Genomic DNA, 121896 nt, shown 5'->3' on the forward strand with positions numbered 1-121896 from the left:
GCAAAGCACTGTTCTAAGCACTGGGGAGTTTACAAGATGATCAAGTTGTCCCATGTGGGGCTCACAGTTTTAATCCCCATTTCCCAGATGAGGTAACTGAGGCACAGAGAAGTTAAGTCACTTGCCCAAGGTCACACAGCTGACAAGTGGTGGAGCTGGGGTTTGAACCATTGACCTCTGACTCCAAAGCCCGTGCTCTTTCCACTGAGCCACGCTGCTTTCATAGCCACTAATTTATTTATTTGTAATGATAATAATGATGGCATTTATTAAGTGCTTATTATGTGCAAAGCACTGTTCTAAGCACAGGGGAGGTTACAAGGTGATCAGGTTGTCCCCTGGGGGGCTCACAGTCTTCATCCCCATTTTACAGATGAGGGAACTGAGGCACAAAGAAGTTAAGTGACTTACCCAAAGTCACACAGCTGACAAGTGGTGGAGCTGGGATTTGAACCCTTGACCTCTGACTCCAAAGCCCAGGCTCTGTCCACTGAGCCTTGCTGCTTCCGTAGCCACGCTGCTTCATCTATCTCTTCCTCAAGACTGTAAGCTCATTGTGGTCAGGAATGTGTCTGTTGTTATATTTTACTCTACCAAGCACTTGGTACAGTGCTTTGCACAAAGTGCTCAAAAAATGTGATGGAATAAATGAATGAATATTTTCACAGCCAAATCCTGGAGTCACTTAAAAGAGGGCTCCGATGACTGGGGTATCCCCAGGGCTCTAAAATCCTCAATTTTCCTTTTTTCAGACTGGTTACTAGGGGTTCACTGTAACCCCCCCCCACCCCCCCACCCCCCGACCGAATCACCCCAATTTACTTGGCCGACCAAGCCCAGAATGACACAGGTTTGGTTTTTGGGTGAACCTGGTAGCCTGAACCCTACCCTGGTCTATCAGTCAGTCGGTCAGTCAGTCTGTCAGTTAGTTAAAAGTATGTCTAGAGTTACCACAGTGTAGCGGATACAAACCCACTACATTAGGGCTAAGGAGAACACAATACACCGTCCCGGCCCTCCATAAACCATACGTACTAGCAGGGAAGACAGTCAGAGTAAATTATAGATCCTGCAGGTGTGCTCCTGGGGTGACTACCTCGATGTCTGGGGGTCAGGTAGCTGCCCTTATCCCCGAGAATGATCCCGTGGGCCTCTGTTGTTACCAATTCCAAGTGGTAGCCCCCTGCCCTCCCCCTTTTAATTATTTTTTTATTTATTTATTTCCTTTTATTTATTTATTTTATTAGTATGTTTGGTTTTGTTCTCTGTCTCCCCCTTTTAGACTGTGAGCCCACTGTTGGGTAGGGACTGTCTCTATATGTTGCCAACTTGTACTTCCCAAGCGCATAGTACAGTGCTCTGCACACAGTAAGCGCTCAATAAATACGATTGATTGATTGATTGATTAATGGAATCTGTTAAGCGCTTATTATGTGCCAGGCACTGTTCTAAGCACTGGGGTAGATACAAGATGAACGGGTTGGACACAGTCCCTGTCCCACTTTGGGCTTACGGTCTTAATCCCCATTTTACAGGGGAGGTAACTGAGGCCCAGAGAAGTGAAGTGACTTGCCTGAGGTCACAGAGCAGACAAGTGGAGGAGCTGGGGTTAGAACCCAGGTCCTTCTGGCTCCCAAGCCTGTTCTCTAGCCACTGGGCCACATTTCTCTGCTCCCATTTACACCCTTTCATTCCCACGCCTTCAATTACCATCTCTAGGCAGGTGATTATCAAATGTACCTGTCCAGCCCTGAGCTCTCTCCTTCTCTGCAGGCTCGCATTTCCTCCTGCCTTCAGGACAGCTGCACTTGGTGGTCCCAGTAACACCACAAATGTAACCTGTCCAAAGCAGAACGCCTCATCTTCCCAGCCAAACCCGGTCCTCCCCGTGACTTCCTTATCAAAATAGTCATTCATTCATTCATTCAATCGTATTTATTGAGCGTTTACTGTGTGCAGAACACTGGACTAAGCGCTTGGGAAGTACAAGTCGGCAACATAAAGAGACGGTCCCTACCTGACAGCAGGCTCACAGTCCCGAAGGGCAGACAGACGACAAAACAAAACATATAAACCAAATGAAATAAATAGAATAAATATGTACAAGTAAATAAGTAGAGTAATAAATATGTACAAGTAAAATAAATGGAGTAATAAATATGTACAAATATATATACCTACAAACATATATACATATATACAGGTACATATATTCCCTCTGACTCCCCCCCCGCCAAGTGATTTCTTCCCCTTTGATTCTCCGTCTATGAATTCCCCCCCTGATTCCTTCCCTCTGATTCCCTCCCCTGATTCCTTAGTCAGCACCGCCATCCTCCCCATCTCACAAGCCTTGGCATTATCTTTGACTCATCTCTTATTCAACCCACACATTCAATCTGTTACCAAATCCTGTCGGTTCTACTTTCACACCGTCTCTACAATTCACCCTTTCCTCTCCATCGAACCCGCTACCACGTGGAGCCAAGCCCTCATCATTTCCGGCCTTGACTACTGTATCAAGCCTCTTTGCTGACCTCCTGCCTCCCATCCCTCCTCTCTCCAGTCCACACCTCACTCTGCTGTAGACATCATTTTTCTGAAAAACTGTTCAGTCCCCATCTCTGTCCACACTGCTGCTTTAGAGAAGCAGTGTGGTTCAGTGGAAAGAGCACGGGCTTTGGAGTCAGAGGTCATGGGTTCAAATCCTGGCTCCACCACTTGTCAGCTGTGTGACTTTGGACAAGTCACTTAACTTCTCTGTGCCTCAGTTACCTCATCTATAAAATGGGGATTGAGACTGTGAGCCCCCTGGGGGACAACCTGATCACCTTGTAACCTCTGCAGCGGTTAGAACAGTGCTTTGCACATAGTAAGCACTTAATAAATGCCATTATTATTATTATTATTATTATTATCATCTCCCCACTCCCCAAAAACCTCCAGTGGCTACCCATCTTCCTACTTCCACATAATAATAATAATGGTATTTATTAAGCACTTACTATGTGCAAAGCGCTGTTCTAAGCACTGGGAAGGTTACAAGGTGATCAAGTTGTCCCACAGGGGCCTCACAATCTTAATCCCCATTTTACAGATGCAGTAACTGAGGCCCAGAGAAGGGAAGTGATTTGCCCAAAGTCACACAGCTGACAATTGGCGGAGCCGGGATTTGAACCTGTGACCTCTGACTCCGAAGCCCGGGCTCTTTCCACTGAGCCACACTGCACATCAAATAGAAACTCCTTGCCATTAGCTTTAAAGCACTCAATCAGCTCTCTTGCTCCTTCCTAACCTCAATTTATTTCTAACTCAAACACTCCACTCCTAAAGAGTAATCTACTCTCTGTAACTGAATCTGATTGTCCCTTCCCCAACCCCTTGTCCCTGGGGTCCTTCCTTGGGTCTGGAAGTCTCTCTACCTTCAAATCTGATGGTCTGCCACTTGCCCAGCCTTCAAAACCCTCCCTAAAACACATCTCCTCCAACAGGACTTCCTTGATTAAATCCTCACTTCCTTTTATAGTCTCTCCCCTCACTGTCAACTGTGCACTGTGTCCCAACTCTTAAGAACTCTGATGCTCACCCCTACCCCACAGCACTTATGTTCATATGTATATATATATATATATATATATAAGAGATAATAAAATTTAGAGAAGCAGCGTGGCTCAGTGGAAAGAGCCCGGGCTTTGGAGTCAGAGATCATGGGTTCAAATCCTGGCTCTACCAATTGTCAGCTGCGTGACTTTGGGCAAGTCACTTAACTTCTCTGGGCCTCAGTTACCTCATCTGTAAAATGGGGATTAAGACTGTGAGCCCCCCGTGGGACAACGTGATCACCTTGTAACCTCCCCAGCACTTAGAATAGTGCTTTGCACATAGTAAGTGCTTAATAAATGCCATCATTATTATTACTATAATTATTATTATATAATCATTATCTACTATTTCCTCTAACCAGAATCTATTTTAATGTCCATTTCTCCCTGTAGAGGATAAGCTCTTTGTGGGTAGGGATCACATCTCTAACAACTCTGTTATAGTGTATTTACCTAAGGTCTTACTTAGTGCAGTGCTCTGTGGAGAGTAAGCATGCAATAAATACCAGTGATTGAGTCGATTAATTGATTCTTTTACAGAAACTGTAGAAAAGGCTGGCAGAGAATAATAATAATAATTATGGTAGTTCTTAAGCATTTCCTATGTGCCAAGCACTGTTCTAAGCACTGGGGTAGATACAAGCTAATCAGATTGGACGCAGTCCCTATCCCACATGGGGCTAATAGGCTTAATCCCCATTTTGCAGACAAGGTAACTGAGGCCCAGATAATTGAAGTGACTTACCCAAGGTCATAGAGCAGACAAGTGGTGAAGCTGGGATTAGAACTCAGGCCCTTGTGACTCCCAGGGCCATGCTCTATCTACTTATCCATGCTTCTTCTCAGAGAAGATTTGGCATTGCTTTGTTAAAAACATCAACCTACTTGGAAAAATCAATCAATCAGTGGTGTATACTGAGCACTTCTACTGTGTGCAGAGTTCAAACACTTGGGAGAGTTCAATACAGTAGAGTTGGTAGACACTTACTCTGCCAACAGGAGCTTATAGTTCAGATTGGGAAGCCAACATTCACTAATAAATAATTTATAAATAAGGACATAAGTGTTGTGGGGCTGAGGGTGAGCCAGTTACCAAGTGCCCAGAGGGTATAGATCCATTTGCATAGATGACACAGATGGGAGAGGGGAGCAGGGAAAGAGGGCTTAGTCGGGGAAGACTCCTAGGAGGAGATGTGATTTTAATAGAGCTTTGAAGGTGGGAAGAGAGGAGGTCTGGCATATATGGAGGAGGAGGGAGTTTCAGGCCAGAGAGAGGATGTGGGAAAGGAATTGGAGATGAGATAGTTTGGACGGAGGCATAGTGAGCAAGCTGGCACTGGAGGAGCAAAGTGAGCTGGGCTTCAGCAGGAAATCAGGGAGGAAAGGTAGGATGGGGGAAGTTGACTGAGTACTTTCAAGCCAAAAGGGAAGGAATTTCTGTTTGACATGGTGGTGGGTGGGCAATCCCTGGAGGTTCTTGAGGAGTGGAAAACATAGACTTAACTTGTTTTTGAAAAATGATCCGGACAACAGAGTGGAGTACGGACTGGAATCGGGAGAGACGGGAGGCAGGGAGGTCAGAAAGGAGACCGATGTAGCAGTCAAAGTTGGATAGGATAAGTGTTCGCATCACAGTAGTAGCACTTTGGACAGGGAGGAAACATCATGGGTTCAAATTCCGGCTCTGCCAATTGTCAGCTGTGTGACTTTGGGCAAGTCACTTCACTTCTCTATGCCTCAGTTCCCTCATCTGTAAAATGGGGATTAAGACTGTGAGCCCTCCGTGGGACAATCTGATCACCTGGTACCCTCCCCAGTGCTTAGAAAAGTGCTTTGCACATAGTAAGCGCTTAATAAATGCCATCAAAAAAAAAAAAAGAGGAAAGGGTGGATTTTAGCACTGTGACAAAGGTGAACTGACAGGATTTGGTGACAGATCAGCTATCTTGGTTGAATGAGAGAGATGAGTCGAGGATAATGCCAAGGTTGTGGGCTTGTGAGATAGGGAGGATGGTGGGATTGTCCACCATGATGGGAAAGACAGGAGAAAGACAAAACATCAGAATCCCCAGACTAAAGAGCAATGAGGGGCCAATCACACTCTGGAAGACTGTTAGGCTAAACGACTGTCACATTCTGTTCTAATTCGGTTGAATTGTGTCTCTCAAGTGCTTAGTATAGTGCTCTGTACAGAGTAAATGCTCAGTAAATGTGATTGATTGATTGAGTGAGACTTGATCCCCCGGTGTCCTTTCTAATAATAATAATAATAATAATAATAATAGTAATAACAATGGTATCTGTTAGGCTCTTATTATGTGCCAGGCACTGTACTAAGTGCTAATTTGGAAAGAGCCTTTCCTGTTTGGGGGCTTTAGCTTTGTACCCCGCTGTAGTAAATATTTTTATGTTTGTCTCCTCTCCACCTCTGAGTGGAAGCTCCTTGAAGGAAGGGATGTGCCACTTTTTTCCGTACTTCCCAAGAGCCTAGTACAGTACACTGTACCAAATGGATGTTCAATAAATAGTAGTAACACTAGGAGCCAGGTCTGGCTTGAATACCTGTTTCTGTGTATTCTTTTTCATTTGACTCCACAGAAAAGTGCATCTTGCATGGGTTGATACACCACAGACAAGTGATTTTATTAATGTACCTTGAACTTCCTTTTGTCATGGTTATAATCATTCTTACATGCTCCCTAAGTCTGCCTTTTCATCTGCCTCACATTATATTCTTGGATAAAAATCAGAAGAAAAAGAACATGAAGACACCATTTCCCATTCGTAGAGAGCACAGAATCCACCCTGGCCCCATTTACCATTTGTGGGGAGATTTGAAAGCATCTTGCCACAGCTTCTGATGCCCAAGCCAGATTGGGAATGTGTGAAACATCCCCTTAAAGACATGGTCATTTCATTCAATAAGCAATTTTTCCTTAAGAATGGATCGATAACTTTCCTGTAAGATTATGTCATTTGTATGTCCCAAGAGTTGTAGGCATAGGCTAAGTAAAGTCTTGTGGGACAGAGCGAAGCTGCAAGGCCTAATGGATAGAGAGAACAGTGCTTTGCACATAGTAAGCACTTAAAAATGTCATCATTATTATAGAGCACGGGCCTGAAAGTCAGTCAATCAGTCAATCGTATCTATTGAGCACTTACTGAGTGCAGAGCACCATACTAAGCGCTTGAGAGAGTATGATATAACTGACACATTCCCTGCCCACAATGAGCTTGCAGTCTAAAGACAAGTTTACTGTGAGAAGAACCTGGGTTCTAATCTCAGGTCCGCTGCTTGTCTACTGTCAAACCATGAGCAAGTCATTTCAATTGCTCTGTGCCTCAGTTATCTCATCCGTAAAATAGGGATTAAGAGTGTGAGCCCCATGTGGGACGGGGACTGTATCCAACCTGATTAGCTTGCATCTAGCCCAGTGTTTAGAACTCTGCCTGGTATATAATAAGCGCTTAACAAATACCATAAAAAAGAATGATGGATCAAATGAGTATCCCTCTCCCCACCCCTCCACTGTACTAGGTAGCACTATTCGACACCTGAAGGCAAGACAAGATCACCAACTATGAGAACTCTGATCCCTGGAAGGCGATATTCACAACAGGAATCACTCCTTAGTTGAATCATGGACAACTATGGACTAATTCATGGCAATATGGTATAATGAACTGAGCCCACGTTTGGGGGAGTGAGAAGACCCCGATTTTAGTTCCAATCCTAGTGACTTTCTGAGTGACCTAGGGCTAACCCTTTCTGAGCCTCATTCTCCTCATCTGTAAAATGGGAGAGTACAGTAAAGTACAGTAAAGAGAACCAATTTTTTGAAATGTGGTATTGGAGAAGGCTTTTGTGAATCCCATGGACTGTTTGAAAAACAAACAAATGGATTTTGGAGCAATGTGGTCCTTGGAAGGCCAAATGGCTAGACTTGGATTAGCATATTTCAGACACATCATCAGGAGGACTAATTCTCTGGAAAAGACACTAATTCTAGGAAAATGCCAGGGAAAACGTGGAAGAGGCAGACCAACAACTAGATGGATAGAGACCATAACAATGATAATGGAAGAACCTTTAGCAAGACAATGGATTACAGCAGAAGATTGGACGTTCTGGAGAAAATATATCCATGGAGTCGCTATGAATCAGAAAGAACTCAATGGCACTTGATAATAATAATAGTAATAACAGTAAAGTAAGTAGACATGAACCCTGCTCTCAAGAAGTTTACACTGCAGCAGGGATAAAATGCTTTGGAAAAATACTGGTAATGTATGAATTCCAAGCATTTCAGGGCCTAAACTTCCTTAGAAGAAACTGATTGAGGGGTTTCCCTGTGGAAGGCTCTGGCTTCATTTTCTGCTACTGGGAGCTCTTTTGTTGAAGCAGCATGGCATAAAGGTTAGAACATGGTCCTGGGCACCTGAAGGACCTGGGTTCTAATGCCAACTCTGCCACTTATCTGCTGTGTGACCTTGGGCAAATCACTTCAATTCTCTGGGCCTCAGTACCTCATCTGTAAAATGGAGATTAAGACTGTGAGCCCCTTGTGGGACAGGTACTGTGTCCAATCTGACTTGCTTGCATCTGTCCCAGAGCTTAGTACAGTGCCTGGCACATAGTAAGCGCTTAACAAATGCAAAATTATTATTATTACTTCTCTCCCCTGATGCCTGATCCTCTGGCAGGGAATTCTGACGTGTCCTCTTTCGGCTCCCCTGGTGACCTACCTCTTCCTTTCTTTTCCACCGAGGCTGAAGGAAAGCTCGCTCACTACAGCCTCAGCTGGAAAATGCAGCTCAACTAGGCCCTTGTGGCATTTGATGCAAAGTGTCATTAGTCTGGGCTATTGTCTCTTGCCTTGGCTGTTCATCCAAGATACAACATCCCACCTTGTAATCAGCTCATGCCCTGAAGCCCAAGGATTGATAGCCCTTGTAACTCCGTGCCAGGGAGTGCAACTGCATATTTGAGTCCTATTCATGGCCCAGTTTAATCCTTATTGGAGTCTTTCTAAGCCTTCTGCCAGTATACAGGAGAGTGGCCAGAAAATGGAGCGGCGTAATGAAAGAGGGGATTATGGAGCCGACTTTCAAAGAAGGGCCCGGGCCACTTTTGCTTGTTCGAGGCCTTAGTTCCATCCTCCATCATTGAACAGTTGCAAGCCATTTGTCTGAAACTGTGGGTGCTGCGGCCTTGCAGATAAGCTTTTTCAATCTTTAGAACCATGGGCCTGTCTGTGGTTTCCTGCACAAACTGATGGCACAGAGATGATGCAGAGAGCATCAGGAGTAGGGATAAAAGCTTAAAATTGGGACCCTTAAGTGAATCCGAAGAACCCCAACACTATCGAGGACCCTGGAAGGAGAGGGGATGGTAATAATGATGGTGTATGTTAAGCACTTACTCTGTGCGAGGCACCGTACTAAGTGCTGAGATAGATACAAGATCCTAGTAATAATAAAAATAATGATGGTAATTGTTTAGCCCTTACTATGTGCCAAGCACTGTTCTAAGCACCGGGATAGATACAAGGTTATCAGGTTGTCCCATTGGGGCTCACAGTCTTAATCCCCATTTTCCCAATGAGGTAATTGAGGCACAGAGAAGTTAAGTGACTTGCCCAAAGTCACACAGCTAACAAGTAGCTGAGCTGTTGTTAGAACCCATGACCTCTGACTCCCAAGCCCAAGCTCTTTCCACTAAGCCACACTGCTTCTCATCAGATGACACAGTCCATGTCCCACATGAGGCTCACGGTCTTAATCGTCGGTTTTACCGCTGAGGTCACCGAAGCACAGAGAAGATAACTGACTTGCTCAAGGTCACACAGCAGACAAGTGGCGGAGCTGGGATCAGAACTCAGGTCCTCCGATTCACAGGCCCTTGTTCTTTCCACTAGGCCATACTGCTTCCTTAATGACATCAGAGTCAGCCCCCACTTTCCAACCTCCCAGTAATGGGTTTCAAAAGCTTCAGAAGCCCTGGGGAGGACAGAGAACCAGCAGCTTAAGTGGAGGTGAAGAATACTTCACCCTCTCTTCTCCCATGGACACCCCATCCAGTACAGTGCTCTGCACACAGTAAGCGCTCAATAAATATGATTGATTGATTGGAGGTGCTTGGGTTGAATGTCTGCCTCTAACCAACATCCTTAAGAAATTGGAGGTCCAGAAAGGGGTCTTATTTTCATATTTTTAGACTGTGAGCCCACTGTTGGGTAGGGACTGTCTCTATATGTTGCCAATTTGTACTTCCCAAGCGCTTAGTACAGTGCTCTGCACATAGTAAGCGCTCAATAAATACGATTGATGATGATATTTCATTCAAATTGTTCCCAATTGAAATCAGCCTGATTTCAATTAGACCTTCCAGACCTCCCCATGGCTTTGAGGAGACCTCTGAGCTGGCTAGGATGACTGGTCATCCAGCTGGACAGGCTGGCTTTCAGTTGACCTGCCCATTGTCTGAACCAGACACTTCTATGGCCTTTTGAAATCTGGGGTTCTGTGCTTCCCTCCACAGCTGCTCTCACTACTGGGTTCCAATGCTTCAGATGCTTTGGCAATATCACATGGACCTAGGAGGGGAATGTCAATGGTCTGGAGCAAGTCAGGGGGTCAGGGGACCCTCCCCCAAACAGGGGCTGTTAGCCAGAATTCTGAGAGCTCCTGTCCTGGTTCTTTGTTAGCCAGCAATATGTGGGCTATTAGTACTGGCATAGTAGTAGTAGTAATACTCCTTCTACAGCCCAGCCCGCATCCTTCACTCCTCTGCCGCTAACCTCCTCACTGGGCCTCACTGGGACTGTGAGCCCCACATGGGACAACCTGATTACCTTGTATCTCCCCCAGTGCTTAAAACAGTACTTGGCACTTAGTAAGCACTTACCAAATGCTATCATTATTATTATAATAAGTGCTTACCGAATGCCATGATCGTTATTATTGTGATGTAAAAATCATCATCTTTGCCAGTGTGCACATTTGGTGGTCCTGAGGAGACCAAAGGGCAGTTTTTAGGGGATTCATTTCACTTTCCCGTCAACAGGGCCTTCTCTTCAGTTTCCTCCAGTTGTTGTCTTGCGTTATCCATAGTAATCTGCTTTACTGCATTATTTTTGGGTGATGGTCACCTTGGGAGTGAAAAAATCCCCACCCACCCCTACTCCCAGACCACCACAATGTTAACCTTTTTGTTCCCCATTGGGCACAAGCTCAAGTCATGGGAATCAGTCCAGGGAGTGAGAGGACCTGAGTTCTAATCCCAGCTCTGTCACGTACCTGCTGAAAGACCTTGGGCAAGTTACTTGACTTCCTGTGCCTCAGTTCCCTCATCTGTAGAATTATCTCTTGGACTTTGAGCCCTGTAAAGGTCCTGATTATCTTGTATCTATCTCAGTGCTTAGAACAGTGCATGACACATAGTAAGAGCTTAACAAATACCACAATCATCGTTAGTGTTATAACGAGAGTGTCTCTCCTGCTGCTCTTTCGCAGGAGGGCTCATGGTTTGTTTAGGGATCCACATCGACTGGATGTCCTGACAAGCCTCACTTAGCCTGCATTACCTCTACATAATAACCTCATACATCAAACTGGGAGAGCCTGCAGAGTCCTAGCTAGAAGTGTTCTGCTTCCACATCAAATATCATTACCAAAAGTCCCCTGCTCCCTCTGCTTCCTATGCAAAACCTCTCGGTTTCCCCAGAGTAGCTCTGGGAGAAAATACCCAGGAAAATGAACGCTTGTTATATATTCAGGGGAAGGCCGCTAATAGCTGAGGGAAAGACGCAGTTCGGAATATGCAGCCGGATTTTCTCCTGACGGGAAAAGCTAGCCTGACATCTTGTGGCATCTGCTCAGACCACAATAATTGACATTTTTAAAGTTTGGGAGTAGGTCTGCTCCCAAACAGGTCTCCAGACCTAATCTTCACCAGGAAATTTCCAATAAGACATTTTAGTGGATAGCACACAGGCCAAGGAGTCAGAGGGACCTGGGTTCTAATCTCAACTCTGCCACTTGTCTGTTGTGTGACCTTGGGTAAGTCACTTCACTTATCTGGGCCTCAGTTACATCATCTGCAAAATGGAGATTAAGAGTGTGAGCCCCAGGTGAGATAGGGACTGTGTCCAACGTGACTGACTTGTATCTACCCTAGCTCTTACAACAGTGCTTGGCACATAGGAAGCACTAAAATAAGGATCATTATTTTTACTTTTCCTGTGGAAACTCCTTGCTGTCTCACTGTCGACCCCTTGCTTATATGCTCTCTCCTGCCTGGAATTCATTCCCCTTCCACATGTGATAGACCTCTTCTCTCCCTATGTGTAATAATAATAATAATTGTAGTATTTGTCAAGCACTTAATCTGTACCAGACACTGTACTAAGCCCTGGGGTGGATATGAGATAATCGAGTTGGACACACACACAGTCACAGCCTCCAACCCCACCTTACAGATGAGGTGACTGAGGCCCAGAGAAATGAAGTGACTTGCCCAAGGTCACACAGCAGACAAGTGGCGGAGCTGGGATTAGAATTCCCTTAGAACCACACTGTAAAGCACACAGTAAGTGCTGAATAAATACCACTGAATAAATGAATGAATGAAACATAGAACCCATGACCTTCTGACTCCAGGCCAGCTTTCTATTCACTATGCCATGCTGCTTCTATAAAGCCCTACTAAAATCACATTTCCCCCCAAGTCTTCCCTGACTAATCTCTCAAATCAATCAATCCATGGTATTTTTTGAGTACTTCCTATAGAGCACTTTATTAAGATCTTGGGAGACTACAATAATTATGGGATTTGTTAAGTGCTTACTATGTGCCAAGTACTGTTCTATGCACTGGGGTAGTTACAAGGTAATCAGATTGGACACAGTCCCTGCCCCACATGGGGCTCACACTCTTAATCCCCATTTTGCCGTTGAGTTAACTGAGGCACAAAGAATAATAATAATAATAATAATAATGGCATTTATTAAGCACTTACTATGTTCAAAGCACTGTTCTAAGCACTGTGGGGGAGGTTACAAGGTGATCAGGTTGTTCCCACGGGGGGCTCACAGTCTTAATCCCCATTTTACAGATGAGGGAACTGAGGTACGGAGAAGTTAAGTGACTTGCCCAAAGTCACACAGCTAAGTGGCGGAGGCAGGATTTGCACCCATGACTGACTCCCAAGCTCCAGCTCTTGCTGTTAAGCTATGCTGCTTCTTGATGATGGTGATAATTATAGCATTTATTAAGCACTTACTATGTGCAAAGCACTGTTCTAAGCACTGGGGTAGGTCAGGATAATCAGGTTGCCCCACGCTGGGCTCACGGTCTTCATCCCCAGTTTACAGATGAGTTAACTGAGGCCCAGAGAATTTAAGTGACTTGCCCAAAGTCACAAAACTGACAAGTATCAGAGCCGGAATTAGAACCCACGACCTCTGACTCTCAAACCCATGCTCTTTTCAACTAAGCCACACTGCTTCTCGCTACAACAGCACTGGCAGACGTATTCCCATCCCACAAGAATTTTACAGTCTCTCCCCACATTTGCTGTCCTTACACTGTCACTCATGACCTTGAGTCCTCACCCTCTAAAAACTTTCTCACTCTACTTCCCCACCCCTACAGCACTATGTACATATCTTTACACTCTGTTGCTTCCCCAAACAGTAATTTATTTTAGTGAATGCCTCCCCCATTAACCTGTAAACGTCTTGAGTTTATGGATCACGTCTCTTTATTCTATTGTAATCTCCCGAGTGCTTAGTACGGTGCTAGGCATATATTAAGCACTCTAGGAATACCACTGATTGGTGGATTTCCTGTGGAGGGATTGTCTGCTCAGGGGACTGCATCCTGTGGGTAGGATGAATTTTCTGGTGTCTCCCATCATGACACTGCACCCTCCGCCCCTCCGCCGCTAATCTCCTCACCGTACCTCGTTCTCGCCTGTCCCGCCATCGACCCCCGGCCCACGTCATCCCCCGGGCCTGGAATGCCCTCCCTCTGCCCATCTGCCAAGCTAGCTCTCTTCCTCCCTTCAAGGCTCTACTGAGAGCTCACCTCCACCAGGAGGCCTTCCCAGACTGAGCCACTTCCTTCCTCTACCCCTCGTCCCCCACTCCATCCCCCCCATCTTACCTCCTTCCCTTCCCCGCAGCACCTGCATATATGTATATTTGTTTGTGTATATTTGTTACTCTATTTATTTATTTATTTATTTTACTTGTGCATATCTATTCTATTTTATTTTGTTAGTATGTTTGGTTTTGTTCTCTGTCTCCCCCTTTTAGACTGTAAGCCCACTGTTGGGTAGGGACTGTCTCTATATGTTGCCATCTTGTACTTCCCAAGCGTTTAGTACAGTGCTCTGCACACAGTAAGTGCTCAGTAAATACGATTGATGATGATGATGATAGTAAGCGCTCAATAAATACGATTGAATGAATGAATGAATGAATGAATGTAAGATAATTGAATTGAGCACAGTCCTTGTCCCTCATAGGACATACGGTCTTATTCCCCATTTTACAGATGAGGCAAATGAGGCAGAGAGAAGTGAAGTGATTTGCCCAAGGTCACACAGCAGACAAGTGGCAGAGCCAGAGTTTGAATCCAGGTCCTCTCTGTCCCTGTTCCACTAGGCCACACTGCTTCCCACCCTCTACTGGGGGGACAGACAGTAATTACAAATAGTATCATTGGCTTAAATCACTGAATGTACTCATAAAATAATAATAATAATATTAATATTATTATTAATAATAATAATAATGGCATTTGTTAAGCACTTACTATGTGCCAGGCACTGTACTAAGCACTGGAGTGGATACAAGAAAATCAGGCAGGACACAGTCCCTTTCCCATGTAGGGCTCACAATCTCAATTCCCATTTTACAGGTGAGGTAATAATAAAACTAATAATAATAATGATTATGGCATTTGTTAAGTGCTTGCTATGTGCAAAACACTGTTCTAAGCACTGGGGAGGATACAAGGTGATCAGGTTGTCCCACATGGGGCTCACAGTCTTAATCCCCACTTTACAGATGAGGTAACTGAGGCACAGAGAAGTTAAGTTGATTTGCCCAAAGTCACACAGCTGACAAGCGGCAGAGTGGGGTAACTGAGGCACAGAGAATCAATCAATCAATCATATTTATTGAGCGCTTACTGTGTGCAGAGCACTGTACTAAGCGCTTGGGAAGTACAGGTTGGCAACATATAGAGACAGTCCCTACCCAACAGTGGGCTCACAGTCTAGTAAAGTGACTTGCCCAAGGTCATACAGCAGACAAGTGGCAGAGCCAGGATTAGAATCCATGACCTTCTGACACTCAGGCCCGTATACACAAGTGCAGAAAAGATGAATAAATAAATTCATACAAGTAGTGCTGGAGATGGATGGTGAGGTGTGTACATGTGAATAAAGATCCTTGCCACATGTGTGGTGGTATATGTGTTTGTGTGTGTGTGTCTATCCAGAAATACACATACACAAAACTCAGGAACCAGAGTCCTCTCTGAACCCGCTCTAGGAGAAACGAGAGTTTCTCTCAGTTTGTTAATCTGAAGAAATCAGGGCGCCAATAATGACATTGTGAAGGACTGAATCTAGCTCATCTCTCTTAAATGTTCAAAGTGTTCTACTCCAAACCTCATAAAAGGCTCTCCGGGCAAGAGCAGCAGTTACCTAATCGACTCACCTGCCCGTTTTCTAAATTCCATTGTCCGGGAGAGAATGGATCTCGCTGTCAATCTGTCAAATTCTTTATCAGTTGAGTGAGAGAATTGTTGTGAGGAGAGAGCAGGGACAAAGAGGGGGAATGAAGACAGAGGAGATGGGGGCTGCGGCCGGCGGATGAAAAGATGCAATTTCGGACTCAGAGAGAAAGTTCTTTTCTGTAGCAAATGTGCCTGGGTGGTCAGCAATTACCCAGCACAAAAACCATCCAAGATTGCCCCTTCTCCTGTGGTTTTCTCTGTCTGTTCTCAAGCCGATGCTCCCCTGTCCATTTCCCTCTCCGGGGAAGCTTACTGATCCGATATGGAAGCGGAGTGGAAGTTTTTAACCTGAATGTCAGCAAAGGCATGAAAGGTGCAATTCAAACTACCTGTCTCGTTCAAAGTCACCGTTCATTCATTCATTCGTATTTATTGAGCGCTTACTTTGGACAAAGCACTGTGCTGAGCGCTTGGGAGACTACAATAGAACAACAGACGCATTCCTGCCCACGACAAGCTCACAGTCTAAAGGGGCAGATATTAATATAACTAAATCACCTGTCTAGATGTTTTGTTTTGTTGTCTGTCTCCCCCTTCTAGACTGTGAGCCCGTTGTTGGGTAGGGACCGTCTCTATATGTTACCCGTGAGCCCGTTGTTGGATAGGGACCGTCTCTATATGTTGCCAACTTGTACTTCCCAAGTGCTTAGTACAGTGCTCTGCACACAGTAAGCGCTCAATAAATACAATTGAATGAATGAATGAATAAATAAATTACAGATATATACATATATATAGTCTTTTAGACTGTGAGCCCACCTTTGGGTAGGGACTGTCTCTATATGTTGCCAACTTGTACTTCCCAAGCGTTTAGTATAGTGCTCTGCAAACAGTAAGTGCTCAATAAATATGATTGATTGATTGATTTATATATATATATATATATTCAAGGCCCTACTGAGAGCTCACCTCCTCCAAGAGGCCTTCCCAGACTGAGCCCCCTCCTTCCTCTCCCCCTGCTCCCCCTCTCCACCCCCCCGCCTTACCTCCTTCCCTTCCCCACAGCACCTGCATATATGTATATATTTTTGTACGTATTCATTACTCTATTTATTTATTTATTTTACTTGTACATATCTAGTCTATTTATTTTATTTTGTTAATATGCTTTGTTTTGTTCTCTGTCTCCCCCTTCTAGACTGTGAGCCCACTGTTGGGTAGGGACCGCCTCTATATGTTGCCAACTTGTACTTACCAAGCACTTAGTACAGTGCTCTGCACACAGTAAGTGCTCAATAAATACGATTGATTGATTGATTGATTGATATGTGCTGTGGGGTTGGGAGAGAGGATGAACGAAGAAGCGATTCAGGGTGACACAGAAGGGAGTGGGAAAAGAGGTGAGGAGTGCTTAGTCAGGGAAGGCCTCTTGGAACGAACTTTGCAACTTCCAAATCTGATCCCTTAACGCTAGGGATTAGCTCACGCCCTATCGTCCCCCCAATAATAATAATAATAATTGTTGTAATTCATAAGTGCTTCCCATGTGCCAGGCACTGTAATAAGCACTGGGGTGGATACAAGCAAATTGGGTTGGACACAGTCCCTATCCCACGTAGGGCTCACAGTCTCAATCCCCATTTTACAGATGAGGGAACTGAGGCACCGAGAAAAATTGCCCAAGGTCACACAGCAGACAAGTGGTGGAGGCGGGATTAGAACCTGCGACCTTCTGATTCCTGGGCCCGTGTTCTGACCACTATGCCATGATGCTTCAAAAGTTCAAACCCAGCAGATAACAGGCGATTCAGGGGGAGGAGGAAGAGGCAAGGCTGGTGGGCGTTCCCAAGGATAATCCATCCTGACTCAAGGCACTCTCCCCTCCCAGGCAACCTCAACTTTCAAAGAAGAGGCCATAGGGAAGAAGTGAAGCAGCTTGGCTCAATGGAAAGAGCCCGGGCTTTGAAGTCAGAGGTCATGGGTTCAAATCCCTGCTCCACCACTTGTCAGCTGTGTGACTTTTGGCAAGTCACTTCACTTCTCTGGGCCTCAGTTCCCTCATCTGTAAAATGGGGATGAAGACTATAAGCCCCCCGTGGGACAACCTCATCACCTTGTAACCTTCCCAGTGCTTTGCACATAGTAAGCACTTAATAAATGCTATCGTTATTATTATTATTATTAAGAGGTATCTACAGCCACTGTGACTCCCCCAGTTTCTGTCTGTTGCTAGCCCGGAGCAGAGGCCAGTGGTATTTATGGACAGGAAAAGCTATTTACAGGGTTTCTAGGTGCAGCTGATTTTTAGCAGGTTTTTACAAGCTTTCCATTTGGTGACTGGGAACTATCAATACAGCTGCAACGCCCCACATTAATAATAAAAATGACATTCGATAGGTGCTTACTATATGCCAGGCACTGTTCTAAGCCCTGGCGTAGATACAGGAAAATCAGGTTGGACACAGTCCCTGTCCCACATATGGCTTACATTCAGCTGCACTCTTTGCTCCTCTAATCCTAACCTTTCCACAGTACCTCAGTCTCGTCTATCTTAAAAATAATAATAATAATAATAATAATAATAATGGCATTTATTAAGCCCTTACTATGTGCAAAGCACTGTTCTAAGCGCTGCGGAGATTACAAGGTGATCAGGTTGTCCCAGATGGCTCACAGTCTACATCCCCATTTTACAGATAAGGGAACTGAGGCCCAGAGAAGTGAAGTGACTTGCCCAAAGTCACACAGCTGACAATTGGCAGAGCTGGGATTTGAACCCATGACCTCTGACTCCAAAGCCCGTGCTCTTTTCCACCAAGCCACATTGCTTTTATCTTGCAGCCGACCTCTCACCCACATCCTGCCCCTGTCCTGGAATGTCCTCCCTCCTCATATCCAACAGACTAAGACTCTCCCCCTCTTCAGAGCTTTACTGAAGACACATCTCCTCCAAGTGACCTTCCCTGACTAAGCCCTCTTTTCCTTTTTCTCCCACTCCCGTCCTGACTTCTTCCCTTTATTCATCCCCCCTCCCAGCCCCACGCCACTTACATACATATCTGTAATTTTATTTATTTATATTAATGTCTGTCTCCCCCTCTAGATGTAAGCTCACTGTGGGCAGGAAATGTGTCTGGTATATTGTTGCATCACATTCTCCCAAGCGCTTAGTACAGTGCTCTGTGCACAGTAAGCACTCAATAAATACAATCGACTGACTAAATTCCCGTTTTACAGATGAGGTAACTGAGGCCCAGAAAAGTGAAGTGATTTTCCCAAAGCCACAGAGCAGACAAGGCGCAGAGCTGGGATTAGAACCCAAGTCCTTCTAACTCCTAAGCCTGTGCTTTATCCACTAAGCCATGCTGCTTCTTGCTAATTTGTACTTCCCAAGTGCTTAGTACAGTGCTCCGCACACAGTAAGCGCTCAATAAATGCGATTGAATGAATGAATGAATAGTAAGCGCTTAACAAATGCCATCATTATTATACTTCTAGACTGTGAGCCCACTGTTGGGTAGGGACCGTCTCTATATGTTGCCAACTTGTACTTCCCAAGCGCTTAGTACAGTGCTCTGCACACAGTAAGTGCTCAAAAAATACGATTGATTGATTGATAGAAATGTTGCTTCTCATGAGGTGCTGCTAGTCCAGAGGAAAAAACACCATCTCTAGGAATCAAGCGATGGAGTGGAGAGGCTTGTCTCTGTCTGCTGGGGTTATTCATTCAGTCATATTTATTGAGCACTAACTGTGTGCAAAGCACTGTACTAAGCACTTGGGAAGTACAAGTCGGCAACTTACAGAGACGGTCCCTACCCAACAACAGGCTCACAGTCTAGAAGTATAATAGTGATGGCATTTGTTAAGCACTTACTATGTACAAAGCACTGTTCTAAGCGCTGGGGAGGATACAAGGTGATCAGGTTGTCCCACATGGGGCTCACCATCTTCATCCCCATTTTACAGATGAGGTAACTGAGGCACAGAGAAGTTAAGTGATTTTCCCAAAGTCACACAGCTGACAAGTGGCGGAGTCGGGATTTGAACCCATGACTTCTGACTCCCAAGCCCATGCTCTTTCCACTGAGCCACATTGCTTAGTATGTCAGCGGGTGGGAAGGTCCAGCAGGAATCCTGAAAAACAACCGGCCGATGAGGACCGCAAAGGCCACATAGGTGACCAAATGAAGCATCATCATCATCATCATCAATCATATTTATTGAGTGCTTACTATGTGCAGAGCACTGTACTAAGCGCTTGGGAAGTACAAATTGGCAACATATAGAGACAGTCCCTACCCAACAGTGGGCTCACAGTCTAAAAGGGAGAAACGGAGAACAAAACCAAACATACTTGTAGCACCCGGCAGGTCCTCCCATAGGCACAGCACAGACTCTAGGCTGTAAATTCAACTTTATTTATTGAGTGCTTACTGGGTGTAGAGCACTGTACTAAGAGCTTGAGAGAGTACAATATAACAATAAACAGACACATTCCCTGCCCACAATAAGCTTACAGTCTGAGAAGCAGCATGGCCCAGTGGAAAGAGCCCGGGCTTTGGAGTCAGAGGTCATGGGTTCAAATACCAGCTCCACCAATTGTCAGCTGTGTGACTTTGGGCAAGTCACTTCACTTCTCTGGGCCTCAGTTACCTCATCTGTAAAATGGGGATTAAGACTGCAAGCCCATGGGGCAACCTGATCATCTTGTAACCTCCCCAGTGCTTAGAACAGTGCTTTGCACATAGTAAACACTTAATAAACGCCATCATTACTATTATTATAGGGGGAGACAGACATTAATATAAATAAAATATATGGAATGCTTCATGAATTTACATGTTGTGCTTGCATGGGGGCCATGCTAATCTTTTCCATATCTTTCCAGTTTTAGACTGAGCATTGCCCAAATGGATCCTGTGTGTAATAAAAGCCTTTGTAGGCGCTTTGCAGTGTTCATGTCTGTAATAATAATAATAATGATGGCATTTATTAAATGCTTACTATGTGAAAAGCACTGTTCTAAGCACTGGGAAGGTTACAAGATAATCAGGTTGTCCCACGTGGGGCTAACAGTCTTCATCACCATTTTACAGATAAGGTAACTGAGGCCCAGAGAAGTGAAGTGACTTGCCCAAAGTCACACAGCTGACAATTGGCAGAGCCAGGACTTGAACCCATAATCTCTGACTCCAAAGCCCGTACTCTTTTCTGCTGAGCCACGCTGCTTCTCTAAGTCTGTCTCCCCCTCTAGACTGTAGGCTCACTGTGGGCAGGGATTGTGTCTGTTCTATTGTACATTCATTCATTCAATCACATTTATTGAGCACTTATTCTGTGCAGAGCACTGTACTAAGCGCTTGGGAAGTATGTCGGAAACATATACAGACGGTCCCTACCCAACAATGGGTACACAGTCTAGAAGGGGGAGACGGACAACAAAACAAAACATGTCAACAGGTGTCGAAATCATCAGAATAAATAGAATTATGATTAATAAAATTAATAGAATAGTAAATATATACAAGTAAAATAAATGAAGTAATAAATCTGTACAAATATATACAAGTGCTGTGGGGAGAGGAAGGAGGTAGGGCAGGGAGAGCGCTCTCCCAAGCGCTTAGTACAGTGCTCTGCACACAATAAGTGCTCAATAAATATGATTGTCGGGCTAAATGGCTGGCTGGGATGCTTCTGCCTGCCTAATCGCTTGTTGCACTCTGGGTCCTAGAGGGAACAAGAGAGTGACTGCAGTGGTGTGCAAACATACGCACTTTAATCAATCAATCAATCAATCAATCAATCGTATTTATTGAGTGCTTACTGTGTGCAAAGCACTGTACTAAGCACTTGGGAAGTCCAAGTTGGCAACATATAGAGACAGTCCCTACCCAACAGTGGGCTCACAGTCTAAAAGTCCTTCCTTCCAGTGTGGTTTTCAGTCCAAAAGCCTCTGGACCGAATTTAGTTGATCATTTGTGGTGGGATTGAGAAGCAGCCTGGCCTCGTGGAAAGAGAACGAGCCTGGGAGTCGTCCAGGACCTGGGTTCTAATCCCGCCTCCGCCACTTACCTAGTGTGTGACTTTGGTCAAGTCTCTTCACTTCCCTGTGCCTCCGTTTCCTCATTTGGAAAATGAAGATTAAGACCATGAGCCCCACGTAGGACAGGGACTGTGCCCAACCCGATTTGCTTGAATCCACCCCAGCGCTTAGTACAGGGCCTGGCACATAGTAAGCACTTAACAAATGCCAAAAAAAGTGAATGTTCCATTGAATATGCATATAAACAAGAATGCAGAGGCAGGAAAAAAGTAAATAAATTAATTAATGTGCAAGTTTCAGAAGCAACAGAGGCAGTTGACAGGACTCAGGACTTTAGTTATTAGTTGGCAAAGAAGACTTCCTCTCCTCCCTCCTTGCCCAGACTGAGTCCCCTCCTTCCTTTCCCCCTCCTCCCCCTCTCCATCCCCCCCACCTTACCTCCTTCCGCTCCCCACAGCACTTGTATATACATATATATGTTTGTATGTATTTATTACTCTATTTATTTATTTATTTTACTTGTACATATTTATTCTATTTATTTTATTTTGTTAATATGTTTTGTTTAGTTGTCTGTCTCCCCCTTCTAGACTGTGAGCCTGCTGTTGCGTAGGGACCGTCTCTATATGTTGCCAACTTGGACTTCCCAAGCGCTTAGTACAGTGCTCAGCACACAGTAAGCGCTCAATAAATACGATTGATTGAATGAATGAATGAAGTAACTATAAAGACTCAGGTGAAATGGAAGGGATATATTTTTACGGTATTTGTTTAGTGCTTACTATGTGCCAGAGACTGTACTAAACCCTGGGGTAGATATAAGCCAATCCATTTGGACATAGTCCACATCCCACATGGGGCTAACAGTTTTAATCTCCACTTTACAGATGAGGTAACTGAAGCATAGAGAGGTTAAGCGATTTCCCCAAGGTCACACAGCAGACAAGTGGCAGAGCTGGAATTAGAACCCAGGCCCTTCAGAGTCCCAGGCCCATGCTCTATTTACTAGGCCATGTTGCTTGAATGTGGGAAAACTAGTCTCAACAAACAGGAATCTTTAAAAATCCTTTCAAAGGTGTCTTTTCTAATTTCTTCTTTTTCAGGAAATGTGGTTGAAACTTGGTCTTTCTTGCCCTCTACTGACAGGATATAAAAAGTTGCTGGAACCGTTTCACTGCCTGGTTCTTTTCACATTTAACTCATAAATTGTACATTCATTCATTTAATCAAATTTTTGAGCGCTTACTGTGTGCAGAGCACTGTACTAAGCGCTTGGGAAGTACATGCTGTGTGAATTTTGTTACATTTTTTCTTTTTTTCTACAACCTAATCCCAACTCCGTTACCACATAAAATCAGATTTCCCTTACCAGATCCAGTCTTTGCCCAGACCTGTTCCCTTCTGTCCTTTTTTTATGGATTCCCTGTTTCTGGTGTCCCTTGGGAGATATATTTTCCCCATCCCACACCTCAAAGGACCCCTGTGTCTTAATCCACAGGTGTTTGGAAGCTTGGTGTCTGAGTCTCTTAATAAAATAATAATAATAATAATGGTATTTGTTAAGCGCTTACTATGTGCCAAGCACTGTTCTAAGCACTGGGGGAAACAAGGTAATCAGGTTGTCCCACGTCGGGCTCACAGTCTTAATCCCCATTTTACAGATGAGGTAACTGAGGCCCATTCATTCATTCAATTGTATTTATTGAGCACTTACTGTATGCAGAGCACTGTACTAAGTGCTTGGGCCCATAGAAGTTAAGTGTCTTGCCCAAAGTCACACAGCTAAGTGGCGGAGCCGTGATTAGAACTCATGACCTCTGACTCCCAAGCCCGTGCTCTTTCCACCAAGCTACTTCTGCTTCTCTAAAATAAAATAACTTTCTTTAAATAAAATAAAATGAAAGAACTTTCTCTCCAACAGGCTCTCTGTTTTCTCAATGTATAAATTTACCAGGCATCCCTCAGAAAGCTTCTACTGTCCACTTCCACATCAAACAGAAGCAGCTTACCAGCAGCTTTAATCACCTTGCCCCCTCCTACCAAACCTTCCTGATTTCCTACTAAAACCCAATCCGCAGGCTTCACTTTTCTAATGCCAAACTACGGACTGTACTTCCATCTCGTCTATCTCACCGCCGACCTCTCGCCTACGTCCTGCCTCTGGCCTGGAATGCCCTCCCTCTTCATATCAGACAAAAACGGTCACCCTCCCCACCTTCAAAGCCTTATAGAAGGCACATCGTCTCCAAGAGACCTTCTTCTAAGTCCTCATTTCCTCCTCTCCCACTCCCTTCTGTGTCGCCTTTGTGTTTGAATTTGCTTCCTTTATTCACCCCACCCTCAGCCCCACAGCACTTAAGTACATATCCGTAATTTATGCATTGATATTAATGTCAGTCTCTCCCTTTAGACTGTAAGCTCATTGTGGGCAGGAAACTCTGCTACATTATTCTCTCCCAAGCTCTTGTTACAATCAATCCATCAGTCAATCGTATTTACTGAGCACTTACTGTGTGCAGAGCACTGTACTAAGCGCTTGGGAAGTACAAGTTGGCAAAATATAGAGACGGTCCCTACCCAACAGTGGGTTCACAGTCTAAAAGGGGGAGACAAAGCACAAAACCAAGCATACCAATAAAATAAAATAAATAGAATAGATATGTACAAGTAAAATAAATAAATAAATAGAGTAATAAATAGGTAAAAACATATATACAGGTGCAGGTTACAGTGTTCTGCACCGCAAGAATTTAATAATAATAATAATAATAATAATGACATTTATTAAGCACTTACTATGTGCAAAGCACTGTTCTAAGTGCTGGGGAGGTTACAAGGGGATCAGGTTGTCCCACGTGGGGCTCACAGTCTTAATCCCCATTTCACAGATGAGGTAACGGAGACACAGAGAAGTTAAGTGACTTGCCCAAAGTCACACAGCTGACAATTGGCAGAGCTGGGATTTGAACCCGTGACCTCTGACTCCAAAGCCCGTGCTATTTCCACTGAGCCATGGTGCTTCTCTGATTAATAATTAAGAAATATAATTGATTGATTGATTGATTGAATGGTTATTGTTCTTTGAGGTAAGCCAAACCCTCTTTTTCTGTATTTCCCTTAAGTGGTAGTTAGCGTGGCGTGGCACAAGCCAACAATACTGCTAGCAGTGGAGACGGATCCTTATCTTGTTCTCCAACCTATGGGGAATTCTTAGTCAATCAATCACATTTATTTGACATTTACTGTGTACAGAGCACTGTACCAAGTGGTTGGAAAAGAATAAAACAACAATATAAAAGACACATTCCCTGCCTACAAGAAACTTACAGTCTAATAGGGGAGACAGATGCTATTATAAATAAATGAATTACGTACAGATATGTACGTCAGTGCTTCAGTGCTGTGACCTGAGAGGGGAGATGAATAAAGGGAGCAAGTCAGGGTGACACAGAAGGGAGTGGAAGAAAAAGAAAAGAAGGCTTGGTCAGGGAAGACCACTTGGACAAGATATGTCTTCAATAAGACTTTGAAGTGGGGAAGAATAATTAATAATGGCATTTGTTAAGCGCTTACTATGTGCGAAGCACTGTTCTAAGCACTGGGGAGGATAGTAGGCAGTCAGGTTGTCCCAAAGAACAACAACCATTCAATCAATCAATCAATCATATTTATTAATCAGAGAAGCAGCATGGCTCAGTGGAAATAGTGCGGGCTTTGGAGTCAGAGGTCATGGGTTCAAATCCCAGCTCTGCCAATTGTCAGCTGTGTGACTTTGGGCAAGTCACTTAACTTCTCTGTGCCTCAGTTACCTCATCTGTAAAATGGGGATGAAGACTGTGAGTCCCACATGGGACAACCTGATCACCTTGTATCCTCCCCAGCACTTAGAACAGTGCTTTGCACATTCATTCATTCATTCATTCAACCGTATTTATTAAGCGCTTACTGTGTGCAGAGCACTGTACTAAGTGTTTGGGAAGTACAAGTTGGCAACATATAGAGACAGTCCCTACCCAACAGTGGGCTCACAGTCTAGAAGGGGGAAAGCGCTTACTATGTGCAAAGCACCATTCTAATAGTAAGCACTTAATAAATGCCATTATTATTATTATTATTATTATTAATCCCCATTTCACAGATGAGATAACTGAGGCACAGAGAAGTTAAGTGACTTGCCCAGGGTCATGCAGCTGACAATTGGCAGAGCTGGCATATGAACCCATGTCTTCAGGCTTGAATTCTTCAATTCTCCCCATACACAATGAGGCTGGGATGCTGCCTTCTAGCAACCTCTGAGAAATATTCTGAGAGTGAATAGGGTCACGGGGAAACCAGCAGAAGCCAGTCATGCAAATAAGCACATATCCGAGGCCTCAGGAGCAACAGACAGTCTGCAGACACACTGCTTCCTCAAAACTAGACCTCAAGCAGAAGAAATTGTGTAAGTTGGTACCAATTTTCAGATACTAATGTCATAAACGGGCAATTAGTTTCTGAACCAAGATAATTGTTTTTGTTTTTACAAAGATTACCCACGGTGTCGTACTCATTTTTAGAGGAAATCACCACTCTCTCCATCTTCAAAGCCCTATTAAAATTTTATTTCCTCTAAGAAGCCTTCCCTGACTAATTTCAAATCTCTGCACACTATTTGGTGTTGCCAATGCCCTTAAAGTGGGCAGGGAACGGGGTCTACCAACTCTGTTGTATCACTCTCCCAAGGGGTTACTATAGTGCTCAGTGCACACAGTAAGCACTCAACAAATACGATTGATTCCCGCAGCACCTGTATATATGTATATATGTTTGTACATATTTATTACTCTATTTATTTATTTATTTATTTTACTTGTACATATCTATTCTATTTATTTTATTTTGTTAGTATGTTTGGTCTTGTTCTCTGTCTCCCCCTTTTAGACTGTGAGCCCACTGTTGGGTAGGGACTGTCTCTATATGTTGCCAACTTGTACTTCCCAAGCACTTAGTACAGTGCTCTGCACACAGTAAGCGCTCAATAAATATGATTGATTGATTGATTGATTGATTCATTGATTGATGAATTAAAGTCTGTAAACACTAAAGTCCCCAAACACTTACCCACCCCAACCCGATTCCCACGGCACTTCTGTACAATTTCCTTCTATTCTGTCTCATCCCCTAATTTATTTAATTTAATCTAATTTAATTTATTTTAATGTCTGTATCCATCACCAGAGCTTGAGGGCAGGGATAATGTCTACCTAGTCTATTGTACTCTCCCAAGTGTTTAATACAGTGCTCTCACATAGCAAAGCACTGAAGTACCACTGATTGATTGATTAATTATGATAATTCATTGTGGTATTTGTTAAGTGCTTAGTATGTACCAAGCATTGTAGTAAACACTGCGGTTGGTATGAGATACTTGGGTCAGACTTAGTCCCTGTCCCATATGTGGCTCACAGTCTAAGAAGTAATAATAATAATAATAATTTTGGTATTTGTTAAGCACTTACTATGTGCCAGGCACTGTACTAAGCACTGGGGAGGATACAAGCAAAAATAATAATAATGATAGCATTTATTAAGTGCTTACTATGTGCAAAGCACTGTTCTAAGTGCTGGGGAGGTTAACAAGGTGATCAAGTTTTCCCACGGGGGGCTCACAGTCTCCATTCCCATTTTCCAGATGAGGTAACTGAGGACCAGAGAAGTTAAGTGACTTGCCCAAAGTCACACAGCTGACAATTGGCGGAACTGGGATTTGATTTGTACATCAGGTCGTACAATCCCTGCATAAAATGGGGCTCGGAATCCAGAGGAGAGGATTAAGACTGTAAGCCCCGCCATGGGACAACCTGATTACCTTTTATCTAACATGAGAAGCAGCATGGCTCAGTGGAAAGAGCCCGGGCTTTGGAGTCAGAGGTCAGGCGTTCGAATCCTCGCTCTGCCATTTCACTTCTCTAGGCCTCAGTTCCCTCATCTGTAAAATGGGGATGAAGACTGTGAGCCCCACGTGGGACAACATGATCACCTTGTATTTCCCCAGTGCTTAGAACAGTGCCTTGCACATAGTAAGTGCTTAATAAATGCCATTATTATTATTATTATTGTTATGTTAGACCTCTCTATCTATCTCTATCTATCTATCTGCTATCTCCCCAGCGCTTAGAACAGTGCTTTGCACATAGTAAGCGCTTAACAAATGCCAATTATTATTATTATTATCTGATGAAGTAGCATGGCTCAGTAGAAAGAGCACAGGCTTGGGAGTCAGAGGTCATGAGTTCTAATCACAGCTCTGCCACTTGTCAGAAAGTAGCATGGCCCAGTGGAAAGAGACCGGGCTTTGGAGTCAGAGGTCATGGGTTCAAATCCCAGCTCCACCACTTGTCAGCTGTGTGACTTTGGGCAAGTCATTTAACTTCTCTGGGCCCCTGTTCCCTCATCTGTAAAATGAGGATTCAGACTGTGAGCCCCACGTGGGACAACCTGATCACCTTGCATCCCCCCAGCGCTTAGAACAGTGCTTTGCACATAGTAAGTGCTTAACAAATACCATCATTATTAGTATTATTATTATTATGTGTGAATTTGGGCAAGTCACTTAACTTCTCTGAGCCTCATTTACCTCATCTGGAGAATAGGGATTAAGACTGTGAGCCCCATGTGGGACAACCTGATTACCTGGTGTCCCCCCCAGTGCTCAGAACAGTGTTTGGCACATAGTAAGCACTTAACAAATACCATCATTATTATTTTAGAGATAAGAAAATGGAGGCACAGAGAAGTTAAGTGACTTGCTGAAGATCACACAGCCAGCGGGTGTCAGAATTAGAATCCAGGTCTTCTGATTCCTAGGCCCATTCTCTCTCCATTAGGCCAAACTGCCACTCAATAATAATAATTATGGTATTTGTTAAGACCTTTCTATGTGCCTGGCACTCTTCTAATTGCTGGAGTAGATATAAGATAATTGGATTGGACACAATCCTGTCACACACAGGTCTCACAGTCTTAATCCTGATTTTATAGATGAGGGAACAGGCCCAGAGAGGTTAAGTGACTTGCCCAGGGCCAGCCAGCAGCTAAGTGCAGAGCTGGAATTAGAACCCATGACTTTCTGACTCTCAGGTTCTATCCACTAGACCATGCTGTGTATAGTAAGTGCTTAACAAATACCATAATTATTATTATTATTAACTATATATAATTATTTATATATAATATAATCATTTATATTAATTATAGATGATTAATATAAATTATCCGTATATAATTATTTATATAATATGATATAATAACATGTACATATATATATATGTGTGTGTGTGTATATATATATTAAGTGCTTGGAAAATACAGTACAGCAGTGAAGAGAGACAATCCCTGCCCACAACGAGCTGTCCTACGTGAGGCTCCCAGTCTCAATCCTCATTTTACGGATGGGGTCACTGAGGTCCAGTGAAGTGAAGTGACTTACACATTCATTTTATATAATATATATATATATATATATAATAAATATATATATTAGAGAGGTGCCACCATAGGTTAGCGGATTTTTACTTCTTTGGAAGTAAAAAGGTTGTCATTCCTCCCTAGTGACTCCACCTGGCTATTAAGTAAGCCCTGCCTTCTCCCCTCCCCCACATCTTCAACTCCACCTCTCCTAAACCTCTTTTAATACTCCTCCGTTTATGATGATAATAATAATGGCATTTATTAAGCGCTTTCTATGTGCAAAGCACTGTTCTAAGCACTGGGGAGGTTACAAGGTGATCAGGTTGTCCCACGGGGGGCTCGCAGTTTTAATCCCCACTTTACAGATGAGGTAACTGAGGTCCAGAGAAGTGAAGTGACTTGCCCAAAATCACACAGCTGACAATTGGCGGAGCCAGGATTGGAACCCAAGACCTCAGACTCCAAAGCCCGGGCTCTTTCCATTGAGCCACGCTGCTTTATCTCCCTGCCACTATCAAAGCTTTGAAAATTGTTGCCACCTGCACTGCCCCCTCCCTGGGAAGTGCCCTAAAGAACACTAGTGTTGTAAAATCAAAACTGAGGTGGAAAAAGCTGGAAAAAGGGGGCACATTCAAAAACATAACAACTGCAGATCGTCTTAGATATGCCACGGACCTGATTATCTCAAATCAACTCCAACACTCACTATGGGGATTGACCCATAATAATAATAGTAATAATTATAGCATTTATTAAGCACTTACTGTGTGCAATGCACTGTTCTAAGCACTGGGGAGGCTACACGGTGATCAGGTTGTCCCACGGGGGGCTCCCAGTCTTCCTCCCCATTTTCCAGTTGAGGGAACTGGGGCACAGAGAAGTGAAGTGACTTGCCCAAAGTCACACAGCTGGCAATTGGCAGAGCTGGGATTTGAACCCCTGACTTCGGACTCCAAAACTTGTGCTCTTTCCACTGAGCCACGCTGCCATAGTAAGCCATAGCCATAGTAAGCTCCAAACAAACACAATTATCATTACTATTATTATAATAAAAACAAAAAATCCTAAATTGAGGACTTCCTAGCTCCAGAATATGAGTCGCATATGAGACAGGGACTATGTCTGGCCTAGACTGTGAGCCCATTGTTGGGTAGGGACCGTCTCCATATGTTGTCAACTTGTACTTCCCAGGCGCTTAGTACAGTGCTCTTCACACAGTAAGCGCTCAATAAATGCGATTGAATGAATTAATCAATTAATTTGGATGGGCTTCAGTGTTTGGAACAGTGCTTGACAATAGTAAGGGCTTAAAATTACCATTATAAGTAATAATAATTAGCAGGGCTGCCTCCAAAAAACTCTGACTTTTTCCTTTTTCCTGTTCTGTTGGTATTCATGGTGTTCTGGGCCTAGGGGTGGGGAAATCATAGTATCTGCAGAGTCATGTGTGCTTATTTTGGAGAGAGAAAGCAGCTAGGGGTGAAGGTCGAAGGTCATGGTGAGGACTAGGGAAAAGTTGGGTCAGGGAGCAGGGGAAACAGAAGCAAAATAATAATAATAATAATAATAATAATAATAATAATAATAATGGTATTTGTTAAGCACTTAATATGTGCAAAGCACTGTTCTAAGTGCTGGGGAGGTTACAAGGTGATCAGGTTGACCCACGGGAGACTCACAGTTTTAATCCCCATTTTACAGATGAGGGAACTGAGGCCCAGAGAAGTGAAGTGACTTGCCCAAAGTCCACAGCTGACAGCTGGCGGTGCCGGGATTTGAACCCATGACCTCTGACTCTAAAGCCCGGGCTCTTTCCAATGGGAGACAGTTGACGTTAGAGAATAAGTATCTGGTAGGGATGAAGTGAGCAAAACCAATGATGGAACAACCAACCAAGCACCTGCCGTTGTACTGTACTCTCCCAAGCGCTTAGTACAGTGCTTTGCACATAGTAAGCACTCAATAAATATAATTGATTGAAGGAATGAAACAAGGGGAGAGGGAGCCGGACTTTTCTTTCTGAGGAGGCTGCTTTTGACAAAAGTCTCCTGGGTCCTGCAGCCAGAAAGCCCCCAACAAAGAAGCACTAGGGCAGCTAATCCAGGCACTTTCAGAGAGAGACACAAGGGGACACCAGATCTCCAAAAACATGCGGAAATAAATCATAATAAAATGGACCGAGAATCCCCAGAAAAGGAGAAGAAAAGGGAAATCAACCCCCAGATATGGAGTAAACAAATTCATTCATTCATTCAATCATATTTATCGAGCGCTTACTGCGTGCAGAGCAGTGTACTGAGCGCTTGGGAAGTACAAGTTGGCAACATATAGAGACGGTCCCTTCCCAACAGCGGACTCACAGTCTAGAAGGGGGACAGACAACAAAACAACACATATTAACAAAACAAAATAAATAGAATAAATATGTGCAAGTAAAATAAATAAATAGAGTAATGAATATTTACAAACATCTATGCATATATACAGGGGATGTGGGGAGGGGAAGGAGGTAAGGTGGGGGGGGATGGGGAGGGGGAGGAGGAGGAGGAGAGGATCAATCAATCAATCAGTGGCATTTATTGAGTGCTTACTGTGTGCCCAAGCCCTATAAAAGCTCCCTCAGTTGGGTCCAACAGCAGGAATTACCTGGCCCAGCTCATTTTTTATGGTATTTGTTTATTTTTATGGTATTTGTTTATTTTTATGGTATTTTACGGTATTTTTATACCATATTTTATTATTTTTATAATTTTATAGTTATAATTTATAGCATAATTTATATTTTTATATTTTTATGGTATTTTTATGGTATGGTATTTTTATGGTACTATATGCCAGGCACTGAACTAAGCACTGGGGTAGATACCAGCTAATCAGGTTGGAAACAGCCCATCTCCCACATGAGGCTCACCATCTTAATCTCTATTTTACAGATGAGGTAACTCAAGCACAGAGAAGTTAAGTGACTTACCCACAGTCACCCAGCAGACAAGTGACAGAGCAGGTTTTAGGGCCAAGATCTTCAGAAGTAGCGTGGCTCAATGGAAAGAGCACGGGCTTTGGAGTCAGAGATCATGGGTTCAAATCCCAGCTCAGGCAACTGTCAGCTGTGTGACTTTGGGCAAGTCACTTAACTTCTCTGGGCCTCAGTTCCCTCAGCTGTAAAATGGGGATTAAAACTGTGAGCCCCCCGTGGGACAACCTGATCACCTTGTAACCTCCCCAGCGCTTTGAACAGTGGTTTGCACATAGTAAGTGCTTAACAAATACCAAAAAAAAAAAGCACAGAGAAGTTAAGTGACTTACCCACAGTCATCCAGCAGACAAGTGACAGAGCAGGTTTTAGGACCAAGATCTTCCAACTCCCAGGCCTATGCTATTTCCACTAGACCATGCTGCTTCCCTGCTCTTCTAGTCTTCACTTCCAAACAATCAGTCACTCAGTCAATTCATCCAATCGTATTTATTGAGCACTTACTGCAGAGCACTGTACTAAGCTCTTGGAAAGTACAATCATATTTATTGAGCTCTTACTCCTTGCAGAGAATTGTACTAAGCACCTGGGAGAGTGTAATAGAATTTGGGAAGCATGCTGCCTTGAAAGAGTTTTCAGTCTAGATGATAATAATAATTATGGTATTTGTTAAGCACTTACTATGTGCCAAGCACTGTTCTAAGAAGTGGGGTAGATACAGGGTAATCAGGTTATCCCTCGTGGGGCTCACAGTCTTCATCCCCATTTTACAGATGAGGCAACTGAGGCACAGAGAAGTGAAGTGACTTGCCCAAGGTCACAGCGCAGACAAGTGGTGGAGTCGGGATTAGAACCCACGTCCTCTGACTCCCAAGCCCGGACTCTTTCCACTGAGCCACGCTGCTTCTCAGGAGGAGGTAGAAACTGTGAGCTCCTTGTGAGAAGGGGATCATCGTCATCATCATCAATCGTATTTATTGAGCGCTTACTGTGTGCAGAGCACTGTACTAAGCACTTGGGATGTACAAGTTGGCAACATATAGAGATGGTCAATCAATCAATCGTATTTATTGAGCACTTACTATGTGCAGAGCACTGTACTAAGCGCTTGGGAAGTATAAATTGGCAACATATAGAGACAGTCCCTACCCAACAGTGGGCTCACAGTCTAGAAGCGGGCTCACAGTCTAAAAACTCCTTGTAGGCAGGGAATGTGTCTTGTTTATTGTTATAGTGCTGAGTACACTATACTATGCAGAGGTCAGGGGTTCAAATCCCGGCTCCACCAATCGTCAGTTGTGTGATTTTGGGCAAGTCACTTAACTTCTCTATGCCTCAGTTCCCTCATCTGTAAAATGGGGATTAAGACTGTGAGCCCCCCATGGGACAACCTGATCACCTTGTTACCTCTCCAGCACTTAGAACAGTGTTTTGCACAAAGTAAGTGCTTAATAAATGCCATCATTATTATTATTTGCACACAGTAAGTGCTTAATAAATATGAATGAATGAATGAATGAGTGAGTGAGTGAGTGAGTGAGTGAGTGAGTGAGTGAGTGAACTGTCTCTTCACAAGTGTCTCAGGAGTAAAATTAATGATATCTTTACTCTTTACCTCTTTCTCCCCAGGATAACTTGAATGAAGAGGACGTGGAGGATAATAATAATGTTCGTGTTTGTTAAGCGCTCACTATGTGCCAAGCACTGTTCTAAGCACTGGGGGAGATACAAGGTAATCAGGGTGTCCCACGTAGGGCTCACAGTCTCAATTCCCATTTGACAGATGAGGGAACTGAGGCCCAGAGAAGTGAAATAACTTGCCCATGGTCACACTGCAGACAAGTGGTGGAGCAGAATTAGAACCCACCACCTCTGACTCCCAAACCCAGGGTCTTGCCACCAAGCCACACTGCTTCTCAGTGTAGAGAAATAGCATGGCGTAGTGGATAGGACACAGGCCTAGAAGTCAGAAGGTCCTGGGTTCTAACCCATCACCGCCACTTGTCTGCTCTGTGACCTTGGATAAGTCACTTCACTTCTCTGGACCTCAGTGACCCCATCCGTAAAATGGGGATTGAGACTGGGAGCCTCATGTGGGACAGCCCCTTGTGGGCAGGGATTGTCTCTCTTCATTGCTGTACTGTACTTTCCAAGCGCTTAGTGCAGTGCTCTGCACATATTAAGCGCTCAATAAATGCGATTGAATGGGTGAATCATCATCATCATCATCAATTGTATTTATTGAGCGCTTACTATGTGCAGAGCACTGTACTAAGCGCTTGGGAAGTACAAATTGGCAACATATAGAGACATTCCCTACCCAACAGTGGGCTCACAGTCTAAAAGGGGGAGACAGAGAACAAAACCAAACATACTAACAAAATAAAATGAATAGAATAGATATGTACAAGTAAAATAAATAAATAAATAGAGTAATAAATATGTACAAACATATATACATATATACAGGTGCTGTGGGGAAGGGAAGGAGGTAAGATGGGGTGAATGAATGACAGGGACCGTGTCTGACCTGATTAGCTTGTAAATACCCAAGTGCTTAGAACAGTACTTGGCATATAGTAAGCGCTTAACAAGTACCATTATTATTATTGTTATTCTTATTAGTCTAATCCCAACTCCACCTCTTTTGTCTTGTGTGTGACCTTGGGCAAGTCACTTCACTTCTCTGGGCCTCAGTTACCTCATCTGTAAAATGGGAATTAAGACGGTGAGCCTCGTGTGGGACAGGGACTGTGTCCAACCTGACTAGCTGACCGCAGATTTCCTCCTCTGTACTATACAAAGAGTCACATTGGCTGTCATACATTTTATCCTGGACGTATATCAATCAATCAATCAATCAATCGTATTTATTGAGCGCTTACTGTGTGCAGAGCACTGTACTAAGCGCTTGGGAAGTACAAGTTGGCAACATGTAGAGACGGTCCCTACCCAACAGTGGGCTGTATCCTGGACAGAGAAGCAGCGTGGCTTAGAGGAAAGAGCCCGGGCTTGGGAGTCCGAGGTTATGGGTTCTAATCCCAGTTCTGCAATTTGTCAGCTGTGTGACTTTGGAAAAGTCACTTAACTTCTCTGGGCCTCAGTTCCCTCATCTGTAAAATGAGGATTAAGACTGTGAGCCCCATGTGGGACAGCCTGATTACCTTGTACCTACCCCAGTGCTTAGAACAGTGCTTGGCACATAGTAAGCGCTTAACAAATACCAACTTTATTATTAGTATTATGTAACATCATCATCATCATAACCCCAATGATATTTGTTAAGGGTTTACTATGTACTGTTCTAAGTGCTGGGATAGATGCAAACTAATCAGGTTGGACACAATCTCTGTCCCACAAGAAGCTCATAGCCTAAGTGATGTGATGATGCGTGAAAAGCAGCATAACCTATTGGATAGAGCTCAGGCCTGAGAGTCAGAAGGTTCTGGCTTCTGATCCCACAGCTGTGTGACCTTGGACAGGTCACTTAATCAACCAATCAATCAATCAATCGCATTTATTGAGCATTTACTGTGTGCAGAGCACTGTACTAAGCACTTGGGAAGTACAAGTTGGCAACATCTAGAGACAGTCCCTACCCAATAGCGGGCTCACAGTCTAGAAGGGAGAGACAAAGGAACAAAACCAAACATATTAACAAAATAAAATCAATAGAATAGATATGTACAAGTAAAATAAATAGAGTAATAAATATGTACAAACAGCTTAACTTCCCTGGGCCTCAGTTCCCTCATCTGTAAAATGGGGATTAAGACTGTGAGCCCCACAACTGATCACCTTGTATCCCCCCAGCGCTTAGAACGGTGCTTTGCACATAGTAAGCGCTTAACAAATACCAAAATTATTATTATTATCTCCACCACTTGCCTGTTGTGTGCACTTGAGCCAAGCCACTTCACTTCTCTGTGCCTTAGTTACCTCATTTGTAAAAAGAAGATTAAGATTGCAAACCCCATGTGGGTCAGGGACTGTGTCCAGCCTGATTATCTTGTATCTACCCCAGCGCTTAGAACAGTGTCTGGCACTTAACAAATACCACAATTATTATTAGATGCTGTTTTGTGGCCCTATGCTGATTTTGCATGATCCTAGAATGTTTCTCTGGGGGAAATCTCTGAATCCTCAAAGTACATTCCTCTCCCAGGTCAGTGATTTTCCCTAAGTAATCTCTCTCCTCCCCACTGTGATCCCCACCCCAACCCTTACTGCCCTTTCAGTATTTCCCCATTACCAGTGAACTTTGAGTCCTCACACCTTAAATGCTTGGTGACATCCGCACTTAGGTAAATATTTTTCAACTCTGTTGCTTCCCCCTTGTCGGCCTTCCCAGACTGAGCCCCCTCCTTCCTCTCCCTCTCCCCATCCCCCGCCTTACCTCCTTCCCCTCCCCACAGTACCTGTATATATGTGAATATGTTTGTGCATATTTATTACTCATTTTACTTGTACATATTTATCCTATTTATTTTATTTTATTGATATGTTTTGTTTCGTCGTCTGTCTCCCCCTTCTAGACTGTAAGCCCGCTGTTGGGTAGGGACCGTCTCTATATGTTGCCAACTTGTACTTCCCAAGCGCTTAGTACAGTGCTCTGCACACACTAAGTGCTCAATAAATACAATTGATTGATTGATTGATTGAGCCCGCTGTTGGGTAGGGACCATCTCTATATGTTGCCAACTTGTACTTCCCAATCACTTAGTACAGTGCTCTGCACACAGTAAGTGCTCAATAAATACGAATGAATGAATGAATGAATCTCCGACCCAAAGGGACGCCATGGACACATCTCTCCCAGAACACCCACCTCCATCTGCAATCGTTCTGGTAGTGCATCCATAGAGTTTTCTTGGAAATACTATTTAAGTGGTTTACCATTGCCTCCTTCCGCTCAATAAACCTGAGTCTCCACTCTTGACTCTCTTCTTTGACGCTGCCCAGCACAGGGGACTTTTGACCTGTACCAGATGGTCTTCCACTCGCTAGTCACTGCCCAAGCTGGGAATGGAATGGGTAGGCCTCTGCTTGATGCTCCCTCCCTTAGTCAAGACTGGTAGACTACTGGAAACTCTCCAGGTGCCCCCCTGAGAGGGGCTGATGCTTCCCCCTCCCTGTAATTTATTTTAACATAATAATAATAAAATAATAATGATGGCATTTGTTAAGCGCTTACTATGTGCAAAGCACTGTTCTAAGCGCTGGGGAGGTTACAAGGTGATCAGGTTGTCCCACGTGGGGCTCACAGTCTTAATCCCCATTTTACAGATGAAGGAACTGAGGCACAGAGAAGTGAAGTGACTTGCCCAAAGTCACACAGCTGACAAATGGCAGAGCCAGGATTAGAACCCGTGACCTCTGACTCCCAAGCCCACGATTTTCCCACTGAGCCACGCTGCTGCCTCCCTTGCTAGATTGTAAGCTTCTTAAGTGCACGCGTAGTGTCTACTAACAACTGTCCTCTCCCAGGCTCTTAGTGCATTCATTCAATTACATTTATTGAGCGCTTACTGTGTGCAAGTATACTGTGTGTATACTTGGAAATATACAGGCCCTTCAAGGCCCTACTGAGAGCTCACCTCCTCCAGGAGGCCTTCCCAGACTGAGCGCCTTCCTTCCTCTCCCCCTCGTCCCCCTCTCCATCCCCCCAACCTTACCTCCTTCCCTTCCCCACAGCACCTGCATATATGTATATATGTTTGTACATATTTATTACTCTATTTATTTATTTATTTATTTTACTTGTACATATCTATTCTATTTATTTTATTTTGTTAACATGTTTGGTTTTGTTCTCTGTCTCCCCCTTTTAGACTGTAAGCCCACTGTTGGGTAGGGACTGTCTCTATATGTTGCCAACTTGCACTTCCCAAGCGCTTAGTACAGTGCTCTGCACACAGTAAGCGCTCAATAAATACAATTGATGATGATGATGGTTGATGATGAAGGTGTTATTTCCAACTTCTCTTCCCTCCCTAGAAATCCCGGTGAAACTCTTTGCAGAATACGGAAGATAGTCATTCATTCATTCAATCGTATTTATTGAGTGCTTACTGTATGCAGAGCACTGTACTAAGCGCTTGGGAAGTCCAAGTCGGCAACATATAGAGACGGTCCCTACCCAACAGTGGGCTCACAGTCTAGAAGGGGGAGACAGAGAACAAAACCAAACATATTAACAAACTAAAATAAGTAGAATAAATATGTACAAGTAAAATAAATAGAGTAATAAATACATACAAACATATATACATATATACATGTGCTGTGGGGAAGGGAAGGAGGTAAGGCGGGGAGATGGAGAGGAGGAGGAGGGGGAGAGGAAGGAGGGGGCTCAGTGTGGGAAGCCTTCCTGGAGGAGGTGAGCTCTCAGTAGGGCCTTGAAGGGAGGAAAAGAGCTAGCTTGGCAGATGGGCAGAGGGAGGGCATTCCAGGCCAGGGGGATGACGTGGGCCCGGTCCTTTGGAATTCTTTCACCCAGTGGGAGCCACCTCACATTAAAATCCAATTTTGCAATGGAATGGGGTCATTTGGAAAGGGAGCATTTTGAGAATGCACTGGCCTAACTCGTTCAGCGAGTTCTGGGAACCCCATGATTTTTTTGGAATGCCCTGATGACAGAAAGCTAAGCAGGGGGTGTAAATTCTGTTCCTGTCCTGGTGGTTGTAGGCTTTTCTGCCTAACCATCGATCCAGCCAACATATTTAGAGATTTTTACCCATTCTCAGCACTCATGTATCTATATATATATATGTGCTCAATTCTTTATTTTGACCACTCTAGTTGAAAATATTTTCACTTTTCCTCATCACAGTGTAAGCTTTTTGGGTTTTTTCTTTTTTTATGGTATTTGTTTGGTTTGTTTTTTTTATGGTGTTTGTTAAGTGTTTACTATGTGCCAAGTACTGTACTGAGCACTGGAATAGACAATAATGGATTTGGGCACAGTCCCTGTCCCACATCCTCTAGACTGTAAACTCGCTGTTCTGTTGTACTCTCTCAAGTGCTTCGTATAGTGCTCTCTGTAAACAGTAAGTGCTCAATAAATATGATTGATTGACTGACTGATTTAGGGCTGACAGACTTAACCCCCATTTTACTGATGAGGTAACTGAGGCCCAGAGAAGTGAAGTGACTTTCCCAAAGTCACAGAGCAGAAAAGTAGTGGAGCTGGTATTAAAACCCAGGTCCTCTGACACCCAAGCGCGTCCGCTATCCACCAGGCCAGGCTGCTTCTTACGGGCAGGGAATGAGTTTCTTCTTTATTTTGTACTTCCCAAACACCTAGCACTCACTGCTCCAAGTGGATGCTCAATACCACAACTATTCATTCATTCACTCAATTGTATTTATTGAGCGCTTACTGTGTGCAGAGCACTGTACTAAGCACTTGGGAAGTACAAGTCGGCAACATATAGAGATGGTCCCTACCTAACAACAGGCTCACAGTCTAGAAGGGGGAGACAGACAACAAAACAAAACTATTAATACTACTACTGCTACTACTAGAACTACTAGAAAAGTGGCATGGCCTAGTGGATGATAACAATAAGAAAAATAATAACAATAGTATTTGTTAAGCGCTTACTATGTGGCAGGCACTCTGGAGCAAGTTGTGGTGGACAGTGTTCCAGGGTTCCCTGGAGAAGATGGGAAACTCCACCCAAGCTAAATATTCACTCTAACAGACAGCACATAATAAGTGGTCGTGGTAGTAATAGTAATAATAGTGATCATTGTAGAAGTTGTTAAGCGCTTAGTATTTGTCAGGCACTGTACTAAGTACCAGGGTGGATACAAGGAAATTAGTTTGGACACTGTCCCTGTCCCACTTGGGGCTCACAGTCTTCATCCCCATTTTATAGACGAGGTAACTGAGGCCCAGAGTAGTGAAGTCTCGCCCAAGGTGACATACAACAGGCAAGTGGCGGAACTGGGATTAGAATAATAATAATAATAATAATATTAATAATGATGGCATTTGTTAAGCTCTTACTGTGTGCCAACACTGTTTTAAGCGGTGGGGTAGATACAGGGTAATCAGGGTGTCCCTCATGGGGCTCACAGTTTTAATCCCCATTTTACAGATGAGGTAACTGAGGCCCAGAGAAGGGAAGTGACTTGCCCAAAGTCACACAGCTAAGAAATGGCAGAACCGGGATTAGAACCCATGACCCCTGACTCCCAAACCCACACACTTTCCACTAAGCCACGCTGCTTCTGTAATAATAATAACAATACTCATTAAGCACTTACTATATGCCAAGCACTGTACTAAGCACTTGGGTAGATTCAAGCTAATCAGGTTGGACACCATCCCTGTCTCACATGGGGCTCACAGTCTTCATCCCCATTTTATAGATGAAGTAACTGAGGCCCAGAGAAGTGAAGCAACTTGCCCAAGGTGACACAAAGCAGGCAACTGGCAGAGCTGGGATTAGAATAATAATAATGATACTTAAGTACTTACTATATGCCAAGCACTGTACTAAGCACTTGGGTAGATACAAGCTAATTAGGTTGGACACAATCCATGTTCCACATGGGGCTCCCAGTCTCAATCCCCATTTTACAGATGGGGTCACTGAGGCCCAGAGAAGTGAAGTGACTTGCCCAAGGTCACACAGCAGACAGTTGGCAGAACTGGGATTAAAACCCAGGTCCTTCAGACTCCTAGGCCCATGCTCTGTCCACTAGGCCATGCTGCTTCTAGCCCGGGCTTTGGAGTCAGGGGTCATGGGTTCAAATCTCGGCTCCACCACTTGTCAGCTGTGTGACTTTGGGCAAGTCACTTCACTTCCCTGGACCTCAGTTCCCTCATCTGTAAAATGGGGATGAAGACTGTGAGCCCCCCGTGGGACAACCTGATCACCTTGTAACCTCCCCAGTGCTTAGAACATTCATTCATTCATTCATTCAATCGTATTTATTGAGCGCTTACTGTGTGCAGAGCACTGTACTAAGCGCTTGGGAAGTACAAGTGGGTAACACAGAGAGATGGTGCCTACCCAACAACAGGCTCACAGTCTAGAAGGGGGAGACAGACAACAAAACATGTAGACATCGCCCTGCTTCCTCTACCTCAGCTGTACCCTGAGGCCCCCACCAAGTCCCCTCTACCACCAGACCAGTGGGACAGTGAACTTCTTTCGTGTCATTCGTTCATTCAATCGTATTTATTGAGCGCTTACTGTGTGCAGAGCACTGTACTAAGCGCTTGGGAAGTACAAGTTGGTAACATATAGTGACGGTCCCTACCCAATAGCGGGTGTTGTTTCTGTACTGCATTATTTCGGCTTTCATTCATTCATTCAATTGTATTTTTTGAGCACTTACTATGTGCAGAGCACTGTACTAAGCGCTTGGGAAGTACAAGTTGGCAACATAGAGAGACGGTCCCTACCCAACAGTGGGCTCACAGTCTAGAAGGTGTGCTCACATTCTAGAAGAGACTGTGTGTTTTCCTGTTGTGTTTGTTGCCAGACCCAACCCCACCAGGGCCAGGATCTGTAGCTAAATTTCACATGATGATGAACAGTGCTTTACACATAGTAAGCGCTTAATAAATGCCGTTATTATTATTATTATTATTATTATTATTGTTGTAACATCCCCAGCACTTAGAACAGTGCTTTGCACATTGTAAGCACTTAATAAATGCCATTGTTATTATTATTATTCTAGGTTGAGCCTTGGTCCCAAGATTTTATGACTGAAAACCTGCACAAAGGAAGAAGCCAGTAACTGTGTGAGAGGTTTGCACAGTGCCACTCATGCTCTCTAGTCTCTGCCACTGGAGCACAGAGTGCACTCATTCCATCAATCAGGAGTATTTACTGAGCGCTATGTGCAGAGCACTATACGAAACCCTAGGGAGAATACATGCAACAGAGTTGGTAGACACTTTTCCTGCCCCCAACAAGTTTACAATCTAGAGGGTGAGAAGACCATAGTACAAATACAGAATTGGGCAGGGTGCAGTCTATTGTACTGTACACTCAAATAATCGTATATGAAGGCATCATTAAACTGTGGTATTTGTTAAGCGTTTACTATTTGCCAAACACTGTATTATGCCCTGGGGTAGATTCAAGATCATCGGTCCCACATGGGGCTCACAGTCTAAATAGGAGGGAGAAGGGTGATTGAAACCCCATTTTACAGTTGAGGAAATTGAGGCACAGCATAATGAATTCAAGACTGAACTCCTTGTCTTCTCTCCCAAACCCTGCCCTCTTCCTGACCTTCCCATCTCTGTTGACGGCACTACCATCCTTCCCGTCTCACAAGCCCGCAACCTTGGTGTCATCCTCGACTCCGCTCTCTCATTCACCCCTCACAACCAAGCCGTCATTCATTCATTCATTCATCGTATTTATTGAGCGCTTACTGTGTGCAGAGCACTGTACTAAGTGCTTGGGAAGTACAAGTTGGCAACATATAGAGACGGTCCCTACTCAACAGCGGGCTCACAGTCTAGAATCAATCAATCAATCAATCAATCGTATTTATTGAGCGCTTACTGTGTGCACAGCACTGTACTAAGCGCTTGGGAAGTACAAGTTGGCAACATATAGAGACAGTCCCTACCCAACAGTGGGCTCACACTCTAAAAGGGGGAGACAGAGAACAAAACCAAACATAGTAACAAAATAGAATAAATAGAATAGATATGTACAAGTAAAATAAATAGAGTAATAAATATGTACAAACATATATACTTATATACACGTGCTGTGGGGAAGGGAAGGAGGTAAGATGGGGGGATGGAGAGGGGGATGAGAGGGAGAGGAAGGAAGGAAGAAGACTAGACTAGGTCAGCTAGGTCAGTTTAGCTCATTAAAGTGTCTGTCAAATGACATATCTCGCCAATGCAGCTAATTATTAGCCTTATCCCACACTGAGACAAGAGCATACAAGCAATGCTTTAAACGAACTTGCAAATTGACTTGCAAAAGGTCACACAGCAGACTAGAGGCAGAGCTGGGATTAGAACCCAGGTCCTCTGACTGTCAGGCCCATGCTCTTTCCAGTAGGACAAGACAAACCAAAATGATATCAAAATGATATCTATATCAGAGTTTCGATGCTCTGCCACAGAGCCATGACCCAGCCGGTGGTTGCCTCAGTAGCCTCTGTGGTCTTCACTGGCCTAGTGGAAAGAGCACAGGCTTGGGAGTCAGAGGATCTGGATTCAAATCCTGGCTCTGCCACATGTCTGTTGGGTGATTTTAGGCAAGTCATTTAATTACTTTGTGCCTCAGTTATCTCTTCAGTAAAATAGGGATTAGGTCTGGAAGCCCCATGTGTCTGGCCTGATTACCTTGCGTCTATCCCAGTGCTTGGAATAATAATAATAATAATAATAATAATAACATTATTATTAAGCGCTTACTATGTGCAAAGCACTGTTCTAAGAGCTGGGGAGGTTACAAGGTGATCAGGTTGTCCCACGGGGGGCTCACAGTCTTAATCACCATTTAACAGATGAGGTAACTGAATCAATCAATCGTATTTATTGAGCGCTTACTGTGTGCAGAGCAGAGAAGTTAAGTGAATTCCCCAAAGTCACACAGTTGACAAGTGGGGGAGCCGGAATTTGAACCCATGACCTCTGACTCCAAAGCCCGGACTCTTTCCACTGAGCCACACTGCTTCTCCAATAATAGTAATGATGGTGTTTGTTAAGCGCTTACTATGTGCCAAGCACTGTTCTAGGTGCTGGGGGGGATACAAGGTGATCAGGTTGTCCCACAGGGGGCTCACAATCTTAATCCCCATTGTACAGATGAGGTACCTGAGGCACAGAGCAGTTAAGTGACTTGTCCAAAGTCACACAGCCGATAAGTGGCGCAGCCAGGATTAGAACCCATGACCTCTGACTCCCAAGCCCGTGCTTTTTCCACTGAGCCACACTGCTTCTCTAAGTGCACATAGTTAGCACTTAACAAATACCACAATTATTATTATTATTATTATTATTCACCACCCACATTAGCCAGCTATCTTTCAGTATTCATGCAAGGCCTGTCCAGTTACAGAATGTCCGAGCTGATTCTTCCATCAGAATCCTCCACCACTGGCACATAGTAAGCGCTCAATAAATACGATTGATTGACTGTGACTGTGACTGTGACTGTGAGCCCACTGTTGGGTAGGGACTGTCTCTATATGCTGCCAATTTGTACTTCCCAAGCACTTAGTACAGTGCTCTGCACATAGTAAGCACTCAATAAATACGATTGATGATGATGATGATGATTGACTGATTGATTGATTGATTGAAAGCTTCTGGTGGTGGATTCCGTATCTTCTTCTCTTTAAAGCAATCAATCACCTTGCCCCCTCCTACCGCACCTCACTATGCACCTCACTACTCTCCTACAACTAGAGAAGCAGTGTGGCTCAGTGGAAAGATCCCGGGCTTTGGAGGTCATGAGGTCATGGGTTCAAATCCCAGCTCCCTCACTTGTCAGCTGTGTGACTTTGGGCAAGTCACTTAACTTCTCAGTGCCTCAGTTACCTCATCTTTAAAATGGGTATTAAGACTGTGAGCCCCAAGTGGGACAACCTGATCACCTTGTAACCTCCCCAGCGCTTAGAACAGTGCTTTGCACATAGTAAGCGCTTAATAAATGCCATCATCATTATTATTATTATTAACTACCCAGCCCACACACTTCACTCCTCTAATCATTCATTCATTCATTCAATCATATTTATTGAGCGCTTACTGTGTGCAGAGTACTGTACTAAGTGCTTGGGAAGTACAAGTTGGCAACATATAGAGATAGTCCCTACCAACAAGTGTACATATACACTTGTGTATATATGTACATATTTATAATTCTATTTATAATATTTATATATACCTGTATATATGTATTTATATATACCTGTATATATGTATACATGTTTGTACATATTTATTACTCTATTTATTTATTTTACTCATACATATCTATTCTATTTATTTTATTTTGTTAATATGTTTGGTTTTGTTCTCTGTCTCCCCCTTCTAGACTGTGAGCCCACTGTTGGGTAGGGACCGTCTCTAGATGTTGCCAACTTGTACTTCCCAAGCGCTTAGTACAGTGCTCTGCACACAGTTAGCGCTTAATAAATACGATTGTTTGATTGATTAAATTAATGACATGTATATGATGCTATTGATGCCTGTTAACTTGTTTCCTAACCTTCTCATTGTGCCTCTATCTATCTCACTATCGACCCCTCACCCACATCCTGTGTCTGTCCTGGAACGCCCTCCCTCCTCAAATCCAACAGACAATTACTCTCCCATCCTTCAAAGCCTTATTGAAGGTAAAATTCCTCCAGGAGTACTTCCCTGACTAAGGCCCCCTTTTCCTCTTCTTCCATTTCCCTTCTGTGTCCCCCTGACTTGCTCCCCTTATTCATCCCTTCTCCCAGCTCCACAGCACTTATGTACATATTTGTCATTTATTTATTTGTATTAATGTCTCTCACCCCCTCTCTAGACTGTGAACTCCTTCTAGGCAGGGGATGTGTCTGTTTATTGCTGTATTGTACTCTCCCAAAGCCCTTCCCAGGGTGGCACCTGGAGAGTTTCCAGTCCTCTCCCAGTCTCGACTACAGGAGAGAGAGTCAAGCAGCGGCCTGTCCATTCCATTTCTAGTTTGGGCAGAGGCTAGCCAGTGGCAGGCAATCTGCTACAAGTCAAAACTCACCCGTGCTGGGCAGCAGCAGCACGGGAGAGTCTCACAGTCTCAATCTCCATTTTACAGATGAGGGAACTGAGGTATAGAGAAGTGAAGTGACTTGCCCAAAGTCACACAGCAGACAAGCGGCGGAGCCGGGATTAGAACCCACGACCTTTGACTCGCAAGGCTGGGCTCTTACCAGTAAGCTATGCTGCCTCTCATCTCTGGGGAGGTCGAGGCAGGCCATCGGGCTGACCCTCTCATCCTCGGGCACCAAGGGGGCTCCGTAGCCCCCAGGGAGAGGTCGCCAGCCTCGCCCCTCGATGTAGTAATAATGATGGCATTTGTGAAGCACTTACTATGTACAACGCACTGTTCTAAACCCTGGGGTAGATACAAGGTAATCAGGGTGTCTAAAATAGGGCTCACAGGCTTCATCCCCATTTTGCAGATGAGGGAACTGAGGCCCAGAGAAGTGAAGTGACTGGTCCAAAGTCACCCAGCAGACAAGGGGCAGAATCGGGATTGGAATCCACGACCTCCGACTCCCAAGCCCAGGTTCTTTTCAATAAGCCTCGCTTAGTAGTAGTGGCATTTGTTACGTGCTTACTGTGTGCCCACAGTATTTAGTATTTAGTATAGTATTTTATTTGTACATATTTATTCTATTTATTTTATTTTGTGAATATGTTTTGTTTTGTTCTCTGTCTCCCCCTTCTAGACTGTGAGCCCACTGTTGGGTAGGGACCGTCTCTATATGTTGCCAACTTGTACTTCCCAAGCGCTTAGTACAGTGCTCTGCACACAGTAAGCGCTCAATAAATACAATTGAATGAATGAATGAATGAGGGAGTCGAGGGTGGAGACTCAAGATGACTGTGTGGAAGAGGGCAATGGTAAACCACTTCCATATTTTTACCAAGAAAACTCTATGGATCCACTACCAGAATGATTGCAGGTGGAAGTGAGGCATTCGGGGAGAGCTGTGTCTATGGTGTCACTGTGGATCAGAGACGACTTGATGGCATAAGACAAGACAAGATAAGCCACGAAAAGAGCTTAGTACTGGGCTCTGCTCATTCATTCATTCAATCGTATTTATTGAGCGCTTACTGTGTGCAGAGCACTGTACTAAGTGCTTGGGAATTACAAGTTGGCAACATATAGAGACAGTCCCTACCCAACAACGGGCTCACAGTCTAGAAGGGGGAGACAGACAACAAAACAAAACATGTGGACAGGTGTCAAGACATCAGAATAAATAGAAATAAAGCTAGATGCACATCATTACAGTAAGCACTCAATGAATACAACTGAATGAATGAATATTGCACTGTCCCAAGTGCTCAGTGCTCTCACCCATAGCTCTCTAGAGCAGAAATGGAACTAGAACTCAAGTCCTCTGATTCCCTGAGCAGGGCATATTGCAGTGCTTTTTTACAATGGAAAAAAAGGTATGTTCCCTGCCTTCAAGGAGCTTACCATTTTACTTGTACATATTTACTATTCTATTTATTTTGTTAATGATGTGCATATAGCTATAATTCTATTTGTTCTGATGATTTTGACACCTGTCTACATGTTTTGTTTTGTTGTCTGTCTCTGCCTTCTAGACTGTGAGCCTGTTGTTGGGTAGCGACCGTCTGTATATGTTGCCAACTAGTACTTCCCAAGTGCTTAGTACAGTGCTCTGCACACAGTAAGTGCTCAATAAATATAATTGAATGAATGAATGAATGAATGAATGAATGAATGAATGGAGGAAACAGACAGGCCCAGATTATTCTCCAAAAGTAGGAGCTTGAAATCAACATTGGCAACAGCAGGAGTAGGAGAGATGAATAAGTGAGAAAATAAGTGGAGCAGGTACCTTTCTAAATATCTATGAACAGTTAAATCTCACTGTGTAAACCCATGTCTGTTGAGTTGACAATCCATCAATCAATCCACCAACAGTATTTACTGAACACCAACTTTGTGTACTGTGCACTTGGGAGAGCATAATACATTGACAGGACCTAGGCTATCCCCTCTCCTCCATAATATAATAATATATAATATAATATAATAATATAATATAAAATATAATATAATATAATATAATATAATATAATATAATATAATATAATATAATATAATATTATAATATAATATAATATAATAATATAATATAATATAATATAATATAATATAAATAATGATGATGTCATTTGTTAAGTGCTTACTGTGTGCAAAGCACTGTTCTAAGCGCTGGGGGGGATACAAGGTGATCAGGTTGCCCCACGTGGGGCTCACAGTCTTAATCCCCATTTTGCAGATGAGGGAACTGAGGCTCCGAGAATTGAAGTGACTTGCCCAAGGTCACACAGCAGACATGTGGTGGACCTGGGATTAGAACCCATGACCTCCGGCTCCCAAGCCCGGGCTCTTTCCACTGAGCCATACTGTTTCTCTAGAGCCATTAGAGAAGCAACACTGCCTAGTGGATAGAGCCAGAGGTAATGGATTCTAATCCCATTAGACTCCTAGACTGTGAGCCCAATGTTGGGTAGGGACCCTCTCTATATGTTGCCAACTTGTACTTCTCAAGCGTTTAGTACAGTGCTCTGCACACAGTAAGCGCTCAATAAATATGATTGAATGAATGAATGAATGAATCCCAGCTCTGCCACGTGTCTGCTCTGGGACGTTGGGCAAGTCACTTAACTTCTCTGAGCCTCAGTTCCCTCATCTGTAACATGGGGATTAAGACTGTGACTCCCATGTGAGACAGGGATAGTGTCCAACCTAATTAGCTAGTATCTACCCTAGTGCTTACAACAGTGCTTGACACATAATGGGCGCTTAACAAACACTATCATTATTATTAAAAGTATAAGCACTCTGAGTGGAGGAATTGGTGCCTTTCTTTTTCCTATACTTCAAGCATCTAGTACAGTCCAATACAGCCTGTGGGAGCTTCATGCTCGGTAACTAACTGAGGCTGGGTTTCTCTTCCTCTCTCTAGGTACCAGAAAATGGGCTAATGATAAATTCATGTCCCTTGTTACCATGGAGGGATGGGCTGATAATCTCCAGTTTTCTCTGGATGATTCAAGTGCTGATTATCCAGGTGGTGGATTATTGACTCCTTTTACTTCTCCCCTACTTGTTTCCACAGCCAAACCCTTGGCCATTTCAAGCAGCATAGCCTAGTGGCAAGTGCATGGACTTGGGTGTCAGAGGATGTGAATTCTAATCCCAGCTCTTCCATTTGTCTGCCGTGTGATCTTGGGCAAGTCACTTTGCTTCTCTGTGCCTCAGTTACCTCAGCTCTAAAATGGGGATTAAGATTGTGAGCTCCATGTGGGACAGGGACCGTGTCCAATCTGATTACCTTGTACTTACCCCAGTGCTTAAAACAGTGCTTGGTGCATAATAACCACTTAACAAATACCATAATTATAATTATTATTATTTCCTGAAAAACACTCCCTGCCCCTCACTATAATCAACCAATCAAGCAATCAATGGTGTTCATTTAGCACTTACTGTGTGTAGAGCACTCTACTAAACACAAAGTTTGTAGACATGTTCCCTGCCTACAAGTACCTTCGTGGCTCAGTGGAAAGAGCCTGGGCTTTGGAGTCAGAGGTCATGGGTTCAAATCCTGGCTCCACCACTTGTCAGCTAGGTGACTTTGGGCAAATCACTTAACTTCTCTGGTCCTCAGTTCCCTCATCTGTAAAATGGGGATGAAGATTGTGAGCCCCACGTGGGACAACCTGATTACCTTATATCCACCCCAGCGCTTAGAACAGAGCTTTGCACATAGTAAGCACTTAATAAATGCCATTATATATATATATATACAGTCTAGAGTGGGAGACAGTCATTAAAATAAATTACGGATAGGCACTTCAGTGCTGTGGATCTGAGAGTGGGGTGAATATTGTTTTTATATTGTTTTTATAGATTACTTATTTATTCATATTGATGTCTGTATCCCCCTCTAGATGTTAAACTTGTTATGAGCAGTGTCTGGTAATTCTCCCAAGCACTTAATACAGTGCTCTGCACATAGTAAACACTCAATAAGTAGCACTGATTGGTTGATTGGTTGTTATCAAGTGCTTAATGAGTACAGATCCACGTACAAGGGTGATGAGGAAGGGAGAGGGAACAGGGGGAAGGAAGGCTTAGTTGAGGACAGCCTCTTTGGGGAGATAATAATAATAGTAATTACGACATTTGTTAAGCACTTACTATGTGCCAAGCACTGTTCAAAGAGTTGGGTTAGATTCAAGGTAATCAGGTTGTCCCACATGGGGCTCACAGTCATCCGCATTTTACAGATGAGGCACAGAGAAGTGGAGTGACTTGCCCAAAGTCACACAGCTGATAAGTGGTGGGGCCAAGGATGAGAACCCACGGCTTCTTATTTGCAAGCCCGTGCTCTATAGACTAAGCCATGCTCTTTCCCTGTGATGTGACTATAATAAGGCTTGGAAGGTGGGAAAATTGCTTGTTTGCAATATAGGCAGGAGGAGGAGCGTCAGGCCAGAGGAAGGATATGGGCAAGTGGTCAGCGGAGAGACAGTCGAGACTGAGCTAAAGTGAGTAAGCTGGTGTTAGAGGAATAAGGTATGCGGACTGGGTTGTAGTATTCATTCAGTCAGTCGCATTTATTGAGCGCTTACTGAGTGCAGAGCATTTCATTCATTCATTCAATCGTATTTATTGAGCGCTTTCTGAGTGCAGAGCACTGTACTAAGCGCTTGGAAAGTACAATTTGGTAACAAATAGAGACAATCCCTACCTAACAACAGACTCACAGTCTAGTAGGAAATCAGCGAGGCTAAGTTGGAGGGAGAGAGCTGATTGAGTGATTTAATGCCAATGGTAAGAAGTTCCCGTTTGCTGCAGAGGTGGCTGGGCAACTCCCAGAGACTCTTGAGGAGTGGGGACATGCGAACTAAGCAGCGTGGCTCATTGGAAAGAGCCTGGGCTTGGGAGTCAGTAGTCATGGGTTCTAATCCCGGCTCCGCCACTTGTCAGCTGTGTGACTTTGGGCAAGTCACTTCACTTCTCTGTGTCTCAGTTACCTCATCTGTAAAGTGGGGATTAATCAATCAATCATATTTATTGAGCGCTTACTGTGTGCAGAGCACTGTACTAAGTGCTTGGGAAGTACAGGTTGGCAACATATAGAGACAGTCCCTACCCAACAGTGGGCTCACAGTCTAAAACGGGGAGACAGAGAACAAAACCAAACATACTAACAAAATAAAATAAATAGAATAGATATGTACGGGTAAAATAAATAAATAAATAAATAGAGTAATAAATATGTACAAACATATATACATATATACAGGTGCTGTGGGGAAGGGAAGGAGGTAAGATGGGGGATAGAGAGGGGGATGAGGGGGAGAGGAAGGAAGGGGCTCAGTCTGGGAAGGCCTCCTGGAGGAGGTGAGCTCTCAGTAGGGCCTTGAAGGGAGGAAGAGACCTAGCTTGGCAGATGGGCAGAGGGAGGGCATTCCAGGCCCGGGAGATGACGTGGGCCGGGGGTCGATGGCGGGACAGGCGAGAACGAGGTACGGTGAGGAGATTAGCAGCAGAGGAGCGGAGGGTGCGGGGTGGGCTGGAGAAGGAGAGAAGGGAGGTGAGGTAGGAGGGGGCGAGGTGATGGAGAGCCTTGAAGCCCAGGGTGAGGAGTTTCTGCCTGATGCGCAGATTGATTGGTAGCCACCGGAGATTTTTGAGGATTGTGAGCCTCATGTGGGACAACCTAATTACTTTGTATCTCCCCCAGTGCTTAGAACAGTGCTTTGCACATAGTAAGCGCTTAACAAATTCCATCATTATTATTATTATTATTAAACAATTTCTTAAGAAAAATGATCCAGGCAACAGAATGAAGACTGGCATGGAATTGGCAGCAGCAAAGAGAAGGGAAAATGAGATTGATCAATTTTATTTCCTGTGAGCAATTCAGATAAAACACCAAGTGTAAGAGGTGGTGGGAGCTATTGACTAAAATGAGAAGGAGAAGTTATCTGTGGAATTCAGTTCTGCCTGTTTCTGTCCGCTCTCTGAAAGCACGCCATATGGAGATATGTTTGGGTGTCCTCGAAGCAAGATAGCTCAGAAATCCTTCGCATCCTTAATGTAACATTGTTATTCAGTCCCTGAGAAGGGAACCATATTTTGGAGACCTCAAAGTGGGGCAGGAGGCTAAGGCAGAAATCAACTCCATAGTTGGCTTTTATAGTTCCTGTGCACAAGCTATGGAGAACTGGTGGCCAAAATCCAGATAATAATGATAACTATAACTGTGGTATTTGTTAAGCACTTACTATGAGCTGGGCACTGTACTAACAAGCACTGACAAGCAAATCAAGTTGGACACAGTCCCTGTCCCACATGGGGCTCACAGTCACAATCCCCATTTTACAGATGAGGTAACTGAGGTCCAGAGAAGTGAAGTGACTTGCCCAAGGCCAAACAGCAGATAAGTGATGGAGCTGGGATTAGAACCCATGACCTTCTGACTCCCCCAGGCCCATGCTCTATCCACTATTCCATGCTGCTTCCCAGCATATATCAGGCCGACCTTGTCCATCGCCAATTCATCCGCATCTGCTTTAATTCTGCCCCTCTCTCCGCCCGGCAACATTATTTCTCTATCCTTATTGATTCCCACGCCCACTGGCCTCGCCAAATGTCTCAGACCTTTAACTCCCTCCTCAAATCCCTCTGTCCTCCCAAGCCTCTGCAATCTCTGCCCCTAATGACCTGGACACATACTTCACTGGAAACATTAAGAGAAGCAGCATGGCTCAGTGGAAAGAGCACGGGCTTGGGAGCCAGAGGTCATGGGTTCTAATCCCGGCTCTTCCACTTGTCAGCTGTGTGACTTCGGGTGAGTCACTTCACTTCTCTTTGCCTCAGATACCTCATCTGTAAAATGGGGATTAAAACTGTGAGCCCCATGTGGGACAACCTGATCACCTTGTATCCCCCCGCCCCAGTGCTCAGAACAGTGCTTCATACATAGTAAGCACTTAACAAATGCCATCCTTATTATTATTATTATTATTGTCAGGCATGATCTCCCTAAAACCGCTATGCCTCCTCTCCAGTCTGGCCCAGTCTTGACCCTTCTTGTACTCTCCCATTTTTCCCAGCAGTATCTCAAGAGATCTCAATCAATCAATCAATCAATCATATTTATTGAGCGCTTACTGTGTGCAGAGCACTGTACTAAGTGCTTGGGAAGTACAAGTCGGCAACACATAGAGACAGTCCCTACCCAACAGCGGACTCACAGTCTAGAAGGGGGATTCTCAAAATCTACCCCTTCCACAAGCACCTCCAAAGCCGGGATTAGAACCCAGGTCCTTCTGACTCTCAGGCCCCTGCTCTATCCAATAGGCAACACTGTTTCTCCTGAAGACAGAGGGATGGGCCGAATGAACTCTGAGGGACCCTTTCGCCTAAGGCTTCCAAGAGCCTTCAAAAATAGCCATTGCCTCAAAAATAGTTTAAGGCTGCTCCTGAGAGCAGGGGGAATCAAAGAGCAGGGAGAGCGCTCCGTTACTCGAGGAAGAGTGCAAGTACAGTTGAACCACAACACCTGCGCTGAGGAGAAAAACAGAGTTCACAATCTTCCTTGGTTCTCAAACTTGTGGGTCATTCCAGACCCCTCCGTGAATGAAGGATAGAAAGGAAGAGAGAGTACAGAATTCCACAGAGGTATCCAGCGCCTGCTGGATATAGTCCCGTTGTTTCTTTCATTCATTCAGTCATTTTTGTTGAGCTCTTCGTGTGTGCAGAGCACTGTACTAAGCACTTGGAAAGTACAATTCGGCAACAGTTAGAGACGATCCCTACCCAACAATGGGTTTCTCTTAGGCAATAGGGGAGATCTCAGCCTGTATTGTTCTAGTATTCATTATTTCCAATTGTAATTTCCAAAAAGCAGCACAGCACCAAAACTATTTTAACTCAATGTTAGGATGTGCTATATTGCCCCTGGATAAATATCCACTGTCATTCACTACAACCCTTTTTTAAGAATGACAAAGTTGTAATAAGTGTTGAATTTATTTTTTTCCCTCTATTGTTTATGGAAGATGACAAACTGGTCCTTGCTAGGATGGTTTATTTGAAGTCCCGTTGGGAAGCAAGATTGTGTGCGTGACCTTCCAAGATCACTTTCTGAAACAGGACTCAGCCTGGAAGTCATGGCATCATAGATGCACTGTAAGGTGGTATTTTAAAACCTATGTATTTGGACAGATGAAACCTCTATTATTCCAATTGCCTGTCACCCAAAAGACTCCTTTAAGGCTTTTGAATCAACTCGATCCCTCCTACCTCACGTTGCAGATCTCCGACTACAACCCAACCGGCACACTTAGTTCAGGAAATGCCAACCTATTCTCTGTACCTCAATCTCATCTATCCTGCTGCCAACCGCTTGCCCACATCCTGCCTCAGGTCTGTAACTTCCTTCCCCTTCGTATCGGACAGAGAAAAACTCTCCTCACCTTCAAAGCCCTCCTAATATCCTATTGACTCCAAAAAATCCTCCCTGTCTAAGCCCCAATTTCCCCTCTCCACCTTCCCCTCAGCTTCAACTATGCAAGCACGTAGTACAATGCTTTGCACACAGTAAGTGCTCAATAAATATGATTGAATGACTGAATGAACTACGCACTTGGCTAAGTATTGCTTCAGCACTTTGATATTCCCCCTAGCCCCGTAACACTTATGGAAATATCCTTATACTCTACTATTTCCCCTACCTGTAATTTATGTTCATATTCATTCAGCCAATCCTATTTATTGAGCATTTACTGGGTGCAGAACACTGTACTAAGTGCTTGGGTGTGGCTCAGTGGAAAGAGCAAGGGCTTTGGAGTCAGAGGTTATGGGTTCGAATCCCAACTCCGCCAATTGTCAGCTGTGTGAATTCGGGTAAGTTACTTCACTTCTCTGTGCCTCAGTTCCCTCATCTGTAAAAAAAAATGGGGATTAAGACTGTGAGCCCCCTGTGGGACAACCTGATCATCTTGTAACCTCCCCACTTCCAGTGTTAGGGGCTAGGAGGAATATCAAAGTGCTGAAGCAATACTTAGCCAAGTGCGTAGTTCAGTCAGTCATACAACCTCCCCAGTGCTTAAACCCATGCTTTTCAAATAGTAAGCACTTAATAAATGCCATCATTTTTATTAGTAACATTACAATATGACAATAATGTCTGCCCCTGAAGACTCTAAGTTCCTTGTGGACAGGGACCATGTATACTAACTCTATTTTATTGTATTTTTTCAAGTGGTTAGTACAGTCCTCTGCACGTGATAAGTTCTCAGTAAAAACCTTTGATTGCCTGACTGATTGTGATGCCTTAAAATCTCCACGGAGAAAAAGAGATGATACTGTAATCCACCATGCTGCTTCCCTAATGACTCGTTAGGTATTTATTCAACAAGAAGGCATGTATGAACAGATTCACAGGAATTAGATCTCTATTTCAATCACCAAGTAAAGTGTGTTAATCAGTTGATGTTTCACTATTTAAAAATATACCATTAGGCCCAGGACGAAATCTTCTTCCTCACTTAGACTGTGATTCTCATATGGGATAGGGACTGTATCCGATGATTTTCTTGTATAATAATAATAATGGCATTTGTTAAGCACTTACTATGTGCAAAGCACTGTTCTAAGCGCTGGGGAGGATACAAGGTTATCAGATTGTCCCACGTGGGGCTCACGGTCTTCATCCTCATTTTACAGATGAGGTAACTGAGGCTCAGAGAAGTGAAGTGACTTGCCCAAAGTCACACAGCTGACAATTGGCAGAGCTAGGATTTGAATCCACGACCTCTGACTCCCACGCCCATGCTCTTTCCATTGAGCCACGCTGCTTCTCTACTCTACTTCTAGACTGTGAGCCCACTGTTGGGTAGGGACCATCTCAGTACGTTGCCAACTTGTACTTCCCAAGCACTTAGAACAGTGCTCTGCACACGGTAAGCACTCAATAAATATGATTGAATGAGTACCCACTCTACCCACTCCCTGCCTCCTGTCTCTCCCCACTCCAGTCCAAACGTCACTCTGCTGCCCAAAATCAGCTTTCTGAAAAAAACTATTCAGTCCATGTGTCCCCACTCCTGAAGGCCTTCCAGTGGTTGCCAATTCACTTCCACACCAAACAGAAATTCCTGACTGTCAGCTTTAAAGCACCCCATCAGTTCGTCTCTTCCTCCCTCACCTCGCTGATCTCCTACTACAGCCCAGCCTGCCCACTCCGCTCCTCTGGCCCCAGCTTACTCACTGTGCCCTGATAATAATAATAATGCTTCATAATAATAATAATAATACCATACTTCATGCTGCTGCCCGGATTATCTTTGTCCAGAAACGCTCTGGGCATATCACTCCCCTCCTCAAAAATCCCCAGTGGCTACCAATCAATCTGCGCATCAGGCAGAAACTCCTCACCCTGGGCTTCAAGGCTGTCCATCCCCTCTCCCCCTCCTACCTCCCCTCCCTTCTCTCCTTCTCCAGCCCAGCCCGCACCCTCCGCTCCTCGGCCACTAATCTCCTCACCGTACTTAGTTCTCGCCTGTCCCGCCATCGACCCCCGGCCCACGTCATCCCCCAGGCCCGGAATGGCCTCCCTCTGCCCATCCGCCAAGCTAGCTCTCTTCCTCCCTTCAAGGCCCTGCTGAGAGCTCACCTCCTCCAGGAGGCCTTCCCAGACTGAGCCCCTTCCTTCCTCTCCCCCTCGTCCCCCTCTCCATCCCCCCATCTTACCTCCTTCCCTTCCCCATAGCACCTGTATATATGTATATATGTTTGTACATATTTTTTACTCTATTTATTTATTTATTTTATTTGTACATATCTATTCTATTTATTTTATTTTGTTAGTATGTTTGGTTTTGTTCTCTGTCTCCCCCTTTTAGACTGTGAGCCCACTGTTGGGTAGGGACTGTCTCTATATGTTTCCAATTTGTACTTCCCAAGCACTTAGTACAGTGCTCTGCACATAGTAAGCGCTCAATAAATACGATTGAAGATGATGATAATAATAATAATGGCATTTATTAAGCACTTACTATGTGCAAGGCACTGTTCTAAGCGCTGGGGAGGTTACAAGGTGATCAACAGTACGGCAGAGAAGCAGACTGCTAGGAGACAACTATTGCAGGCAGCCAGGCTTAAATTAATTTAAAAAGAGACCGTTCTTTTCGAGAAGAAACTTTGAGAAGACTGGGAGACCTAGAGGTGGACAGGTAAGCAGCAACCCCTCCCTACTTCCTCCCCCTATCCTGGAACTCCCTTCCCCTCCATAGACCACCACTCTCTCCATCTTCAAAGCTTTATTAAGGTCACATCTCCTCCAATAGGCCTTCCCTGATTAAGACTTGTACCTGTATATATGTATATATGCTTGTACATATTCATTACTCTATTTATTTATTTATTTATTTTACTTGTACATATCTATTCTATTTATTTTATTTTGTTAGTATGTTTGGTTTTGTTCTCTGTCTCCCCCTTTTAGACTGTGAGCCCACTGTTGGGTAGGGACTGTCTCTATATGTTGCCAACTTGTACTTCCCAAGCGCTTAGTACAGTGCTCTGCACACAGTAAGCGCTCAATAAATACGATTGATGATGATGATGATGACTTCTTCTTCCCCAGCACCCTCTCCTTTCTGCATCATCTATGCACTTGGATCTGTTGGCCTTTGTTACGATAATAATAGTAATAATAATGACGATGATGGCATTTATTAAGCACTTACTATGTGCAAAGCACTATTCTAAGCGCTGGGGAGATTACAAGGTGATCAGGTTGTCCCACGGGGGGCTCACACTCTTAATCCCCATTTTACAGATGAGGTAACTGAGGCCCAGAGAAGTTAAATGACTTGCCCAAAGTCACACAGCTGACATTTGGTGGAGCTGGGGTTTGAACCCATGACCTCTGACTCCAAAGCCCGGGCTCTTTCCACTGAGCCACGCTGCTTCTCCGTTATTCACTTCACCCTCAACCCCACAGCATTTCTGTACATACCTATAAATCATACGTTATATATTATTTATTTAAATTTGTGTCTGTCTCCTCAACTAGACTGTAAGTTCATTGTGGGGAGGGAACGTGACTGCCAACTCTGTTGTACTGGACTCTTCCAAGAGCTTAGTACAGTGCTCTGCTCCAAAAATACCACTGATGATGGTGATGATACCCCAGTGCGTAGTGTAGTGCTTACCACAGAGTAAATTTTCAACAATACAATTATTATTATTACTGTTAATTGTGCACACAGACACTCAATGAGTACTTATGTGATTTATAAGAGCCTCTTTATCAGTAATAATAATAATAATGATGGCATTTATTAAGGGCTTACTATGTGCAAAGCACTGTTGTAAGCGCTGGGGAGGTTACAAGGTGATGAGGTTGTCCCACAGGGGGCTCACAGTCTTAATCCCCATTTTACAGATAAGGTAACTGAGGCACAGAGAAGTTAAGTGACTTGCCCAAAGTCACACAGCTGACAGTTGGCAGAGCTGAGATTTGAACCCATGACCTCTGACTCCAAAGCCCGTGGTCTTTCCATTGAGCCACGCTGCTTCAGTAGTAGTATTTACTGAGCACTTACTGTGTGCAGAGCACTGTACTAATTACTTGGGAGAATGTCAGTCAGTTAATCATATTTCTATGTATGCATATATCTATAATTCTATGTATTTATATTGATGCCTGTTTATCTATTTTGATGCCTGTCTCCCTGCCTCTAGACTGTAAGCCCGTTGTGGGCAGGGATTGTCTTTCTTGAATGTATTGTACTTTCCAAGCACTTAGTACAGTGCTCTGCACACAGTAAGCGCTCAATAAATACAATTGCATGAATATGGAGAACTGTACTAAGCACCTGGGAGACTGTCAGTCAGTCAGTCAATCGTATTTGAGAGCTTATCGTGAGAAGAGCACCGCACTAAGCACTAGGGAGAGTACAATATAACAATAAATAGACACACTCCCCACCCTCAGTAAGCTTACACTCTAGAGGACAAGTTTATAGTCTAGAGCACAGCTTTTTTAAAAAAATGGCATTTATTAAGTGCTTACTATGTGCAAAGCACTGTTCTAAGCGCTGGGGAGGTTACAAGGTAATCAGGTTGTCCCCCGGGGGGCTCACAGTCTTCATCCCTATTTTACAGGTGAGGTCACTGAGGCACAGAGAAGTGAAGTGACTTGCCCAAAGTCACACAGCTGACAATTGGCGGAGTCGGGATTTGAACCCATGGCCTCTGACTCCACAGCCTGTGTTCATTCCACTGAGCCATGCTGCTTCTTACACAGCTTACAGTCCATTAGCTAATTGAAGGCACATCTCTTCCAAGAAGTCTTCCCCGACTAAACCCTCCTCTCCTCTTCTCCCACTCCCTTCTGCGCCACTCTTACTTTCTCCTTTTTTCATCTTCCCTCCCATCCCCACAGCACATTTGTATAGATCTGTAATTTATTTATTCATTTCTCTATTTATTTATTTACATTAATGCCTGTCTCCCCCTCTAGACCGTGAGCTTGTTGTAGACAGGAATGTGTCTATTGGCTGCTATATTGTACTCTCCCAAGCAATTAGTACAGTGCTTTGCACACAGAAAGCACTCAATAAATACAATTGAATGAATGAGTGAATGAATATAGCTTACAGGCTAGAATATGATACACTAGAGTGGTATGTACGATCCCTAGCATTTTACTGCATGCTTCTGGCAGTGAGCATAGCACTGGTACATTAAAAAGCAGTGATGAAAACAGATCTGTGAAATGCCATGCATGATGTGAATAAGGAAAGTATTTAGTCAGGCAGCTCTGCCTCGGGATTACCCTATTCATGATGCATAGGAGTGCAGCAAGTCCTTTGGACCAAATCAGTTCCACTCAGGATTGCTTCACTGAGCCAGAAGAAACCAGCCCCACTTTCTGCCCTCATTTCAAGGGCAACCATGCAGACAAGGAACACCACATCCCCTCTTGTATTTTTTTGTTTGCTTATTTTGTTTTGTTTATGGCATTTGTTAAGCGCTTATTACATGCCAGGCATTTTACCAACTGCTAGGGTAGGTAACAGCCAACCAAGTTGGGTACAGTCCCACATGGGGCTCGCAGTCTTAATCCCCATTTTACACATGAGGGAACTGAGGGCCAGAGAAGTGAACTGACTTGCCCAAGGTCACCGGACAGATGAGTGGCAGAGCAGGAATTAGAATCCAAGTCCTACTGCATCCCAGACCCATGCTCTATCCACTCATTTGAGGGGAGAAGCAAGGAAAGGAAGGCAGAACTGGACTCTTGTTCAGTTTCTCTCAAGGAGGTAGCCCTCTCCCCCGGAGAAGATGTCATCTCAGGTATGTCACTAAATCCTTACACACCCGCAGCATTGCCGCTCACCAGTCTTCCAACTAAACCAGCAGGCCCATCAACTCCCAGGCCCGTCAGTCATCCGAAAGTTACCCACCAAGTCTGTAAACATTTCAGGGTGGAGTACAAGCGGCTGTGAGAAACCCCATCTAAGTCATCCACTGGAGAGACCTTCTGGAGCTCGTCGGGCCTGATCAATGGGACTGAGCCTAAATCCGGCTGGCCCGTCTACAGAGTTTCCTGGATCCAAGCCCGGAAGAGATCCTCAGGAGACAGCGCCCGAACGGTCGTATCGCAGAATTCGATCTCCTCCCTCTTGCAGTTGATTAACTTCTGCGGTGAATCCTTTAGTCTCTGGAAAAGGAATTGGTCAGTGAGCGTTGACTCGACGAATCGGATTTTCTTCGCACATCTAATCGTACTCTGATCTTGCTCTTCGACTACAGTTCCACGCAAATACCCACGGGAGTGGGAGAAGACAGGGGTCACCTTATTACCAGCGTGGTCTTGTGGAAAGACCAAGGGACTGGGAGTCCGAAGAGTTGGGTTCTAATCCCAGCTCTGCCACTTGCCTGCTGTGTGACCTTGGGCAAGTCACTTAACTTCTCTGGACCTCCATTTCCTCATCTGTAAAATGGAGATGAAATACTGGTTGTCCCCCATCCCCTTAGACTGTCACTTGTACTTCCTAACCGCTTAGGCCAGTGCTCTGCACACAGTAAGCGCTCAATAAATACGACTGAATGAATGAATGAATGAACGCCACGTGGGGACAGAGATTTTGTCTGATCTGATTGTGGTATTTGTTAAGTGCTTACTATGTGCCAGGGAATGTATTAAGCACTGGGTTGCATACCAGCAAATTGGGTTGGACACAGTCCCTGTCTCACATGGAGCTCACAGTCTTAATCCCCATTTTACAGATGAGGTCACTGAGGCTTAGAAAAGTGAAGTGACTTGCCCAAGGTCACAAAGCATACAGGTGGCAGAGCAGGGTTTGCTGCCTCTAGATGTGAGCTCACGTGGGCAAGGAATGTGTCTGTTTTGTTGTATCGTACTCTCCCAAGAGCTTAATACAGTGATTTGCAAGTAGTAAGTGTTCAATATATATGACTGAATGAATGAATGCTTCCCATCTACACCAGCGCTTGGCACATAACAAGCACTTAACGAAAACTCCTTACTCTCGGCTTCAAAGCTCTCCATCCCCTCACCCCCTCCTACCTCACCTCCCTTCTGTCCTTCTCCAGCCCAGCCCGCACCCTCCGCTCCTCTGCCGCCACTAACCTCCTCAATGTGCCCGTCCCGCCGTCGACCCCCGGCCCATGTCCTACTTCTGGCCTGGAATGCCCTCCCTCCTCTCATCCGCCAATCTAGCTCTCTTCCTCCCTTAAAAGCCCTACTGAGAGCTCACCTCCTTCAGGAGGCCTTCCCAGACTGAGCCCCCCTTTTCCTCTCCTCCTCCTTCCCATCTCCCCCCATCCTACCCCTTTCCCCTCCCCACAGCAATTGTGTATATTTGTACATATTTATTGCTCTATTTTATTAATGATGTGTATATAGCTATAATTCTATTTCTTCTGATGGTATTGACCCCTGTCTACTTGTTTTGTTTTGTTGTCTGTCTCCCCCTTCTAGACTGTGAGCCCGTTGTTGGGTAGGGACCGTCTCTATATGTTGCCGATTTGTGCTTCCCAAGCACTTAGTACAGTACTCTGCACACAGTAAGCGCTCAATAAATATGATTGAATGAATGAATGACTTAACAAATACTATTAGTATTATTTTATTAGTCACTGTCTCGCCTCATTCGCGTGGGTTTCTCTAACTGGGCCCCACAAGTACCAAGGGGAAAGTGCATTTTTAACACTTGTGCAAGTTGGTCTCCAGTACTGGATTGCAATCTCAAGGGCAGAGACTGTGTTTTCTCTTTCTAGTCTAAGTTCCCACGTGCCTAACACGGTGATCTGCATATAGTAGGTGCTCCAGAAATACTGATGATGATGACATTAAGGATGAGCTTGATGATAAAGACAGAAATGATGATTATAAGATGGCTCATCAACAGAGATCATTGAGAAGCAGCATGGCTCAGTGGAAAACAGCACGGGCTTTGGAGTCAGAGGTCATGGGTTCAAATCCCGGCTCAGCCAATTGTCAGCTGTGTGACTTTGGGCAAGTCACTTCACTCTCTGCGCCTCAGTTACCTCATTTGTAAAATGGGGATTAAGACTGTGAGCCTCCCGTGGGACAACCTTATCACCTTGTAACCTCCCCAGTGCTTAGAACGGTGCTTTGCACATAGGAAGCGCTTAATAAATGCCATTATTATTATTATTATTGACAAAGTGGACAGAGAATGGTCCTGGGAGTCAGAAGGATGTGGGTTCTAATTTCAGCTCTTCCACCTGCCTGCTGAGTTACCTTGGGCAAGTCACTTCATTTTCCCTCAGTTCCCTCATCTGTAAAATGGGGATTAAGACTATGAGCCCCACATGGGATAGGGACTGTGTCCAAACCTGATTAGCTCACATCTAACCCCGGTAACTAGTACAGTGCCGGGCATATAGTAAGTGCTTGACAAATACCATAAAAAGAAGGAGAGAACCAAGGCTCACAGGTGAACCACAAACTGCATTACTGGGCCTTGCGTGAGCATCGACATATAACCCAAATATTAGAACCTGGTGGATTAAGTTCCCCATAATGGCCCTAAAGTTCATTTGAGCATGTCTCGGCTCATCGTGGACAGGGAATGTGTCTGTTTATTGCTATATTGTACTCTCCCAAGCACTTAGTATAGTGCTCTGGACACAATAGGCACTCAATAAATATGATTGACTGACTGACTCTCCCCGAGCTAGCCATCTTGTACTTTGCTGAAAATACATTGTGTTAAAACCAACATTCTTCACCACTATTATAGGCCCTGGGCAACTAGGCAAGTAGCTACCTGCAAGACTGATAGGAGATGTGGTTATTGCCATTTCTATGAGAGAAATTCTCAGTATGAGGCCCCAAAGACTGTTTTTAGGTCTATGCCAAGTCACACGCTCATTAGGCAGGGCAATACCAATCGTGCATGTGCCAATCTGACCCGCCTCTGGAACAGCAGTGACTTAGAGCAAGGTGTTTGGGAGGCAGAGCTGGGTGTTCCCTCCTTCTCCTCCTCTTTTTCTTTCTCCTCCTTGCCAGCCCGTCTCACATTTCCAGTCACCAGCAGCAGCTAGTCCCAGGAAGTTTCAAGCCGTCCCAGAAAATAATGAAGTGAGTGATCCGCCTAACTGAATTCTCATTCATCCCATTGTATTTATTAATTCACTTCATTCATTCATTCAATCGTATTTATTGAGCACTTACTGTGTGCAGAGCACTGGACTAAGCGCTTGGGAAGTACAAGTCGGCAACTTATAGAGACGGTCCCTGCCCAACAACAGGCTCACAGTCTAGAAGGGGGAGACAGACAACACAACAAAACGTGTAGACAGGTGTCAAAATAGAACAAATAGAATTCATTCAATCATATTTATTGAGCACTAACTGTGTGCAGAGCACTGTACTAAGTGCTTGGAAAGTACAAGTTGGCAACGTATAGATATGGCCCTTACCCAACGGTGGGCTCACAGTCTAGAAGATATTTATTGAGCGCTTACTGTGTGCAGAGCACTGTACTAAGCACTTGAGAAGTACAAGTTGGCAACATATAGAGATGGCCCCTACCCAACAGTGGGCTCACAGTCTAGAAGATATTTATTGAGCGCTTACTGAGTGTAGAGCACTGTACTAAATGCTTGGGAGAGAACTGTAGCTCGCCCATGAAAGACAATGCCAAGAGTGTGGCAAAGGAAGCAGTCACCTTAGATTTCCTTTGGGGGGAGGGGCCGGGGACCCTATTGTTCTAAAATGGAGGGCAGATTCATTCATTCATTTATTCAATCGTATTTATTGAGTGCTTACTGTGCGCAGAGCACTGTACTAAGCGCTTGGGAAGTACAAGTTGGCAACATATAGAGACGGTCCCTACCCAACAGCGGGCTCACAGTCTAGAAGGGGTAGACATTCAACTAAACAAAACATATTAACAAAATAAAATAAATGGAATAAATATGTACAAGTAAAATAGAGTAATAAATATGCACAAACATATATACATATATACAGGTGCTGTGGGGAGGGGAAGGAGGTAAGGTGGGGGGATGGGGACGGGGAGGAGAGGGAGAGGAAGGAAGGAGCTCAGTCTGGGAAGGCCTCCTGGAGGAGGTGAGCTCTCAGTAGGGCTTTGAAGGGAGGAAGAGAGCTAGCTTGGCGGATGGGCAGAGGGAGGGCATTTCAGGCCAGGGGGATGATGTGGGCTGAGGTCAATGGCAGGACAGGTGAGAACGAGGCCCAGTGAGGAGGTTAGCAGCAGAGGAGCAGAGGGTGCGGGCTGGGCTGGAGAAGGAGTGAAGGGAGGTGAGGTAGGAGGGGGCGAGGTGATGGACAGCCTTGAAGCCAAGAGTGAGGAGTTTTTGCCAGATGCGTAGGTTGATTGATAGCCACTGGAGATTTTTGAGGAGGGGAGTAACATGCCCAGAGCGTTTCTACACAAAGACGATCTGGGCAGCGGTGTGAAGTATAGATTGAAGTGGGGAGAGACAGGAGAATGGGAGATCGGAGAGTAGGCTGATGCAGTAATCCAGTTGGGATAGGATGAGAGATTGAAAGAGCAGGGTAGCGGTTTGGATGGAGAGGAAAGGGCAGATCTTGGCGATGTTGCAGAAGTGAGACCGGCAGGTTTTGGTGACCGATTGGATGTGAGGGGTGAACGAGAGAGCAGAGTCGAGGATGACACCAAGGTTGCAGGCTTGTGAGACGGGAAGGATGGTAGTGCTGTCAACAGTGATGGGAAAGTCAGGGAGAGGGCAGGGTCTGGGAGGGAAGATAAGGAGTTCAGTTCTGGACATGTTGAGTTTTAGGTGGCGGGCAGACATCCAGATGGAGATGTCCTGAAGGCAGAAGGAGATGCGAGCCTGGAGGGAGGAGAGAGAGCAGGGGCAGAGATGTAGATTTGGGTGTCATCAGCGTAGAGATGATAGTTGAAGCCGTGGGAGCAAATGAGTTCACCAAGGGAGTGAGTGTAGATCGAGAACAGAAGGGGACCAAGAACTGACCCTTGAGGACCCCCTACAGTAAGGGGATGGGAGGGGGAGGAGGAGCCTGCAAAAGAGACTGAGAATGAATGACCGGAGAGATAAGAGGAGAACCAGGAGAGGACGGAGTCTGTGAAGCCAAGGGTGGATAGCGTGTTGAGGAGAAGGGGGTGGTCCACAGTGTCAAAGGCAGCTGAGAAGTCGAGGAGGATTAGGATAGAGTAGGATGAAGATGAAGTGCAGTGTCACCGGGAATGTCTGGGGAATGAAGGGGGATGAGGGAAGAAGCAGTATGGCCCAGTAGAAAGAGCCCAGGCCTGGGAGTCAGAGGACCTGGGTTCTAATCCCGGTTCTGTCACTTGTCTGTGGTGTGTGAGCTCAGGCAAGTCATTCATTCATTTACTATTCTATTTATTTTGTTAATGGTGTGCACCTAGCTTTATTTCTATTTGTTCTGATGACTTCATTCAATTGTATTTATTGAGCGCTTACTGTGTGCAGAGCACTGTACTAAGTGCTTGATTGACACCTGTCCACATGTTCTGTTTTGTTGTCTGTCTCCCCCTTCTAGACAGTGAGCCCGTTGTTGGGTAGGGACCGTCTCTACATGTTGCCAACTTGGACTTCCCAAGCACTTAGTACAGTGCTCTGCACACAGTAAGTGCTCAATAAATATGAATAATAATAATGGTATTTATTAAGCACTTACTATGTGCAAAGCACTGTTCTAAGCACTGAATGCATGAATGAAGCACTGTACTAAGCACTTGGGAAGTATAAGTCAGCAACATATAGAGACGGTCCCTATCCAACAACGGACTCAGTCGCTTCCCTTCTCTCTGCCTCAATTCTCCTTTTCTCCCCATGTGAGCCCCATGTGGGACAGGGACTGTGTCCAACCTAACTCACTTGGATCTACTCCAGCGCTCAGAACAGTTTTTGACATATAGTGAGCACTTAACAAATACCATTTAAAAAAACAACAACCAGTGAGGCTCAGCAGCAAGATGAAGAGACATTTTCCTCCATATTCCAATTCTTGACCAAGGAACAAACGGAAGAAAAAATGATCGCTCATCTGTGATCCGTGTTCCCACAGGCCACCAAAAAGGAGCAGAGGCGGACGGAATTAGCGCTTGGAGAAGCAGTGTGACTCAGTGGAAAGAGCCCGGGCTTGGGAGCCAGAGGTCATGGGTTCAAGTCCCGGGTCTGCCACTTGTCAGCTGTGTGACTTTGGGCTAGTCACTTCACTTCTCTGTGCCTCAGTTACCTCATCTGGGGAAGGAGGATTAAGACTGTGAGCTCCACATGGGACAACCCAATTACCCTGTATCTACCCCAGTGCTTAGAACAGAGCTTGGCATGTAGTAAGCCCTTAACAAATACCATTAAAAAAACAGTGCTTAGCACATAGTAAGCTCTTAACACATACCACAATTATTATTACTATGATTATCATATTGCCATATAACAAAATTCCCCGATATCTTTTCTCCTCTCCGACGCAGCACCCTCTCTTCCAGCCTGCGTCGAGGAACCCCACCAGCTGCTCAATTCGGTCCCACCCTACCACCATCCCGTTTTAAGGAACAAAGAAACTACCAAGGTGTTAGGGAGGACGACCTCGGGGCAACACGAGTATCGGAAGATCTGATTCATTTTCCAAACGAGGAGCGGCAGGGTGACTAGAGTCACCAGAAATCCAGCGAACGACACCAGCATCAGAGTCAAGGGGAGGAATTCATCTGGAGGAAAGGAAACGTGATTATTCTGGAAATTCCACAGAGGCTAGAGCTGGTCTACTCTCAGTATGCCACTTTCATTTGCTCAATCATATTTATTGAGCCCTTACTGTGTGCAGAGCACTGAACTAAGCGCTTGGGAGAGGACAATGCAACAATAAACAGATTCCCTGCCCGCAATGAGTTTACATTTTAGAAATTAGATTACAAGTCTAGAGATGAGCTTACCCTGTCAATGAATCGGGCAGAAGCATTTACTGAACATTTATTTTTTGCAGAGCACCGTTTTATGTTGTGGGTAGAGAATGTGTCTGCTTATTGTTATATTGTCTCCTCCCAAGCACTTAGCACTTAGTTCCTCTCTCAGGCTCACACCTGGAGAGTTTCCAGTCCTCTACCAGTCTCAGCTACGGGAGGGATAGCCAAGCAGAGGCATACCCATTGCATTCCTAGATTGGGCAGTGGTTAACAAGTGGAAGGCAATCTGCTACAAGTCAAAACTCACCTGGGCTGGGCCGTGGTGGCATGCGAGAGACTCGAGGGTGGAGATTCAAGTTTACCGCGTGGAAGACGGCAATGGCAAACCACTTCTGTATATTTACCGAGAAAACTCTATGGATACGCTACCAGAACGATCGCAGATGGAGGTGAAGCATTCTGGGAGAGATGTGTCCTTGTAGTCGCTACAGGCTAGAGACGACTCGATAGCACGAGACAAGACAGGCGCTTAGCACAGTGCTCTGCACACACTAAATGCTCAATAAATACCACTAAGCATTTGGGAAGTATAAGTCAGCAACATATAGAGACGGTCCCTATCAAACAACAGACTCAGTCGCTTCCCTTCTCTCGGCCTCAATTCTCCTTTTCTCCCCATGAAAAGGAGACATATAATGAGCACTCAACAAATGCCATTTAAAAAAAAAACAACCAGTGAGGCTTAGCAGCAAGATGAAGAGACATTTTCCTCCACATTCCAATTCTTGACCAAGGAACAAACGGAAGAAAAAACGTTCTTCCGACTCTGTTGCATTGTATTTGCCCAAGCACTATTACAGTGCTCTGCGCTCAGATGATGCTCAATAAATACCACTGAGAGCATACCAGAGCCCAGAGAAACATATGAAGCACCATTAGAGGGCAACCAAATGGTCCATCCAGACCAGCGATAGAGAAGCAGCGTGGCTCAGTGGAAAGGGCACGGGCTTTGGAGTCAGAGGTTATGGGTTCAAATCCCAGCTCTGCCAATTGTCAGCTGTGTGACTTTGGGCAAATCACTTAGCTTCTCTGTGCCCCCGTTACCTCATCTGTAAAATGGGGATTAAGACTGGGAGCCCCCCATGGGACAACCTGATCACCTTGTAACCTCCCCAGTGCTTAGAACAGTGCTTTCCACATAGTAAGCGCTTAATAAATGCCATCATTTTTATTATGATGATCACCAATATCTCTGTCATGGCACTTAATAATGACAATAATCATAATAATGGTATTTATAAGCTCTTACTTTCCCCTCTCAGGTCCGTACCTGGAGAGTTTCCAGTACTCTACCAGACTAAGCTATGGGAGGGTGAGTCAAGCAGAGGCCTACCCATTCCGTTCCTAGCTTGGCCAGTGGATAGCCAGTGGCAGGCAATCTACTACAAGTAAAAACTCACCCATGCGGGGCAGCAGTGTCATGGGAGAGAGTCAAGGGCGGAGATTCAAGTAGAAGTCTTCCAGGAGGCCTTCCCAGACTGGCTCCCTCCTTCCTCTCCTCCTCCTCCCCCTCCCTATCCCCCCCGCCTTACCTCCTTCCCCTCCCCACAGCACCTGTATATATGTATATATGTTTGTATGTATTTATTACTCTATTTATTTATTTTATTTGTACATATTTATTCTATTTATTTTATTTTGTTAACATGTTTTGTTTTGTTCTCTGTCTCCCCCTTCTCGACTGTGAGCCCGCTGTTGGGTAGGGACCGTCTCTCTATGTTGCCAACTTGTCCTTCCCAAGCGCTTAGTCCAGTGCTCTGCACACAGTAAGCGTTCAATAAATATGATTGATTGAATGAATGAATGAATGAATGAATGACTGTGCGGAAGGCGGCAATGATAAATCACTTCCATATTTTTACCAAGAAAACTCTACGGATACACTGCCAGAATGACTGCAGGTAGAGAGCAGAGCATTCTGAGAGAGATGTGTCCGTGGTGTCCTCATGGGCCAGAAATGCCTCAATGGCATAAGACAATAGTAATAATAATAATAATAATAATAATAATAATAATAATAGCATTTATTAAGCGCTTACTATGTGCAAAGCACTGTTCTAAGCGCTGGGGAGGTTACAAGGTGATCAGATTGTCCCACATGGGGATCACAGTCTTCATCCCCATTTTCCAGATGAGGTAACTGAGGCACAGAGAAGTGACTTGCCCAAAGACACACAGCTGACAAGTGGCGGAGCTGGGATTTGAACCCATGACCTCTGACTCCAAGACAAGCACTTACTGTATGTCAAGCACTAAACTGAGCACTGGGCAAGATACAAGATGAGTCATTAGGTTTCACATGGGGCTCTCAGGCTAAGCAGGAGGGAGAAGCGGTATTGAATACCCATTTTGCAGATGAGGAAACTGAGGCTCAGAGAAGTTCAGTGACTTGTCCAAGGACATGCAGCAGACAAGTGCTGGAGGCAGGAGTAGAACCCAGGTCCTCTGACACCTAGACCTGTGCTCTATCCACTGGGCCACACTGTTTCCCTCTTGAGTCCTCACCACTTTGAAACACTTGGCTACTGAACCCATCCCCTCCCTTCTAAAGCATTTATGTATGTATTTTTAACCTCTGTTGCTTCCCCAACCAATAATTTATTTTAATGTCTGTCTCCCCTCCTAGACTGTAAGAACCTGAGGGCAGGAATTATGTCTACTAACTCTATTGTATGCCTGTCCCCCCCCCCCTTTTAGACTGTGAGCCCATTGTGGGCAGGGATTTTCTCTATTTGTTGCTGAATTGTACTTCCCAAGCGCTTAGTACAGTGCTCTGCACATAGTAAAGTGCTTAATAAATATTATTGAATGAATGAATGAATGAATAATACGCTCTCTCAAGAGTCAAGTGTTCTGGGCACAGTGCTCTGCCCAGAGTAAAGGCTCAATAGGGCTTTGGAGTCAGAGGTCATGGGTTCAAATCCTGCCTCCACCAATTGTCAGCTGTGTGACTTTGGGCAAGTCACTTAACTTCTCTGGGCCTCAGTTACCTTATCTGTCAAATGGGGACTAAGACCGTGAGTCCCCCGTGGGACAACCTGATCACCTTGTAACCTCTCCAGCGCTTAGAACAGTGCTTTGCACATAGTAAGCACTTAATTAAAAAAAAAGACTATTATTGACAGATGCCGTCATCACATCCTGCCTCTCAATTTTCCAGGATTGAAGCACTCCTTGGTTGAGAAACTGGAGACTAAATAGAAACTGAAGCTCTCTGAGACTTTCTTCGCTTTGACAGGTATGGTGGGTGTAGGAAAGGAGGTGCAATTTCAGGAAAGGCAGGGACTTGGCAAAAAAAATATGAGAGGAAAAATCCAATCTGAGCCTCTCAAATAGGAGGGGAATGCTTGAACACTGATTGTACTAAGCACTTAGTACAGTGCTCTGCACACAGTAAGCACTCAACAAATACGATTGATTGATTGATTGGTCTTTCCATTGCAGCTGTATTGATTTGCTCCAGACTGATAGTTTTCCAGAAAAATCCCAGGGATACTGCCTTACATTATTTCTCTGAACTGCAGAGGGTGTTCATTTGGGGTAGGTTCTTGGTAGCCAAAAACCCTCACCCAAATATTTTACCAGCCCCTCTCCACACTCCTTGACAGCATAGCCTAGTGGATAGAGCACAGGTCTGGGATTCAGAAGGAACTGGGTTCTAATCCTGACTCTGCCACATATCTTCTTTGCACATAGCGCTTAACAAATACCATAATAATAATAATAATGATAATATCTTCATTCAGATGTATTGAATCGTATTCAATATCTGTTGTGTGATCTTGGGAATTCACTTCACTTCTCTCGTGGCTTAGTGGATAGGGCGCCAGCCTGGGTGTCAGGAGGACCTGCTCTGCACACAGTAAGTGCTCAATAAATACGATTGAATGAATGAATGACCTGGGTTCTAATCCCAGCTCTGCTACTTTTCTGCTGTGTGACCTTGGACAAGTCACTTCACTTCTCTGGGCCTTAGTTACCTCATCTGTAAAATGGGGAATAAGACTGTGAGCCCAATGTGGGACAGGGACTGTTCCAACCTGATTACCTTGTATCTACCCAGTGCTTTAAAACAGTGCTTGATACACAGTAAACACTTAACAAATACCATCATCATTATTCTCTGTGCCTTCGTCAACTCATCTGTAAAATGGGAATTTAGACTGGGAGCCTCATGTGGGACAGGGACTGTGTCCAACCCAGTTTGCTTGTATCCACCCAAAGTCTCTTCCTCCCTTTCTCCAACCCCCCGGCTCTCAACACTCTCTGCTACTCTCCCATCCTTCCCAGCGGTATCCTCAGAGGAACTCTCCTCCCTCCTCTCAAGTGCTACTCTGGCCACCTGTGCTTCTGACCCCATTCCCTCTCATCTTATGAAATCTCTCGCTCCATCCCTTCTCCCCTCCTTAACTTCCATCTTCAACCGCTCACTCTCCACTGGTTCCTTCCCCTCTGCCTTCAAACATGCCCATGTCTCTCCCATCCTAAAAAAACCCTCTCTTGACCCCACCTCACCTTCTAGTTATCGTCCCATATCCCTCCTACCATTCCTTTCCAAACTCCTTGAACGAGTTGTCGACACGCGCTGCCTAGAATTCCTCAACAACAACTCTCTCCTCGACCCCCTCCAGTCTGGCTTCCGTCCCCTTCATTCCACGGAAACTGCCCTCTCAAAGGTCACCAATGACCTCCTGCTTGCCAAATCCAACGGCTCCTACTCTGTCCTAATCCTCCTCGACCTCTCAGCTGCCTTTGACACTGTGGACCACCCCCTTCTCCTCAACACACTATCTGACCTTGGCTTCACAGACTCCGTCCTCTCCTGGTTCTCCTCTTATCTCTCCGGTCGTTCTTTCTCAGTCTCTTTTGCAGGCTCCTCCTCCCCCTCCCATCCTCTTACTGTGGGGGTTCCCCAAGGTTCAGTGCTTGGTCCCCTTCTGTTCTCAATCTACACTCACTCCCTTGGTGACCTCATTCGCTCCCACGGCTTCAACTATCATCTCTACGCTGATGACACCCAGATCTACATCTCTGCCCCTGCTCTCTCCCCCTCCCTCCAGGCTCGCATCTCCTCCTGCCTTCAGGACATCTCCATCTGGATGTCCGCCCGCCACCTAAAGCTCAACATGTCGAAGACTGAGCTCCTTGTCTTCCCTCCCAAACCTTGTCCTCTTCCTGACTTTCCCATCTCTGTTGACGGCACTACGATCCTTCCCGTCTCACAAGCCCGCAACCTTGGTGTCATCCTCGACTCCGCTCTCTCATTCACCCCTCACATCCAAGCTGTCACCAAAACCTGCCGGTCTCAGCTCCGCAACATTGCCGAGATCCGCCCTTTCCTCTCCATCCAAACCGCTACCCTGCTCATTCAAGCTCTCATCCTATCCCGTCTGGACTACTGCATCAGCCTTCTCTCTGATCTCCCATCCTCGTGTCTCTCTCCACTTCAATCCATACTTCATGCTGCTGCCCGGATTATCTTTGTCCAGAAACGCTCTGGGCATATTACTCCCCTCCTCAAAAACCTCCAATGGCTACCAATCAATCTGCGCATCAGACAGAAACTCCTCACACTGGGCTTCAAGGCTGTCCATCACCTCGCCCCCTCCTACCTCACCTCCCTTCTCTCCTTCTACTGCCCAGCCCGCACCCTCCGCTCCTCCACCGCTAATCTCCTCACTGTACCTCGTTCTCGCCTGTCCCGCCGTCGACCCCCAGCCCACGTCATCCCCCCGGGCCTGGAATGCCCTCCCTCTGCCCCTCCGCCAAGCTAGCTCTCTTCCTCCCTTCAAGGCCCTGCTGAGAGCTCACCTCCTCCAGGAGGCCTTCCCAGACTGAGCCCCTTCCTTCCTCTCCCCCTCGTCCCCCTCTCCATCCCCCCATCTTACCTCCTTCCCTTCCCCACAGCACCTGTATATATGTATATATGGTTGTACATATTTATTACTCTATTTATTTATTTATTTATTTTGCTTGTACATTTCTATCCTATTTATTTTATTTTGTTGGTATGTTTGGTTTTGTTCTCTGTCTCCCCCTTTTAGACTGTGAGCCCACTGTTGGGTAGGGACTGTCTCTATGTGTTGCCAATTTGTACTTCCCAAGCGCTTAGTACAGTGCTCTGCACATAGTAAGCGCTCAATAAATATGATTGATTGATTGATTGATTGATCCACCCCAGCGCTTAGTACAGTGCCTGGCACACAGTAAGCGCTTAACGAATGCCACAATTATGATTATTAGTTAAACCAAATCTGTCTTAACTACCAGACGGCAAAGTCAGATTCACACAGGCCTGCCGTAATTTTCGCCCCTCATTTTAGTGAGAATAGCGTTACGGAATCGAGGGTGACGTTTGTCCAATAACGCCGGCCTGCTTGGAAACAGCGTGATGAGGGCAAGGGAAGAAATGCCTTTTCTTCCCTTCTAAAATAAATGCTATTTATTTTATTTTGTTAATATGTTTGGTTTTGTTCTCTGTCTCCCCCTTTTAGACTGTGAGCCCACTGTTGGGTAGGGACTGTCTCTATGTGTTGCCAACTTGTACTTCCCAAGTGCTTAGTACAGTGCTCTGCACACAGTAAGCACTCAATAAATACGATTGATGATGATGATTGATGAAATGGCTCTTGTCCACATGCATTCATTCATTCATTCAATCGTATTTATTGAGCGCTTACTGTGTGCAGAGCACTGTACTAAGCGCTTGGGAAGTACAAGTTGGCAACATATAGAGACGGTCCCTACCCAACAACAGGCTCACAGTCTAGAAGGGGGCGACAGACAACAAAACTAAACATGTGGATGGTGAGTTCCAGAGCTCAAGTATTCCTTAACTCTAGTTACTCTTCTAGTACTCTAGTAACTCTAGCTCTAGTATTCATTCATTCATTCAATCATATTTATTGAGCGCTTACTGTGTGCAGAGCACTGAACTAAGCTCTTGGGAAGTCCAAGTTGGCAACATATAGAGACGGTCCCTACCCAGCAGTGGGCTCACAGTCTAGAAGGGGGAGACAGACAATAAAGCAAAACATATTAACAAAATAAAATAAATAGAATAAATATGCACAAATAAAATAGAGTAATAAATACGTACCTGACGTATTGTGGGCTTGTGAGACGGGAAGGATGGTATTGCCGTCAACAGTGATGGGAAAGTCAGGGAGAGGGCAGGGTTTGGGAGGGAAGACAAGGAGTTCAGTCTTGGACAAGGAGTTCAGTCTTGGGACAAGGAGTTCAGTATTCCTTAGAGAAGCAGCATGGTTCAATGGAAAGAGCCTGGGCTTGGGAGTCAGAGGTCATGGGTTCTAATCCCAACTCTGCCACTTGTCAGCTATGTGACTTTGGGCAAGTCACAACTTCTCTGTGCCTCAGTTCCCTCATCTGTAAAATGGGGACGAAGACTGTGAGCCCCACGTGAGACAACCTGATCAACTTGTATTCTCCTCAGCACTCAGAACAATGCTTTGCATGTAGTAAGCGCTTAAGAAATAATAATACCATCATTATTATTATTATTATTAATATGGGATTTTGCAAGAACATATTGCTGAAGAACAAGGTGCAAGACTGGCATCGGTCACTCTCACCTGGTACTCTAACACAGTCCATCTGGTTGAAGTCACTTCTCCTCTCGATGACTTCCACCACAGTCTGGGCTCGCACGCAGTACTCGGCTCCAGCCTCCATGGTCTCCAGGTGGGTACGCGTGCCACCTTCCCTCAAGGTCTTGTTGACAACCTTTTCGAGATGACCAGAGAAGGATGGTTAGATTCCGAGAGCGGTGGATAGAGAGTGACTCTATCACAAGCCTATATTCAATCATTCATTCATTCAATCATATTTATTGAGTTCTTACTATGTGCAGAGCACTGTACTAAGCGCTTGGGAAGTAGAAGTTGGAAACATATAAAGACAGTCCCTTCCCAACAACGAACTCACAGTCTAGAAGGGGGAGACGGACAACAAAACAAAACATGTGGACAGGTGTCAAGTCATCAGAACAAATAGAATTACAGCTAAATTCATTCATTCATTCAATCGTATTTATTGAGCACTTACTGTGTGCAGAGCACTGTACTAAACTCTAGGGAAGTACAAGTTGGCAACATGTAGAGACGGTCCCTACCCAACAATGGGCTCACAGTCTAGAATGGGGAGACAGACAACAAAACATGTGGACAGGTGTCAAGTCATCAGAACAAAGAGAATTAAAGCTCAATGGACATTATTAACAAAATAAATAGAATAGTAAATATGTACAAGTAAAATAAATAGAGTAATAAATCTGTACAAATATATATACAGGTGCTGTGGGGAGGGGAAGAAGGTAGGGCTGGGGGGATGGGGAGGAGGAGGGGAAAAAGGGGGCTCAGTCTGGGAAGGCCTCCGGGAGGAGGTGAGCTCTCGGTAGGGCTTTGAAGGGAGGAAGAGAGCTAGCTTGGGGGATGTGTGGAGGGAGGGTATTCCGGGCCAGGGGGAGGACGTCAGCCGGAGATCAACGGCGGGACAGGCGAGAACGAGGTACAGTGAGGAGGTTAACAGCAGAGGAGCGGAGGGTGCGGGCTGGGATGGAGAAGGAAAGAAGGGAGGTGAGGTAGGAGGGGGCGAGGGGATGGACAGCCTTGAAGCCGAGAGTGAGGAGTTTTTGCTTGATATGTAGGTTAACAGGCAGCCACTGGAGATTTTTGAGGAGGGTAGTATTGACAGCCTGCCTGGTGACGAGCCCTGTCCTAGGTCTGGTACAAGATGCTAGGTGTACAGTGCTCAGGGTGAATTAATCAATTTCATTACGGCATTTGTTCTGCACTTACTACATGTCAAGCACTGTTCTAAATGTTGGGTTAGATACAAGGAAGTCAAGTAGGACACAGTCCCCCTCCCACATGGGCCTCACAGACTAACTAGGAGAGAGGAGGATTGAACCCACATTTCACAGATAAGGAAATTGATACTGAGAGAAGTTAAGTGACTTGCCCAAGGTCACACAGCAGGAAAGTGGTGGGGCTGGGATTCCAACCCAGGTCCTCTGACTCCCAAGCCTGGGCTTTTTCTACTAAGCCACACTGCTTCCCTGAGTAAATAATTGCAAAGCATTTGGAGGGCTTTGCAAGGCCTGCTCAAGGTTACTCTCTAATTACCCAAGTTCCAAAATATACCCTATACTTCCCTGGAGGGTTCACTGTTCTCCCAGCTTTCGGCCTCTCCTGGGCTTCAATCTTCACTCCATGCTGCTGCCCAGATCATCTTCCTGAAGAAATAGCTGAGCCCACATTTTTCTTCCCCTCGAAACCTTCCACTGACTGTGTCCCTCTAAATCAGCATAAACACCTTACAAGCTTTCTACCACCTCACCCCTCCTGACATATCCCTTCACTTATTCCTTCCCGTTATTCTCCATCTCGCCGCTTCGTTCCTTCCAAACGAAGCAAGCAGTGTGGCTCAGTGGAAGGAGCCCGGGCTTTGGAGTCAGAGGTCATGGGTTCAAATCCTGGCTCCGCCAATTGTCAGCTGTGTGACTTTGGGCAAGTCACTTAACTTCTCTGGGCCTCAGTTACCTCATCTGTAAAATGGGAATTAAGACTGTGAGCCCCCTGTGGGACAACCTGATCACCTTGTAACCTCCCCAGTGCTTAGAACAGTGCTTTGCACATAGTAAGCGCTTAATAAATGCCATTATTATTATTCGAAACCAAAGTCTAGCTGCAGCTCTTTGATATCCAGCTCTAGTTCTCCCCTCCTTCTTTAACATATTGATTTATCCTCCCTCCCCCACCTCCACCCTCAAATCTTTAAAGGGCAACCTTGTTTTTTCTCTCCCTTTCCCCTCTCAGACTGGCTTCTGCGAAAGGAGAGGTTGAATAAAATCCTCATTCTTCTGAATGGCAAAATCCAAAAGGGAAGTTAAACACAGTGAAACTTACCTTAGCATCATGGCCTTTCCTCCAGTACATCAATTGGTATTCAAAAGATGGCCCCATGTCTTCCACTTCCACTATTAAATGGTATCCATCCACATAGACTTTCATTTTAGGAGGGGTTAGGACAGCTGCCAAAACAAAATGAAGCTTCACTCCTAGATCTGGACCAGAGCTAGAATTCTCAGTGGTTAGCTCAGGAGACAAGCACAGAAGCCCGACTGAGCTGGTTCCTTGGGGATATCACAGTTGGACAGAAAGAAGAGAAGCAATGTGGTATAATGGAGAGAGCACGTGACTTGGAGTCACCTGCCACCTGCTTGCTGTGTGACCTTGGTCAAGTCACTTTCCTTTTCTGTGCCTCAGCTTCCTCATCAGTAAAACCGGCATTAAATACCTGTTCCCTCTCCCACAGACCGTGAGTCTCGCCATGGTTCAGGGACTCTGTCCGACCTGATTGTCTTGTATCTACCTCAGTGCTTTGGATGGTGCTCGGCACATAGTAAGTGCCGAGTAAGTAGTAAGTGAGTAGTAAGTAGTAAGTAAGTAAAGTAAGTAAAGTAAGTAAAATAAATAAATATTGATTTATTTATTTGTACATATTTATTCTATTTATTTTATTTTTATTTGTTTATTTATTTATTTATTTGTACATATGTATTCCATTTATTTTATTTTGTTAATATGTTTTGTTTTGTTCTCTGTCTCCCCCTTCTAGACTGTGAGCCCACTGTTGGGTAGGGACCGTCTCTATATGTTGCCAATATGTACTTCTCAAGCGCTTAGTACAGTGCTCTGCACACAGTAAGTACTCAATAAATACGATTGAATGAATGAATAGTAAGTGCTTAAGAAATTATTTTATTTTGTTAATATGTTTTGTTTTGTTCTCTGTCTCCCCCTTCTAGACTGTGAGCCCACTGTTGGGTAGGGACCGTCTCTATATGTTGCCAGCTTGTACTTCCCAAGCGCTTAGTACAGTGCTCTGCACACAGTAAGTGCTCAATAAATACGATTGAATGAATGAATAGTAAGTGCTTAAGAAATGGTGCAATTAATATTATTATTGGAAGCTGTGAGAAAATCCATGCCCAACAAAATGAAGAAATCTCCTTAGCCCCTGCAGACTTAATAAAAGTCACCTGTCTCATAACTCTATGTTTAGGGACCTGTCTGACCCAGAGGATCCAGCGATGGGTTAGTCAAATCACTTAATTACTTAATTACACCCACTCCTCCTCTGATTAGTCACCCAAGGTCAGTAATCTGTTGCCAAGATCCAATGATGATAAAGCAGGCACACCCAAACACAGGAAAAGATTTCCCAGATCCAAGGAACTGAGTGTTTTGGAGAATCCCCCTGTTCCAACCATCCCAAAAACTGAGAGGACCTCAAGGGCACAACTATTCTTTGGCTGCAGGCTGTTAATGAATTCTACTAATATATTAGACGATCTTGGGGATCCTCCTTGTTGAATCCTTTCTGCTTCTTTTTCTTCATAAGACAGTGTGTGTGTTTGTGTGCGTGCATGTGGAACTCACCCACTTAGAGAATTAGCATGGCATAGTGGATAGAGCCTGGGCCTGGGAATCGGAAGGTCATGGGTTCAAATCCCAGCTCCTCCACTTGTCTGCTGTGTGACCTCGGGCAAGTCACTTCACTTCTCTGGGCCTCAGTTCCCTCATTTGTAAAATGGAGACTGAGACTGCGAGGCCCATGTAGGACTGAATTGTACTTTCCAAGCACTTAGTACAGTGCTCTGCACACATTCATTCATTCAATCGTATTTATTGAGTGCTTACTGTGTGCACAGCACTGTATAGTAAGCACTGAATAAATACGATTGAATGAATGACAGGGACTGTGTCCAACCCAATGTGCTGTATCCACCCCAGGGCTTAGTACAGTCCCCCTCCTCCCGCTCTCCATCCTCCCCGCCTTACCTCCTTCCCTTCCGCACAGCACCTGTATATATGTATATATGTTTTTGCGTATTTATTACTCTATGTATTTATTTTACTTGTACATATTCTATTTATTTTGTTAATATGTTTTGTTTTGTTCTCTGTCTCCCCCTTCTAGACTGTGAGCCCACTGTTGGGTAGGGACCGTCTCTATATGCTGCCAACTTGTACTTCCCAAGTGCTTAGTACAGTGCTGTGCACACAGTAAGCGCTCAATAAATATGATTGAATGAATGAATGCCTGAGAGCTCGCCTCCTCAAGGAGACCTTTCAGACTAAGCCCCCTCCTTCCTCTCCCCCTCCTCCACCTCTCCATCCCCCCACCTTACCTCCTTCCTCTCCCCACATCACCTCTATATATGTATATATGTTTGTACATATTTATTACTCTATTTTATTTGTACATATTTATTCTATTTATTTTATTTTGTGAATATGTTTTGTTTTGTTCTCTGTCTCCCCCTTCTAGACTGTGAGCCCGCTGTTGGGTAGGGACCGTCTCTATATGTTGCCAACTTGTACTTCCCAAGCACTTAGTCCAGTGCTCTGCACACAGTAAGCACTCAATAAATTCTATTGAATGAATGAATGAATGCCTGGCACATAGTAAGCGCTTAAGAAATACCATAACAGACTCAATAAGGAAATTGAGTTTCTTATTTGAATATGTGTCTTGGCTCTTTCTGTCTAGCTCCCAGCTCATACTGGCAGACATAAGTGAGACCCCAAGACCTGCTTTTTGCTGTTGTTTCCAATGGTACTGGTTAAGCATCTATTATGTACCAGAAACTGTGCTAAGCGCTGAGGTGACATAAGATTATCAGGTTGGACACAATCCATAGCTCATGGAGTTCACAGTCAGTCCTAATCCCCATTTTACAGATGAGGTAACTGAGGCACAAAGAAGTGACTTTCTCCAAGGTCACACAGCAGTCAAGTGGAGGAGCCGGGATTAGAACCCAGGTCATCTGACTTTCAGGCCTGTGCTCTTTAATACTAATAATAATAATAATAGTAGTATTTATTAAGTGCTTACTATGTGCAAAGCACTGTTCTAAGCTCTGGGGAGGTTACAAGGTGATGAGGTTGTCCCACGGGGGGCTCATAGTCTTCATCCCCATTTTACAGATGAGGGAACTGAGGCCCAGAGAAGTTAAGTGACTTGCCTAGAGTCACACAGCTGACAGTTGGCCGAGCCAGGGTTTGAACCCATGATCTCTGACTCCCAAGCCCGGGCTCTTTCCGCTAGGCCACGCTACTTCTCCTCATGGGAAGGTAACATGTCCACCAATTCTGCAGTATTGTACTCTCAAAACCATTAAGTACAGTGCTCTGCATACAGTAAGCACCCAATAATTACCTCTGATTGATTGTTTGATCGCCTGCTATCCAGTGCACAATTACTAGATGCTGAAACAGATGATGAAACCTTAGCCTCTCCATGACCAGTTTATATTTTGAGATTAAGAAAGTTTGCATCAATTTTAAAGAAAGCAGACAGATGAGCGTGGCTCAGTGGAAAGAGCCCGGGCTTTGGAGTCAGAGGTCATGGGTTCAAATCCCAGCTCTGCCACCTGTCAGCTGTGTGACTTTGGGCAAGTCACTTAACTTCTCTGTGCCTCAGTTACCTCATCTGTACAATGGGGACTAAAACTGTGAGCCCCCCCATGGGACAACCTGATCACTTTGTAAGCTCCCCAGCGCTTAGAACAGTGCTTTGCACATAGTGAGCGCTTAATAAATGCCATTATTATTATTCCAAACCAAAGTCTAGCTGCAGCTCTTTGATAACAAATACCATCATCATCATGAATTTATACAAAGGATTGAAGAAGGCCCTGCTTAATAGGCATCCAGAGGTACAAACAGGTGTCCAAAAAATGTCAGCCTGTTACAAACCCCTTTTGAGGACAAGTAGGCTGTTGTTTAACCTAAATTGGATAAATTCATCATCAAAGTTTAAAAACTACCCCAAACAGCAGAACACATTTCTACTTTGCAACCTCCTACAAAGATTCATGATCACACTACCACTCCTAATTGAGTTAATGTTGTGAGAATATGCTTTTAATTACTTTAACGAAGGTTAAAAGATAGTTTGGTGATGCTTAATGTAATAGTATATAGCACACGAAGGAAAGTTTTGGAACAGATCCCAATTTTTAACACATGGGGTAACATTTCATCCTGTAAAGCATTTATTAGGGAGCAAAGTGGCATCCTGGAAAGAGCACAGGCCTGGGAATCAGAGGATCTGTATTCTAATCCCCGTTCTGCCCCTTACCTGCCATGTGACCTTGGCCAAATCACTTAACTTCTCTGTACCTCAGTTCCTTCTCCAGAAAAATGAAGATTTAATAACTGTTTTCTTTCCTTTTTAGTGAGACCCCTGTGGGACCTGATAATCTTTTTACTTTTTTTGAGGCATTTGTTAAGTGTTTACTATGTGTCAAACATTGTTCTAAGCCCTGGGATGGGTACAGGTTAATTAGGTCAGACACAGTCCCTGTCTCGCATAGGGTTCACAGTCTAAGTAGGAGGGAGAACAGCTATTTAATTTCCATTTTACAGCTGAGGAAACTGAGGCACAGAAAATTTAAGTGTCTTGTGCAAGGCCACACAGCAGAGATGTGGTGGTGGCAGGATTAGAACCCAGGTCCTCCAACTCCCAGGCTCCTGATCTTTCCACTAGACCACACTGTTTGTCATGCTGCTAATCTTGTATCTACTTCAGCACATAATTCAGTACTTTGCACACAGTGAGAGCTTAACAACTGCACAGCTGTTATGCAGCCATTTACAGAGTTTCCATGTTTTCAAGGAACACACTATGGCTGTTTCTTGGGATATATCTATGTATGAAATTGACCTAAAGACGCTTTTATTACATCCCTAAAACAACCTTGCAATTAAATGTCCGGATTTAACCAGCCATCCTTCCCTACAGTTGATCAGTTGATAAGAGAAGCAGCACACCATAGTGGATAGACCAGGAGCTTTGGAGTCAGAAGGTCATGAGTTCAACTCCCAGTTCCACCACTTGTCTGCTATGGGACCGTGAGCAAGTCACTTCACTTCTCTGTGCCTCATTGACAGCATCTGTAAAATGGGGATTGAGACTGTGAGCGGTACTTGGGACAGGGACTGTGTCCAACCTGACTTGCTGGTAACCACCCCAGTGCTTTTTTTATATATATAATGGCATTTATTAGGCGCTTACTATGTGCAAAGCACTGTGCTAAGCACTGGGGAGGTTACAAGTTGATCAGGTTGTCCCACGGGGGGGCTCACAGTCTTAATCCCCATTTTACAGATGCGGTAACTGAGGCACAGAGAAGTTAAGTGACTTGCCCAAAGTCACACAGCTGACAATTGGCAGAGCCGGGATTTGAACCCATGACCTCTGACTCCAAAGCCCGGGCTCCTTCCACTGAGCCATGCTGCTTCTCTTATTACAATGCTTCCCAGAGGCCTTCCCAGACTGAGCCCCCTCCTTCCTTTCCCCCTCCTCTTCCTCCCCATCCCCCCAACCCTTACCTCCTTCCCCTCCCCACAGCACCTGTATATATGTATATATGTTTGTACGTGTTTATTACTCTATTTATTTATTTATTTTATTTGTACATGTTTATTCTATTAATTTTATTTTGTTAATATGTTTTGTTTTGTTCTCTGTCTCCACCTTCTAGACTGTGAGCCCACTGTTGGATAGGGACCGTCTCTATATGTTGCCAACTTGTACTTCCCAAGCGCTTAGTACAGTGCTCTGCACACAGTAAACGCTCAATAAATATGATTGAATGAATGAATGAATGCTTATTACAATGCCTGGCACATAGTGGGTGCTTAACAAATACCATAATCATTATTACTATTATTATCTTGCTTTCATTTTGTATACTTTCCTGTACTGTGTTTGAAAGTTTCATCAACCCAGATTTGTCTGTCTACTGTCCCCTCTCATGACCGTCTCTATATGTTACTGACTTGTACTTCCCAAATGCTTAGTACAGTGCTCTGCACACAGTAAGCGCTCAATAAATACGATTGAATGAATGAATGAATGAATGAATGAGTTATACTCTTGGACTGTGAGCCCCTAGGGACAGGGACCATGTCTAATTCCCACCTCTCTATTCTCTCCCAGTGCTTAGTTCAGGGGTTTGTACATAGTAAATGCCTAATGAGTACTATTGACATTATTCTCCATTTCCACAAAGGATGGAATACGTGACTATGAGCTTAAACTGCAGCAGGGAGGATTTGAATGAACTAAGAAGAGGCGTTCTAATATCAGATCTAGGCTTCTTTCACAAAGGATGGATTCTCATCTACTGGGCCGGGTTAGGTGCAGAAGATGGTGGGACCAATGGCCTAGTGGGTAGAGCCCAGGCCCGGGAGTCGGAAGGTCCTGGGTTCTAATCCCCGCTCCTCCATTCATCTGCTATGTGGCCTTGGGCAAGTCACTTCACTTCTCTAGGCCTCAGTTACCTCATCTGTAAAATGGGGATTAATGCTGTGAGCCCCACGTGGGACAAGGACTGTGTCCAACCTGATTAGCTTGTATCTACCCTAGTGCTTAGAACAGCGCTTGACACATAGTAAGCCCCAAACAAATACCATCATCATCAATCAATCAATCAATCAATTGTATTTATTGAGCGCTTACTGTGTGCAGAGCATTGTACTAAGCGCTTGGGAATCAATCAATCGTACTTATTGAGCACTTACTGTGTGCAGAGCACTGTACTAAGTGCTTGGGAAGTACAGGCTGGCAACATATAGAGACAGTCCCTACTCAACAGTGGGCTCACAGTCTAAAAGGGGGAGACAGAGAACAAAACCAAATGTACTAACAAAATAAAATAGAATAGATATGTACAAGTAAAATAAATAAATAAATAAATAGAGTAATAAATACGTACGAACCTATATACATATATACAGGTACTGTGGGGAAAGGAAGGAGGTAAGATGGGGGATCAATCAATCGTATTTATTGAGCGCTTACTGTGTGCAGAGCACTGTACTAAGGGCTTGAGAATCAATCAATTGTATTTATTGAGCGCTTATTATCTGAACCATGATGCTATGATCAATGATTTCAAAAGGGAAAAGTCACCCCGAAGAACGGTACCACGATAATGCAATCTCTCATCCTATCCCATCTGGATTACTGCCTCAGCCTCCTTGCTGACCTCCCAGCCTTCTGTCTCTCCCCACTCCAGTCCATACTTCGCTCTGCTGCCCAGATCATCTTTCTACAAAAAAGTTCAGGGCATGTCACCCCACCTCCTCAGAAAACTCCAGTGGTTGGCCATCCACCTCTGTATCAAACAGGAATTCCTCACCATTGGCATCACCACCTCACCTCGCTTCTCTCCTTCTACAACCCAGCCTGAATACTTTGCTCCTCTAAGTGCTAACCTTCTTATGGTGCCTTAATCTCATCTATCTTGCCGCCCGTCACTGGCCCCTGTCCTATCTCTGGTCTGGAACGCCCTCCTTCCTCAAATCCACCAGACAATTACTCTCCCCCTCTTCAATGTCTTACTGAAGGCCCACCTCTTCCAAGAGGCCTTCCCACACTAAGCCCCGCTTTTCCTCATCTCCCACTCCCTTCTGCTTCGCCCTGACTTGTTCCCTTTGCTCTTCGCCTCTCCCAGCCCACAGCACTTATGTACATCTCTGCAATTTTATTTATTTGTATTGATGTCTGTCTCCCCTTCCTCTAGACTGCAAGCTAGCCACACACGAAGGAGATGTCTCTGTTTATTGTCGTATTGTACTTTCCCGAAAAACAGTCCACTCAATAAATACGATTGAATGAATGAATGTCTGTCCCATTACAGAGGACAGATGGGACCACCAATTTGTAGCTAATTAACCTGAGGGAGTTCTGGGAAGGGCCCATTTGCCAAGAGTACCAGTTGTTCCACAAACACAGAGCGTTTCCATGGGAATAGGGATGGTGACTGATTGGCTGCCAACTCCTAATGAAAACCACTCCTTTGACTCTACCTGCCCGGTTACATTCCCCACATCCAGACAGATAGCAAGCCCTGAGGCTGAGGCTGGATGATTTTCAGATGGGGTGGTGGGGGAAGGTTTATGTTGATTTGTTTGTTTTCTTAGTGGTATTTGTTAAATGTTTCCTGTGTGTTACTAAGCACTGGGGTAGAGATAAGCTAATCAGGTTGGACACAGTCCATGTTCCACGTGGGGCTCACAGTTTTAATACCCATTTTACAGAAGAGGTAAAGGAGACACAGAGAAGTGAAGTGGTTTGCCCGAAGTCACCCAGCAGACAATTGGCAGAACCCATGAGCTTCTGACTCCCAGACTTGTGTTCTATCCACTATACCACACTGCTTCTTAAAGCAAGGTTAAGCACAGTAAGATCAGTTCTGCAAAGCAGTGAGGCTGGGTATTGCCCCTATCACCTTTCCCACCCCTACAAAAGAAGAGGGCATGGGGAGTGAGCTAACCAGCAACTGGGAAATGTTAAGCTCATTTCAAACTGAATGTATTTTTTTCTGACTGGAGAGCACTTATGCTGTCTAAGCCAGATCTCAGCAAAGTTTGATTGTCACCCATCCATTAGAAAGGGAAGCATCAGAGGGAAACACAATAATAATAATAGCATGTCAGATGCTGTACTATGAGCTGGGAACGATATAAGTTAATCAGGACAGATGCAGTCTCTGCCTCACATGGGACTCACAGTCTAAGGGAGAACGGGTATTTAATTCCCATTTTAGAGATGAGAAAACTGAGGTACAGTTTACACAGCAAGCAATTGGCAGATTTGGGATTACTCATTCGAAGATGGCAGTCTCTGGCCACAGGTTAGAAGGTGCCAATCCTCTGTCTGCTCAGTAACTCCCCTTTCTCCTGAAACACTGGTCTGGGGGGTTGGGACCTTATCTGTTACTCCCATTGCCCAGACAAAGGCAAATCAATCAATCATATTTATTGAGCACTTACTGTGTGCAGAGCACTGTACTACGCACTTGGGAGACTACAACACACGATATAACAGATGCATTCAATGTAGATAGGGCTTAGTACAATGCTCTGCACACACTAAGAACTCAATAAATACAGCTTTTTTAAATAGTATTCAAGTGTTTATTACGTGCCAGGGACTGTACTAAGTGCTGGGGCTGATACAGGCTAATCAGGTTGGACACAGTCCATTATCCCACGTGGTGTTTGCAGTCTTAATCTCTATTTTACAGATGAGATAACTGAGGCACAGAGAAGTCAAGTGATTTGTCCAGGGTCACCTAGCAGGCACGTGACAGAGCCAGAATTAGAACCCAGGTCTTTCTGACTCTCAGGCCTGTGCTCTAGGCCATGTTACTGCTGATTGATAAGTTAAGCAACAAGAGACTGGGGATGGGAGTAAGACTTGACAAGTCCTAAAAGCAATCCCATAGTGCTCGAGAAGTTTTTGGGTTTTTTTTTATGATATTTGTTAAATGCTTACTATGTATCAAACACTTTTCTAAGCATGGTGTAGACAAAATTAATTTGGTTGGACACAGTCCCTGTACTGCATAGGACACCCCATCTAAGTTTAGACTGTGAGCCCACTGTTGCATAGGGACTGTCTCTATATGTTGCCAACTTGTACTTCCCAAGCACTTAGTACAGTGCTCTGCATACAGTAAGTGCTCAATAAATACGATTGATGATGATGAAGGAGAACAGAACTAAGGCACAGAGAAGTGAAGTGATTTGCCCAAAGTCGTACACCAAGCAATTGGCAGAGCTGAGACTGGAACCCAGGTCCCCGGATTCCCAGGCCCATGCTGTCTCCACTAGGCCAATGCTCAACTCTGCCACTTGTCTGATGTGTGACCTTGGGCAAGTCACTTCACTTCTCTGTGCCTCAGTTACCTCATCCAAAAACTGGGGGTTATGATTGTGAGCACCTGTGGGACATTGACTGTGTCCAACTTATATCATCCCTAGCACATAGCAGAGTGCCTGGCACATATTAAGTGCTTAACAAATGCCATAAATAACTGAAAATGGTCCAAGAAGCGGGAGTTTGAGTTCCTTGGAGTTCCATGGTGTTCTAGAGGCAGCACAGAACCTTGGGGTTGGAAACAGGGAAAGAAGAAATCAACAGGTTGTTTTTTTCTTTTTAAATGGTATTTGTTAATAATAATAATAATGACATTTGTTAAGTGGGCCAAACACTGTTCTAAGTGCTGGGAGGATACAAGATAATCAGGTTGTCCCACTTGGGGCTCACAGTCTTAATCACCATTGTGATACTACTGCATTATTTTGGGCTGTCAAAAGTTTCAGAGTTGGAGTTGAGTCATCTTCACCAGTTTTGGCTCATCCCTGTTCCGGGAGTTTACAATCTGCTAGATGTCTTTTTCCTTCTCTTCCCCAGGCCTAGTAAAATTTTTGGCCTATCACGGGGAGCTTAAACCATCACAAGGGTTCACCTCAATATAAAGACAGTGTCAACAGATGAGGTAACTGAGGTACAGAGAAGTTAAGTGACTTGCCCAAAGTAAGTGTTTACTATGTGTCTTTACTATGTGTCAGGCACTGTTCGAAGCGTTGTGGTAGATACAAAGTAACCAGATTGGACACAGTCCCTGTCCCCCATGGGGCTCACTATCTTAATCCCCATTTTACAGATTCATTCATTCATTCATTCAATCGTATTTATTGAGCGCTTACTGTGTTCAGAGCACTTGGGAAGTACAATAATAATAATGGCATTTATTAAGCACTTACTATGTGCAAAGCACTGTTCTAAGCACTGGAGAGGTTACAAGGTGATCAGGTTGTCCCACGGGGGGCTCACAGTCTTAATCCCCATTTTACAGATGAGGTAACTGAGGCACAAAGAAATTAAGTGACTTGCCCAAAGTCACGCAGCTGACAATTGGCGGAGCCAGGATTTGAACCCATGACCTCTGACTCCAAAGCCTGTGCTCTTTCCACTGAGCCACTCTACTTCTCTATAATAATAATAATAATGATGATGGCATTTATTAAGTACTTACTATGTGCAAAGCACTGTTCAGGTTACAAGGTGATCAGGTTGTCCCACGGGGGCTTTCAGCCTTAATCCCCATTTTACAGATGAGGTAACTGAGGCCGAGAGAAATTAAGTGACTTGCCCAAAGTCACACAGCTGACAATTGGCGGAGCCAGGGTTTGAACCCATGACCTCTCACTCCAAAGCCCAGGCTCTTTCCACTGCGCCATGCTGCTTCTCAGTCGGCAACGTATAGAGACAGTCTCTACCCAACAATGGGCCACAGTCTAGAAGGGGGATGAGCTAACTGAGGCCCAGAGAAGTGAAGTGACTTGCCCAAGGTCCCGCAGCAGACAAGTGATAGAGCCGGGATTAGAACCCAGGTCCCTTCTGGCTCCCAAGCCCGGGCTCTATCCACTAGGCAGTGCCGCTTCTCTCTAGAACAGTTGGTTCTAGAAGCAGTGTGGAAACCAAAGTTGTGGTAAGGGAAGACAGAATCCCAACCTCAGTTCATTCATTCATTCAATCGCATTTACTGAGCGCTTACTGTGTGCAGAGCACTGTACTAAGCGCTTGGGAAGTCCAAGTTGGCAACATATAGAGACAGTCCCTACCCAACAGCGGGCTCATGGTCTTGAAGGGGGAGACAGACAACAAAACAAAACATATTAACAAAATAAAATAAATAGAATGGTAAATATGTACAAGTGCAATAAATAGAGTAATAAATCTGTACAAACATATATACAGGTGCTGTGGGGAGGGGAAGGAGGAAGGACAGGAGGGATGCGGAGGGGGAGAGGAACTGAACCCACTGTTGGGTAGGGACTGTCTCTATATGTTGCCAGCTTGTACTTCCCAAGCACTTAGTACAGTGCTCTGCACACAGTAAGCACTCAATAAATGTGATTGATTGATTGATTGATTGATTGATTGATTGATTGGGGGGCTCAGTCTGGGAAGGCCTCCTGGAGGAGGTGAGCTCTCAGTAGGGGCTCTCAGTGAAGAGCAATGTTCCAGGCTCACAGGCACATGGACACAGAGAAGCATCGTGGCTCCGTGGAAAGAGCCCGGGCTTGGGAATCAGAAGTCACGGGTTCTAATCCCGGCTCCACCACTTGTCAGCTGTGAGACTTTGGGCAAGTCGCTTCACTTCTCTGTGCCTCAGTTACCTCCTCTGTCAAATGGGGATTAAGACTGTGAGCCCCACGTGGGACAACCTGATTACCTTGTATGCCCCCCAGTGCTTAGAACAGTGCTTGGCACATAGTAAGCGCTTAACCAATACCATCATTATTATGCTGGCCTCTAGAATGCTTCAGTGGCTTTGCCAAAGCCTGAGCTCAACTTCCAACAAAAGCATTTTCCATCGGTCGCTAAGGTCGGTGTCTCAAACTCTTCTTTCCAACATCTTTCAGGCAGATAGATAGAAAATCTTTCGAGACAGACTGATGGATGTGTTAACTTTCTCCAGTTAATTCCCTGGGTACATTTCTTAAGAAGAACCAATCAAATGAGTTGCAATCGGGCAGGGTCTCCCAAACAATTAATCAATCGATCATATTTATTGAGCATTGGGTACAGAGCACCATACCGAGCTCTTGGGAGAATACAATATAACAGAATTGGTAGACATGTTCCCTACCCACAGTGAGTACTTTTGATTTCTAGTCTGTGAGCCCACTGTTGGGTAGGGACTATCTCTATATGTTGCCAACTTGTACTTCCCAAGCACTTAGTACAGTGCTCTGCACACAGTAAGTGCTCAATAAATACGATTGAATGAATGAATGAATGAATGAAGATCAACCAATTGTATTTATTGAACGCTTACTGTTTGCAGGGCACTGAACTAATTGCTTGGGAGAATACAATATGACTAAGTTGGTAGACATGTTCCTTGCCCAAAATGAATACTTTTGAAAACCAGTGGTATTTACTGAGCCCTTACTGTACTCAGAGCACTGAACTAAGCGCTTGGAAGAGTACAATAGAACTGACTTGGTAGACATATTCCCTGCCCAAATGGAGTACTTTGTACTTCCCAAGCGCTTAGTACAGTGCTCTGCACACAGTAAGTGCTGAATAAATACGATTGATTGATTGATTGATTGATTGAAGATCAATAAATCAACCAACCAATGGTATTTTCTGATTGCTTACTGTGTGCAGAGCACTGTACTAATCACTTGGGAGAGTATAACATAACTAAGTTGTTAGATAGTCACTCATTCATTCAATAGAATTTATTGAGCACTACTGTGTGCAAAGCACTGTGCTGTGAGCTTGGGAGAGTATTCATTCAATCGTATTTATTGAGCTCTTACTGTGTGCAGAGCACTGTACTAAGCACTTGGAAAGTACTTGGAAAGTACAACGGCAAGAGAAGCAGCATGGCTCAGTGGAAAGACCCTGGGCTTCGGAGTCAGAGGTTATGGGTTCAAATCCCGGCTCCGCCAATTGTCAGCTTTGGGCAAGTCACTTAACTTCTCTGTGCCTCAGTTACCTCATCTATAAAATGGGGATTAAGACTATGAGCCCCCCGTGGGACAATCTGATCACCTTGTAACCCTCCCAGTGCTTAGAACAGTGCTTTGCACATAGTAAGTGCTAAATAAATGCCATCATTCTTATTACAACTCGGAGTACGATATATCAGACACATTCCTGCCCACAGCAGGCTCAGTCTAGAGATGTTTCTGTCCAAAATGAATACTTCCGTAGATCGATCCATCAATCTACCGACAATATTTACTGAGTAACTGCTGGGTACAGAGCACTGTACTAAATGCTAGGATCTATAATTCTATTTATTTATATCGATGCCTGTTTACTTGTTTTGATGTGTATATATCTATAATTCTGTTTATTTATATTGATGTTTGTTTGCTTGTTTTGATGTCTGTCTCCCCGCTTCTAGGCTGTAAGCCAGGTGTGGGCAGGGATCGTCTCTCTTTATTCCTGAATTGTACTTTCCAAGTGCTTAGTACAGTGTTCTGCACACAGTAAGCGCTCAATAAATGATGATGATGATGGCATTTGTTAAGCGCTTACTATGTGCAAAGCACTGTTCTAAGCGCTGGGGAGGATACAAGATGATCAGGTTGTCTCACGTGGGGATCGCAGTCTTAACCCCCATTTTTCAGATGAGGTAACTGAGGCACAGAAAAGTTAAATGACTTGCCCAGAGTCACACAGCTGGCAATTGGCGGAGCCGGAATTTGAACCCATAACCTCTGACTCTGAAGCCCGTGCTCTTTCCACTGAGCCATGCTGCTTCTGCAATTAAATTGAAAGGAAATTTTGCTACAACCACACTGAAAGGCAATCCCTTCAGACTTGTTAGAGTTGGGAACCCTGAAGCATGTGCATATGTGAATCCATAAACCCATCTATACATACATCTGCATTCCATAAACCACTGTTCATAAAATAAACCTTAAATCAACCTATATTTACAGCAACATTCCTTTTGTCACAGATTACAAGGGAGATATTTAGACTCTTGATAAAAATCATGTTCAATTATGTCTAATAGTAGGAGCTAAATTTGATTTGAATAAATACAATTGAGAGAGTACAATATAACAGACTTGTTATACACACTACCTGCCCACCACGAGCTTACAGTCTAAAGGGAAAGGGTGTGCTCGGCGTGGGAGGTGGGGGGTGGTGGATCTCAGTACAGTGCTCTGCACACAGTAAACGCGCAATAAATACGATTGAATGGATTCCTAGGGAGAATTACGTTCAGGACTTAGCCAACCCACCAGCTCCTTGGGTTACCTCTATGCTCCTTGCTGTTCTCTAAGAGATGCCCAGACTTGTTTCCAAGCACCCCCAACAAGAATAAATTCCTCATGGGTTGAAAGCTGGAACAAAGAAAACGGGACCCCAAATGGCAGTGGTATTTCATTCATTCATTCAAATGTATTTATTGAGCGCTTACTGTGTGCAGAGCACTGTACTAAGCGCTTGGGAAGTACAAGTCTTTGTGGTATTTGGTAAGCCCTTTCCTAGGTGTCAAGCACTCAAAGCCCCGGAGTACATACAAGTCAGTTAGGCCAGATACAGTCCCTGTCATCATCATCATCATCAATCATATTTATTGAGCGTTTACTGTGTGCAGAGCACTGTACTAAGTGCTTGGGAAGTACAAGTTGGCAACATATAGAGACAGTCCCTACCCAACAGTGGGCTCACAGTCTAAAAGGGGGAGACAGAGAACAAAACCAAACATACTAACAAAATAAAATAAATAGAATAGCTATGTACAAGTAAAATAAATAAATAAATAAATAGAGTAATAAATATGTACAAACATATATACATATATACAGGTGCTGTGGGGAAGGGAAGGAGGTAAGATGGGGGGGTGGAGAGGGGGACGAGGGGGAGAGGAAGGAAGGGGCTCAGTCTGGGAAGGCCTCCTGGAGGAGGTGAGCTCTCAGTAGAGCCAATATATCCCTTACACTCCCAGGACGACTGCAGATGGAGGCGGGGCATTCTGGGAGAGAAGTGTCCATGGCATCGCTGTGGGTCGGAGATGACTCGACAGCATAAGACAAGACATAAAACAATGCTCCCTATTTTGAAACCTGGAGTTCAGGGAGAGAGATCTGTATAATCATCGATTACCCAGTTACTATCCCCATGTACTAATAATACTGTATGATCACCTATTACCCCATCAGCGTGGTTCAGTGGAAAGAGCCCGGGCTTTGGAGTCAAAGGTCAGGGGTTCAAATCCCAGCTCCGCCAATTGTCAGCTGTGTGACTTTGGACAAGTCACTTCACTTCTCTGGGCCTCAGTTACCTCATCTGTAAAATGGGGATTAAGACTGTGAGCCCCCTGTGGGACAACCTGATCACTCTATAACCTCCCAGCGCTTAGAACAGTGCTTTGCATATAGTAAGTGCTTAATAAATGCCATTATTAATAAATGCCCTGCTGAGAGCTCACCTCCTCCAGGAGGCCTTCCCAGACTGAGCCCCTTCCCTCCTCTCCCCCTCGTCCTGCTCTCCATCCCCCCATCTTACCTCCTTCCCTTCCCCACAGCACCTGTATATATGTATATATGGTTGTACATATTTATTACTCTATTTATTTATTTATTTATTTTGCTTGTACATTTCTATCCTATTTATTTTATTTTGTTGGTATGTTTGGTTCTGTTCTCCGTCTCCCCCTTTTAGACTGTGAGCCCACTGTTGGGTAGGGACTGTCTCTATGTGTTGCCAATTTGTACTTCCCAAGCGCTTAGTACAGTGCTCTGCACATAGTAAGCGCTCAATAAATACGATTGATTGATTGATTGATTAATCATTATTATTATTATAATTACTGTCCCGTGTTCTAATAATAATAATCCCGGCTCCACCAACTGTCAGCTGTGTGACTTTGGGCAAGTCACTTCACTTCTCTGTGCCTCAGTTACCTCATCTGTAAAATGGGGATTAAGACTGTGAGCCCCCCCCATGGGACAACCTGATCACCTTGTAACCTCCCCAGCGCTTAGTACAATGCTTTGCACATAGTAAGCGCTTAATAAATGCCATTATTATTATTATAATCACTGTTCCATGTTCTAATAATAATAATAATGATGGCATTTGTTTTACTATGTGCCAAGCCCTGTAGTAAGTGCTGGGGTAGATACAAGCTAATCAGGTAGGACATGGTTCCTGCCCCACATGGGGCTCACAGTCTTCACCCCCACTTTACAGGTGAGGTAACTGAGGCCCAGAGCAGGGAAGTGACCTCCCCAAGGTCCTACAACAGACAAGTGTTGGAGTAGAATTAGAACCCAGGTCCTCTTGATTCCCAGGCCCACGCTGCTTCTTCTCAACTGACACAATAATAAAGATGATGGCATTTATTAAGTGCTTACTATGTGCAAAGCACTGTTCTAAGTGTTAGGGAGGTTGCAAGGTGATCAGGTTGTCCCATGGGGGGCTTACAGTCTTAATTCCCATTTTCCAGATGTAGTAACTGAGGCCCAGAGCAGGGAAGTGACCTCCCCAAGGTCCCACAACAGAAAAGTGGTGGAGTCAGAATTAGAACCCAGGTCCTCCTGACTCCCAGGCCCACGCTGCTTCTTCTCAACTGACACTTAATAATAACAATAATAAAGATGATGGCATTTATTAAGCGCTTACCATGTGCAAAGCACTGTTCGAAGCGCTGGGGTGGTTATAAGGTGATCAGGTTGTCCCATGGGGGGCTCACAGTCTTAATTCCCATTTTCCAGATGAGGTAACTGAGGCACAGAGCAGGGAAGTGACCTCCCCAAGGTCCTACAACAGACAAGTGGTGGAGTTGGAATTAGAACCCAGGGCCTCTTGACTCCCGGGCCCACGCTGCCTCTTCTCAACTGACACTTAATAATAACAATAATAAAGATGATGGCATTTATTAAGTGCTTACTATGTGCAAAGCACTGTTCTAAGCGCTGGGGAGGTTACAAGGTGATCAGGTTGTCCCATGGGGGGCTCACAGTCTTAATTCCCATTTTCCAGATGAGGTAACTGAGGCACAGAGCAGGAAGTGACCTCCCCAAGGTCCTACAACAGACAAGTGGTGGAGTCAGAATTAGAACCCAGGGCCTCTTGACTCCCGGGCCCACGCTGCCTCTTCTCAACTGACACTTAATAATAACAATAATAAAGATGATGGCATTTATTAAGTGCTTACTATGTGCAAATCAATCAATCAATCAATCAATTGTATTAATTGAGTGCTTACTGTGTGCAGAGCACTGTACTAAGCGCTTGGGAAGTACAAGTTGGCAACATATAGAGACAGTCCCTACCCAACAGTGGGCTCACACTCTAAAAGCGCTGTTCTAAGCGCTGGGGAGGTTACAAGGTGATCAGGTTGTCCCATGGGGGGCTCACAGTCTTCATTCCCATTTTCCAGATGAGGGAACTGAGGCCCAGAGAAGTGAAGTGACTTGCCCAAAGTCACACAACTGACAAGTGGCAGAGCTGGGATTTGAACCCATGACCTCTGACTCCAAAGCCCGGGCTCTTTTCACTGAGCCACGCTGCTTCTCTAGGGTTGGGTAAAGAAAGTTGAGGACGGAGATTAAAACCCAACGCTCCAAAATTCAGCAGCGTCTTCCTTTCCAACTCGGAGAGGTCCCTGAAGGTGACGAAGAAAAGAAATGTCTTACTTGAGTTGCGATTAAAAAACTTTTCCAGCGTGGTCCAAGCAGAAGTCTCCTTGCCCAGAGTAGCTCTGACCCTCAGGTTATAAGCCACCGTGGCAGTGATGTCATCTGTAACGTTACACTGAGGAGAGCTGATGGAGTTGCACCAACTGGTTGGGATCCAGGTATGCCCACTGTAATATCTTTCGTACTCCCTGCGTGAAAGAAGGAAACAGATTTCATCGAAACTATAATCTTACAGGCCAGTTCAGGAAAAAAAAAAAAATCCGGGACCTACATAATTCACCGCCTGGTAAAATTAGCCTTGGCCTCACCCACCTTAAAACAGCGCTTGGCACATGGTAAACATTCATTCATTCTAGACTGTGAGCCCGCTGTTGGGTAGGGACCGTCTCCATATGTTGCCAACTTGCACTTCCCAAGCGCTTAGTACAGTGCTCTGCACACAGTAAGCGCTCAATAAGTATGATTGATTGATTGATTGATTGATTGATTCATGGCTTAGTGGAAAGAGCCCGGGCTTGGGCATTAGAGGTCGTGGGTTCTAATAATAATAATAATAATAGCATTTGTTAAGCACTTAAGCACTTCTAGACTGTGAGCCCACTGTTGGGTAGGGACCGTCTCCATATGTTGCCAACTTGCACTTCCCAAGCGCTTAGTACAGTGCTCTGCACACAGTAAGCGCTCAATAAATACGATTGATTGATTGATTGATTGACTGATTCATGGCTTAGTGGAAAGAGCCCGGGCTTGGGCATTAGAGGTCAGGGGTTCTAATAATAATGATAATAATAATAATAGCATTTGTTAAGCACTTAAGCACTTCTAGACTGTGAGCCCGCTGTTGGGTAGGGACCGTCTCTATATGTTGCCAACTTGTACTTCCCAAGCGCTTAGTACAGTGTTCTGCACACAGTAAGCACTCAATAAATACAATTGATTGATTGATTGATTGATTGATTGATGGCTTAGTGGAAAGAGCCCGGGCTTGAGCATTAGAGGTCATGGGTTCTAATAATAATAATAATAATAATAATAATAGCATTTGTTAAGCACTTCAAGACTGTGAGCCCGCTGTTGGGTAGGGACCGTCTCTATATGTTGCCAACTTGTACTTCCCAAGCGCTTAGTACAGTGCTCTGCACACAGTAAGCGCTCAATAAATATGATTGAATGAATGAACGTACAATGTGCGAAGCACTGTTCTAAGCACTGGGGGAGATACAAGGTGAACAGGTTGTCCCACGTGGGGCTCATAGTCTTAATCCCCATTTTACAGATGAGGGAACTGAGGCTCAGAGAAGTGAAGTGACTTGCCCAAGGTCACACAGCGGTCATGTGGCAGAGTCGGAATTAGAACCCATGACCTCTGACTCCCAGTCCCAGGCTCTTTCCACTAAGCCACACTGCTTCTACCTTCGGCTGCTTCTAATCCTACCTCCGCCACTCGTCAGCTGTGTGACTTTGGGCAAGTTATTTAATCAATCAATTGTATTTATTGAGCGCTTACTGCGTGCAGAGCACTGCACTAAGCGCTTGGGAAGTACAAATTGGCAACATATAGAGACAGTCCCTACCCAACAGTGGGCTATTTAACTTCTCTGTGCCTCAGTTACCTCACCTGTAAAATGGGGATTAAGACTGTGAGCCCTCCGTGGGACACCCTCATTACCTTGTATCTACCCCAGTGCTTAGAACAGTGCTTGGCACATAGTAAGCGCTTAACAAATGCCATCATCATCAGCATTATTAACAAATACCATAATTATTACCTACCTTTCCCAATCTCACCTTCGTCAACCCACCTTTCTTCTCCTGCTCCCCATTTTTTTATAGTATTTGTTAAGTGCTTACTATGCTCCAGGCATTGTATTAAGTCAGTCAGTCAAACATATTTACTGAGCACTTACTGTATGCTGAGCACAGTACTATGCACGTGGTTGATCCTAATTCTCCTCGACCTCTCAGCTGCCTTCGACACTGTGGACCACCCCCTTCTCCTCAACACGCTATCTGACCTTGGCTTCACGGACTCCGTCCTCTCCTGGTTCTCCTCTTATCTCTCCGATCGCTCTTTCTCAGTCTCTTTTGCAGGCTCCTCCTCCCCCTCCCATCCTTTTACTGTGGGGGTTCCCCAAGGTTCAGTACTTGGTCCCCTTCTGTTCTCAATCTACACACACTCCCTTGGTGACCTCATTCACTCCCACGGCTTCAACTATCATCTCTACGCTGATGACACCCAGATCTACATCTCTGCCCCTGCTCTCTCCCCCTCCCTCCAGGCTCGCATCTCCTCCTGCCTTCAGGACATCTCCATCTGGATGTCTGCCCGCCACCTAAAGCTCAACATGTCGAAGACTGAACTCCTTGTCTTCCCTCCCAAACCTTGCCCTCTCCCTGACTTTCCCAACTCTGTTGACGGCACTACCATCCTTCCCGTCTCGCAAGCCCGCAACCTTGGTGTCATCTTCGACTCTGCTCTCTCATTCACCCCTCACATCCAAGCCGTCACCAAAACCTGCCAGTCTCAGCTCCACAACATTGCCAAGATCCGCCCTTTCCTCTCCATCCGTACCGCTACCCTGCTCGTTCAAGCTCTCATCCTATCCCGTCTGGATTACGGCATCCGCCTTCTCTCTGATCTCCCATCCTCGTGTCTCTCTCCACTTCAATCCATACTTCATGCTGCTGCCCGGATTATCTTTGTCCAGAAACGCTCTGGGCATATTACTCCCCTCCTCAATAATCTCCAGTGGCTACCAATCAATCTGCGCATCAGGCAGAAACTCCTCACCCTGGGCTTCAAGGCTGTCCATCCCCTCGCCCCCTCCTACCTCCCCTCCCTGCTGTCCTTCTCCAGCCCAGCCTGCACCCTCCGCTCCTCTGCCGCTGATCTCCTCACCGTACCTCGTTCTCGCCTGTCCCGCCATCGACCCCCGGCTCACGTCCTCCCCCGGGCCTGGAATGCCCTCCCTCTGCCCATCCGCCAAGCTAGCTCTCTTCCTCCCTTCAAGGCCCTGCTGAGAGCTCACCTCCTCCAGGAGGCCTTCCCAGACTGAGCCCCTTCCTTCCTCTCCCCCTTGTCCCCCTCTCCACCCCCCCATCTTACCTCCTTCCCTTCCCCACAGCACCTGTATATATGTATATATGGTTGTACATATTTATTACTCTATTTATTTATTTATTTTACTTGTACATATCTATTCTATTTATTTTATTTTGTTAGTATGTTTGGTTTTTTTTTTTCTCTGTCTCCGCCTTTTAGACTGTGAGCCCAATGTTGGGTAGGGACTGTCTCTATATGTTGCCAATTTGTACTTCCCAAGCGCTTAGTACAGTGCTCTGCACATAGTAAGCGCTCAATAAATATGATTGATTGATTGATTACAATACAACAATAAACAGACACGTTCCCTGCCCACAGGGGTAGATACAAGCTAATCAGGTTGGACACAGAGAAGCAGCGCGGCTCAGTGGAAAGAGCACAGGCTTTGGAATCAGAGGTCATGGGTTCAGATCCCAACTCCACCAACTGTCAGCTGTGTGACTTTGGGCAAGTCACTTCACTTCTCTGGGCCTCAGTTACCTCATGTGTAATATGGGGATTAAGACTATGAGCCCCCCCGTGGGACAACCTGATCACCTTGTAACCTCCCCAGCACTTAGAGCAGTGCTGTGCACGTAGTAAGCGCTTAATAAATGCCATCATTCATTCATTCATTCCATGTCCTAAATGGGGTTCACCATCTTAGTCCCATTTTACAGATGAGGTAACTGAGGCACAGGGAAGATAAGTGACTTGCCCGAGCCCATGCAGCAGATACGTGGCAGGAGGCAAGATTAGAACCCAGGTCCTTCTGACTCTCAGGCCATGCTCTAGCCACTAGGCCATGCTGCTTCCCATGTTACTAGGCCAGGAAAGCAAATGCATCTCTGAAGCAGCTTGGCTCAGTGGAAAGAGCCCGGGCTTGGGAGTCAGAGGTCATGGGTTCCAATTCTGGCTCCAACACTTATCAGCTGTGTGACTTTGGGCAAGTCACTTAACTTCTCTGTGCCTCAGTTACCTCATCTGGAAAATGGGGATTTAAAAAAAATGATGGCATTTATTAAGTGCTTACTATGTGCAAAGCACTGTTCTAAGCACTGGGGAGGTTACAAGGTGATCAGGTTGTCCCATGGGAGGCTCACAGTCAATCCCCATTTTACAAATGAGGTAACTGAGGCACAGAGAAGTTAAGTGACTTCCCCAAAGTCAAACAGCTGATAATTGGCAGAGCTGGGATTTGAGCCCATGACCTCTGACTCCAAAGCCCGTGCCCTTTCCACTGAGCCACGCTGCTTCTATTAAGACTGTAAGCCCCATGTGGGACAACCTGATTACTTTGTATCTCCCCCAGCGCTTAGAACAGTGCTTGGCCAGCAAGCAGTAAGAACTTAACCAATACCAAAATTAGTATTTTTATCTCTCTGAGGAAAATACGTTCTAGCTGTTAATCCACATGCACAGTACAATGGACTAGGTAACTACCCCTCAGTGTGGACATTGATGCTATTGATGCCTGTCTACTTGTTTCATTTTGTTGTCTGTCTCCCTCCTTCTAGACTGTGAGCCCGTTGTTGGGTAGGGATTGTCTCTGTTGCCGAATTGCACTTTCCAAGTGCTTAGTACAGTGCTCTGCACACAGTAAGTGCTCAATAAATACGAATGAATGAATGAGTGAATGACAAACGCATCTTCAAACTCCAATACTGCTCTGGACTGTAATTCACCACCAAAAATTCTCAGGCATCCTGGTATCCTGGCATGGTGTCCAGGTGGATCTTGCTTTCAAATGCTGGAAATATCCTCCGGTTGTAGTTGGGACTATTCTTAGAGTCTTAAACTGCTGAAACTGAGCTCGGTTAGGCTCAACTTCAAGAGCTTCCTGACAAACACCGGTTGCAGTGAATACCAGCAAAATGAATTAGAGATCATTCCATACTCCATTATTATTCACTTCCAATGAGTACTTTTATTAAGGCCCAGCCTGATTATTTTTTTTTTAGGCCCATTCTTTCCCTGCACTTAGTATGGTGCTTTGCACCCAATAAACACTTAGGAAATACTATTACTACTAGTAATATTACTACTACCACTACTACTACTATATGCTGAACCTCACAGCATCCCCTATCAGGTCTTCATAGTCTCTTTCTCTGAAAGACTCAGATCTTAGACCTCTTGTAAATTAAATGTGGAAACCTCCTAGGCAATTTTATCTTCCCTGCAGCATATTCACCACCAGATTAATCAGTCGATCATTTGAGTATTTATTGAGTGCTTGCTGTGTGCAGGACACTGTACTAAGCTCTTGGGAGAGTACGATTGATTATTTATTTATTATTTATGTATTTATTTGTAATTTATTTATTTACATTAGTGTCTGTCTCCCCCTCTAGGTTGGAAGCCCATTGTCAGCAGGGAATGTGTCTGTTTATGGTTCATTCATTCATTCAGCCGTATTTATTGAGCGCTTACTGTGTGCCGAGCACTGTACTAAGTGCTTGGAGAGTATAGTTTGGCAACAGATAGAGACAATACCTACCCAACAACGGGCTCACAGTATAGAAGGGGGTGACGGACAACAAAGCAAAACAAGTAGACAGGCATCAATAGCATAGTAATGGATCAATAGAAAAATATGGAACGGTTCACAAATTTGCGTGTCATTAAGCCCTTACTATGTGCAAAGCACTGTACTAAGCATTAGGATAGGTATAAGATAATCGGGTTGGCACAGTCTCTTTCCCACATGGGACTCACAGTCTAAGTAGGAGGGAGCACAGGTGATTAGTTCCCTATTTGCAGATGAGGAAACTGAGGAACAGGGAAGTGACATGATTATATTGTGCTTTCCCAAGCATTTAGTACAGTGTTTGGTACACAGTAAGCGCTCAGTAAACATGAGTGAATGATTGAACAGTTGAATAAATACAATAGAGTCGGTAGGTACATTTCCTGCCTACGACGAGCTTAGAGTCTAGAAGAGGAGGTGGAGGAAATACCATTCCTCCCTGAAATCCACATTAAAGCTGGCGATTAAATGATTTGTTCTGGAAACTCCCAACTCTAATCCTTCAGCCTGCCATTTCCAGAATTGTCAGAAGATTTGAGGAAACTCATCCTCAGTCTCTTGTAGTCATTCTGTCAGTCAGTTATTCAGTCAATCATATTTATTGAGAGGTTACTGTGTGCAGTGGTATTAAGGAGAGGATAATATAATGATATAACAGACACAATTCCTGCCCACAACAAACTTTCAGACTAGAGGAGAAAGACATTAATATAAATAAATAAAATTACAGATATGTACATAAGTGACGCGGGGCTGGGAGGGGATGAATAAGGGAGCAACTCAGGGTGACACAGAAGTGAGTGGGAGAAGAAGAAAGGAGGGCTTAAGTCACGGAAGGCCTCTTGGAGAAAGGCAGTTGGATTCTGAAGTTAATGCGGTATTCACAGGCCCTTGGGAATCAAACTGGATCCTCTGAGTGATGATGAGGAGGAGAATGATTTTTTTGTGTGATTATTGGATTAGTTAAGAGCTTACCATGTGTCAAGCACTGTTCTAAGCGCTGGAGTAGATACATGTTAATCAGTCCCTGTCCCACGTGGGTCTCACAGTCTAAGGAGGGAGAATGATGCTGATGGTATTTATCAAGTGCTTAATATGTGCCAAACACTGACCTAAGCACTGAGGTAGATACAAGGCAATCAGGTTGTCCCACGTGGGGCTCACAGTCTTAATTCCCATTTTCCTGATGAGGAAACAGAGGCACAGAGAAGTTAAGTGACTTGCCCAAGGTCACACAGCAGACAAGTGGCAGAGTCAGGACTAGAACCTATAACCTCTGACTCCCAAGCCCGTGCTCTTTCCACTAAGCTACTCTGCATTTAACCCCCATTTTACAGTTGAGGAAACGGAGGCACAGAGAAGTTAAGTCATATCTATTCTATTTTATTTTATTTTATTTTATTTTGTTAGTATGTTTGGTTTTGTTCTCTGTCTCCCCCTTTTAGACTGTGAGCCCACTGTTGGGTAGGGACTGTCTCTATATGTTGCCAACTTGTGCTTCCCAAGCGCTTAGTACAGTGCTCTGCACACAGTAAGCGCTCAATAAATACGATTGATGATGGTGAAGTCACTCGCCCAAGGTCCCTCAGCAAGCAACTGGCCAAATCAGGATTAGAACCCAGGTCCTCTGATTCCCACGCAGGTCCCGGCTCTTTCCGCTAGGCCACACTACTTCTCAATGATGTCTGAAGACCTAGAGAACCAGGAAAATATAGTACAGAGGCTTACCCCTGGAACTCAACTGAATAATTTGCAGATTTTCCATGAACGGTGACTGGGCTCCAGATTAGGATGTGCTTCATGTTGGTGGAACGAACAGAGAGGTTCTGTGGAGCTGGCAGGAACACTCCTCCATCTACGATGCCAAGAAGAAAGATGGAGAGAGGGTGGGAGAGAGAGACAAGCAGACAGACAGAGAACCACACACAGAGAGAGATGAGAGGTTTGAATAGGCTGAATGAAAACCACAACTCAGTCTCATTTCATCATCAGAACGGTAGTCTTCAAAGAAACCACCAAAGGTCATCCAGTCCTTTCCTCAGTCTCCAGGTGCAATAACGCCAAGATCGGTGGTTTTTGTTGAGTGCTTATTGTGTGCTGAGCACTGTACTGAGTGCTTGGGAGAGTCCAATACAGAAGAATTGGTAGACATGTTCCCTGCCCACAGGGAGTTTACAGTCTTTGAGTCTCTCTCTGATAGTTACGCGACCCCCCGAGCAGACTGAGCCCCTTCCTTCCTCTCCCCCTCGTCCCCCTCTCCATCCCCCCATCTTACCTCCTTCCCTTCCCCACAGCACCTGTATATATGTATATATGGTTGTACATATTTATTACTCTATTTATTTATTTATTTATTTTACTTGTACATATCTATTCTATTTATTTTATTTTGTTAGTATGTTTGGTTTTGTTCTCTGTCGCCCCCTTTTAGACTGTGAGCCCACTGTTGGGTAGGGACTGTCTCTATATGTTGCCAATTTGTACTTCCCAAGCGCTTAGTACAGTGCTCTGCACATAGTAAGCTCTCAATAAACACGATTGATGATGATGATGATGCTTGGGAGAGTCCAATACAAAAGAATCGGTAGACATGTTCCCTGCCCACAGGGAGTTTACAGTCTACGAATCTCTCTCTGATGAAGCTCTTTTAGCCACTCAATTTGCTCTCTCACCTATTCTTCAACCGTAGCCTTGTCAGATTCTAAATGATGACTTTTCAAACTTAATAATAATGGTATTTTTAAGTGCTTACTACAGTGCTCTGCACACAATAAGCACTCAATAAATACAACTGAATAATAATAATAATAATGGCATTTGTTAAGTGCTTACTATGTGCAAAGCACTGTTCTAAGTGCTGGGGGGGGATACAAGGTGATCAGGTTGTCCCACGTGGGGCTTACAGTCAATCCCCATTTTATAGATGAGGGAACTGAGGCTCAGAGAAGTGAAGTGACTTGCCCAGGGTCACACAGCAGACGTGTGGTGGAGCTGGGATTCGAACCCATGACCTCTGACTCCAAAGCCCGGGCTTATCCCCACTGAGTCATGCTGCTTCTCTAATGAGTGTGCCAAGCACTGTTCTAAGCGCTGGGGGAGATGCAAAGCAATCAGTTTGTCCCACATGGGGCTCACAGTCTTAATCCCCATTTTACATATGAGGGAACTGAGGCACAGAGAAGTTAAGTGACTTACCCAAAGTCACACAGCTGACAAGTGGCAGAGCCGGGATTAGAACCCATGACCTCTGACTCCCAAGCCTGTGCTCTTTCCACTAAACCACGCTGCTTCTATGCTTACGTACATAGTTGAAAATAGCTAGCTCTGGTGTGCAGTAGGGCTCACTCAGAATCTAACACTGTGCTAAGCACAGGGTCGGATATAAGTTAATCATTCATTCATTCAATCAACCGTATTTATTTATTCATTCATTCATTCATTCAATCATATTTATTGAGCGCTTACTGTGTGCAGAGCACTGTACTAAGCGCTTGGGAAGTACAAGTTGGCAACATATGGAGACGGTCCCTACCCAACAGAGGGCTCACAGTCTAGAAGGGGGAGACAGACAACAAAGCAAAACATATTAACAAAATAAAATAAATAGAATAAATATGTACAAATAAAATAAATAAATAGAGTAATAAATCCGTACAAACATATATACATATATACAGGTGCTGTGGTGGGGGGGAAGGAGGTAAGGCGGGGGGATGGGGAGGGGGAGAAGGGGGAGAGGAAGGAGGGGGCTCAGTCTGGGAAGGCTGATCCTACAGTCCCGTGTCCACATGAGGCTCACAATCTAGGAGATAAGGAGAATGGGCATCTTATCCCCATTTTCTAAATGAAGGAATTGAAATCCTAAGCTATTCAGTGACTAGTGTAGACCGTGACAGTCTAGACTGTGAGCCCACTGTTGGGTAGGGACTGTCTCTCTATGTTGTCAACTTGGACTTCCCAAGCGCTTAGTACAGTGCTCTGCACACAGTAAACGCTCAATAAATACGATTGATTGATTGATTGATTAGTGTAGTTACAGCACAGGTAGGGGCAGAGCTGGGATTACAATGCAGAAGTAGAATTTCCAGTTGGATGCCTTTTCTTCTAGGTCATAGAGCAATGGACATTCTCCATGTCTTTGATAGGCCTGAGTCCTTCTTTGACATTCTCCATGTCAACTTCCTGGAGGTCCTCTGGGCTGAGGGGTGCGGTCAGAGCAGCAGCGTGGCTTAGTGGAAAGAGCTCGGGTTTGGGAGACAAAGGCTGTGCGTTCTAATCCCGGCTCCGCCTCTTGGCAGCTGTGTGGCTTTGGGCAAGTCACTTCACTTCTCGGTGCCTCAGTTCCCTCGTTTGTAAAATGGAGATTAAGACTGTAAGCCCCACATGGGACAACTTCATAACCTTGTATTTACCCGAGGGTTTAGAGCAGTGCTTGGCACATAGTAAGCGCTTAACAAATACTATCATTATTATTATTAGACTAGTAGTCTCCTAGGACCAAAAATGGAGAAAGTCAGCCCTAAGTGAGGTTAGCTCATATCAGTAATAATAATAATAATAATGGCATTTATTAAGCGCTTACTATGTGCAAAACACTGTTCTAAGCTCTGGGGAGGTTATAAGGTGATCAGGTTGTCCCACAGGAGGCTCACAGCCTTAATCCCCATTTTACAGATGAGGTAACTGAGACCCAGAGAAGTTAAGTGACTTGCCCAAAGTCACACAGCTGACAATTGGTGGATGCGGGATTTGAATCCATGACACATGACATGTCCAAGACTGAACTCCTTGTCTTCCCTCCCAAACCCTGCCCTCTCTCTGACTTTCCCATCTCTGTTGACAGCTCTACCATCCTTCCCGTCTCACAAGCCAGCAAACTTGGTGTCATCGTCGACTCCGCTCTGTCGTTCACCCCTCATATCCAAGCCGTCACCAAAATCTGCCAGTCTCAGCTCTGCAACATTGCCAAGATCTGCCCTTTCCTCTCCATCCAAATCGCTACCCTGCTCGTTCAAGCTCTCAACCTATCCCATCTGGACTACTGTATCAGCCTTCTCTCTGATCTCCCCTCCTCGTGTCTCTCCCCACTTCAATCCATACTTCATGCTGCTGCCCGGATTGTCTTTGTCCAGAAACGCTCTGGGCATGTTACTCCCTCCTCAAAAATCTCCAGTGGCTACCAATCAATCTGCGCATCAGGCAGAAACTCCTCACCCTGGGCTTCAAGGCTGTCCATCCCCTCGCCCCCTCCTACCTCACCTCCCTTCTCTCCTTCTCCAGCCCAGCCCGCACCCTCCGCTCCTCTGCCGCTAATCTCCTCACCGTGCCTCGTTCTCACCTGTCCCGTCATCAACCCCCGGCCCACGTCATCCCCTGGGCCTGGAATGCCCTCCCTCTTCCCACCTGCCAAGCTAGCTCTCTTCCTCCCTTCAAGGCCCTACTGAGAGCTCACCTCCTCCAGGAGGCCTTCCCAGACTGAGCCCCTTCCTTCCTCTCCCCCTTGTCCCCCTCTCCATCCCCACATCTTACCTCCTTCCCTTCCCCACAGCACCTGTATATATGTATATATGTTTGTACATATTTATTACTCTATTTATTTATTTTACTTGTACATACCTATTCTATTTATTTTATTTTGTTAGTATATTTGGTTTTGTTGTCTGTCTCCCCCTTTTAGACTGTGAGCCCACTGTTGGGTAGGGACTGTCTCTATATGTTGCCAACTTGTACTTCCCAAGTTCTTAGTACAGTGTTCTGCACACAGTAAGCGCTCAATAAATACGATTGATTGATTGATTGATTGACCTCTGACTCCAACGCCCGTGCTCTTGCCACTGAGCCATGCTGCTTCTCTAGCCCTAATGCTGAAACACAGCCATGATTCCCGCCTCCTATTGATATATCAGCTACTGCCTTATTTGCCTGCCTTCCCAAATTGCACAGCGCAACTTAAAGAATGTTCATAGACAGCTCTAAAATTACAGCGTTGGAAGTCTCAAATGGTCAACTGGAGATCACTTGAGAGAGTAATAATAATAATAATAATGGCATTTTATTAAGCGCTTACTATGTGCAAAGCACTGTTCCAAGCGCTGGGGAGGATACAAGGTAATCAGGTTGTCCCGCGGGGGGCTCACAGTCTTCATCACCGTTTTACGGTTGAGGTAACTGAGGCCCAGAGAAGTTAAGTGACACACAGCTGACAATGGGCAGAGCCGGGATTTGAACCCATGACCTCTGACTCCAAAGCCCATGCTCTTTCCATTGAGCCACACTGCTTCCCCAAGAGAGCACCATACAACAGAGTCAGCGGACATGCTCCCTGCCCCTGAGGAGCTTACAATCTCTCCTTCCAACCTTCCCACCGGGTACACGGGCCAAGCTCCCATGAGCCCAGCTTCCCTCTGGGAACCCGCTTCACTGCAGGGGAAGCACAACTGGTTCCCAGTGAACAGCCTGGGGCCCTTCCTTGCTCTCCCTGTGGGCAGGGCATGTGTCTGTTACAGTGTTCGATCAATCAATCAATCAATCAATCATATTTATTGAGCGCTTACTATGTGCAGAGCACTGTACTAAGCGCTTGGGAAGTACAAATTGGCAACACATAGAGACAGTCCCTACCCAACAGTGGGCTCACAGTCTAAAAGGGGGAGACAGAGAACAGAACCAAACATACCAACAAAATAAAATAAATAGGATAGAAATGTACAAGTAAAATAAATGAATAAATAGAGTAATAAATATGTACAACCATATATACAGATATACAGGTGCTGTGGGGAAGGGAAGGAGGTAAGATGGGGGGATGGAGAGGGGGACGAGGGGGAGAGGAAGGAAGGGGCTTAGTCTGGGAAGGCCTCCTGGAGGAGGTGAGCTCTCAGCTGGGCCTTGAAGGGAGGAAGAGAGCTAGCTTGGCGGAGGGGCAGAGGGAGGGCATTCCAGGCCCGGGGGATGACGTGGGCCGGGGGTCAACGGCGGGACAGGCGTGAACGAGGTACAGTGAGGAGATTAGCGGTGGAGGAGTGGAGGTTGCGGGCTGGGCAGTAGAAGGAGAGAAGGGAGGTGAGGTAGGAGGGGACGAGGTGATGGAGAGCCTTGAAGCCCAGGGTGAGGAGTTTCTGCCTGATGCGCAGATTGATTGGTAGCCACTGGAGATTTTTGAGGAGGGGAGTAATATGCCCAGAGCGTTTCTAGACAAAGATAATCCGGGCAGCAGCATGAAGTATGGATTGAAGTGGAGAGAGACACGAGGATGGGAGATCAGAGAGAAGGCTGGTGCAGTAGTCCAGACGGGATAGGATGAGAGCTTGAATGAGCAGGGTAGCAGTTTGGATGGAGAGGAAAGGGCGGATCTTGGCAATGTTGTGGAGCTGAGACCGGCAGGTTTTGGTCACGGCTTGGATGTGAGGGGTGAATGAGAGAGCGGAGTCGAGGATGACACCGAGGTTGCGGGCTTGTGAGACGGGAAGGATGGTAGTGCCGTCAACAGAGATGGGAAAGTCAGGGAGAGGACAAGGTTTGGGAGGGAAGACAAGGAGCTCAGTCTTCGACATGTTGAGCTTTAGGTGGCGGGCGGACATCCAGATGGAGATGTCCTGAAGGCAGGAGGAGATGCGAGCCTGGAGGGAGGGGGAGAGAGCAGGGGCAGAGATGTAGATCTGGGTGTCATCAGCGTAGAGATGATAGTTGAAGCCGTGGGAGCCGTGGGTTTGATCATACCCCCTCAAGCGCTTAGTACAGTGCGCTGCACACAGTGAGTGCTCAGTAAATACCATTGATTGACTGACTAGTCAGGAGTCTATCTCATGAGAATGTAGCCTCTCCAATGGATTGTCTGCTATGTGAGGAGCAATGTGGCTTAGTGGAAAGAACCAGTCTTGGGAGTCAGAGGTCGTGGGTTCTAATCCTGGCTCTGCCGCTTGTCAGCTGTGTGTCTTTGGGCAAGTCACGTAGCTTCTCTGTGCCTCAGTTACCTCATCTGTAAAATGGGGATTAAGACGGTGAGCCCCACATGGGTAACCTACTTACCTTGTATCTCCCCCAGCACTTAGAACAGTGCTTGGCACATAGTAAGCGCTTAACAAATTGAATTGTAGTTTCCAAGCATTTAGTACATTAAGGCCCTACTGAGAGCTCACCTACTCCAGGAGGCGTTCCCAGACTGAGCCCCTTCCTTCCTCTCCCCCTCGTTCCCCTCTCCATCCCCCCACATCTTACCTCCATCCCTTCCCCACTGCACCTGTATATATGTATATATGTTTGTACATATTTGTTACTCTATTTATTTATTCATTTATTTTACTTGTACATATCTATTCTATTTATTTTATTTTGTTAGTATGTTTCGTTTTGTTCTCTGTCTCCCCCTTTTAGACTGTGAGCCCACTGTTGGGTAGGGACTGCCTCTATATGTTGCCAACTTGTACTTCCCAAGCGCTTAATACAGTGCTCTGCACACAGTAAGCGCTCAATAAATACGATTGATGATGATGGTTTAGTACAGTGCTCTGCATACAGTAAGTGTTCAATAAATACAACTGAATGAATGAACAAATACCATCATTATTATTATTATTATTATTACCTCCAGACCAGTTTCATCCAGTTTCGAGAGATTTTCATTAAAGAGGTTTGACTGCTTCCTTTAGTCACCCATTCTGGGGCCTAACTCTGAACCGGGAAGTTCTCCTTGTCCTTTTCGCTCTCCTTCTTGTTGCAATCACTTGCTCTCTTGTTCAGCCTAAGGGGAGGTAGGGAACAGCTCCTTACCACCTCTATTTTAATCATTGCCCTTTGTCTAATTGCTGGGTTCAGCTTTGTTCATGTTCAAAAATGACCGCTGTTTTTATGTTTCAGATAAGGAGATGGAGAGGAAGTAGGTGATGGGTAGTAGATCAGCCACCCACGCTGGACTTGAAAAATCAGACCAGAGAATGATAGCTGAAACCATAACCTCCAGACACTGCTTCTTCATATGGCTTTACCTGTTTGTTTTAAAGAGTCTTGAAAATTAGTACAGCAATTAAGAAACAATGGATACACCACAGGCCTGTAATCAGAAGGAAATGGGTTCTCCTCCCGGCTCTGTCTGCTGTGTGACCTAGGACTAGTCGCTTAACTTCTCTGTGACTCAGTTCTCTCATCTGTAAAATGGAGATTAAGACTATGAGCCCCACTTGAAACAGGGACTCTGTCCAACTTGATGATCTTGGATGTACCCCAGTGCTTAGTACAGTGCCTGACACATAGTAAGTGCTTAACAAAACCATAAAAAAATTATGCAGACCAGATGTGAATAGTAAAATTAATTACGTCAGAATATTTCAATTATTATGGTCTTTAATTAGGGCCCAGTGCCAAAGCACTATCATAATCCTTGGGGTAGATCCAAGATAAACAAAGAGGTGGGTAAATTTGGTAATTTAATCCCCATTTTAGAGGTAATAACACTAATAATAATAATTGCGGTATTTGTTAAGCACTTACTATATGCCAGTCACTCTACTAAGTGCTTCTATCCTGCATTGACATAATAATAATGGCATTTATTAAGCACTTAACGATGTGCAAAACACTGTTCTAAGCGCTGGGGAGGTTACAAGTGATCAGGTTGTCCCATGAGGGGCTCACAGTCTTAATCCCCATTTTACAGATGAAGTAACTGAGGCCCAGAGAAGTGAAGTGACGCCCAAAGTCACACAGCTGACAATTGGTGGAGCTGGGATTTGAACCCATGACCTCTGACTCCAAAGCCTGTGCTCATTCCACCGAGCCACGCTGCTTCTCTATGCAGATACTTCTGCATCTGCTTCCTTGTTTACCTCCCGGTCTTCTGTCTCTCACCGCTCCAGTTCATATTTTCACAGTAAGCGCTCAATAAATGCAATTGAATGAATGAATGAATGCTTCCAATGTCGGGAGGATGGAGGCTATAGTCTCAGCTTCTTTAATTCTAGGGGGAAATCGTTCATTCATTTATTCATTCAATCATATTTATTGCTCACTTAGTGTGTGCAGAGCACTGTACTAAGCATTTGGAAAGTACACTTCGGCAATAAAGAGAGACAATCCCTGACCACACTGGGCTTTCCTTCAGGACTCACCAAGCCTACTGCTTTTGTGAGATGGGAAAGCCATTTAATGGAGGACTTCTCTTGGTTTGAGAAGATTAGGAAGTTGGCTTTCTGTTGAGGCCTCCAAATTTTCTACAAAGTTTATGTTGCCCACAAAGATATTCATTACTCTCCACCCTCTAAGCAGACAAGTGTGGCTACTTAGTTCTCAGGAGTTCGTCCCATCTCTTGCCCTGTCCTTTCATTTGTTCATTCATTGATATTTATTGAGAGCTTATTGTGTGCAAAGCATTGTACTAAGTGCTTGGGAAAGTACAGTATAACAATAAAGAGACACATTCCCTGCCCACAGTGAGCTTTCAATGTTAGGCATAGTCTGCATGAGTTGACCAATCAGTGTTATGTTGCCAACTTGTACTTCCCAAGCGCTTAGTACAGTGCTCTGCACACAGTAAGCGCTCAATAAATACGATTGAATGAATGAATTGAGGCTTTATTCATTCATTCATTCATTCAATCGTATTTATTGAGCACTTACTGTGTGCAGAGCACTGTACTAAGCGCTTGGGAAGTACAAGTTGGCAACACATAGAGACGGTCCCTACCCAACAGTGGGCTCACAGTCTAGAAGGGGGAGACAGGGAACAAAACAAAACATATTAACAAAATAAAATATTAACAAAATATTGTACAAGTAAAATAAATAAATAAATAAAGTAATAAATACGTACAAACATATATACATATATACAGGTGTTGTGGGGAAGGGAAGGAGGTAAGGCGGGGGGGGATGGAGAGCGGGAGGAGGCGGAGAGGAAGGAGGGGGCTCAGTCTGGGAAGGCCTCCTGGAGGAGGTGAGCTCTCAGTCGGGCCTTGAAGGGAGGAAGAGATTTAGCTTGGTGGATGTGGGGAGGGAGGGCATTCCAGGCCAGGGGGATAACGTGGGCCGGCAGTCGATGGCAGAACAGGCGAGAACGAAGCACGGTGAGGAGGTTAGTGGCAGAGGAGCGGAGGGTGCTGGCTGGGCTGGAGAAGGAGAGAAGGGAGGTGAGGTAGGAGGGGGCGAGGGGATGGACAGCCTTGAAGCCCAGGGTGAGGAGTTTCTGCCTAATGTGCAGGTTGGTTGGTAGCCACTGGAGATATTTGAGGAGGGGAGTAACATGCCCAGAGCATTTCTGGACAAAAAGAATCCGGGCAGCGGCATGAAGTATGGATTGTAGTGGGGAGAGACACGAGGATGGGACATCAGAGAGGAGGCTCATACAGTAATCCAGGCGGGATAAGATGAGAGCTTGAACGAGCAGGGTAGCGGTTTGGATGGAGAGGAAAGGGCGGATCTTGGCAACGTTGAGGAGCTGAGACCGGCAGGTTTTGGTGACGGCTTGGATGTGAGGGGTGAACGAGAGAGCGGAGTCAGGGATGACACCAAGGTTGCGGGCTTGTGAGACGGGAAGGATGGTAGTGCCGTCAACAGTGATGGGAAAGTCAGGGAGAGGGCAGGGTTTGGGAGGGAAGACAAGGAGTTCAGTCTTGGACATATTGAGTTTTAGGTGGCGGGTAGACATCCAGATGGAGATGTCCCGAAGGCATGAGGAGATGCGAGCCTGGAGGGAGGGGGAGAGAGCAGGGGCAGAGATGTAGATTTGGGTGTCATCAGCGTAGAGATGATAGTTGAAGCCGTGGGAGCGAATGAGGTCACCAAGGGAGTGAGTATAAATCGAGAACAGAAGGGGACCAAGAACTGAACCTTGAGGAACCCCTACAGTAAGGGGATGGGAGGGGGAGGAGGAGCCTGCAAAAGAGGCTGAGAATGAATGACCAGAGAGATAAGAGGAGAACCAGGAGAGGACGGAGTCTGTGAAGCCAAGGTTGGATAGCATGTTGAGGAGAAGGGGGTGGTCCACAGTGTCGAAGGCAAAGCCCTCTACTAAGCATTTGGGAGAGTACAATGTGGTAGGTAAGTTCACTGTTGACAGGGAACACGTTTAACACTCGGTTATATTGTACTTTCTCAATCAGTGCAGTGCTCAATAAACATGATATGCAACAATAAATACCATTGATTGATTGATAGTAGACCTGATCCCTACCTCAGGGAGCTTATAACAAAATTGCAAAAATGCATAAAATAAAATAAATAAAATTAACTAACTAAATAAAATAAAATAAAATAAAATAAAATTGCAAAATGCAACATGAGAACAACCAGAGAAGCAGTGTGGCTTAGTGGATAAACCCTGGCCTGGGAATCAGAGGTACCTGTGTTCTAATCCCGGCTCTGCCACATTCATTCATTCATTCAATCATATTTATTGAGAGCTTACTGTGTGCAGAGCACTGTACTAAGCACTTGGGAAGTACAAGTTGGCAACATATAGAGATGATCCCTACCCAACAGCAGGCTCACAGTCTAGAAAGCGGGCTCACAGTCTAGAAGCTCACAGCCGCATGTCTACTGTGTGACCTTGGCCAGGTTACTTCATTTCTCTGAGCCTCAGTTGGGTCATCTGTAAAATGGGGATCAAGACTGTGAGCCCCATGTGGGACAGGGGCTGTGTCCAATCTGATTAACTTGTATCTACCTCAGCACTTAGAACAGTGCTCGGCACATAGTAAGTGCTTAACAAGTACTGATTATTATTATTAAAGATGTAGAAAATAAGGCAACATCTTTAGATATTGCCAACAAAGTTAAATGCCAAACAACAGCATTGGGTGTTCACTTCGAAGTGTGAATTACACCAAAATAACAATACCACCAGACTGAGAGATGACATCAAGCAGAGTAGCAGTCTTGCTCACAGTCTTAATCTCCATATTAGAGATGAGCTAACTGAGACACAGAGAAGTCAAGTGACTTGCCCAAAGGTTATACATCAGACAAGTGGTAGAGGCCGGATTAGAACACAGGTCCTTTGACTCCCAGTCCTCTTTCCATTAAGCTACACTGCTTCTCATGGTTGGTTTGATTTGTGTGGAAAGAAGGGCGCAGAACATCCTTCCACAGAGATCTTTACAAAGACAATCGATTCTGATAGGTCAGAGAAAGTTAAAGTATGCACAGTCAATCAGTCACTCAGTCAAGTTACTGAGTGCTTACTCTGTGTACAGCACTGTACTAAGCACTTGGGAGAGTACAGTATAACAGAGTTGGGAGATATGTTCCCTGTCCACAATCAATCAATCAATCAATCGTATTTATTGAGCGCTTACTGTGTGCAGAGCACTGTACTAAGCGCTTGGGAAGTACAAGTCGGCAGCACATAGAGACAGTCCCTACCCAACAGTGGGCTCACAGTCTAGAAGGGGGAGACAGAGAACAAAACCAAACATACTAACAAAATAAAATAGAATAGATATGTACATGTAAGATAAATAAATAAATAAATAAATAAATAAATAAATAAATAAATAAATAAATAAATAAATACATAAATGGGAGCTTAAGGCCCAGGAGAGACTACAGGTTAGTTTCAGCCTCATCTTGGCACAGAGGGATTTGTTAGATGACCTTCCTAGGGATGTGTTGATTCCTTAATTAGTGATTATGGAAGAACTCCCAAAGCCCACCACTGAGCACAGTGAAAACTCCTTTAGGTGCAAAATGTCAGCCTTGCTCAGATTTGTACTACCCATGAATTTAGTCCAGTGCATCCTACCCCGATAGATGCTTTAATAAATGCCATTACTACCACCTGTCTGGATTGTTTTGGGGGATGGATTTGAACTCACCCACTAGGAGCTGAATTAGACTTGGTGCTTTTTATTGACTCTAAAAATTATCTATCATTAATCAGCTAGAGAGAGAGAGAGAGAGAGAGCTCACAGCTGGTTCACACTGAATTAGACTGTTCCTTAGGCTGGCAATAGGTAGACCACTGGCTTAGGAGTCAGAGGACCTGGGTTCTAATCCTGACTCTGCCACTTGTCTGCTGGGTGACTGGCAAGCCACTTAACTTTTCTGTGTCTCAGTTCCCTCATCTGCAAAATGGTGACTCAATACCATTTTTTCCCTCCTACTTAGACTGTGAGCCCCATGTGGGACCTGATTATTTTTGTATTTACCCAGTATTTAGTACAGGAGTAGAAGCAGCGTGGCTCAGTGGAAAGAGCCCGGGCTTGGGAGTCAGAGGTCATGGGTTCTAGTCCCGGCTCTGCCACTTGTCGGCTGTGTGACTTTGGGCAAGTCACTTCACTTCTCTGTGCTTCAGTCACCTCATCTGTATAATGGGGATGAAGATTGTGAGCCCCACGTGGGACAACCTGATCACCTTGTATTCCCCCCAGTGCTTAGAACAGTGCTTTGCACATAGTAAGCACTTAACAAATACCATCATTATTATTATTATTACAGTGCTTGGCAAATGGGAAATGCTTAATGAGTACCACAGTTAGTAGTAGTAGCATATAGCATTTTTATCTTTCACTCTGTTTCTTTTATTATATCTTAAGGATATTATGTATATCTCACAGATGTTTCCTATCACTGCAGACAACACCACCATCCTCCCAGATTTATCTAAGAAGCCTGTAACCTTGGCATAATCTTTGACTCTTCTCTCTCATTTCACCCACATATTCCATCCGTCACCAAATTCCGTTGGTTCTACCTTCACAACATCCTGCCTAAAATCCATCCTTTCCTCTCCGTCCAAACTGCAAGATGCTGATCTAAGCACCATTCTATCCTGCACTGACACAATAATAATGGCGTTTATTAAGCACTTAACGATGTGCAAAGCACTGTTCTAAGCGCTGGGGAGGTTACAAGTGATCAGGTTGTCCTATGAGGGGCTCATAGTCTTAATTCCCAATTTACAGATGAGGTAACTGAGGCTCAGAGAAGTGAAGTGTCTCGCCCAAAGTCACACAGTTGACAATTGGTGGAGCTGGGATTTGAACCCATGACCTCTGACTCCAAAGCCTGTGCTCATTCCACCGAGCCATGCTGCTTCTCTATGCGGATACTTCTGCATCTGCCTCCTTGTTTACCTCCTGGCCTTCTGTCTCTCACCACTCCAGTTCATATTTTCATCTGTTGCATGGATTATTTATCAACAAAACGTTCAGTCCATGTCTCCCCACTCCTCAAGAACCTGCAGTGGTTGCCCTCCCAACTCATCATCAAACAGAAACTCCTCACCATTGGCTTTAAAGCTCTCAATCAGCTTGCCCCCTCCTACCTCACCCCTCTAGTCTCCTACTATAGCCCAGTTTGCACACTCCGCTCCTCTAGCACTAATACTAAGCGCTGTACTTAGTTCTTGGGCTTAGTACTGTACTAAGTGCTTGGGAAGTACAAATCGGCAACATATAGAGACGGTCCCTAAACAACAACCGGCTCACAGGCTAGAGGGTGGAGACTTACAGGGAGGAATGTTTCCTCAACAGTTCTAACTAAAATATAAATTGAAATAACATATTTTAGAAGAACTTGTCACAGATTTCAAAGAGGGTGTGTGGATATGTTAACCATGTGTGTGTATGTAAGAGTGAGAGAGAGAGAGAGAGAGAGAGAGAGAGAGAGAGAGAGAGAGAGAGAGAGCATATGTGTGTAATAAGATGGCTGTGCTACAGCTAAAATGGGGCAAAAGACTATGGAGAATACTGTAAAGAATCCCACTGATATAAGTGTATGTGCTGGCTGTGAAATCTTCCTGGTTACACAACCATAGGAGGAGTTTGGGGAGCAGGATGCCCTTCATAACACTCTTGACATTTTGGTACACTTGTACAACGGAGTCGGCGGTATCTGAAGGCCAGAACAAACTGTACCAGTCAGTTCCATAGGAAAAAGAAGGATAGAAGAGATTCGATGAATAACTGGTGGGTAAGCATCCTGAACACTCAAAGACAAGGATGGTATACACTATGTTATTGCAAATTCATTTTTCATGTTCCAGAGGAAAGAGAAGGATAGAAGAGATATGATGAATAACTGGTGGGTAAGCATCCTAAACACTCACAGACAAGGATGACCTACACTATGTCATTGCAAATTCATTTCTCATGTGTCTCATCTGATTATCTTGTATCTAACCCAGCAATCAATCAATCAATCGTATTTATTGAGCGCTTACTGTGTGCAGAGCACTGTACTAAGCGCTTGGGAAGTCCAAGTTGGCAACATATAGAGACAGTCCCTACCCAACAGTGGGCTCACAGTCTAAAAGGGGGAGACAGAGAACAAAACCAAACATACTAACAAAATAAAATAAACAGAATAGATATGTACAAGTAGAATAAATAGAGTAATATGTACAAACATATATACATATATACAGCTGCTGTGAGGAAGGGAAGGAGGTAAGATGGGGGGGTGGAGAGGGGGACAAGGGGGAGAGGAAGGAAGGGGCTCAGTCTGGCAAGGCCTCCTGGAGGAGGTGAAGAACCAACACTTAGTATAGTGTTTGGCACATAGGATTTAACAAATACCATTACTATTATGCCTCAGCACAAACTCACACCTACTGCAGAATTTTAACAAATAAAAATATGAAAAGTACATTAAAATAAGCAGATAGATGTCTTCGGGCAAAAATGCAACTATTAAAATTGGGAGAAGAAAATACGATTGTGGACCGGGTAGAGTATAATTTATGTCAGTTGTAGAGAAGCAGCATGGCCTATGGGATAGAGCACAGGCTTGGGAGTCCGAAGGACCTGGGTTCTAATTCTGACTCCACCACTTGGCTGCTGTGAAACCTTGAGCAAGATGCTTAACTTCTCTGTGCCTCAGAGAAGTGTAAAATGGGGATTAAGACCGTGAGCCCTATGTGGGACAGGCGCTGTGTCCAACCCAATTACCTTGCATTTACCCCAGCACTTAGAATAGTGGCTGGCATATAGTAAGCACTTAACAAATACCATTATATACCAGTATTACTACTATTGTACAAAAAGGTAGCTCTCTACATTTTTAGCTGTCCACTCAAAATGCAATGTTCAAACAGCAATATTTAAAGCAAAATTATGTATTTGGTAAGTGGATTATTCTATATAAATAACATGATCCATAATCCTCCTTAATGGATTGCTTTTAAGTAAAAAGGCAAGTTACTAAAGCAGAAAACAATCTTTATTCACTCTCCCCAAAGGTTTTGGTATAAAGCAATTTGAGAAATGGTACTAACTCCCAAAATTACAGCACGCACTGAATTTCCTTTTCTGACTGAAAACTCTTGAAGTGATTGCTGGATACTTTTTTTGGAGAATTTTTTCGGCCAGAAGCCACAAGTAAAAGAAAGCGAGACAACAGCTCATTTAATGGCCGCTTAATCTCTTTGGGGTGGGAGACATAATTATCTTCAACAAGTTTAAGGCAAGTAAGGCAAGCAAGCTAGCTCTCTTCCTCCCTTCAAAGCCCTACTGAGAGCTCACCTCCTCCAGGAGGCCTTCCCATACTGAGAACCCTACTTCCTCTCCCCCTTGTCCCCCTCCCCATCCCTACTGCCTTACCTCCTTCCCCTCCCCACAGCACCTGTATATATGTTTGTACGTATTTATTACTCTATTTATTTATTTATTTTATTTGTACATATTTATTCTGTTTATTTTATTTTGTTAATATGTTTTGTTTTGTTGTCTGTCTCCCCCTTCTAGTCTGTGAGCCCGCTGTTGGGTAGAGACCATCTCTATATGTTGCCAACTTGTACTTCCCAAGCGCTTAGTCCAGTGCTCTGCACACAGTAAGCGCTCAATAAATACGACTGAATGAATGAATGAATGAAAGAATGAATGAATAATGCTGAAAATAGAAGAAGCAGGACTTTTAAAAAGTGCAAAGGAGGCAAGAATTATGATCTAGGTTGAGTACTCAACAATGGGCTTTTATTGCAACTGGTGCTGTTCAAACACCAGGGCCCTGCCTCATTCAATCCATCAATCAATCAATCGTATTTATTGAGCGCTTACTGTGTGCAGAGCACTGTACTAAGCACTTGGGATGTACAAGTTGGCAACATATAGAGACAGTCCCTACCCAACAATTGTATTTACTGAGCGCTTACTGTGTGCAGAAGACTGTACTAAGTGCTTGGAAAGTACAATTTACCCAGAAATAGAGACAATCCCTGCTCAGGTCGGCCGGGGGGCAAACTGGAATTCCTTCCCAGTAGCCCAACCGCCTCCCATGGCTCCTCCGGTCGCCCACGACTCCCCCAAACCCTCACCCCCTGCGGGATCCCCCTTTCCCGGCCTGATCTCAGCATGGCTTCGTGGCAAGAGCCCGGGACTGGGAATCCGAAGGACTTGGGTTCTAATCCCGGCTCCACCACTTGTCAGCTGCGTGACTTTGGGTGAGTCACTTCACTTCTCTGTTCCCTCAACTGGAAAATGGGGATTAAGACTGTGAGCCCCACCTGGGACAACCTGATAACCTTGAAGCACCTTAGACCTAGTGGAGAAAGCATGGACCTAAGAGTCAGAAGGACCTGTGTTCTAATCCTGACTTTGCCAATTGTCTACTGTGGGCCCTTGGACAAATCACTTAACTTTTCTCTGCTTTGTTTTACCTCATCTATAATCAATCAATCAATCATATTTATTGAGTGCTTACTGTGTGCAGAGCACTGTATTAAGCGCTTGGGAAGTACAAGCTGGCAACATATAGAGATGGTCCCTACCCAACAGTGGGCTCACAGTCTAGAAGGGGGAGACAGAGAACAAAACAAAACATATTAACAAAATAAAATAAATAGAATAGATATGTACAAGTAAAAGAAATAAATAAATAGAGTAATAAATACGTACAAACATATATACATATATACAGGTGCTGTGGGGAAGGGAAGGAGGTAAGGCGGGGGGGATGGAGAGGAGGAGGAGGGGAAGAAGAGATAAAACTGAGATTAAGGGTGTGAGCCCCATGTGGGACATGGACTGTGTCCAACCTGATTAGCTTGTATCTACCCCAGGGCTTAAAACATTGCCTGGCACACAGTAAGTACCTAACAAGTTCCATTATTATTACTATTATTATTACTATTAATAATAATAATAAAGACCATTAATTGATTGAATGGTTGAACTTTTGATGATCTCAACCAGGTTTATTCCCCATTAGTTATTGGGTTATTAGTAGTTTTTCTGCTGGACTGATTTTCTCCCGCCCCGAGGCCGACAGAGAAGATATCCCCAATGTCCATTAGACTTTAAAAGAACTGTCTTTCGATCCACTTTCTCTTTTGTGAAAAAGTTCTCTTTTGTGGATCGAAAGTTCTTTTAAAGTTGCTGATGTAAACGCTCTATCCATTTCAAACCTCAGGAATGCTTACACTTCACCGGGAAACAGCTGGAAGCTCCCTTCCATGCAGGAAAGTTTCCATCTGGTAGTTATCAGATCAAAAGCTTCCAACTACACATGAAGGGGCTTGAAGGAGGATTAAGACTCGAGGCAGAGATCTCGGGGAAATAAAACATGTAGATACACGTGAAGCTGTGCATTATGGAGAAATCCATCATGGTCTTCTCTGGAGAGAAACACCCCGTGCAGAAATATCTCAAAGTGATAGTTGTAATGGTAGCATTTTATTAAGTGCTTATCATGTGTGAGGCAATGTATGAAATGCAGGGAAAGAATGCACGGGTGAGAATTAGACACGGCTCCTATCTCTCTGTGGGCTCAAAACAGTTCATTCAATCATATTTATTGAGCGCTTATTGTGTGCAAAGCACTGTACTGAGCGCTTGGGAGAGAACAATATAAAAATAGACACATTCCCTGCTAACAAGAAGTTCACAGCTTGCAATATAGACCTTCCCCTTACAGTTCCTAATGAGATGGGGGGTAGAAGGTGGGACGATTTTACTGAAGCTTGGAGCTGGTCTAAACTTCCAGATTGCACATCTCTGCTTGTGTTTCTGTTTCTAAGACAGTCTCAAATTTGAAGCTCAGTTCCCTTCTACCCAGTGTGCCACTCTTCCTGAAAAGGTACACAAGGAGGGGTAAATGTAAACATCTCTGAGGTCAACTTTAGAACAAGAAAAGAAGACTCTTTGAGCAAACATCCAAGCTTCTCAGGACTCCTCCAATATTTAAAGATTTTCTTTGAAAGACTCCCTGCTTAGCACTAATTCTTTTTTTCCCCCTTAGTTTTGCTTCCTTAAGCAGCCCGAAGGAAGTTGGGCTACAGTTTTAAGAGGAAAATTGGTTATTTGGGGTTTCTTAATATGCACATGAGATTCTCGATATTCTCGGAATCCCGGGTAACAACTCCTAGGGAAAACAGTGCTTTTTGTCTTTTTTATCCCCTAAACCTTCAAGCCGAGGTTTTGACCCAAAGCAAATCCCCAAAAAGTATTTTAGGTCCTCATTTACCTGCCGCCAAAGATGGTATCAAAGAGCAGAGAATCACCACGATGGGAGTCGTCGCTGTTCCTTTCAGAAACATTCTGGGGCTCCAGGTTTAACTATTGCGGCTCGGGTTGGGATTGTCTCTCCCCAGAAAACGTCTCTCGTCTGCCTTGGCCATGCTTGGAGTTTGGGTTTCGAAGCCAAGTTTGGAATTTCTGTAGGATCAAAGCTGCGCTGGAAAAGCTCAGACTGACGCCCCAAGTCGGCACTGAATCTTCTCTACCCATCCAGCTGGGTTGCACAAGCGAGGCGGGGCTACAAGGCGGAGCAGAGAAAATTTAGTTCAGACTACTACATTTGTCTCGAAGCCTGTATCTCTGCCAAAAGCAATTACCAAAATGTTGGCAATGGCCTTGACTCACTGTGGGCAGGGAACGTGTCTACCAACTCTGTTATACTGTACACTCCTAAGCGCTTAGTACAGTGCATGGAGTAAATTTTCAATAAATACCATTGCTTGATTGATTGATACTGAAAAGTTTCTTGGGAGAGACTGCCAGTCAGTCATCTTCATTGAGCGCTTAGTGTGTGTAGAACACCGTACTAAGCACTTGGGAGAGTACAATACGACAGGTGTGCTCCCTTCCCACAACGAACTTACAGCCTAGAGAGGGAGACTGACATTAATATAAACAAATAATAATAATAGTATTTGCTAATAATAATAATAATAATGGCATTTTGTTAAGC

At 44.7% G+C, this 121896-nt stretch overlaps 1 protein-coding gene and 1 non-coding gene across 2 annotated transcripts; both read right to left on the minus strand.

Moving 5' to 3' along the window:
• Window positions 1-20164: 20164 nt before the first annotated feature.
• LOC119934287 lies at window positions 20165-20267 on the minus strand. Its single transcript, XR_005452900.1, has one exon. It is a non-coding gene; the product is annotated as a U6 spliceosomal RNA (small nuclear RNA).
• A 39595-nt stretch (window positions 20268-59862) lies between these two features.
• IL20RB (interleukin 20 receptor subunit beta) lies at window positions 59863-121398 on the minus strand. Its single transcript, XM_038750836.1, has 7 exons — window positions 121171-121398; window positions 102508-102634; window positions 95165-95355; window positions 77018-77142; window positions 74684-74834; window positions 66694-66836; window positions 59863-60316 (listed from the first exon to the last, which is right to left on the minus strand). The coding sequence occupies exons 1-7, from the start codon at window positions 121241-121243 to the stop codon at window positions 60191-60193; spliced, it is 936 nt and encodes a 311-aa protein (XP_038606764.1). The 5' UTR covers window positions 121244-121398; the 3' UTR covers window positions 59863-60190.
• Window positions 121399-121896: the final 498 nt, after the last annotated feature.

Source organism: Tachyglossus aculeatus, chromosome 1, assembly GCF_015852505.1.
Source record: "Tachyglossus aculeatus isolate mTacAcu1 chromosome 1, mTacAcu1.pri, whole genome shotgun sequence".
NCBI classification, from domain to species: Eukaryota; Metazoa; Chordata; class Mammalia; order Monotremata; family Tachyglossidae; genus Tachyglossus; species Tachyglossus aculeatus.

Excerpts from the sequence above, each read along its gene's own strand:
- IL20RB (XM_038750836.1), bottom strand. The coding sequence starts at position 121,243 with ATGTTTCTGAAAGGAACAGCGACGACTCCCATCGTGGTGATTCTCTGC. Across the intron at positions 102,635-121,170 it reads GATACCATCTTTGGCGGCAG|ATGGAGGAGTGTTCCTGCCA; the intron begins GTAAATGAGGAC and ends TTGGCATCGTAG. Across the intron at positions 66,837-74,683 it reads GGACTGTGTTAGAGTACCAG|ATGAATTCCTCCCCTTGACT; the intron begins GTGAGAGTGACC and ends CCTTTCCTCCAG.